Here is a 144,179-nt window from a genome sequence, read left to right as displayed (position 1 = left end):
ACCTTCTGGCTTCAATTTTCACATTTCTGTCTCTTTTTAGAGGTGATAATAAAACTAAAAATTTATGTTGGTTACTGTATGACTATAACGGTGCCAGCAGAACACAAATAAAACCATATGGATGAAAGAGACCTTGTCTTCCTACCCTGGCTTCTCTTTTTCATGAGGTGTTCAGGGACACACTTTGCGTTAACAAGAAAAGGTAGAGAAAGATTCAGTAGCAGGAAGGAACTACAGGTCAACTGATTCTTGTGATAGTTTGCTCTGCTCAGATGACTCACTGAAGCATATGTCTTATTTGTTTATTGACAAGATCTCAAAATAGAAGTACACACTCTGGAAGCTCAACTGAGCTGGCTACAAATCACAAAACTGCACAACAGCTCTTAATGAAAGACAAATTGTGCAGCTTAGCCTTTAAAAAACAGTCAAGGCTGTTTGTGCAGATGCCTTCAATCTTAATAGCTTACATACTGTGACCCATGCACACTCCCTACCAGTGCCTACAGAAAATAATAGACCATCTTTATTTTCTATGGAATGGAAGGATCCCACTATTATTATTTATTATTACAAACATTATGAGGCAATGATTTACTTCTGGGGCACTGAGAAATTGTATGTACATACACACAGACACATATGTGGTAGTTATAAAATACAGCAGGACAAATTCTGCTTTCAGTAATATTGTATCTATTTCATTGCATGATATAGAAGTGAACGTAGACCTTACTATATTAAGGTAGGAGGGGTTTATGTTGTCAAGTGCGCTAGAGGAATATTTTTCCAAAGAGCTGTCACTCTTACTTGGAAGTTACTAATAATTAAATGAGTACATTGCAGACTGCACTCAGTTCATCCTACTCGCAGGAGCCAACAATACAGTTCTGTATGTTCAAACTTTGTTGTGCAGTTGAGCACTGCAGGCTTGTACCATGGATTTGATCTTTTTCATCAAGAGATGTACTGAAACAGGAGGAGAAAAAAAAAATTATCTTAATTTTGTTGCTATGTTGCTCCCATTCCTCACCCATAGCACAGTGGTAAGAAGAGAAGCGAGTGGCCTGGCACCTTGTTTAGAACAGAACTCTTACCTCTTCCTTCATTCCATCCTTACTACAGCTTTTATAGTGGCATATTATTTTATTAGGTGAGTTAAAGTCAGTGTGCCACTTATCCTTTCATAAGAGAGATTAGTGACACATATTTGTAAAATGTCATGTGCCTCTAGGGGTATTATTTTAAAGTAAGTAGTGGATTTTGGTGTAACAAAATGCTTCAGCTTTGTGACAGTGTGCAAGCTGTCTGCCACACAAGAGTTGGAAGGATAACTGGGATTGGAAAATTAGGGTAATTTTGCTGCCAAACTCTAACAAATTGCTACTGAGCATCTACAAACTAGTTTTTTTCCAGCTTCACACTTGAATGCATTGGGACAAAAATTTTCTGTAGATAACAAAAAAAACCTTCCTTTGCAATTCCTCAGAAATTTCAAGTGCCCTTTCCAAGACAAGGTGATGTGAGGTTTTCTTGTCTGAATGTTTTTAAGAATTAGCCTTTGTCTCTGCAAACCCTGTTTTCGGAAATAGCATTACTATGCAGAATGTTCTAGAGGAAAGGCTGATACATATTATCTCATGTATCTCTTACATAAGGGTTTCCATATGATTTAACTCTTTTAATAACAGCTCTGAAACCAATATACAGTGTTCTATCAAGTTTTCACGAAGTTTTGTACATAACTGGTTGATGATCTGCGTGTAGAAGGCAGACCAGGTCACATGTCTGGAGCTTCCTTTTCCTTTGGGATTTTTTGTTTGTTTGTTTGGGGTTTTGTGTTTTGTTGTTGGTGTTTTGTTGTTGGTTGGTTTTTTGCTGTTTTTTTTTTTTTGCTTGTTCGTTGGTTGGTCGGTTTTTGTTTCAGTTTGTTGTTGTTGTTTGGTTTTGGTTTTTTTAACACACTTATCAGAAAAGTTTCTTTTTAATTGACAGCAACTCTATGTAAAAATGTATATGTCATCTGATTGCCAGATTAGTCCCCATGAATGGGGCTGCACTGTGTGCTAATTCCACTGTATCCTCCTGAGGGAGATACACTGAGCTTCTTGAGGCACAGGCACCACTTATGCTATCTCATGGTGAGAACCATATTCCTTTTCATTGCTGTCTTCTTATCTCCAGGATGGCAAGATTAGGCCAATACATAGTCTTCTGAACGGAGACTGATGCTTTCACAGCATTCTTAAGAATAATGCTTATTCTTTGTAGGCAGTGTCCCACAAATAATTGCACAGAGAAGTGCGTTAAGCCTGGTTTTCTTGTTCAGTGTAATGTCTGCTCTACAACTTTGTCTAAACTGCTCTCTTGATAGAAAACTTGGGGATATTTTAAGCCAAAAACTCATTCATTCTCCATTCTCCAAGAGGAATTGTACTGTTTCTAAACGAAATATGTCTGAATCACTTAATCTAGAGTAAAAGGCGTGTTGGTACAAATCCTGTTAGCTGAAGACTAACAACATCCTTGGTAATGTTGATGTGAATGCGTGAACGGAAAAGACAAAAAAATAATAAAGTACACTCAATATAGCCTTTTAGTCATAGAACCATAGAACTGTTGAATAGTTAGGGTTGGAAAGGTCTTTAAGATTATCTAGTTCCAACCCCCCTGCCATGAGCAGGAACACTTCACACTAGACCATATTGCCCAAGGCTCCATCGAACCTGGCCTTGTACTCTGCCACTTCTTTGGGCAACCTATTCCAGTGTTTCACCACTCTCACAGTAAAGAACTTCTTCCTTATATCTAACTTGAACTTCACCTGTTTCCATTTAAACTCATTGCCCCTTGTCCTATAACTACAGTCCTTGGTGAGGAGTCCCTCTCTGGTATCCTTGTAGGCCACCTTCAGATAATGGAAGGCTGCTATGAGGTCTTCATGCAGCTTCTTTAAGCTGAAGAGCCCCAGTTTTCTCAGCTTATCTTTGTATGGGAGGTGCTCCAGCTCCCTTACCATCTTTGTGGTCCTCCTCTGGACTTGATCTAACAATTCAATGTCCTTCTTATGTTGAGGACACCAGAACTGCACACAGTACTTCAAGTGGGATCCTGGATTTTGAATCCATCCTATTTGCACTTAGATTATATGATACATCTGAACTATCCTTATTGGTACTCTTTGAATGCCTGGACTCTATGTAATGTCATGTTTCAAGTTAGGTCTTATATCTCATTCCAATTGCATTTTTATTTAATATTTTTACAAAGTCTTTCCTTTTGTACCATTTAGTAATATGTCTGACTGGGGGGGAAGGGGTCAAAGAGGCTATTCTAAAGTAAAACTCGGTAGTATAATACAGTGCCCAACCTACAATTAACTTTTTCCATGTGGGTATTTAAAATGCGGGTTTTTTTTGAAAATTTGAACTTTTTATTTTCTATTAATATCATTTAAATAACTGAACTGTTTTAGAGGCTGTGGTATATATACACTTAAATGTCTGTCAGAAATGTCACTGTTTCAGTGAACAGTTAAGGAAGCCATTATCATATTAATTAAATCAAATGTAGATACCATTCCAAAGAAAGACTACACTCTTAAACTTAAGAACTTAAAATTCAGGATACATACAATAACTTATAGCTAACTATGTTACAAAAATAATGTAAATAGCTTAGGAGAAAATGTAATGAATCTGGGAAATCAGAACAGAGGTTAAACTTCAATGTAATCTCATTACACTAAAATATGAAAAAATACTGATTATCTCAGCCCTGTCAATGTTGCTATGCAGTGACACACATGCACTAAATATGATCATAGTGAAACCATTTATGGATTTTGTTCTTTTACAAGATTAAAAGAAAAAAAAAGGAAGACCTATTCTCTGCACTGCTCCCTCCCTGTCACCAAATAAAATGCTTTCAAAGTTTATACAGCTCTAGGCAAATTGAATGTATGTAGATTATAAGTGTTGCAGGGACCCACAGATGTTTTACAAATTGTAGCCTCAAATTGTGACCCAGTTTGCATGGCTATGCAGGATAGGAGGGAGAATAAAGGAATAAAACACTTCTTTATTACTAATACCCAGGGGAGCTGCAAGGGACGAATAAAAAGAATAACCACAATAGGGAATCGTGTACTGCATGACCTAGTTGCACCAGCATGTAAAAACTTAGGCACTGAAAGAAAAAAAACAGGAAACTCATTGTGTCTTTAATTCACAATTTGCCTCTCCGTTTACTTTAAGGCAATGCAAAAATATGCTTGGCTTTCTTCAGGGCTCAAGAGCAGTCAAAACCCCGCAGCAGTTATTTAAGTGAAAACTGTTAGATTTCTATGAGTAGTATCTGTATTTCTGTGAAAGACTCAGTTTGTACCACTGTGTTATCCTTCACAACTAAGTATGACTCTTTTAGAGGTGTCATGTCTTCAACAATTAAGCCCAGTATATAAACTTAATTCTTTTCCAAATAGTAGTCAGAAGACATTGGATCCATTTCCTGCCATGTCTTTCTCTTTTATTGCAAACAGTTCGAGTTTTGGCAGAGGCTTAGCTTTGCAGAGTAACGAATTACTCTCATCACACTGAAATGCAGCTACCTTGAGCTAAAAGGCAGACTTGTGAGCACAGTATATATCAGATTAGCTATAAAGCAAGATATAGAAGCAATTACAATTAAAAAAAAAACTTGCTGGTTGTTACTGGCTACATAAAGGAGGAATAGTATTCTCTGGATGTATAATATGACCCTTTTTTAAAGCAGAGCAGTTAGCTAAAGTTTGATACCTAAGAGTTGTAGTATATGCAGTCAAAACCAGTGATAAAGTGATCTAAAAAAAAAAAAAATCAGACCCAGATCATTTAGATGATGGTACTTAATCCTTAATCTTTTCCTTTTTCTCATGTCCATGTTTTCAGTGTTCTGACAATATTTTCCTTCTCTCAGAGAAGGGTAACGGCAGACTGTACCTATTGCACTCTTTTCTATATCACTTAATACGCACAGCTTTAAGCATGAAATACCCAATGAAAACTGTCTGTTACTACTATTCAAATTCTTAAGTGGTATTAAGAATATTTAACTTTTTGGGATGATTGTCTCCTGGTTTGTCAGGGAGCTTCCTGTATTTCAACTGTCTGGTTCCTCTAAGGAGCATAGTGGTCTCTTCTAAGTTTCTGGATGTTATTAGTGGTGAGACCCACTAATTTCCGATATATTTAACTCATTGTCTAACAATATACAGAATGTTTAAAAAGTTATCCTGAAATTAACTTCCCAAAAGACAAGTTCTTACTAATTTTACAACATACTCCCTCCACTGTATTAATTTGTTTCACATAATCATAAATGCTATCATGTCTTAGTACTAATGCTTTTCACTTGGACTCCCACTAACAACAGCTTTTAAATCTCCAATGGATTCGTTGGGATTTTACATGCTTCAGTGTTTGTGGAAACAGTACCCTACACTGTACCCCATCTGGTGTTCAAGCATTTCTCATATGATATTCTTGTATCATGATTATTGCAATGGTTCCTCCAGTCCTTTGAGACTCTTAAATGAACTGTAAATCATGCTGTAATAATAAATAATAATGTTGTGACTATCGCAAAGTCACAACATTCCTCAAGCAAAACTAAGTCAGTCAAAGCAGAAAATATCTGACCCACATCCAAACTTTAGCTGTGTTTCTGAATTTCTGGTTAGAAGACATAATATATTAATGCCCTGCAACATGCACTGTGCTCACTTTAAAATTTATATTAAGTAGATTGTTACATTATGGTAATGTACTAAATTACCTAAAGCAAAGTAATACAATGATTAACTGACCATAAACCAATGTTTATGGTCAGTTCATAAAGTATTACAAAGATTAACATTATGCATTTTCATAACAGAAGAAAATTGCAGGATGAAATATCTCTGGATTGACTTGATGCTATTAAGAATAAAAAAATAGTGGTATAATTCACAACAGTCTCAAGTTACAGCTTGCAAGTAAACTTTGTTTTAAATCATCTCTGAAAATGGCAGAGATATTCAGCGTTTTAAAAAATGCCCAAAGCTTTCCAAGCATAGAATAATGGTTTCCAGTATATGTTTTCTAATATATAATGTATTACCTTTTCTTTTTCCTCTTCATTATTCAGCATATCATGTCAGATTCTAACCTGGCATAGCTATTCTGATTTCAGAAGCATTTTACCACTTTATCCGAGACAAACTTGGATCTTTATCAGATTATAACATTTGGCCTAAAAATCTAGACATAAATAAAGTTCAAGGCATTACAAGTGAAATTCGTTTAATCATTCTGTTCACCTGATGTTCTAGGGTTTCATCTGGTCTCTGTGAGTTTAACCCTACACAAACAAGATTCTTAAGGGGACAGACACCAAAGGTGGGGCAAGTGAGGAAACACGGCATGGAGAATAAGGGATGGCACAGGGCAACAGGGAAAGCTCTTACACAACCTTTGAGGAAGCAGAACCATCTCAAATGCATGTATATTAATAAAGACTTCTCAGGGAGAAGTAATATCTGTATGTGGTCACAGATTTACAATATCATAAGAATTGCAGAGATGTGGGGAAACACCTTAAACAGCTGCAATAGCTTCATAGACTTTTTAAGAAAGGCAGGGAAGATAAGGAGGAGCAGGATATGGACAAGGCTGAGGAACTCAGTGCTTTCTTTGTCTTGGCCTTTGGTGACAAGGTCTGCTCTCAGACCACACAACTACATAGCTATAACAAAGCTATCAACATCTTCTTTTCTCAAGGGGAGTTAGTTACAGAAAATGCAGAGACAGATACTTTGCATGGGTGGACAGTGAAAAGAAAGAAGCTGCAGCCACAATCTGCAGGAAGAAAATTGCAGTCTGACTTAAGGAAAAACAAAAAGCCCAATAAGAACAATCAAGCCCTGGAACAGGTTGTCCAAGAACTGTGGGAAATTGTCCTTGGAGAGTTTTCAAACTTTGGTTGGACAAGTCCCTGGGTGACATGATCCAGTTTGAGATTAACCCTGATCCAAGCAGAAGGCTGGACCAGATGGCCTCCAAAAGCTCCCTATAACCTAAATTTTTATATGATCCTGTGATTCTCCTTCTGTGTTCCTTCAGCCTTAAAAAATAGAGTTGGCTAACACTGCATTAAGATTCCAATATTCTAAAGGCTAAAAGCAGAAATAATATTCATATTACTTCAATATAATAAACCTAAAAGTTTAGACAACTTTTCAAAACCCAGAAAATTAATGTTAAATTCTTCTCTCTTCCTCTTCATCTCTAACTTCAGTATGCTGAGATGTTCAAGTGAACTCATCTCACTTTTTCAGGCATTTTTCAGATAAGGTCCAGCAATATACCTCATTTTTAAATAAGAGCTAAGTACTACAGGATCAGGGACTTTCAGAAAAGAATCAGTTATCAAAAGACATGATAAATTTGCAAGAAGTAGTACATGAAATTTCTTATATATCTTATAGTTTTTATTTTCATTGTGTTTTTTTTTCTTTCTTGTAAAGGTTAGAGACTACCAAATTTTATAGTTTGTGTGATATTTCATTTTCATCATCATTATCTTTCCTGTTGTACTTTTTGGTTTTGACTGAACTTTGCAATACATATATTTGCAACTTATATAGAAGTTCTGCTTATTCGTTACTAGTAATGTTATACTCTTGTCCTGGGTTCAGGACTGCATACAAGTATGTATACACTTAGGTTACACTGATGGGTAAAGTTTGCAGTGCTAGAATTGAGCAGGAAGAACCAAAAGACCCTTTAAATACTGGAAAATTTCTTATTGACTGGAATATTGAGAGCGAGATGATGTTTTTATTTGCCCCATGTAAATTATAAATGTATCAACTGAGAGACATCCTGAAGCTGCTGTATTTATTACTGCAGCTGATTCCTAAACATCAAAATATTATACTATATTTATATGCACATTTGAAAATAGCATATGTGTTATTTATTCATTAGGGAATAACATATGAACAGCATCACCTGGTGACAACTGTAAAAAAAATAATAAAATCCAAACATGCAGCCTTCTCTTGTCAGATTAGTTTTGGCTAGCAGCATCTCTCTGTCTTTCCATTGGCGCTGACACTTGCAGGAAGGAATGGAAGATGTGTTTGGCCCCTGGGCCCTTTCAAATATTCTTACCCAAACTTCTCTGTACAGAAATAGATTGCCTAACAGACACTTGAAAATGCTTATTCATAAATGCAAGCAATAGCACTTTTCCAGCTCTTCTCAAGAGCTCTCTGCTTTCCAGAACATTCCCATCAAATACTCTACCTTGATCTAGTTAAAGATGTTTGTGCTCATTGCAGGGGGTTTAGACTAGATGGCCTTCAGAGGTCCCTTGTAACCCAAATTATTCTATGATTCTATCATCTAATGATAGTCACTGAAATACCTGTCAGGAATGTTAATAATGCCCTATATTGGCCCATTTCATGTTTCATATAGCACAATACTGGATGACTAAACAATAAAATAAATTTGTTCCTAAAAGGCTTAAGGCAAAAGCTGCACACAGTGCAAGCTCAAATACAGGACAGTAGTAAGTAAAGACCAGAATCCACAGGCAAGATGCCTGGTTTTAAGGTATGAGAACAATGAAACGGATGACAGACAGCTGGCGTTAACACAGCGGACATACTTTGGCATAAGCACCAAAAGTGGCAAGAACTGGAGTTACTGAAAATGGGGATTTAGAAACCGGTATCCCAGTCTAAAGTTGGCACAAAAGAAAATAAGATGGAATATTCTGTAGAAGTATCTGTCTGAGAGAGAGAATTAAAGGCATCCACCTGCAAATGCTTCTGTCCTGATACAATAAAGTAAGCCTTGTCATTGGTGAGTGCAGATCATAGAATCATAGAATCATAGAATAGTTAGGGTTGCAAAGGACCTTAAGATCATCTAGTTCCAACCACCCTGCCATGGGCAGGGACACCTCACACTAAACCATATCACCCAAGGCTTCGTCCAACCTGGTCTTGAACACTGCCAGGGATGGAGCATTCATAGCCTCCCTGGGCAACCCATTCCAGTGCCTCACCACCCTAACAGGGAAGAATTTCCTCCTTATATCCAATCTAAACTTCCCCTGTTTAAGTTTTAACCCATTACCCCTTGTCCTATCACTACAGTCCCTAATGAAGAGTCCCTCCCCAGCATCCCTATAGGCCCCCTTCAGATACTGGAAGGCTGCTATGAGGTCTCCACACAGCCTTCTCTTCTCCAGGCTCAACAGCCCCAACTTTCTCAGCCTCTCTTCACACAGGAGGTGCTCCAGTCCCCTGATCATCCTCGTGGCCCTCCTCTGGATTTGTTCCAACAGTTCCCTGTCCTTTTTATGTTGAGGACACCAGAACTGTACACAATACTCCAGGTGAGGTTTCACAAGAGCAGAGTAGAGGGGCAGGATCACCTCCTTTGACCTGCAGCCCAGGATACGGTTGGCTTTCTGGGCGGCAAGCACACACTGCCAGCCCATGTTCATTTTCTCCTCAACCAACACCCCCAAGTCTTTCTCCACAGGACTGCTCTGAATCTCTTCTCTGCCCAACCTGTAGCTGTGCCTGGAATTGCTCCGACCCAGGTGTAGGACCTTGCACTTGTCATGGTTAAACTTCATAAGGTTGGCATCAGCCCACCTCACAAGCATGTCAAGGTCCCTCTGGATGGCATTCCTTCCCTCCAGCGTACCAACTGAACCACACAGCTTGGTGTCATCAGCAAACTTGCTGAGGGCGCACTCAATCCCACTGTCCATGTCAGCGATGAAGATGTTGAACAAGACCAGTCCCAACACTGATCCCTGATGGACACCACTCGTTACTGGTCTCCAGCCACACATTGAGCCATTGACCACAACTCTTTGTGTACGGCCATCCAGCCAGTTCTTTATCCACCAAGTGGTCCATCCATCAAATTGATGTCGCTCCAATTTGGAGACAAGGATGTTGTGTGGGCCAGTGTCGAATGCTTTACACAAGTCCAGGTAGATGACATCAACAACTGTACCCCTGTCCATCAGTTCTGTAGCCCCATCATGAGCAAGTCTGGGGTGGAGCGGAGTTACTGGCTTTCAGATTAAAATTTATAAAGCCTTGTTGTTATTTTCCCATCAATTCAGACTACATTTCTTTGTTCTCATCTAAAAAAAATTTACATCACCTCTGACTGCCTCATCTACAGACATGAGTGGGTATCTGAAGGGTCGCACTCATCATATTTCATTTAAATCGAGTGGGACAGATTCCCACGTCACAAAAAATGTTAGGTACAAATATGTTACTGATACCACAGAAGCAAACCCAGGAATAGCAGAATTTTTAGACTACGGAAGTAATGCAAACTGAAATTATTCTAACAGTTGATGTGTATCTGAGGCCCTTGAGTACAGTGGAGTTACTATGAAGTTTTAAATTTCAGCCTCCTGGATATTTTATAAGAAGGCTAAAATCTTTCCCATACATTATCTAAAAGGACATATATAACCAGAAAGGGATCTTATTGCAAAAATAGATGTCACAAGTTTTTGAAGAGTATTGCCTGCTTAAATTGTTCTTTAAAATGAAGAAAATTGAACTAAGATTTTTACCAGAGTAAAAGAATGGTATTTGGTTTATGCATGTCCCACCTACAAAACATTTCAATGTGTTGCCTTTTGTTATGCTGCCATGAACATGGACTGGTGTTGCTTTCTGCAGGTCCCTAGTTTTAAAAGAAGTTAATCATTTATTAATTTAGAAAATAGCTTTGTGTAGTCACACCATGCACCATTAAGTATTGGGGAGCCTTATAAAGCTGAAAAAAATGTTCTAAGCTTTCTTTCTGTCTTAGACTCCAAAGGTGTCACGCCACTGGCTCTGAAAATTGTGTGGCAATATGCCAAATCATGTGTAGCCCCAACAAGACATTATTTTTAACTACTAAAAGTATATGCTTTGGTGACAGGTTTTCACTTCTGCAAGCACTGAAGCTGGTGTACGGCTGGCAAAAATATTGTGCTAACACTATTCCTTCCCTGTACAATCAAAGCAAAGGAGGAGTACCAACACAGAGGGGTAGCCATGACTCCTATTACTTTTCCTCATAGCTTCTCCTCTACACATATGAATCTCCTTGGTCACTTTGTTCTTGCTCTGCACTCAAAATCCTTCACTGCTGAACACTGTGGAGCTAGGTACTGTGTTTATCAAGGTCTGGCACTTTCTCGTGGTTGGCAGGGTGCTCTGGAATTCCATGATTTTCATAACTTTCTAACAAATATCCATGACTTGCAAGATTCTGGAGTCCTACGTGAGAGCCAGTGGATTTGGTGCATGGAGTAAGCCTAATTGCACAAAGTGGAACAAATGTAATTAAGAGCTGTAAAGTTGAGGTGGGCACTGTTTGGGAGGTTAACAGAGAGCAGGAGCTCAGCATGACAAAAGAGCCTACTAGCCCCAGCTGACTCAAGCTGAAGGGCTGCACATGATTGAACACAGTGGAACAAATTTCATTACAAGCCTCACGATCAACATTTTTAAAGGCTTAGTGAAAAGGATCAAGTTCACAAGGATAATTTGGCTACTACAAAAACACATCCATGACGTTTGACACTTCTTATGCCATCAGAATATTTGTCCTTTAAAGTTACTGCCCTGCTATGACATAATTGTCCAGGTTCACTCAAGTGTTTACTGCGTTTGACAAAGGAATCCAATTAGATTAACTAATGACTGACTATATCCTTCAACATTCAAAAACTGCTTTCTGGGGCCTACCAGAAATAATGGGGGGGGGGAGGGGGGGAAGGCGGGGGGGGGAAGGGAGGAAAGCCTTTATTTTGGATGTTCTGAAGGAATTAGTAATGGTTTTGGAAGGCAAGCCTGCAAGCAAACATTTCCCATGTTCGAGATTAAAAACGGGGGTCTAGTAGAAGGTGTTCCTGCCTGTGGCAGGGGGATTGGAATCATTCTATGATTCTATGATATATGTGTGTGCATGCATGTATACATGTCTATATGGATATATAAAAAATGGATGCTTCTTTGCTGATTATTTTCCTTTTCCATTGATTTCTATGAAGATATAAAAAAGTGAAGTTGAAATATTTTGATTGTTTCCAACCTTTCCTTTCCTCCTCTTAATAATTTTTTTTTCTTTTGCCATTTAAGTGCAACTATCCTGTGACTTTCCCTTTCAGAGACTGCCTAATCCAGAGCATACCCTGGTTTATGGAACATGAAGGTGTTCAGAACACCTTACCTTGCACATCTCAGTTGGTTTGGCACTACTGGCAGTGATTTAAAAAAAATCGTAATAGATAAAAGAGATGTAGGTAAAAAAAAACAAAACCCAAATAATTCTAGTTATGCAAGCTATTTCTTTTCCATTTAAAAGCTTTCCTCCAAACGTCGTTCTGAGGTAGGTGACATATAAAGCGCATTAGCTTGGTGGTATTAAAAAATGATAGGCAGGGAATATTTTCCCTGCCATAAACTTATAGTAAACAAAATGAGTATATTACTGTGAAATAATTTACCTAATCATTTCTCATATCACTTCAGTTTTCTTAAGTATGGTACTATGCTATTGTTTACTAAACTTTTCAGTAAAACAAAACATACTGCAATGTTTCATCTGTTGAAAAGCATTTTTGCAGAGATTTGGTGAAAATATTTTGAGCAGTTGCAAAGAGTGGGATTTTGAAGCTTACCTGTGTGAAACACGATACCAGTTCTGGGAGGCACAGAAATTTAATTACCCCATTTAACAGATGGAGAGCTGAAGTACCAACCTCAGGCTGGCAAGTGATTACTATTGTGACTAGCCATATTAAAATCAATGGCATTACTTGTGTATGAAACTGCTCACTGACCTGAATAAAAGATTCTACATTCTGACTCTGAGAGACAAAGCGGTTTGCCTAGGGTCTATAGTCTGGGACTCAGCAAACCACTTAAGCATGTCCTTAATTTGTAACACATGTTTAAGTGTTTTTCTGCAACAGAAATAAATACAGAAACACTGATAGAGTTTAAATCTAAGTCTCGCAAGTGCCAGGTCATTTCCTTAATCATAAGGCCACCTTAGATATATGTGATAAATGTTAACGGGAATTGAGTATGTCTTATGTCTGCACATTTGCTGAGTTTTGTTTTGTTTAATTTGGTTTCACAAAGCTAACTGCTAGGGGATGAATCCTAAATGCATCTCACTTTTTATAGAAGAGCATCATGGCTGAAGTATGAAAAGAGACACAAGATAGTTCACAGAATTCCCTAAAAATGAGAAAATGAAAAGGTTGCTTTTATCCCAGCAGCATAATTCATAACCAGACCTGAAATCTTTGTTAATACTATGCCATGGGTGGTTTCTACACATCTGGAGTTCAATCTGTTTCTTGTAGCTCCAGCAGTAATATTTGTCAGAATTGTTCTTCTATAGGCAAAACAGTCCTCGAGTACAGAAGATGCACTGTCTCAAGAAAAACAGTCAAGAACAGTTTCATAGGATATGTACAGCCTGTTTACTGTATGTGAACCAAGAATGGGATATCTCCTCTTCTACAAACACCTGGCTCCATGTTGATCAACCAACATTTTTGCTTATTATAGACCAATCTATAAGTATTGTCTAAAACCCACCTCTGAAATATGACTGGTACTGGATGAGGAGCTCAGGGAAAAGTATGCTGTACCAATGACAACACCTGAAGGATGAAGCACTGATGTCAACACTGAATCGCCACATCTGATAGTCAGCTTCCGTCTTAGGAAGTCTTAGGGATATAATACATGTTTGATCTAATAGCATTTTTAAATTTGTTTCATTATAATGCTGTGTTTTCCTCATCTTATGCTAAAAGAATTTAGGACTTATAAAGAAACATTTACTCATTATTCAAGGTGAACAGCGCTTTACTCAAGATACCTTGAACACAAAATACAGTAGATGTTGCTCCCAGGGAGTTGCTCACTGCTATTTGAAGGTGTATTGGACAAAAAATACAGACAAAAAAGCAGCTACTGGGGTATAAAAGTTATGTTGAAAGCCTCTGGATCTGGGAAAGTTAGTCCTTGCCAGAAAATCTGCTAACCTGTATAGGACAGAGTCCCTCCTGCTGAACTGAGGTGCCAGCAAAGCAACCCTTGGGGCCCTGGTAAAATTGCCACATGTCACATCGGAAAAAAAAAAAAACAACCATAAATCTGAGAAATACTATAATAGTAAAAAAAAAACCCACAAACAACTTCATCTACTTTATTCTCTAATTCATTGAGCTCCTTCTCATCACTTTTCACTCGTACCAGAAACAGCTGTAGAAAATATGGCTGGGACATTTGGGAGTTTTGGTAGTTAAGTAATCCCAGGAGCTGCACATGCATGTTTTGTATGCACCATAAACAAGAAGTGACTAACAAATGCTATTGCCACCACTTTGAATTCAAAGAACTGGAGTTGGAGTTTGCTGTGAGAGGAGAGGCATAAGGGAGAGAACTCATACTGGAGTTAGCTCAGCTGTACGTTGCCTTCTGCTAATATAAGTGTATAAGAATTTATCCTAATGACATAAAGAGTTTCTGACCAGGAACTGACCATCCAGGATTGTTCTGTGATTGGGGTTGTTTCAGAAAGTTACAATTCACTCACTGGACCACTGCTTATTGCTGCCTCCACTATGTCAGACATAGTCAGGAACCAGAGCCATGATACCTTATTTCTTAACAAAAGATGGGGATGGTTCCCACAGAACAGCGATATAGTTTGCTGTTATCCTGTCATTTTTATATTAGTCAAGTAAGAAGCTGCTTCAATAATGAGCTCCATCCATCTACCCCTTTTCAGTAGAATTTGTGAATGATTTCATCACTCAGTCTCATACTTCATATAAAACCTTCCTTATAGTTTAGTCTACTATGAACAACAAAATATTATAACACTTCTACAAAACCCAGCAATTCATGCCCAGAAAATGTTCTTTCATCCAGTCTTTGGAGACAGAACCACTTGGATACTGTATATGCCTTGTGTGCACTTCTCTCCCTAAATGCAGCAGCTGGAATGCAACCGTCTTTGTAGATGAAGTTGCTGTTTTAATTTTTTCACCCTGAAGGACAATATATAATGTAACTTTTCAAATTTCCTTAACTGTGGCACAGGCTGCTATAAGCTAAGCTGTCAGCTAAGAATAAAAGTAAAACAATGAAACTCTACACAGAAACATTTCAGCTAAATGCTGTCCTTGGTATTTTGTGGCAATGTTAAGCTTGGATGGGGCTACAGTAATTACATTTCTGTCCAACTGTTCTAACAGCACATTCACCAGGAAGATGTCCTTTTTTCCCCTGTTCTCAATCCCATGCCCCCAGGTAGCTAGAATGCTCGTGTACCTTAACTGAAAATGTAAAAGGATCAGAATTAATGGATTTAAGACAAGTGGTATGATGCTCAGAAAGAAAAGCTAAAGCTGAGTATATGGGATGGGAGAAGAATAATTCCAAACTACAGAATCAGAATAACTTCTAGAGACATTTTTACTTTGGTGACTTAACACAGGTAGCTGAAATGCTAGAAAACACGCTAGATATATTAGGCAAGACAAAGTCTTTTATACCCCAAACTTGAATATTGGTGCATGTGTTGAATTGATTTCTGAGCCTGTGGCGGAATGATGTACTAGTCACAGGCTTGGTTACACCACCTTTTAGTATTAAGTAGGTGACACCATCTCCTGTCAAGGTCTTATCTAATTACTGGAAATATGATACTAAGTATTACCAAATCAGAAACAGTCTTAATACATGAGATTAGAATATCATTTAATAACTACTGTGCTTGCTCTTTGGGTCAGTTGATTATACAGTAAGGAGCTTTATTTAGAAGCATATGGTGCTTAGGAAAATGAAGACCATGGTTTCCATTCAGCCTCCTGAAATCTAACCTACATACATATATATGTTTATCAGACAAATTTCATAGGCTCAAATCTGGCTGTCTTTATGCAAGTCTTCAAGGCAACAATAGTCCTCACATAGCTTGTGGAAGCAGAATTTCAACACTTCTATTTCTAACCCAGTTCTCAAAAACATAGCTAAATCTTAGGTTAACATCACTGTTTGTGTCTAGTAGGAAAATACAGAAATAAAGTTTGCTTCCCCATTTCTGTTTCTTCATTGATAAACTCAAAACTTGGAGAAGAGGAAGTTCCTCTTAAAACAAAAAAAAAGTTTTTACAGAAGACGTTCAGTATGGAGAAATTAGTTCTTATAATCAGAGGACTGATGTTTAGGCAATATAATATACTATTACCTCTTTAATGTTTATGTTAACAAAGCACGTGTATGTCTTAGCAAGTATAATTGCTTTTTCTTTGCAAAGCCATTGCACTTTGTCTTACATGGAAAGTAAAAAGGCAGTTATGCAGCTTATACTCATCCAGTATATAACATATTCAATGCAAGAGATTTATGCAGTGGACCTGTCTTTCTTATGGTGTAAATAACATTAACTTATTTTTCTTCATTCCTTTGCCTTTGTAAGTATTCATTTCCCTGATGGTTTGAGACATTTCTGTGCTGACAGGGAAGTTGACCTGTAAACTTCCATTAGTGATCAAAATGATACTGACATAAATTGAACATACCTTTAAAATATAAACAGGGGACGTATTCAATGCTAAAATGAATCTACAAACTTGCCACCACATACATAAAGCTTTTCCTAGGCTTCAGATATTTCAAATATAATGTTCAATGGTGATGTGCCTTGACTGAGATGCAGGGCACCATTCTAGCCCTTTTCAACCCAGTGTCAACCCGAACTGTATATACTCACCAACTTGCTATTGCAAGGCTATTTTTGGACTGTGTGGAGCTCCCAACTACTGTTCTTACTGTAGCAATCTGCTTTGAAGGGCTCAGACTCCCACATCCACTTGTCTGTGAGAATAGTCAGTGCTAGTCCTGCCAGTCCACAGTAAAGGAAAGGTGAGATAATTCTAGTTTAAAACTTTTCCAAATAATCTTATCCCCCTCAGGCCTAAAAGAAACACCTTGTTGAGCCCTTAGTGTTACAAAAGTTATCAGTCCAAAGACCTTTGCTTCCTCTGGGTTATGAGCCTTCACTGGAAGGGCTGAAGTTGCCACTCATGCCCAGTGAAGGGTACTCAGCTTTCTTTATTTACTTTAAGGTTAAAATTCAGCTACTGAATGTTCAGCTTCTTTTCTTGCTAAAAAGCAGAAGCTGTAATCATAAATAAGAGTACCTTAATCTATTAGTGGCCCTACTAACAGTTGCATAGAACACTTAATAATAAAATAATATTTCAAGCTATAAATACTAAATCAAGATGCAAATGGATTGTCTTGTACCTCAGTATAAATTGCAGATACAATACCACCTAAAATTCAAGCTGAGATTTAGGATGATTCCCAGATACTTAAATTCCAAGACATAATTTAATATGGGTTTAGCTAAAGTACTAAAGTTTAATTGCTCCTTACAAGAGCTCTTTCAACAGAAGACTTTATTATGCCTAAACCAGGCCAGAATGATATTAAAATCGTGCTGAAGAGCAGTATAAATTTGACCTGTCACTGGTGCAGTTCCATAAAGAATGGTACCATCTTCATGGAGAGCCATTTGTTTCTATTTTGTGTATTGAAAAAGTCTGCAAGGAAATAAGCTCTCAGAAAAAGCAGCCGATATACTGAAAGCCACTGAATTTGTTTAGTCAATGTAATCAGATAACATGAAACTCAGCAACCTTAAATACCTGTTAATACAGATAGACCCTTTTAGCAAAACTTTTAGTTATATTTTATAACATTTAGCTACATTTTGATATATTCAAGCTGGGGCAAGACAGTAATCACAGTCAACAAAAAGCAGGGTCTGGGGAAATCTCAGGAGGTCATGAAGCTCCCTTCACACCCCTGGAGAGGGAAGCATTTGTACCTTCATCATTCCCATATGGTGAGCACTAACCCACTATCACCACATCCCCAGGAAACCTGTATGGAGTTCCCTATCCTTACTGGACACTTAGAAAAATCTGTTTAAACTAAGTTTCTCATGTTGAAATTCAAACCTAACTCTTATCCTGTCCTCCCTAACGATAAATTATTTTCTTCCCTGAATTGATTTGAAAACTTTTGCCATGGTCCCCTTCTCCCCAGACTTTTCTAGAATGAAGAACTCCATTTCTTTCACTCTTTTGTTCCAAACTACTAACCAGATTGTCTGGACTCATTCAGAGTCCAAATATCTGAAACTGTACATGGGAAAGCTATACCTCTGTCAGTTCCAACCATGGTGGAAAGTCCATTTCACATATTTTGCATTTAAGGACAACTCACTATACAACCTAGTGTGTTATTTTCCTTTTTCAACAGAATGATGCTGTTGACTAATGCTGAGTTTATTGTTCCCAGATCTTTTTCTGCACTGCTACTGAACAAGTACCTCATCCTCTGCTTGCAGAGTTGATAAGTTTTGCCCAAGTGCAATAGCTTGCAGTTTCTTCTGATTAATTTCTTATGTTTTGCATTTTCATGTTTCTCCTCTGTTTGTCAATATCACCCTGTACTTCAATACATTTACTGCTACACACCATGGTATCACAGAATCACAGACTGGTTTGGGTTGGAAGGAACCTTTAAAGATCATCTAACTCCAATCTTCCACTAGGCCAGGTTGCTCCAAGCCCCGTCCAACCTGTCCTTCCACTTCCAGGGGTGGGGCAACCGCAGCTTCTCTGGGCAACCTGTTCCAAGTCTCACCACCCTCACAGTACAGAATTTCTTCCCAATACCTAATCTAAATCTACCCTCTTTCAGTTTAAAGCCATTAGCCCTTGTCCTATCACCACCTGCCCTTACAAAAAGTCCCCCTCCAGCTTTTTTGTAGGCTCCTTTAGGTACTGTAAGGGATATTTTCTAGTTTCAGCTTCTTTCCACCTAAACACTTTTATATGGTCCTTTATTTAAAGTACACTACATTAGATATCTGCCCTACATGTAATATTTCCTAGGACACAAGTATTGATTTTTCTTCTGGGTCAAATCTTGTAACTCTTTACAAGAAAAGGTCAAAAGTAAGCTCCGGTACTCCAGTACTTTACTCAGGCCATTAATGAAAATACTGAGCACAAACACATAACCAAGATAGACTTCTGATGAACCAATTCATTACATATCTTCACAACCTTTGACAACTACTGTCTTCATGTAGCTATCTCTCAGTCTTACAACTGTTCTAGTAATCAAATCAAGACTCTGATCTCTTGTCTAAATAATATCAAGACTGTCAAAATGCCCTACCAAATTTATCTACTGCTATTCTCTTTTTGTGTAACCTGTTACACAATAGAGAATTTAGGAATTAGAAAAAAAAAAATTTGAAGATCCTATGAAATATCACAAGTCAAATATTTACAGATCAGGAAGAGGCCTAAGGAGGTAGAGGTTTTCCCTAGCCCATGAGAGTAACTTTCACAGAATGACTGAACTCATTGTCTAAGGGAATACATGAGTGGAAGAAGCAGGAGATACCAGGTGTTAAGTCTTTTGTCTAATAAAATGATGCACGCAGCCATTTTGGGTTTTCTACGGCTAGAGGACCTTGCTTTTATAGAGGAGAACACAAATGGTTCATAAGAAATCTAATTTATTTAGGTGACAAACCATCTCCTGGGCCTGCTCCCCGCAGCATAGGCAATAAGGATCTTTAGGCCTTCTGCTCATAAAATGAGGACCTTTTTTCCACCATGATCCCCACTTTATCTTGTGAGTAACTGAGACAGATTATACAACCAGAGGGTATTTCATGTTTATATGTACAACCAGGTACATGCCTCCCAGAGGGTAGATGAAGGCATCCATCACTTGAGTAGACAGTGACTACAACAAACAATTTGCAATGACTTCTAGATAGAGACCATCTTTCATTCCCCTCCTCCAATGAAAAAGAGACTGTTTTCCTAGGTATGGAAGGCAATTAAGAAGACAGGATAAGAGAGGCCCTAAGAGAATCCACATGCCTCAGAAAGGGACAAAACTCAAGGACACTAACAAAATATCCTCAGGAAGCATCCCTTCAGAGAGTGGATAAGACCTGGGTTTTCTCCACTAGTTGAATAGCATTTTTCAGTGACTCATTCAGCTTTTCTTCTGCCTTGTATCATAATGAGCTTACAGCTTGAGAGAGAAGTTATTTTACAGACAAGAAGCTAGACTCAGTTATTTTCACCACTGGACTGGAGACAGAGTCATGCTTTTGAACTGGCTTCCAAATCCTAACCTAAACATCACAGTATTTCCCCAGACAACCAAAATCTATTAATAATATCAATTATCATGCTACTGTAGCTATTATCCACAATACTTATTTAGGACTGATGCCAACAGGAAATCATCCCATTACTAACCATTTGGAACCAACGTAAGAACCTGAAATCATCAACATCCATACACTTTGCAAAGGGCCCAAATGACACAAGTAATCAGTCCATAGTGGATCTCTTTCTCTGGATGAGTTTTGGGCTCCTAACAGAATAGGTCTACATGACACTTCCTAGGTGTGGTAAGTTTTTAAAAAGAACTGAATAGGAGATTTGGAAATTACTATTTAACACTGAGCTGTGCTACTACAGTATAAAATTAAAAAAAAAGTAGGATGGTCAATATCTACCAACATGAGAAGTTGCTTAATAACTTTCCAATTTATAATAGATATTATGAAAAGTATCAAATCAAATGGATATTATTCCCTAGACAGACTATCATTTAGAAAAATATTCTGCAGACAGACTGTGACTTTTGACCGGAATCCAGAAGCAAATCAGCAAGTCCATAAAGATGAGCCTGGACACACCCAGTCTGAAACCAAGATCAAAGACAGCACTGGAGAATTAGTTTCTTAATTAAGGCAGTTTAAGTAAAAATAATGAAGACAGAAGTCACATTTCTGTAAAAGCAACTTGGAAGAAGGGCTAGGCCTCTGCATTATAGTACTTCAGATGATAAAGGAAGACACTATTAGTTGTTTTCTTTGTTAAGTGTTTGAATTAAAACCTTGGTGCCACTTGTTTACTATTTGCTAGTAGCTTTGAGTGAGTAATTCTCTGTCTGTAATATCTTTGACTAAATTAGCCTCTTTTTCTTCTCATGGAATATCCAGCAGCAGATTATGATTTTCTCGTTTAAATGTACTCAACAAATATATCAGAATTCTTACCCTGTGAGCTGATTGCAAATATTTGAAATTCAAGTTGCATCACTTGTTTGGGATCAGTAAATCGGGTCACACTGTTTGCTCTCTCTTACTGATCAAGTGTGAGAAACACTACTTCTACGCACATAGTTGCGTGTTCCCCCTCAAAACCAATCTTTGTGTGAAACAGAATTTGCATTATAGCTTTTTATAGACCTTTCTGCTAAAAGTAAACCTCAAGTGATTGTTCTTTCACCAAGAAGTAAATAGGAATGGTTTCTATGTGACTATGGGCAAAGATAATTCATTTAAGAGCTTTAATGATTACTTGTGGACATTTTTTGTATTATTCAAGCCATGTATTCAAGCCATGCTTGTTTATAGACAAATTATGAATTAGATAAAAAATGCCTTCAAGCTACATAACATCCTTACAAAAGACAGAAAGGAGCAAAATAAGAAGAAGATAAAAAATAAAAATATCCAGTATTCAAAGAGGGAATGATGAATTGTGCATAAAATTTGGTAAAAGGAGAAGAACAGAAAAATTCAATCCCTCTATTGTGCACCATTTATCAAAAACTGCACTTTAATAAGCCAGGAATAAGATCCAATCTACAGGTTTTGTTTTCTTTCCACAGAGCAACAGGGTTCTGGTTAAGGGGGTTCCTTGTGGACCGTAATTGCTATGCTGTTTGCAAATGTTGATATAATTTGAAAGTGTAAAATTATTCTCACATGATGGCTCCATGGATTCAGCTAGTCTACTGTTGAACAGAGAACAAGCAAAAAAAAATAAAAGAATATCCCCAAAATGTGGTCATTTATTTTTACAGAGGTTTAATTATTTTAAACATAAGCATGTATTCTCTAAGTATTTTGATAGTTTGGAGAAACAAATAGATTTTCTGAGAGAACAATGAGGAGGAAAGGACTGATTATATACTGATAGTGAAGAGTATCATGGAAAAGCTCATAAATAAATAAAATCAACATGAACACACACAGGGTAGCTGTCCTAGTTTCCAGCTTCTTAGGTGTCTCTTCTCTACAGGCCATCTCTTCCTCTTTATCCCTCCTGACCTAGGTCAGCTCCTTTCCTTAACTTTAAATCAGCTGTTGCTTAGCCATCTGACAGAGCAGCCTAACCAAGACTGTTAGCACATGCTAACTCATGCCTTGGTGGCTTGCCCCATTTTTTGGGCTCCCTTCCACTCTTGCCCAGGTTGTACACTGTGTTTCCTTCAAAGCTCTGCTTACCCCTGAGAGGCTGTCACAAACACTCGTGTCCTCAGACCCAGAAGCATAGTCCTGCCCAAGCACCCGCAACTGCAGAGTCATTTGGTTCATCCATGAGTGTCTGTATAATGAGCATCCTTGCATCTCTCCCTTATAGCCACAGGAGCAGACAGCCACTCCAGTAATTGCGATAGGCACATAAAATCCATATAAGATACTTACTTTCCAAGATGACAGCCTTAAGGAACATTCAGTTTGCTCTGTCAAAATGCTGACTTGATGTCGTCTTCCAAGGTAAGGAAGTATGCACTAAGCATATGCATTTCAGTGTCTTTCACACTAAATTCCATGAGGCCAAAAACCCTAGAAAAGAATTATAGTTTTAAATTATTTTTAGGGACAAAATCTGCCCCATCATTTAGACAGCAGCAATCTCTGACTTGCTGATGCCATTCAGGCTCTGTGCAGCTCCAGCCACCACCTTGGCACAGACCATTGCATGACCTTTCTCTTTTAATATTTTTCTTTAAAACCTTGCTGCTTAGCTGTTGACATCTATTATATTTCAAACCCGTCCCATTCTGAATCCCAACTCCAGAAGCATCAACACAGATATTGAAAAAAAACCACCCATATTCAACACCAAAGCAATTACCTAAGTTTAAGTACTTAAATGAGTGCTTTACCAAACATAGGTTAATTTAAAAAAAAAACAAAAAACAAAAAACTATTTCTTTTTTTGGAAGTTATCTTAATAGCACAGCTTTGGGATTCGGTTGTTTTTTTTTTTAAGTGAAATCACAGGTTTCTCTCTGACTATAATATTAAAATAACTAAAAAAAGTAGCCGTGAAATGCAAATAAAAATGCAGAAAGTCACAATGGAAACGTTTTTTTTGCATACCAGCATCTCTGGCTTTCACATGTTTTTGCATAATGATAGGGCTAATATAACATAACAAATCCTAAACTGTTTTCACAAGGAGTGGAAAAAAGATGTGTAAAAGTATGCTCTGTCTTGCTTCCTTCTGTTCACAATGTATCTAAATACAACAAATGGTGTTCTTGCTCTTTCTGTCTGTTTCTCAATCTGTTTGGAAAGTAGCCATCATTCTGCAGCCAACCATAATATTTGACACTTCCTGACATCATGAAAGCCACCATCTGTCTATCCTTGAAGCCCTGTACTTTTTAAAGACTGCTTGGCCTGATCTTTAACGAAGCTTCACTGTGAATGCAGAGATCAGTTTAGACAGAAAACTGGGGAAGTCTGACAAATGGAATCTGTACAAAATCATGTTTTAGTTAGATTCAGGCACAAAACAAAAGCAAAGACTTTACAGACAGCAGAGAAAAAGTTCAGTTCACTTTCATTAAATCCAAGGTTCAAATTCATCATGGAAAGTTTGGAGGATAAAACTGAATTCAGAAAAAAAGATGAAACTCATATTCAGTGGAAGGCATTTTTCCTTCCTTCATCCAACTACTGTTTTGAAAGATAAATATAGACACACTTAAAGTGTTTGTAAGATGTATGAAGTCTAAAATATGCTATTCATTGGAAATTATAATGAGATTTCATATTTAGGGATTATAGCTATTTTCAAAAATCTAAAAAGTAGATTTGGCTCAATAAATAAATTTTCAAAACTCTTAAAGATTTAAAAGGTAGAAATCGTGGTCTAATTTGTAAATATATCCTACAGGGAAAGCATAAGCTGTTTTGTCCAAGACATATCTTAACAGGGAAATGTATTCCCTGTGATATTTTAAGTCATGCGTTGCTACCATGATTTTTGCACAAAGCAGTGACTCAAGCTGTAGCGGCTCTATTTAGTTCACTCAGAACAGATTTGGATGCAAACCTTTAGAAACTTGACTTGGAAAATCATAACCTTTGAACACCCCATGCTCCGTTTCCTTCATCTACAAATTAATTCAAGTGTCTCCTCATGGCTACAGAGGCAGAACACTCCTTGCAGCCTTGAAGTCTACCAGGCTACGGCTCCAACAGACACATAAATCAATTCACCAGTGAAAAGCCAGGACCCTCATCCCCTTTGGCTACCACTTCTCCTTTCCTCCTCCTCATTCAGCTTGCCCCCTTCACCAGGGTGCTGAGAATGGAGATGAAGCATTTCCTGTGCTTTTCTCGGTGCAGCACTGGTAAATGTGACTGGCCCTTCATCAGACAATTCAGGTCAGGAGAGAGCACTGTGCACAGGCTGTGCTGCAGGCTCTGCAGGGGCCAAGCCTCCTGTAACTCACAACCAACCTCACAGGGTCACAGTGAAGAAGCATTCAACAGGCCAGGAAGCTGCTGCTTGAGGTCTCAGAAAGAGTTTCTGGAAAAGAGCTGCATCTCACTTATCACCACTACTACCTCTCCAGAAGATCACTGCTAAGGATGCAATTAATGGGCATGAGGGCATGAAATGGAAATGCTATTCTTACTGATGGCAATAATAATTATTTTCACTTAAGTAATTATCCCAGAGGTAGACATAATAATCCATGAAGCAAAAATTGAAGTGTGGTGCTGCTTTTTGTGGTAAGAACAAATAAGGAGCTGCATGATGTGAGTACCTGTCCAAATCCCATCTTCAGTCCTACACTTCCTACTTTGTACACCTTCCCACCCCTACACCACAGTGCATTGAGGTTGCCTTCCTAGCCCCTGTCAACCTTATTCAGCCCATATTTCCTGTCCTTCTGTCATACCTTCCCAAGACACAGCTGCAGGATTCAGTCTGCAGGTGTATTGGTTTTGTGTGGCAAGGTGTCAACATAGCAGAGCAGGGAGCTGAGTCCAGCTTTCCCAAGTCCAATGCTAATTGCCCCATCACTTGTTCACGTTGAGTCTTCCTGTTCACTTCTTTATTGCTTTACCACTATCTCCAAATTTAATGGTTCAAAGAAATATCTTCATAACTTTTATAATCAGTTTTTTCCCATAGGCATTTTTATCTTCTCACAACTTCTTCTGCTATGTATTTTTTGGTTTATAAAAAATAGCAGCTTCTAAAAATAATGCCTGGTTTGCCGCACAAATATATGGCAATGGGAGTTATTTTGGTTGATCAGAAGACTTCACTAAAAGCAAAAGTGGAGTTGGTTTAGAGCACAATAGGCAGCAGAATAATCACTTGTTGCAAACGAAATATCATATGGCACATACGTACAACCACACATTGTGTAGCAGAGATTGCTTTAGATTATCCAGGACGACATTGATGTAACCATAGTACCATTACATTCGGTACCATGGAAATTGCCTCTCCCAGCCCAAAATGTCATTCAAGGAATTCCCCCAGGCATTCTTTACAAGTAAGCCTGGGGACAAGACCATATACACCAACTTCATCCAAATCCTGTACAGAGGGAAATTTCACCCTATGTGCTTAGAACAGACCAAAAGCACTATCTGTTTTTTTAACTTTCCCTGATGAAACATACTGTGTTGCTCAATAAATGAGATGCAACAGCATTTATGTATCACTGAAATACAAGAGAGAAAAGTAGCAGCCATTTGTACCGTCTCTTCACGGTAGAGAAAGGAGAGTGAAGAACAGCAATCTCCAGTTGACAATGCAAAACAATAACAAAACAGACTTTGTCGTTGACACCTCTTTCTCTCTTTGAGAATGTTACTGGATTCAAAATTAGAAGCACTAATCCAGGCCTCCGCTTTGAATACCCACCCCCCCTCCCCAATGACACTGAATTCAAAATGATCCATATCTTGTCTCATTACTGGGTAAGTGAGAAGGGCACCATCTACTGCAAATACCATTTCAAATATTTTCATGGTTCTAGACCATGCAAAGGACAAGACAAAAAGGGGAGGTCTGCAATCCAGCAAAGAGATGAAGAGCACCTAGAAGCAACAGAAGCAAATGTGACTATGTAAGAAAGCAAGTCATCCAACTACGTGACTAATCAACACCCACATCTTCTATACATCCTTCATTGCTATCACTCAGCAAAACAACATCTAACTGTTTCTAGGTTTTCACTTACAAACCAAAAGTGAGACGTGATTTTATGTAATACTTTCATTTACTATGGAATTAAGATTAAGCATTAAAATAAGCATTTAGATATAGGCATTATATGTTTTAGAACAGTGAGCTGCATGGAAAATGATGCACATTGTTTAAATAAATAATAAATTATTTGGAGCAGCTGTTCTGTTGCAAAGAGGGTTTTTTGGCTTTTTTAAAAATATTGATTACAATCACTTAGTTTGTTTTGTATGCCCAGAATGAGGACAGACCAATCAGTATCGATTGAAGACTATTTTGTGCAGAAAAACTATGACGGCTAACAAAGTTAACAATGGCTCTGAACATCTAGGTGAACTATAATATACATTTTGGTCATGTCTTTGACCACCAAGTTATTTAGATTTATTTTTCCATGTGCTCTTACAAAATAATTAACTAACTAACTCACTAAATAAATAATAAGAAACCCCAAGCAACCCTTGCTTCAGGTAAGGGTTGAAAGACTGACAGATTCAGCCTTTGAATATGGAGGCCATTGTCAGTCAGTAATAGGTACCATTACTTTTAAGGAATTTTGAAGAAAATTCAGAATATAGCTCTGCTGAAATCACTTTGCATGCCAGTAGTGATAACAAACCTTCATGTGTAAACACAAACATCCTCAGTCTACATCCAAATGCAGCACAGGACTTCTCTATTGGCATATTTTTTCAGATGACATGAACAATTATAGAGCTGGATTGGATGTAAAGTTAGGAGATTTGGTTTAAATCCTACAGCAGCCACCTATTTCTGCATGTCCATATGCTGAATGCTCAAAATCTCTGTGCTCTGCCTTCCATTCTCTCAGGTGGGGATGCTGATATTTCTTTTTCTCTCTTTGATTATCTTGTTTACTTAAAGCACAAAACCCTCATGACAAAGACTCCTTCTCTTGTATCAATTCAGTGCTTGCATCCTTGGTGGGATATATTGCACACAGTCTTAAATAATCATTTTTTAGTTCCTAACTTAGCACTGCATTTATCATAACAATCTAGCAAACCTTATCTACTTCTTGAGAAGATTAATTTAAAGGACTAAGAGACAGGTTAAAATGTCAGCACAGTGACATGGGTTGGTCCTTTTAGGTGTAAGTATATTGTCTTTAATGTCTGTCATTACATCTCTCATTAGGTGCTGAAAAGATCCATAATATGAAAAGATGTATCTGGCACCATCTTCATTTATACTTAAGGTTTTCAGCTCTAGAACCTTTTCCTGAATAAACTGTGAACCAAGCAAGGAGAAGAGTAAAGGAAGAAAGGAAGGAAGGAGGTCTTATTGAAAGTTAAATTACTTCATGCTAATGTCTGAGTTCCTTTTGGAGTTTGTCTAGTCAGAAACTATTGCTCTTCAATCCAGTCCTGCACTGTGGTTAGTGGATCAATTTCTACGCTTCTTTGTCCATTGTCTGTTTTCTTTCCTTTCTCTATGTAATTAAGCATCTGAAAGACTCTTTTATTAGCTTCACAGAGTGGACTTAAAAAATCATTGACCTGATCCACAAAACCAAAATTGTAAAGAAATGCAATGGATAACACAACAATCTTCACTTTGCCTGCACATTCAGTGAGATCTGGAGATGCTGCCAGCCTGGTGTTTCAAAGGATCAGGCCCAGGAAATGCTCAGTAGCTTCTATTTATGCAACAGAAGTTACAACCTGAGGTAGCTAATCTACCATATTCCCCATGGAGACATCCCAGCATCAGCTACGTTTGCTATCTCTATTCCTGTTTAAAGGTGTCAGCCTAAATTCAAGCAGCTGTCAGCTACCTAGTGGGCTTGGCTCTTTTCTAGTAGTTAATTGTGCAGACACCATTGATTGGAGATATATGCCACTTGAGCAGTCTCTGCTTTGCAGGAAAACAAAGAGGAAGAAAGAGAAGAAAATAAACCCATTCATTATATTTAAGCCAGACATAACAAATACAACCTCAAAGCTTTTTGTAAAATTAGCAGAGTGTACATGCTTAATGTGCAGATTATTTTCCATATCTTGATCGTGCTAGGGCCAAGAGAGGCAGCAGAAACAGAAATGAACTGTAAGCAGTTTCTTTTCAAACTTTTTTCTGATTCCATTTAGTTTATTTTATAAATAATGCTCTGCGGAGGCCAAAACCTTTCAGAGAAAATCAGATTCATGAAGTCTGATGCCCAGAAGGAAGCATTAGTCTGATCTCTGTAAATCACAAGCCATTACACTTCATCCAGTTAACCCTCTATTGAGCTTAATAATGGGTGTTAATGGCAACCATTCCATAAATACATTTAGTCATTTTCAAAATTGGAAAATTGGAAGTGTACAACATAATTAACAGAGAGTGAGAAGAAATATAAACTTGTTCCTGAAACTTTTCAAACAGAATTAAGTTCTCAGCAAGATATAAAAAATTATAAAATGTTTCCCTGCTGGTGCAGATGTGAGACATATTTTCCTTTTCTATGTTACCTGTGAAAAACTTCTATCTGGAGATAACAGACCCCGCATCCTCTTTGCTGAAGTTGTAACTGGCCATTTCTGCTTTTATGTTCTGGCACAGATTGGAGTGAAGACTAAATGCTAAGGCTTAAGGTACTGGAGTTTGAAGGATGTTTTTCTGCTAATGTGCTGGGCAAGCTTTTCAACATTGATTCTAAAACCCATATCACAGAAAAAAGCTTTTTTTTTTCCCTCTCTCTCTGCCTACTGTAAAATAAATATAAATATATATAATACAAATGAATAAATATGCCTACTGTAAAATAAATATTTGCAAACTAAATCCTAACTTAAAACAGCCTGAAAATTCACATTTCTCGCATTCATTGTGAAAAGTATTACATATATGCTTGACAAAAATCCGTTGCAAAATAGGTTCTAAAAGAAAGAGAAAACTACTACTGAGAAAGACCTGCCCTTCCTGGGATTTCAGAACTGACACACGTGAGTGATGCAAGAAGTGGATGCGGCAGCACACACCTGGGCCCTGAAAGACATGCTCCTGTGAAGCAGTGGACATCCCTCTGTGGGATTTCACTCTGCCCTCAGCAGTGACCGAGGAGTCAAACACACCTGACTCGCTTTGGGGACTTAAATCCAATAATATTGACCTGGATAAGGCAGTGATTTGGATGGTGACTTGAGGAACAGTGTTTCTGTTAAATAGATCAAACTCAGCAACAAGATTCATCTAACTCTATCTCCCTCACTTTTACCAATGCTAACTTTCCTACTTTTTCTTTTCCATGGTCCCTTAACGTGTTAGGCTGTGACACCTCCAGCAGAGTCTTAACCTGTGAGATTTCCCACTGCCATCACCCACGTATTTCACACAGAAGGGTGTTTATGATTCAACTTTATTGATATCTAGGTATCTAATATAAAAGCACCATATTTGCTTACTTGTAGAAAAATTCAGAAGAATTTCTGTGTGAAAAAATTCAGTAAACTGAAATTCCGTATCCATAAAAGTTGACTAAGCCAAAATAAAAAGGTGAAAGAATCTTAAATGATCTGAGAACCATATCCCTCCTCCACCCCAGCTCTTCTTTATTTCTTCTGAAGAGAAATATAGGCATTTGTTTTGACACACACAGAGTCCTTTCGCAAATCTGACTGATTGCATATTGAGCTTTGTGTGCAACCACTTTGATTTGAAAGAAACTGCGTTTTCCAAAATAAAGCAAGGACAGCTGAGAAGGGAGAGGCACAGCTGTATGAAGCTCCATGTCCTAGCAGTGGGTGAGATGGATCCTGCTCTCCAAATACTTGTTTCTTGACTTTTATGCCTTCAGCAGTTTCATAATTGTTTCTTTTTTAAAAGCAGGGACAACTTTGGGGGAGTTTCTACCTTACGTTGCTGACTCTGCCTAGCAGCATTTCTAAGAATTTATTTTTTTTCACCTGGAATTTTGTCTGTGAATCATTTCAGAGACTATATTTCTGCTATACTTGTTATAAGGCAGAATTAGCAAAATTTTGCCTGGCAAAAACAATGTTTGAACTAGATTATAGCATCAGAAAGGACACCCACAAAGTGTCACTTTTTGTATTCTCTAAACTCTCCTTTAAAATCTATAGGCAATTGGCACCTAGGCCTCTTGAGAACAGCATCCCACCTATGTGGTGGGCACAGTGCCACTCTAGCAGATGGGCATGAGTGTTGGCATGCTGACAATCAGTATGTGCATCATGTTTGAGTACAATAGGTCAGCTTCTCATCCAAGTATGTGGGAACAAGAGTGTCTGTGCTAAGCTTCTGTGCCAATGGCTAAAGGAATATACTATCATTAAGCTGACTGAAAAAGAAGAATTTTTTTTTTAAATTAAGCCATGTTTTCTCTAGCTCTCCGGGAACATCATTTCTTCTGTAGTGCTATGATTCCTTCATCACTGATAGAAGGTAGAATACATGTGTATGTGTATATATATATATATACACATATATACATACATATAGCCCAGCCAAAGAAACACTTTCTTTCAACATAGACGCATTTTTTTCCGCAAGTGGTATCCCTGCTGAATGGCTCATCTGGGTACAAAAGCCAGATCCGTAGAAGCCAGCATATAATTTCAGGTGAATAGATCCCTAACAGCACTACAGTATTTGGCATGAAATTTACAAGGGTGCCCTTGAAAGGGCTTTCCCATCCTGGAACCAATTGAACCTAATTTTAATTTAGCAACAAAAAAATGCACCTTGCTGACATAACAGAATGACTTTTTCAAGCTTTTTTCCAATCACATGTGAAAATTTACTGATAACATTAGGCACATTTTCTATGCTATCTTCTACTGAAATGGTCAAATGCTTCCCAGCTAGTATGGAGGCTCAAGGTGTTTTGACTGAATAGATTGTCACAACTTCTTTCAAGTATAAAATGTGACAGCAAATAAAATTGCCATTGTCAGTTAATGGCTTCTCTAGCAGAGGGCATATAGTAACAGCAAGCCAGCAGCATAGGGTTCTCTAGAGGGATAACAACCACTCAGACTTGTTAACATTCTTTGGCCTTCTGCATTTGAAACTGCATCACAAGGTGAATTATAATTCATCAAATTTCTTCCCTATGTCACCAAATATTCTGTTCGAGCTTTCAAAATGTCACTCCTCTTGGAAATGCAGAGTTTAACCCAAACTGAATAAGTACTTCTGCTGTCATCAATTTTTGAGTAGAGCTATTGAAGAGGGTTTTTTTTCAGGATGGTGGGCAAAACCACGTGCTTTTTTCTGAAATTTTTTTTCATGGCATGGTATTTTAACTGAACTTTATGACAGTCATGAAGAATAATTCTGAAACTTTTTCACCATTCTAGTTATTCTTGAGAAAATGAGACACTGACTATAGCAAGTAAGTGAGCAACTGATGTGGAAGAACCAGAGTCATATTTCAGGCTTTACCTCACTTGAAATTATTCAAATTATTAAAAATACTAATAATTGGCAGCAGCTGAAATCAGATAAATGTGGAGGAAGGACTCAAGTCTATGTCAAACATCTGAGTCACCAAAATCTGAGCTCTGTGAATACAGACCTGCTCCCTGGAGGCATCTCTGTTAATGACAATTATCAAAATACTTTATGTTGGGAAGAAGTATATTCTGGATTAAAGCAAATAATAATCAGGTCTCATAACAGCATGACAATTATGTTTTACATAGGTAAATCAGTTATCCTTCTATCATCTAAAGATTACTGAACTTTAATAGTATGATTTTGAAATCTACCTATGACAGTACACTAGATAACCTAAATTGTTTACATCTTAACTTCAGAAAATTATCTTACTTCTGAAGATCTCCCTAGCACCCTACCTAGTAGCCTAGACCTACAACACAATTATCACTAATAACTAAGTCAAGGAATGACTAGTCCTGCATGTCTGCTTAGGGCAATAGAAAACACTGTTCCTAAGTGGCCTCCCATATATCTCATAAAAAGAAAAGAAAGCATGAGATACTAGTTGCCATTAATCCCATAGAGTGCCTAGAATGCATACCAGTGGTCGGACAATTTCATTAATGAAAGCTGGAGAAGGATTCACACGGAAGAATAAGATGAAGTTTCTGAGTACATCGTGCCTGCATTTAAGGGCAGGGAAATAATTATATAAAGGAAGAAGCAGCAACTACATTTTGAAAAAAGTTTAACATTTCAATTGCTGTTTATAATGATATTACATATATAACATGTGCACATAATTTATAATGACATATGATATGGAATCATAGAATGGTGAGTTGAAAGGGACATTAAAGATCACCAGTTTCCAACACCCCTGCCATGGGCATGGACACCTTCCACTAGACCAGGTTGCTCAAAGCCCCTCCAAGCTGGCCTTAACTCTGCCAAGGACAGGGCAGCTATAGCTTCTTTGGGCAACCTGTTCTAGTGCTTCACTACCCTTACAATAAGGAACTTTTTCCTTATATCTAATCCAAATCTACCCTCTTTTATTTTAAATAATAATGTAATAATATAGTAATATAAGGATATACATATACTACCATATAATAATTATAATGTTAACCCACACTAAGTATTCTGTATCATAAGTTGTAAAACTAACAAATTTTTCATGATTCAAACCATATTATAAATTGAAAACATCACGTCTGAAACATCAAGTCCTTGCTGAGAAGCTGAAAAGAGAATGTCTTTTTGCACATTAATTATGCATTAGGCAGATTAGCAGAATGAAAATTTACAGGCTTTTACTGTATCATTTACTTAAGTCTTTGTATTTCAGACTTTACTTAAGTGTAGAGCTCCATCTGGCCCTTATAGTTTTAGTAGTGCTAACCATGCAATAGTTTTTTCTTCATTAAAAAAATAAAAGTAGAAGCAGAGTTAAGAGTACCCCTACATTGTAAGATATCAATGGTTTGTCCTTGGTCCTTAAAAAGTTGACTGAATCTTAGTCCATTTTTACATATTGCATACCTGTTAAATTTTTTACATCATCCAAATTGTTATTACAATGATATTTTTAAAAGTATGTACACTAGGTCGATACTAGTATTCTTTTTTTACTATCTTCCCACTGTTCTTGCAAATAATTGTTTTGTTACTTACAATAACAATTGAGCAAGAGATGGCTAGTCCTACCATGTCCACTTAGGACACTAAGAAACGTGTCTTTATGTATGTGATCTCCTATGTCTCAAGAAAGGGAAGGAGAGGAAGATAAATCCATATGGCTGGATCTTCCCCTTTACAAATTATGGCAGATGTTGAAAAAATGAGAAAAGCTCTGACAAACATTGCCTCCTAGTGCCCACAATAGGATGGTGGAGGAAAATTTCTTGCTAACGTGTAAGAAGACCTCTTGACTTTTTCTCATCTTCTGGGAAAAAAGGCAGGGAGGTAATTTGAGAGGTTTTGGATCACAGATGTCATCTCTGTTTGTCCCTCTGCCACTGTTATGCCTAAAATGTAAAAATATATTTGTAAACCACTTTGTAAACTGTTAGAAAGGCAGATCTTGCACTGAAGAGGACATAGTGCAATGGAACTGCTAATTTTACAGGACAACAACAGGGACCCTGGAGCTTCTGATTCAGGAAGAACCGTCCTCAAACATGACCATGACCGTGGTACACTACATAACCAGAGAGAAGAATGCGTCCTCTACAAGTTTTCTATTCATCATTCTATTTTTTCACTTTACAAAGAACCTCTGCATTGAGTAAGCTGGGCCTTTTTTAGCTGTTGTTGGTACCTAAAACAAAGATAAAAAAATAACACCATCTTTAAGCTGAGAGTGTAAAACTTGAAATTTTAGCAGCAATAGGTTTTCTTGATTTTCACAGAGAATACTGTTATTCTTACTTTATGTATTAGTCACAGTTATAGAATATCTTCTACATCTGCTTTGGAAACATGTAAATCATGTTCTTGTGTTAAGCAGCATACCTGTCAACTTCAGTTATGCTTAACTTTCATTGAGAATTATCTACCCTCCATCCTTTCCCAGAACTGGACACCTTTCCTGCTAAACAGTCGTCCCAAGTTTTGAAATAATAACAAAATAGTAGAAAGCATTAACAGAAAATATAATTGACTTCATTAGTTAATTATTAAGTTAATTAATAAATTGTTGCCAATGCCTAATTTCCTTTTTTTTTTCTCAGTGAAGTTGATATCATACAACCTTCAGTTAAGCACATGACACTGCCAATGTTTTTTGTCATACTAAGTTCTGTAGATGCTAAAATTAATTGCACCCCAGGGCTATCATGTTATGCATGAATAGGCACCCAAATGAACGACAACGAGAGAGAAAGATATTTAGATGTATTCCCAGTGACTGTTGCCTGTATCATGATAACTGCCACGATACTCAGGCTGATTCTAGCTGGGGTAGGTTTAATTCTCTAAATTACAGGATTTCTAATCAAGGATATCAAAGAGTCAACATTTTTTGTTTGTCAAGCTTTTCTTACATTTTTCTGCTTCTGAAGCTTGTTCTGTGGTAAAAAAGGTTTTCTTTCAAAGTATTTTTTGTAAGAGTAGCTACGCCGGCATCACAAAAGGTGATCTGAAACTTAAATCTTTCAATCAGAAATGATGCGACAAAAATAGTCATTCGTGATTCATCTTATCTGCTGTTCAAGATTGAGTTAGTTGTCTGTGGAGAATTCCATGATTAAGCACTTTCTGCTGCAAATATCAGACTGATATAGGGATACCTTTACATAGCTTAAAGGCAATCTGGCACAAACACCAGGTAAACTAGACAAGGTAAATTAGCCTAAGCCTATTAAAGGCTATACCATTTCCATCAGGAAGATGAAATATTATTCTAGGGCTTAGCTTTCTAGACCCCCAACTGAAATGAAAGGGCAGCCTCAGGTTTAACACCAAGTGATATTCAAGACCACAATAATAAATAAAACATAAGGATTTCACTGGTTAAGAAGATGCCCCTTCAGCCCAGGAGGGCAAGCGAGAGCACAGATGCAAATGCTAAGCTCCCTGAACCATTTCTGAAGACAGACAGGTGGTTTACAAGGCAGGGGCCTATGCTCCTGCAAGCACAGTAGGGAAGCATGATTTGGGTGCAAAGGTATGTCTCAAACTTTCTAAGCTTAATTTCAGAACCTTTCAAGATCAGAAGGCCAGGCCCTGCTGGGTTACAGCAGCCCTCAGAGCTGCCCTTCTGGTTAGTACAAAACTACTGAGATGTCTGTCCCATCTTACAGCACAGCACACCTTTTTCACAACAGTCCTGCCTGTGAGTCAACAAAATTTTGTTTCAATTCCCTTGGCAAAATTTAAGGGGTTCAATTGTGCATCTTTACTTCTAGCAGAAAGAATCCATGCAGAACAGAAGAGTCCAAAAGGTGCTGGGACACCTCAGCATCTGTACTGCCCTGCTGGGGGGGGCAGACAGCCCTTCAGTAGCTGCAGGGCTGGGCAAGAAGCTGGAGTCTGCAGGGCAGCATTGTTGCTCAGCACATTCTGATGGTGCCTATCTAAGCAGAAGACCAGGGTCCTGCTCTCACAGTCTGGTCTCATTAATCTGTTTGTTTGTTTGTTATTCACCCAGACCACTGAATGTAACAAAAGATAAACAGTCCAGTGAACACAAATCAAAACCCAGATCTACACTCACCGTGCTGGTGTGCTTAATCAATAAGTTAAAGATTTGCTGTCCCACTTATCTGTTTTCATTCTGGCCATCAGAGTTAGGCAGTGATGGAAAGCAGACTCTCTGATTCCCTCTTTTCAATTTAGACATCTACATTTTCTCAGACAAAGTGGCCTTGTCTGTACAAATGTCAGTAACTGTCCCCATTTCCAAATATGCCAATGAAGCAAACTAGCATCCCTGAAAATTCAGTCTGGCTGGTGGCGGCTACTAGGAGACCTGCCTGGATCCAGGTGCAAGCAAGAGCAATTCTAACTTGCAAGAGCAATTCTAACTTCCAAGAGCAAGACCATTTATATGGAAAGACTGAGGAATTGAAATCTCCTGGGATGATGTAGTTAGTGCTCCTACTTCTATAAAAGTATCATGGGATTTATTTGAGTGACCAAGTCTATTTTGTTTTATACGTATATATTTTATGCACGTAAAAAACTTTATACATATATACAAAAATACTCCTTCCCTAGTGCTTTCTCTGTATGAGCCAGTATGTTATTTATGCCTTCCTCATAAATACAGTAACTTTACAATAAAGACTGGAACACAAAGAAAGGAGGGCAGCAAACTGAACTATCTGCTGTATTACAAGCCTGATCTAGATCTCATACAATCAGTATGCACTGAAAAATAACTCCTCGGAAGTCCAGGAAGCCACACTGGCACAAAACTGGTGCAAGGCCTCTGTCTGGAGATTTGTTACACATGAAATTACAGTTTTGGTCCTCTGCCTGGTTTAAACAAGTATTAAGGAAAGGTCAGAAATTTATGAAGTCGGTGACTGCCACGTGAAGATTTCAGTTGTTAGCCTGACACTGTCTAATAATAAGGTTAAAAGTTGCTTTTATCCTAATGCCCTCTTCCTGAGCCCTTTGAAAAGTCATGTTTTATCAGATCCAAGATAATTAATAGATCAAAGTGAAGGTAGAGAACATGACCCAGGGCAAGAATCTGTTGCTACTATTCATGCTATTGCTAGCACCAGATACCTCTAACCCCTCAGCTGGAGTCCTGAGACTGAGTTAGATGACTAAGCTCTCAGAACCATTTAGGTGAAAAGTTAGGCACCTCCAAAAAATGCTCCCAGAAAAAATCATATAGTAAAACAAAGTTTCCTAAGGAGCTGGGAATCTCCTATGTCTAGCTAATAGGAAATGCCAGTCATGTCTGAAATCCCTTCTCTCCTCTAGAATTTCGATTCCCTTCCCAGGTCCAGACTGTGAGCAGACAGACACTCCCTTTCTACTTGGGAAACTTAGTCCCAAATCCTCTCTGGAGGGAAGCTTTAGCAATTGCTCTATGAGCATACCTCATTGTTTTATTTCAAAAATAAATCCAAAGGAGGAACCACATGTAATAGCTTAGTGTTTAGAGGCACTCCCCTAGGAGGGTGAAGGGGGACCATGTCCTCCTCAGCCTGAGGGGCCATCAAATTAGCAGCTCCAGGAGCTGCTTCCATCACCAAGCCCGAGGGGTGCCTGCTTCCTGCCACCTCCCTCGACGCTGTACACAGCTGAGCAGCATGTGGCTGAGGGCAAAGCAAACACAGCTTTTACAGCCTATGCTGAACAGCAGGGTGATTAATCTGAATGCAATTTGACCACACAGCTAAGTGGCGACTGGCCACAGTTTGTACTACTTTCTTTTTTTGATATCTTCAGAAGGAGAATTTATAATGCAACATCATAGTCTTACCTGTTACACTGCAGCAAGGATCCCTGTATATGTATTTCTTATAGCAACAGTCAAACCTGGTTCATCCAGTAGCATTCTGAAGGAAAATGTCAAAATATCAACATCTCCAAAATGGACGGCTAACAGCTGAACAGTAGCACCCAGATGCTGCTAATCGTTGTTACTTTGTCAGTACCATCTTCTTTCTAATATTGACCACTCTTTTTACATTTTGCTCAAATTATTTTTGTCCTTCAACCCTCTTAAATTTTTGGTACATTACCACCTGAAGTATTTCTCATACAATGCTGAAAGAGAGTGGAACAATAATGCACCACTCTATTGTAAAACAATTGGCAATTTTTTTCAGCAATAAACCAAATGAACCAAACTAGCTAGGAAAGCAAACCTCACTGGTTTGTGAATAACAGCATCTAGTGGTTGAAATTAAATTTATATTACTGCTTTTTTAAAAGCAAGGTAGCAATCTCTCAAGATTCCTCATGTAATTGTTTTTATTTATTTGTTGTATATCTGAGCACTCCAAAGACTGATCTAACTGCATTTCATCACATTCTCTATATTCATTCACTATGCATTATGTCACAAAGGTCAGAATAACTCTTTTTCCTATTCAAGAACAGTATATTCTAATATCAAATATCTGTTCAAAGAAAAAGCAGATAATTAGTGTATAGGATAAGCAGAAGATCTTATCTCCAGAGAATTCACTCCTCACAGATCTCTAATTAAACCACAAGAAATTGCATGATGTGCATATGCTGTTAAGCGTTAGCACAAGCAAACCTTGAAGAGGGCTGGTACAAAGTGATATAGGATATTTTATTTGCTTGTTTCTCAACACTTCATGCAGACAAGACCCCTACTTTCACTTCAGCTGCTAATCAGCTTCTCTGGTAACAGGGTGTTTTTTTTTGTTGGCATTACTAGTAATTATTTGCATTGACTTCATACTTAGGAGACCTGTTTACAAACCAAAGTGATGCTACTCCTGCAGGCTCTACTTCGGTGAGCTTATAATATAAAGACATGTCTATACTGTACATAAAACTACCTCTCATGACCAAACCATTCAATTTAGAATTATTTCAGGTATTTTCTCTCTATTCTGCAGCTAGCTTTGTAAACATTATGGAGACTTAGCTAAAATGTATGATAAGAGACAACAGATATATACAGACAGACAGGAGAACACAAGTTAAAAAGAGACAATATTGGTCACCAAGATTGATAGAGGTCAAAGCATCATAATTGTCAGCTGTTTGCTGTTGTATGGCCCAAAAGAAAAGTTTTTAAAGAAGGGGTGAAAAGAGGATGATAAAGTAAGTGTGTATGTAGTTACAGGGAGCTTTTCCAGAGCATGAAGAACAGAGGGAGAGAAAGCACAAAAGTGACTGAAGAAACAAGAAATGAATAGTGAAAACTTAGGTGTCAATAAGGAAAATATAGTGGAGACAGGCTCTGGAGAACCTTAAGGGTGAAAGCAAGCAGTGCAGACCTCCCACAACAAACATGGGAAAAGATGCAGAGAAAGGACAAATCTGATCCTTGAAAGGACTGAAGAAATGAGTTAAGAAAATGATCATAACAGCATTTTACATAAGACCAAACTGCACTGTCAAATTTGGACTAAGACATGCTGTCATTAAAGTCTTAGATGACTAGTGCTTAGTATGCAAGTGTAAGGAGTGGGTAGCAGACAGAGATATTACTTGCTGCTTGTCTAGGACAGCTCAGCTTTCCTATGGTATGCCATTATTTGTAGTTATTAAATATCCACAGGAGTTAGAATCACAGTGACTTTAATGTTACCTTAAGGCAGTGGCCAAAGCTACTTCTACAGACAGAAGAATGAGATTGGCAGCTCAAGGAGATAACTCACCTTCTCCTCTAAGAGAGCTGATGTGAATCTCTTCTCTACTAATAGACACAATCAAAATCTTTCTAAGCACGTTCTCAAATGACTGGGTTGAGTTACATTTTTTTTAATTCCTTTTTTTTTTTTTTGCACTGTCTCTGTTACATCCAGGCTTCCTGTCTCTTCCTGTTCTCTAAAGGTTATGAAGTTAATTTATCAAAGTGGTTTTAAACATGAAGTGGTAATGAATATTTACACATGCTATGTCTCTCTTTGATGAGATAAAATGTGAGGATTTATTAACAATTTTCCAATTAAAGATAGTCTGCAAAGAACAAAAAATACATCATTGGGCAGAGTTAAAATGTTAAAAGCTCATGAATTTAGGAAATACTGACCTGCAATAATACACTATTTCTGAAAAATCCAGCACTATTTTTTCAGATACTATGAAATTTTGATATGACTTGCCCTTACTGTGAATTTTGGTGGATTTGTATCCATGGTGCAAATTTCCTAGACACTTCTGGCTAACATCCATGGTGACCTGTGGATGGTTTTCCACACAAAAATGGACTTTCTTACTGATCTAGGAGGTATAGCATACAACAGGAAGACAAGTAGAAAAATGGTATCACTTTACCTGTGTTTGAGAGGAAGGGTGTTTCCTTTTGGTGGTGGTGGTCATGGTCATGTATAGAGATGACAAGAGCTAAATAAAGAGCTTAAATGCAAAACAGGTTGTTTAACTGGCCATATGAAATCTGGAAAATCATACTGTGAAGTCCTACATTATGTCTGTTTTCTATTGAACAAAATACTTATGTACACACAAATATATAGGACTCTTAGGTCATTTCACTTATAAGGAAACACAAGTGACGTCAGTATTCCTGAAAACCAGCAGGGAAGTTCAAAAAACCACTGCCAAGTTGAAGAGTTTGCCCAATCTTTTCTTTCCATTATTCCATGAATCCCAAATATGAAGGGTCTGTCATTTCCAGTTTACTATAGCATTCAGCTCAGCTGCTGGTAGGAACACGGTATCAGAGTTCTCATTCCTCTCTTTGAACTCCAAATTATGCTCATGTTCAAGGAATTTTTCAACTTATGCAATTACCAGATTTACCCAGATCTAAAGCATTTTTGTAACTTTTTAACAAGTGGTGAAAAAATAATTTTTCTTTGTCCTTTTACATATTCAACACTGTTACTACTAAGAGGGCTGCAAGTGCTAGTTTGCATTTCTGAGCCATTAAAATAAATCAGGCAAGTACAGTGAAAATCAGTTATTTGTCAAATGTCACCTACAAATACATGCAAGGGCCAAGAGGCATTTAAATATCTCACTTTTTTAAAAACACACTCTTTCTATTCAACTACAAAGAGCACTTAATACAATCAGACTAGGTTCAAGTAGCCTAGCTTTAAGCAAAAAATCATGTTACCTTGTATGGTAGCCTTCTTGCTGACGGGTAAGCTACCACCCACGTGTGAAGGCATAAGAATTAGACGTAGCAGAGAAGTTATTAGGCATTGCCAATGTATTACACAATGCTGCTCTAACTGAACTCCCAGTAAAGCAGTATTATACTTATTACACTTCAGTATCATATGCAAGACATGTTGTGGTTTCTCAAAAGATGATATGACATGTTTAAAAAAAGTCAAGATCAGCTGTCTTTCAAATGGAGCAAGAATTTTCTTCAGCAAAATGAACACCACCCAATTAGGATTTTTCTAATATCTACTGGGAGGGTTTCTTTCCTTCTTTTTTTTCACCTGCCTATTTTCAGCCAGGAAAGGTAAAATCTCAGTGTCAGCTCTGCACATACTGTCTGAAGCTGATGCAAATGAAACTAGTTATTAGCTTGGAATAAAGGAAATATATCTTGACAAATAATATTTTTTTGTCAATTGTGTATAGAATTTTTGACTGATACATATTCATAACTGGGCTTGAATGTAGATACACTTTCTCCTTCAGCACAGGTGGTAGAGCACAAAATTAGGTTATAATTTTTAAGTGGTAATTTATAGCAGATTGAACAATTGATGTGATTTTACCTTCCAAAATATGAGGGTTATCTCAGACACTTGATTTAATCTGGCCAAAAGAAGTAAGTAACATTCTTTCTGCTGTTCTTGGCAATGAGAAGCTATTTGTCACCCTATGTTTGTATTAATGTAGCAATAGTACATAGATTCTAGCATGAATTTCTACATTCAGAAATCTTATATTGAGCAAGACTGATTTTTGCTGTAGTTGGAACAAAAGAAAATATATGTTAAACAGTGATTCAGTATCATTCTGGTGTTTCAAACCAAAAACGTCCACTCTGGTGAAATCTCAGCTAGGGCTTAGAGTCTGGTATGTAGCAATAGAGATTGCTAACATTTTGTATCAGGCAACCCTCTGAAATCTGTTTCATGACAGCTTTTCAGCTGTGGGATAATTTCAGGTTACATCTGTCTGCAAGTTTCTACAGTATATTTAAGAGGCAGATGGGGAACATCTATTTCAATAGTATGTGGGCCTTAACATGTTTCACTGTCACTTTCTTTAATAAACTGCCTTTAATACACGAATACACTTACAAAATAATAAATGTAAACATTTAACATTATTAATTAATGCTAATTAATGAAGTCATAAACAGGTATAATAGTAAAATTTGATTAATTCAGAGCATAGCTACTGGGAAGTACTTTGTAGTTTTTCATAAATATTAAACAAATGAGAATCATAACACATTTTAGAAAAAAATAAAATTGGCAAGTAAATTCGAGAAGGGATTGCCTGCAACTTTACTCACTTCTGGCATTTTGGAAATTATCTCTATTAATTATGTCACAATCTCTCAGGTTCTCCATGGAGATCCTAGTTGGCAGCAGAAAGATAAATATGTACCAGATAATATTAGTCTAAATTAAAACCACTGTCATTGTAATTGAAGGGAATGTGAACATAGGCAAATTCAGCTCCCTGAAATTTAGAGCCATCACCTGTTCAAGTCCTGGGTCATCATTAATTTTAATTTAGGCTTGTATTGCAATAGATAATCGAATTTTTAGAAGCAGCAGAGAAAAAAAGATTATACGGTTAAAGTTTTAAATCCAAACAGATACATACATCAAGTCCAATATCAGACTACCCCAGCTCCCCCTCCCCACTCTGTCCACATTCTCCTTGAAGCATATACTCACTTTCTGCTGCCTCCAGTGCCAGTACCCTCAAACTGGCTGGACTTTGCACATAGTTCCTCCCCAGACACATCTGCATCCCAGTTCAGGCCAGTCCATTGCAAGTGCAGATATGACATGATCCCAGGAATTCCTGAAGAGTGACATCCCACAGCACTTGAAGGAACTGAAGGATAATCTCTTTTCCACCCTCAGGACTACTTTTTGCACTTCCAGGCTCCTTTTCAGCTTCACACACCTCTTCCACTCTCATTTAAAACGTTCAGTTAACCTTAAATTGATTGTGAGACTAGCTATTGGAAAACGTTAACCGCCCTAGTAAACATTATGTTTATCAGAAAATCCTTCTCATATCTAAGTGGATAGAAGTAGGATCAGCTCAAAACTTGGCCTCAACTGAACAGGATGAATACTGCTTAGTGAGCCTACATGCAGGGAAGTGTGAATGGAGTGGGGAGGGTGGGGTGTCCTGTTCTTCACCCACAACAAGGATACTTAGCCATCCTAAAGCTGTCGCGATATACAAAGGACAGGGATAAAGCTCCTTTCACCTTGATATAGCAGTATTTTGTCCCCAGTTCCTAGTTCTGTCACATGCTGTAGCTGTAGGAGAGCCAGATTAGACAGACATCCCTCATTTACTTTTCAGAGCAAAATAAATTCGCCAGGATGCAACTTGAAAAATTGCAGCTGGACTGCTCCTAATTCCTCCTTAAAAAGTAGCTCAATTTTACCTACATTGTGCTTGATATTCACAGACATTGCTACACAGGCTCGTGAAAAACATCGGACCTACTCTCCTACTAACAGCTTAATCTCTGTCTGCCTGCTTTTTTCTGGCATACATAACACCTGGGTGTTTACATTGGTTCAAAGAGGACTGACCCCAAGCAGCAACAGTGCAGTCAAATCCAATGAGTTCAGTGGAAATATTGCTGCTTAGGTCAGACTCTCTTACATTCAAATGAACAATTTGAATAAACTGATACAAGTTCCTGAAGGCTTCAAGGAGAAGCATGATAAGGAAGCACCTCTTACAACTCAATTATCAAAGGTTAAAAGCTTATGACATCTGACTGCAGGACTTCTAAGTCTCATTGATCTAGGACATACCTGCACATTAAGCAATGAGAAATCTTTTAATTGATCATTCCGATTAGACATGAAGCATAGGGCTGAGCCAGCTGGGCATTAAACTCTGCCCAGGCTGAAGTCATGTCTAATTTAACTGGTTTTTTCCTACTGTATTTTACATTCATATTCTAGGTTTATACCAATCTGCCAAAGTCTTAGCTCCTCTGCGCAGTGACAGCTAGAACTCAACATCAGCCATTCCAAATCCAGACAATGCAAAATCAATTTTGCTTCTAACATTTGCCAAGTCCAGAGACTTTGTTTGCGTCAGCTTTTTAAGTCATTTGACTTTTTTCCCTTTTGTCCTGTTTGCCACAGTGAGGGGCTCAGCATTTTTTTTAGGCAGGATTTCTTTTTCTTTGTTCTAGTACAATATCTTTGATGCAGACATCTTCGAATGTTTTACAACCATGTAGTTACCCTATTTTATGAGAAGGGGGGTTGTATGTTTGTCTATCCATATAGCTACATTTATATACATTATATATAATCCGTATAGCACATACATGTATATGTATATATGTAAAATAATACAAATATTAGTATACTCTTGTGTTACATGATTATACAACTCTATATGTGGCTGCCAGCTAGACATATGTAATCCTCCGAGGAAGTTATGAAGCATGATAAATTCATGGTTGTAAAATAAGTGAACATTTCTGAGTCAAAGATCCTGTATATGCAAAATCATCATCGTCATCCCTACTGATACCTGAATAAACTATTGCATTTAGTAACTTTCTCAAGATCATTCATCAAATCATGAGCGCAATTTGGAATAGGCAAACCTATCCATGAGATAGATAGATAAGTTTATTGTGAGAGTTGCATATTGAAAGACACAGGGCATTAGAGAGGGTACTGACATACCAGTATCAAACAAATCTCTTTCTTTCCCTGATTTCCTCATTTTTTGGCAGAAGCACTTTTTTTTGAACACTTATATTCTCCTTGTAATATAGTGCTTCTAAACAAGCACATTAGAAAGTTAAAGTGCAGGAAGATCAATGAAGCTTTTTAAATGGTTTCTAAAAATGTGATAAATCTTTCATCTAGTTTCTTCTACAATAAGCGCAATGTTTAGCAAAGTAGTTAAAGCAATTTTGGGCTCGTGTAAACCTGGCTTAAGCTGTTCTAGCATTAATATGGAAAGGAACATTGAAGAATTAGAAGCATATTTCTTAGCAACTTTGACTCTATGGCTGAATTATTCTCCACCAATAAGCATACTCTAAGGCACTCAAGGTGTTTCTTTTTTTTGTCTGATTAAACTGCAGCTAAGAAAGCATATAGTTAAAATAGCTGTAGCCTGTGATTTGTAATCAATGTTTAGTAAGAGAGCATAGAGATTTCTAATGGCAAGACAGGTACACATAATGCTTTCTTAACAGAATGTTAGTGCACATTGTAAAAAACTTACTCTCGTAGGTTGGTGGCTAGGGATCCACTGATCTTCTGCATTACCTGCACTTCACTATGTTCACACCAGAGTTTTGCAGCTGTTCCACCTATCTTTTGGTTAGTACATGAACAGATGTTATTAAATACAGTTAAACTAACACTACTTTGCAGTCTATGTCACATGGTCTCCACAACATCAAATTACCTAAGTAGCATGAATTGGTTAACATATTTTATGACTGAGCCACATTAATTAGTATTAAACATATTTTAATGAAATAAAAAATAAACCCCTCAACATGTTATATTTAATAGGTAACTGTTGGAAAACTAAAATAATTTTCTGTGCTTGAAAACAGAGTCATCTGCTTGTTTGTTACGGTGTGAATATGAATATTCTGATGAAACTGGTGTAGCTGTTGCTTGCTGTTGCTCTCTGTTACTCAGTGGTTTTGGAGCGTGGGAACAGATGGTGCACCACCTGACTCTGCACACTCTAATGTAAGATTCATTGTGCTTCACAGGAAATCAAAGATCAAGCAACATTGCAGAAGGTGAAGCAGCACCTCAGCAACCAGCAACACAGTATGATACAGTCAAGTGGCAGAGCGAGAAAGTATGGAGAGAGAAAGGGAGAGAGAGGTAATAGAAGCCAGAGAGACTTTGCTTGATTTCTGAGACTTATTTTGCTTTCTTCTTTCTCCTTTTCTTTTTCTTTTTTATATTTAAGCTCTCGTCCATTCACTATTCTTTGAGGAAAGGATTTGCTGGTCCCAAAGAAACTTTAATCCTTAGATTCTCAAAAGTTCAGACCTGCTAATCAAAATCTGAATGTTTAGAAGCAAGAGAGTTGATTTGCTTGTTTGCTTCAGTTTCACTGTAACAAATACTTGTTTGTAATATGAACAGCTTTACAAATATTTAAAATTTCATTCAAAAATTCAGACAGCTTTGTATCTGTAAAGAATTACAGTTACTGGTCACCTATTCCAATAAAAAATTGTCGGCCTCCCTGGAAAATGGAATGGTGGAAGTAGAGTTTAACTCCAGAATGTGTTATTTTGTCCAGTTACTAGTAGAACACAGGCACAGGATTTTAACTTGTTACCCCTTTAGTGGCCAAATGACCTGCCTCTCTCCACTGGCTAGCCACAAAAAGTATGTTCCCCACCTTTTTTTCCCTTTGCCCCCAATTTCTCTGCCTGGACAGCACACTTAGGCCTGGACCACTCCATTAGGGAAATCCAGAATTCACAGATGTATTGTTACATGCCAAAAGTCCAGAGCCCTTTCCCCTAGCCTAGGCTAAGAGAAACCAACAGGGGGAATTAAACCCTGAATTGAAGGACCTTTCTTCAAAATACTTGCTATCCCTAAATCTTTTGGATGAAAGCTGGGACACCCACTGATGGCAGGTGATACAATTTCAAGTGAAACCGTTCTCCTGACGCACCTTACGTACACATACTCAGGAACCAAAAATAACCACCTAGCCAGCTGGCATTTTCAGGTATCCAGTACAGAATCAGGCAGACCACAGAGCACCTTTCACATCACTCATAAGCAGCAGGTAACTATCTCAAAGAATCATCCCTTACTTTCTCATTACCCAAATGCAGGAATTTGCATAACTCTGTGTCTTTATAAATCCCACCCCCAACAGCATCCCCCAGCACCTTGGCCTAATCTAAATCTACATGAAGTCAATAGGAAAAATGCTTTATGCTCAATTTGAAGTTCACCATAACAGACCTTGCAATAAAATGCCCTAGGGCTGTCCGTTTGAAATGAGTAAACACTGCAGCATAACACATAGCTAAAGCCTGTACCATAGCGAAGAAAGTGAGGAAAGGCAGAGATCAGTTGAAAAGGACACCCAGCAAAGGGTACTCAGAAAAGGAAACATGCACTGAGTCCCTAGATATCTTTGTGTGCCCAGCCTGCATCTAGGTATCTAATGAACAATGAGTTAAAAGCAAGGTGGGATATAAATGCCTCTGAGGATCTGGCCAAGGAGACCAGCAGATCAACAAAATTATCAAAAGCATCAAGAAATACGAAAAGGGTTTTCTTATTACAGAACTGTGAGACTATAAAGATTAGACCAAGGCTTAAAACTACTTCAGCAGACTGGAGCAGCCATGACTCCACTGCCTCTTTGCTTATGCAAAGTCCCTTTTTTCTTTGTACCTGCCATGTAGAGTTTGGATTATATGGGTTGTGATGTTTGGTGGGGAGGGATTCCCAAGAATCACAAATCCCCACCCTACCCTCATTTCTCCACAAATGTCACGAGCAGCTAGTCCAACTTTCCATAGCCTATCTACCTTGTTAACTTTCCCCTTTGGCCCTTCTAGCAGCAGAGTCCTGAACCTTGCCAGGTCCCTGCTCCTCATGTTTGGACCAACTAAGGTAAATATTATTTTTTGCTAATTTTCTTTATTAATTTAATTAATTAATTTTGAAGGCTTAAGACATGTCTACCTAAGACCTATGGACGCCAGTATGAGGAAGTACACAGCTAAAGGAAAAAAAAGATCACCCCATGGAGAGGAAATGCTCAGTACATTGTAGCACCACATAAACAGAAATTACACTAACCTTCTTAGGGAAAGTTTAGCTTCATGGAAGACAAAGACCACAAACCAACACGTCATATGTTGCATTAGTGTTTCATCGTGCTACATGGAGAGGTGATGAGAGGACCAGGCCCTACACATACGCTTTCCAGTTGCATGCACCAGCTTTACTGCATACTCCTTTTTAACATTTCTATCAGCCCCGATATTTACACAAACGATGCATAAAGTGATGTTTTTCCTCCAGCTATAGCAATGCAGCACTTGTGCAGGATTGAACACAACTGATGTGCTGTCAGCTCCAGTTCACTGCAGATAGGTTAAAAATGGTTAAAATGGTATAGCTAGAGAGATTAGTGTAATTATTCTACCTTGTTTCCTTATATGAATAAGGTTCTACACCATCCCCTTAGGCAGGCACACAGTGAAAAACAGCTTGGATGATTAAGCCTCAGGATTTATAAAGTATCTGGTAATACAGGGGGATGCAAAGACAGTTATGCAATTGGTATGTTAATCATAATAAGAAGTTTCATTAGTTTCTTTGGTTCAGAATAGCCCATTTGCCCTAAAGAATAATTAATAGAGTTACACATTTTATTTTTGCTACCAGTTTTTGGAGGAAATCTTCACATACAAGGCACAGCTTAAAGGAAATGTTTATATGCAGATGGGTTATTGCTCTTTGACATACAGTTACTGTTTTCTTTGCTGCAAAGACAGCAGGCTTGATACCCTGCATGTAGAGTCAATTCTATATTACCAGTATACATTACCTTACTGTAAGCCTTTTTTTCTTTTTCTTTTTTTTTTGTCTTTTTACATCAGGCAATTATAGTGTAAGCTGATCAAGTAATCCTTCATAAATCATTGCTTCTGTAGAGCTCTATACTGAAAAGTGATGTGGTTGAAATAATGATGTTTCTCTAAAGAAATAACAGGTGGGAAAAGAATTTGGAATATATATGGCACAAGGGAAGAGATACATAAATTTCTTCTGATAAAATCCAAAACAGCTGAAACAGCAAATACAACAATCACTTCAATCTAATTCATTTTTATATTCTCACAATGTTTGCTCACTCACATTATCAACATAATTAGTTACTTCTGAAGTTACTGAAGTAACTTAGTTTGACTCTGCTAGATGAGCGCGACATGGAATGAGAAAAGATACTTTGATTTCATTTTGTCCATGATTTATGAAGAAAAATATTTAACCTCTTACAATAAAATCCTAAGGGTATTAACCAAAGAAAATAGTAAGTTTGGATAGGAAAGACTTCACTATCAATATGATTGCCATTGTTATTTATATTGTGCTCTACCTTACCCTGCAATTGCAATAGACTATTTTTAAAAATCAATAAAGACACTTGAATATTTGCCTTGTTTACATGCCAGAGGTTCTTTGTGAACCAAGGCAGGGATCAGCTTTTCATCAGCACATACCAAGGTGAGAATAATCTGTACTTTATCTTTTTCCATAGTATTTCAGTTCTCCCCATTCTGTCAAATGTATGGTACTGTTAAGTCATACTTAAAGACAACTTGCACAGTCCTCTCTCCCTCTCATCTCTGCCTTGACCACACAGTTTCACTACCTCCTTCTTACCTATGCTAGTGTTTCTGTATTCTGACAGTGAGCTAGTTGATGGAGCTGAGTCAACAGAAAAACACTTCCTCTTTGAAGGCTGAGGGAGAGACAGGCAGGCCTGTGGCCTTGGCTTGCTGTATACTGCTGTGGAACAACACTGGGATTGACGGGGTAAACACATGCTCACACCAAAGCTTTTCAGTGTACTTGTGAGTTCCAAGCGATTCATTGTACATGTTATTGCACAGTCTGCTGCTTCAGTAACCAACATAAAGGCAAATGGAATCAGCACTTGCAGAAACTTGAAAGTTAAATTTAAAATTGAGTCAAATATTTTCATTCCTGGGGATATTCAAAAGCTGTCTGGACATGGTCCTGGACAGCTGGCTCTAGGTGGTCCCACTTGAGCAGGGGGGTTGAGCCGAATAACCTCCAATGGTCCCTTCCAACCTCAGCCATTCCAGTTTTGTGAAAATTACACAGACTCTGATATTGGTCTGTTTTCCAAATGAGGTGCTCATAGCACCTTTATTCCAGCTACACACCTGAGTTCACGCCTATTGGGATGTCTTATGAATCAGTACATGCTGTAACTAGGCTCATTAAAAAACTAAGAATACCGTATCTTATAGATTGAGCCATGGGTCCTGAACCATCTTCACAGAAGCAACAGGATTTAGAAAGTTACTGTATAAGCCTAAACTGTTCATCACCAACCTCAGCTTTCAGGAGGAAATACATCAATTTTTTTTGCCTTTTACCAGGAATGTATTTATTACCAGTTAAGGCAATTTACACATATCAGCTTTGAAATGAATACAGAGAGGACTGGGCTTGCCAGGAAGAAGCTGGTCAATTGTCACAAGCAGGGCTATGTATTCAGTCTAGAGCAGTCCTTTCACATCACCTCCTTTCTTTGTACACATAGCAAAGCTGAAGCACAGGGATAAGAGATTCCACTATTTTAAAATCATAACTGTACACTGACAATAAGTAAAAAAAAAAAAAAAAGCAGTATAACTAAAGCAGTTCTTTCCTGCACAGGTATACAGTAAATATTTCCTCTAACCTTCATGCCAGAGAAATGACGTCCTTTGATTATGCAGTTCTTTCTTAAGAGGCCTCTTCATAAGGTGGAGCTATCAAAGTAAAGAAGAATTTATAATAAGAGAATTTCAGAAGTTTTAGAAAGGAAGAGTATCTGGTTCTCCTAATCTAAATATATGATGTCCTCTCTAGAACAGCATGGCTAAAGCCCAGTATAAAAATAAGTGGATAAAAAAAAGAATGGGCTTTCTGTATTTCCCAGAATCTTAAAAAATGGTTTTCCTTTGGAACAGCAATGTGAAAATTTATCTCTAAATGGAGAAAAAAAAGGCATTATTGAAGTCATGTGTATCTTTTTATGAAAAAAGTTGCTGGAAGATATCTTGATCAGCCACAACGTCTTCCTGCTGTGGCCACTATTACCTTTTTACTTCCAATAAAGTTAAAAATACTGGAAGCTCCTGAGTCTCCATTCTCTTCCCTATGAAGACTTCCACTTGGCTTCTTCCCTCCCACTATTTTATCTTCTCTGTCCCCTCAGCTGACAACTGGTAACTGCTTTTCTTCCACTTTCCCTGGCCTACCCACCTGTCCTGCATGACTTACACAGATTTCCTATCTTCTTTCATACACAACTCACCATCCACACCCTATTTGCCTTTCTCAGACAAATATTATCTTACTCCAAATATTTGTCTTTCACTCTATCAAGACCAAATAGCCTTTCTGTTATCCTGGACAAACCCAGACAACACCACACCACTACTCTCATTCACAGATTGAGCCCTGTAAGTCTCCATCCCTGCTTCATGTCACCATCCAGGTTAGCTCTGTAGTCCATACCAGACCTGCTCCTATCAGATTTTATCAGTTCCTTGTAGATATTGCTTCTTCCGTCTCAAAACACCAACTAAACGGAGTAGACACAGCTTCAGGGCTGATTTAACACCAATCCCCAAAAAGGTGCCTAGGTGCCACCTGGACATTATCAGTGAGCAGCAACCTTGACCTCCTTGGAGGCACTCCTGGTTATGATATCTTTGTGCTGGTCTTCGCATTAAAATGCCAAATGAGTGCAACCATTGTAGCAGATGGCTCAAATAGTCTTATTTGGCTCAGTAAGTCGATGGCTCAAATAGTCTTATTGCTTGAACCAGGACAGAGGAAGATGATGATTTCAGAAGACTGTTCTGTGCATTTTATTTATTTATCTAGTCATTCATTCACTTTGCAGACAGTGCTGCCTCTCTGCCACATTTTCCCTCCCAGGAAGAAATTATGGTAATTGAATACAAGGGCTGTCTGCCAGCAGCAAGCAAACCAATGTTTCAGCAGCCACTGGAATTTACCTAATGTAGCTACATATGAATGCATACAGATTGAGGACTCAAAAACAGAAGACAGTAAATGCAGAGGAGCTGCCAGTTTCTCTGACTCAAGATTTCTCAACTGACAGCTTGGAAACTCTGTCTTTGTGAAGGTGGGGAGAGTGAGGGGCTGAATGTTATCAAATGAGGTTTAATAGCAATCACAATACCAAAAAAGTAAAGAAATTAATACCCTCACCTCCTCGAGAAACAGGAACTTCTTCAGGATATATCCAGATGTTAGGTTATTGCTCCAGCTTCTTCTCTTTCTGGCATGTTAACAGCTTTTGCGACTTTCTATTATTCAAGAACAAAATTGTTCCACAAGGAACTTCTGCTTCATGAACTCTTAAGACGTGGCAGTACTATGAACTTGACCTGCGTTTAGATTTCACACAGTTTTTGAGGTATAGCGGATAGACGTTATAATACAGCCTTATAGGTCATGGCAACTTGTTGGTATTGTTGATATTATTTTATAAGTAATTTCTATACTGTTCTTGAAAGTTACAAACAGAAAATACTAACCAAGAAGACATTTTGCTGGAAGCAAAATCATTATTTAAGCCCTGATTTTTTTCTTGTTATGTTGTCACTCTGTTCTCAGGGCAGAGTGGTGACTTGCCAACTTTCCTTCTTGGAGAATAATGAAGTAAAGAGGCTGAAAGTCAGAAACAGAGCTCATGATGAGCTTGTCATTTGCGTTTAACAGCAGGGGCCCTGCACTTGGTAATAATTACTACTGCCTAATCCACTGCATGTTTTCTTAGTCAGTAGAGATTAGAGCAATGGTGCTTCAAAAATACAATTGGGAATAAAGCTAAAAAAGAACCATGAAAATTATGTGTAAGAGTGTATAATATACACATGTTAATGTTTCTTAGCTGAATGTTGTTGGCCTAGTAAAAATGCTGCTTGCTGCTATGCTGGAGTCCCACCTTTGGGAGTTAACTATAGTCTGTAACAACAAGCCATAGAGACTATCAGCTTTTGAGGCTTCTATAAATTTAGAAACTCATTGAGAACACTTGCCCACACAGGGGGAAGTTTTCTAAGTTACGTGCTTGGGATTAGGCTGCATGATTGCCAACAATGTTAATGGGAGTTATTCTTGCCTCTGAAAATATCAGCCTAACTCTGTAATAAAGTCATTTCCTCCACTATTGGTTTAAGAGCTTCATGCCAGATTTCTGACCTCAGTTACTTATTTGAAATCCAAGGTTGTTTTTTGGATTGAGTTTTAATGAATCAATGCCTGCAGGCAAGAGAAACAGAGACAACCAGTACATCTAGGATTAATATTGTCTGCTTCTAATACATTTTTGGTCCCACTATACTCCACAAATAAACCACCGGTAGGGGACATCACATGCATTATAAATATAAAGCCTGGGAAATAACTTCACAGACAAAAAAAGAAGTATCAGCTGAGGGAACTGCCAGATTAATGAATCGAATAGTTAATCAATCAAGGTTAGTTTCTGGCCCTTCTTCTTGGAGGGGCTTGCAGAGTTGTTTGGCACAACATACAAGGAAGAAGCTAAAATGACAAATGCCAATTTTCATTCCAGAATGTCCAGTATCTCGTGGGACATTGTGGCTTACCACTGCATTGCAGTGAACCAGACACTGGCCCACCACAGCAATCCAAATAGGCTGTGGGAGGTCGTTTTGCTGCTTTAGAAAATGTTTACTAAGATGCAATGGCTCTGACAGACTAGGAAGAAGAGGTTTGACAGCTAAGTAGTAATGGGGAGATGTTGTATAGACAATAGCCATATGTCAACATTTATCATGATTCCAAACTGGGGTGACAACCTGAGGCAGAACTACTCATTTTTTTGTGACATCTGTATTTTTCAAGAGAACTAACATGTTAACAGAAAATAATGTAACTGAATCTAGCTTAAATGCTGTAAGCGCTTTGGGTTTGCATAGTGCTGAGCATCTTGGCTTTGGTCAAGTGAAACACATAAGTATATTTAACTTTAAACACAAGAACAAGTATATTTCAAGTATACTGCACCTGCATAGTTCGCAGCTCACTGTGGTTTCTAGCTGACCCTTTCCCACTAGTGGAAACACACTCAATGGACGACCATACATCCTAGTCTTACGATGATTTACACCAAAGGAACTTACTGGAGTCATAAATGCTTTGTTATCACCAGTACATGAGAATTTCTTTACAAAGTAAACAACAGACCGCACCTGCATCCCATCCCATCATGTCATCAGAAGTCTGTTGACTAAGGTGAATACTTCGGAAGGAGTGCAGTTTGCACCTCAGAGAATGTTCACACCATAGCATAACACATCTACAACATGAAGAAATTTTAAAACTACCCTCAGCATGGCTTTGTGGCAAATTACACTAGCATAAGTGTCCTTTTGGTTAAGAACAACAGAGACTGTCTCTGCTGCAGTTTGGTGTATACTGATAAAGGTCACCCAGAAGGTGTTCTTGCAAAGGTCGGGAGGAAAAAAAAATAAAGAAAAAGAGGGGAACAGAGAGTCAAAAAACCAGACTGTTCTAATAATAATGCCACGAACACAGCTCCCAGGTAAGAGCAACACAGCTGTATAGCAGCGGAGGAGGCAGAGATGGGCTTTTAGGCAATGCAACAGATATACTGCAGCAGCTAGTTTCATTGCAGTGTTTATCACTATTTTTAAAGTGTTTCTTCACTTTCATTAATCTTTTGCAGCAGAGAAATATTAAAAAAAAATATTTTCCAAGCAAAGTGATTTTCAGTCTTTCAGTGTGTTCATGTGTGTCCTTTTCATCTCTCTTCTCAAACCTAGGAGAACAGATCAAGAAAAGCAGCGAGACTCAGACAAGGAGGCAGAGATGTGTACATCATAGAGAAGAAATGGTTAAGGGTGTTGTGTGGGTTATGGATGAAACAGGAGAGGTTGTTGTGGTGCTCACAGTCACCAAGAATGGTAAGAAGGCCCCATATTTATTATGCCGTTCAGCAAAATGTCAATTTGAGAAAATTAGAGAATTGGCAAGTATTAAAGTTAGTAGCAAGTTAGCAATACTAAATTTGTCTGCTGGGAAATTTGCCTTCTGTCAGTTTCTCAACTAAAAACTGTGAAAATGTAAGTTGACTAGATTGAGCAGAGAAGAACCAGCATTTCCAAAGGGGGATGTTGCCTTATATCTGCTGATGAAAGACTAGATCTTTGGTCTTCAGTCTTTTTACAGTATGTTATTTATGGTGTTCTCTCATGTCAGTCCTTTTATCTCATCAGGTTTCACATGAATTATTCACTGAAGCTCTGGCTATATGATTTGATTGCTCTTCTAGAATGTATGTTAAATTTAGTTATGCTGCACTTTTCTTAGTGAAGCCTTATTACTGAAACTCACAGTTTAGCGGGATACAATCCCCTCCTCCCACCTTCCAACTGTGGTTTTTGTTGAGGGCTGTTTGTTTTGTTTTGTTTTTTTTTTTTTAACAGAATGCCAACAGCACAGTGCTAGACAGATCCTCCATTTATACTTTGAGGCAGCATTTTCATCTAGGTTTTCACCTCTCAGAAAGGTCTTGAATGTCTTGAACTGTGTTCTATTCAAGTGTATTTCTTGTAGGATGCCAGCTGCTTTCCTGGCATTAGGCATGAACGTCACTGCTAAATTATGCTCTCTAACACTGTTGCTGACAAGTTGAATGTAACCTTTATAACCCTGACCCCCCCTCCCTGTCTGAATTGAAGGGCATGTTGTGGATTATTTCTGTTCTGGCCCATTCTTTCTCACTTTGGCTTGTATTGTGTTAGATAACTGAACTAATTTCTGTGACTCAAAAATGTCACATATTTGCATGTACGGGCTTGCTATCTTCCTCTCAGAAAACCATCATGAATAATGTTATATCACCAAGGATTTGAAATAAGGATGATTTTAAAATATCCTTCCTAACAGTGAAACAAGAGGGTTATTTGGAAGATATCTCTTCTATTGTCTGCCTGATGAAAATTTTATATTGGCATATAAAACTTATGTATCTCTTACTGCTAATGTTATCAGGACTGCAAGTCAAGGTCTGAAAAATCTGCCCTGTGAAATCAGAAAAGGCTTTCTGCATTACCACCTGCTGAAATAAGGGTAGTCAATAAATTGTCTTTGCATAGCTAGTGATTTAGTCAAGTGTCCTCACCTCTGAGATTAGCTGTGTTCTGCATACCCAAATCCTCTGTGCAGAGCTCCAAGCTTCCCTTTCTGACCTGAGTAGTGTGGAGACCATGACTTTTTACAGCAACCTCAGATGGAAGTGACATGGAAGAGTACAGACTATGATATAGAAAGGAACTGAATGATTCATATTAGTTGCATAAATACTTCAACATTTTGATGAAGCTTCCTTGCAAATGTTTAGACAGTCCACGGTTAGCATTCTGAAAAAACATGCAATGTTCATATCAGGAATGATGCCTGCAACTAACTTTCTTTTAAATGATTTTATACAACTTTCTTTTGTTTATAATTCCAGTTCAAAATCAAGAATATCTACATCCCCAAGCATCAATGCTCTTCAATATCTAATTTCACAGTTTTCTTAACACATATCTCATGTTATTTATTATAGTCAGTGTCATCCCAACACCTTTGTCTATTCTTGCTACATTTTAAATGGTTTAGCTGGCAAGCCATCAATCATAAATCATGAGACATATTTTAACTTCAACTAAGACCGGTTTAGAAAGAAAACAAGTCTTGTATGGCCTAATTGGGTACATTACTCACATTTATAAGTGATAAATGCCTGTTCTGGGAAAAAGAAAAAAAAAAAAAAACAAACCAAAAAACAAAAACCCTTTTTTTCAGACTTTTGGTATTTATCTATAAACAGAAACAAAATTTTCAGTTTCTTTATGGCCTGGAGCAACATAGTTACTGATAAATCCAGAACTTTTAGTGAGAGAAAGCCCCTTTCAACAAAGTTTCAGGGTTCAGAAATACATTCATTGCTTCACTAAACTCAAACATTTTTTTCCCCAGTTATATTTCTACCACTAGGTAAATGGAGGAATTATCTAATTTTAAGGACAAGTAAATTTCCACTTCTAGAGACATAAAGAATCCAGAATCAATGTTTTAATTTACTTATTGTAAAGCTATCATTACTACAGTCTGGTTCTTCCGTTCTTCTTTTCTAACTTCTGATTTTACACAAAAATAAGGATGTTTTTAAAATACTTACCCATATGTGAATTGATCATGTGTTTTTTCTTCCTGGTGTTAAAGAGTATTACAGCAATAACAAACTCACAGTAGAAAATTAAGAAAAACAGCATTCACTTTATAGTGCAACATAAGCAAGTATTTGGGAAAGATGGGAATTATTTCTATAACGCAATTTTAATTCAAAAGAAAATGGATAATTTTACTTATTCCATCAGGTCAATTGTACTAGACACATTAACCAGGTGATGCCCATGTCATTTTACAGGTAATTTATTGCAACTGCAACACTGACTCTGAGATGGTTCACAAAAATAATTTACCTTAAGTAAACACCATTTGCCTCTAATGATGGGGCAAAACAAACTTGCAGAGTATTTATGAACAGTAACATCTCTCTTTCAGTACACATTTGCAAACCGATCTCTTGTTTGCAGATGAATTAAGCATGGCTTGAAAAATCATTAAAGCCATCTGCTTTGATGGGAAAAAAAAACCTGCTGTGAACGTTTTATTGCACTGACAGAGGCTAGGGACCATTTTACAATATTTTTTAGCATCATTTACTCTAAATTTGACATCCTGTCTAAAAAATGAGCAATATTATCAGTTCTTCTTGTGCTTATTCAGAACTACATTTACAGAGAAAGTAGCTTTTACAGGTAACTCAAGGTATTTGTTTTGCTGGTCTCCAACAGATGGATGAGCCTGTTTTTCAACTATTAAAATCTGTAGTTACAACAAACTAAATGTTTATGGGTTCTATGGAAAACTTAATCTTCCTCTGAAATGATGAAACCTAATAAGCATAAAAATCTTGTCAGTGTTTTAGTTACAAATTAGTTCCCATGGTCTATCTAACTTCTTTTTTCCCCAAATCTTCTACAGTTATTCAAAGCGTAGCAAATGAGTAGGTTTATATTGCTGGGTTTTTTACTTTATAAATACATACTTCTGAAACAAAATCCATCTCATTTAGCTAGCAGCAACTTCTAAGAACTTTCAGAATCTCAATATTTCCCTTTTAAAATGCTACTTTGAGCTCCTATGATTTCGGCAGACTTTTTTCTCAAATAGCTTTCAACCGTATTTCACTGACTGGATTCTACTAGGACTGACTTACCTGAAAATCTATACATCATGCACAATTGCAGCATTCTTCCACCATTAACAGCACTGTCTTACTCTGTATTTAGCTTTTCTATAACTAAATTTACTGCATATATGGAAGTTAGTAAAATTTGCTGATGATAAAGCCAAAAGCCTCCTAATGTTAAATGAGTCATATTTTCCAATTTCACAAGGACAGTGATGGATGTACCACCTAGAAAATGTCACTTATTTCATCAGCATCCTAAATAGATACTATGGGTACATAGGACCAGAGCTAGAAACTGAGGAACAAGAACCAAGGAGCAGTTTGAGGTACTAGCTGCTGCTTAGAACCACAGAAAGTATTCATAGATGCTAATCATATGGCTTTTTGCTGAAACCACTGTACTCATTTGAGTCTTTGGCACATAACAGACTCTCCTGTCCCACAACCAATCTAGAAAAAAGAGGTTCTGAGTATTGCTTTCTGTGAATCCACTATAGTTGCAAGTTCTGTCAGAAGTACATAACCAACACAGCACAACACAGCAATGGGACCGATGGCTTTTGGTTTCTCATGGTGATAACTTCCTTGATACAGGCTAGAACCACATTTGATTTTCCAGATAATCATATCCTCCTGCAGTAGGTAAGTACGTCTGTGTACAAACTGCTGCAAGGCTAGATGGTTCTGAAAGAATTATTAATGAGTCCTTGGTCATGTATATCTGCCTCTTTTTAAATTATTTTCCATTCTCTTCTCTCTATTCTATCTTTTCTAGATTCTACTAAGCTCTATTACTTCTCCAAGAACCCTTATTCTTCCTATGGCTTTAGTCACAGAATGATACTTTCCTCTTTTTCTTTACTTCCCATCCACTCCACTTTCTTTTTCACTTTATTTCCTCCTTGATAATCTCTAGGGAAGTATACTACTACTTGCCAGTTCACTGCCTTTCCTTTCTGGTCATATACTTACATGTGTCCTATGGATGTCAACATCCACTATCCAAAAATTAGTTTTCAGCTAAATGAAAGTTACTGAGTTTTATTACTTCTTGGATGCTTAGGTGTTCTTCCCTCGACCCCCATTGGAGCCATATCTAGAAAACCTTAGTCTTTGTAGAATGCTGTATAATCAAGTGCTATGCTTAGTAATAATATTCTTCATTTGGGAATATCAAATCAATGCAGTTACTTGCATTTTGTAGACAGAGAACTTGAGCACAGAGAAATGAATACAATTCCAATTCCACTGTTTAGTATAAAAACATACTGCATCATCAATAGCATCACACAAACCAAGAAGTTAAACTGACAAGGAACACCAAGCATAAGATCTCATGATTCTGGGTTAAGAATTGAGCCCTTGGGCTCATTCATTTCTTCTTTTCTCATATGGTTGACCTGTAATTGTCATCACTCTACCTTTCTGTCAGAGAAATATATCTGCTGATACCCACGGAGACCTTTGCAAGGTCCTACGACTATGATCCAGCTGTATCTCTAATGGTGCAGAGGGACTAGAAAGACATCGTTAGGGATTTCCTTGATTCTGTACAAGATCACATGAAATGTTCGATGACTGCATAAGAAAAGATTTGACATCTATCTCAGACATGCAATAGTAGCTGTTAAATTCTATGAACTATCAATTAGCTATACAACCATGACAACTCTACCTAGCCCTCATTACCTATTCTGCATTAATTCTAAGAATAAAACTTCATATTTCTATGGGAATATTTTCTCCGTTGGTTTTAAACATTGGTTTTAAAAGCAGAGCTGGAAGTCAAATAGTGATATTTTTAAAACAGTGGAATGCATATTGTATGAAACTGTCACATAGCAGAGAGCTGGGTGAGATAAAGCATGTGCAGTGTTTTCCTGTCTCTAATTAATGATATTTATAAAGCTTCCGTGATCATGCTTCTGTACTTCTTGAGTGACAGAATTATGCAGTTGATCCCTGAAATCTTTATCTGGGTTTTAAGATCCACTATTTTAGTTAGATAAAATGCTATGGATCTGACTGCTTACATCCCAGAATGTCAGCATTGTTCTCACATTGCATCTTCCTTTTAAAAACTTCTTGGGTTATGTCATATACATATATATATATACACACACAAAACAACAACACAGGCTTTCAAAATTAACTGAAGCAATATGTTCTCCTTCCATTCCCAAAAAAAGCTGTTGAAGGATAGATGAAAACTGCACTATAATGGAATCCCTACCATCATCTTACATCAGAAATCAAGATTTACATGTTTGGAGGAGATAGTGGTTGTTCCTCACATACAAGATGCAAAATACTGAATATACAACCTATAGGATATAAATACTTTTGTATGTATATTAGCTAATCTTGTAATTTATTTTCATCTTCAAACAATTAGTTAATATATTGCTTTTTTATTCTGCTATCCTGCTGAATACTCTGTATTCAAGCTTACAGTCAGAGCCAACTTTTTCCAGCTGGTTAAGAGTTTAAGGAGCACTGCCAACACTTGCTGATTCACAAAGTCATGTTAGTCATTCTCTCTTTGTCTGTCTTCCACATTTTCTCTTCTCTTTTCTGTATTTTTCTGATCAGTATTATACAAAAGAAGCAGTCTTTGTTTGCATATTTGTTCTGGCGAAAAAAATAGTCTTGATGGCTTTGATAATGACCAGATTATGATCTGTCTTGAAATATTCCAATTTGTGTTTCATTAGAAATAAGACACTTTTTTTTTCTGTCTACCCTCTCGTCTTCAATGTTGCCTACAAACAAGCAACTTAATGCAGGTTTATTTGACTTACACTGAACAGAAGCCATCTTTATTTCTGAAGAACCATCCAACATTTTCCATCTTCTCATTTCTTTACTCATTACTTTTCCCAACACTAAAGCAATTGAGCTTTCCTTGTGTGAATATGCAGAGAAAGCAACAAATAATGTTACAAACTAGAAAAGTTAGAAGCTACAACCGTAGGTTCCACAGTAAAACTCAGTATTTGCAAAGTGCATTACATCACTGCTATTTTTAGTGCAGCAGCAGTTAAAAACGGATACCAGATCCCACTTCAAAAAATACTGCATGAATATACAGTAAAAGCTTTTACTTAAGAAATCTTATTAACTCAGATGAGCATACTATGGACGTCAGAAGAAGTAGTTCTATTATTTACCTCCATGTTGATTTGGGCTTAATCTGTAATTTACATTATAATGGCTGCAACTTACACATACAACACTCCAGAAGATTCAAAAAGCTTTTGTGAGCACTGCTAAGACAAAACAAAAAACAAAGCAGCAGAGAATATTTTTCCTGTCTGACTTTGGCCATGTGCATTGTCAATGATGCTTCTAAAAGCCAAATCGTAGGAAACAGGGTAGAAGAATAGATAGAAGAATTGCATTACCTGTTGGCTCAGTGGCAAAACCGGTTTCTGTTCCAGACTTATAATGAGATACATGGAGTAAGAAGGTGAGAATTACAACTACAGGAGGAATAGAAATAGGAGAGAATATGATTTCTGGACTGGCACATAGCTGGGGTACAGAGCTCAGCACTTCACGGCATGCACCATGAGTACATTCATGATTGAATGGTGGCACTTGCAGCAGTAGTTACTACTGATTCGGGGTGGGGGGGGGGCACCACAAACGCTCCACTTACTCTTTGGGGTGTCTGTGACAACCAGTACCTCAGTTCTGCTAAAGCAGATATTTCACTGCAGCCTGATGATAGGCCAGACATGGACTCATCTTATGGGAAAGCCCAACAGAACTAAACAGGAATTTTATGACACATGCTTTGAAAATTACTATAGTTATCCTATTATTGAAAACATTGGGGGTTTGAAATCTATAAATAATGTTTCTCATTCCATTACATTCAAACTTTTTTTTTATTACATTGAAGTTAATGGAAACCTAATGTCAATCCTGCTAAATTCTACAGGACTTTTCTGTATGGAGAACTACAGTTGTTATTGATAGTAGTACCCCTGATCTATGGTAAACTTTTAGGAACATTATAGTCATTTGACCATGCCTACATATATAAGGCATGAAAACTCTCATCAAAGCTTTTTCTGCCTAAATTTGAAAAAGTTAGCTAGCTAGTAATTTCTTCTCTGTAAATTTTTACCTCAGTAAATGATAGAGGCATGAAATTTCTCAGTAAAGAAACAAAAGAAAAAGCTCTAGGAATGATTTGCTATCCAATTACTCAAATGATTGCAATTAACAGCTTTCACATTTTCACGAGTTTAAGAAAGAATTTGACCTTCTTAACAAAGAATCAGAAACTGAGTACTCTTCCTCTTAATCTCTCTCTAAAACTGAGATGATTTAATTTCTGGATGGCACTGATTGCTTTGCTATTGCATGAGTGCAGAATTTGACCTTATAACTTATAAAAATTGGTTTTCAGTGTAACCGCATTGGAGATGTTTTTATACAGTATTAATTGATGCTTATTGAAGGCTGAAGGGCTGATCATTTAAAGCTGTGGTATCAGACATGTCTTGCTTGTGGGTCTTTGTGACATGACAGCAAGTACAAAGACTATTAAAATCTCTTTGTGAAAACACACAAAAATCAATCCTCTTCCACAAGGAGGTGCCCTCCAGCACAATCAATACAAACTGGTACAACAATATCTTATGAGGCTTGTCAGCGGCTTTAAACCTTTTTGCTCAGTAAAGCTCACAAAGTGCTGCTGCCTTTCATCTCTGCTGGATTCTGCCAAATGAAGATATATTTTTTAAATGTGTTCTTGGGGCAAATGTTGCCATCAGTTACCCCCCTGCAGATGGCTTTAAATTCAGCAGGGTTGTAGAGGACTGAATCCAACTTGGATTTCATCCAGTAGAGAGTTAAAGAAGATGAGTTTGTTTATTGCTTTGAGAATTTTCTTTCCTCTACTGTAGTTCTTGATGGAAACTTTTGTTCTACTTTTTGATCCTTGTATGCTAGAGAGCCCAGAACACCAAAGGAATCTGAGTAACTATAATAAAGAGGTTCTTTTACCTTTTTTTCTGTCATTAATCAATGTTATTATCTATAATTACAAACCAACCATTAGGAACTAACTTCTTCAAGAGCTGTATGCTTTGATCAAGTGCGTATCTATCAACTACTTTTTGTTTTGTTTTGTTGCGGTTGTTTTGCTCCTGTCACCACACTTTTAACATATGACTGTGGAAATCTTCTGCAGTGACTCTCTAGCAATGATATTTTCCCAGAAAACTATGACCCCCTGATACATGGAACTATTTTGTTCCTACTGCCAGTTAAACTAATCCAGTTCAACCAATTTTATCTCCTGCTATGTATTCTTTGAAAATAAGCACCACGAAGACCAGAATGATAAAGAACTTTAGGTTAACATAATGTTGCTCAGAGTTAAACAGGAGGGATACTCCACTAGATCAGGTCAATATACCTACACACACGTTTAATACAAAAAGACCCTTTGAAGGCTCGTTTAGTGAAAAATTAAATAGTATTCTCTGTCCTTGTGCTGTATTTCTTTATGCAATGAGACATCAATCACCATGACTGAAACCAAATCCCATCAAATCTTGTCCAAACAAGCCCAGTCAAATCAAAATCCCTTTTATGGAAATCAAACTTCTGTGAGAAGAAAACTCAACCAAATAGGCAGCTGCGCAACGCTGTGAATTAATACATTAGCCTTTCAGCCTTAGGAGAACAGAGTCTAAGTTCTGTCGTTAGGTGCAAAAGCAAAACAAATTTGGAGGTCTCATGTGAGCCATGCTCATGGTTCTGATAGCTCATGATCAAAGAAAGGTCATTGTGATTTGGATGCACTACACAAGAGATCTTTAGCTCCTGTTTTTTATTAACTACTAAATTAATTTATTAAGAGTGAAAACCAAATTTTTTTACGAATATCCTTTACAAATAAAATCAATGCAAATGTGACAGATCCTGGTTTGCAAGGCAGGGAATGGTAGTAAAAATGTTACTTATTCAGTATTGCTCCATCATTCCTTTCACTCTACAAGATACCTTAGAGATAAGTGGAATCATATGAGGACAGAACAATTTCCTAGCAAACACAGAGTATGTCTGATTCACAAGCATTCTGCTTGATCTTTTCTCTCAGCGATTACACATCCTTCAAAATCATTGATTGATTCTATCCTTTTCAGTTGAGTGGAACTGCCAGTTTAGGTCCTGTTTTGCATGAGATGCCCCTCCTGACAGCACTCCTGCGGAAATCAGGGATCGGCCCATATGTCCAATGCCACGACATTTTGCAGGAATTTCAAATAGGAGTAGAACCAAAACATAAGAGCCGAGTACTTGGCACCCAAAACTCCTTGCATCACAGAGTGGCATAAAACTGCTGCTCAGCCAAAACACAGCACTGAGCTTTCCACAGGACCCATATTTCTCCCATCCCACCAACTCCTGCCAGCTATCTTGACCTCCAGTCTAGGAAAAAAACTGCAGTCTGGAAATCCACTTCTGCAGGGCTGCTATATTCCCCAGCAGACAACCAAGGTGGGGCTGGTATTCAGTGCAGGAGCTTTGCCTGAATACACTGCTCCTTATGAGGGTCACATAGTCCCCATCAGAAGAATTCCTTAGAGACTGTGAAGAAGTAGGAAAATGCATCCAGTGCACAGCCTCTGGATAAACTATATGCAGCTGGATCAGCTTCAGATCAAATGAATCCTTGTTTGACCGTTCCTCACCCATGTCTCAGTAGGTACCTACAAAGCAGGAAATACACTTTCTTATAATATTGTGAGGGGGAAAATGGTACGCTGTGGAGTTAGGAAACTCATAACTGCTTAGGAATATGGAGCCCTCAGGTTATTAATTGCTTACTTTTTCATGAGGCTGTATCTCCAAAGTGCACAAGTGATCTTGGCTCAACTGAGGTTGGGTGACTTTTAGTGAGGTAATGTCTTCTAAAATAACTTTGCACATGGCTGAAGGCTAATCATGAGCTGAAAAACATGGTAGGAAAAGAATCGTTTTTCCCACCATCTCTGACACAAACATATTTTTATACTAAAGTCCTGCAATCTTTATAATACGCTAGTCACAAAATAGGAACTTTTATTTCCTTAGGGAGCTGCTCCTGGTCATATTTTAGGGGTAAGCAGGACATGTTTCAATTACATGCTTCAATGAAGAAGCACGGTTATGACTTTAGAAATAGGTTTCAAAAGAAGTGAGTTTTGTGAGGTTTAATAAAACTATTTACATATATGAACTATACACTTCAATTTCTCTCAAACGGAATTGCAGGGGGCCTGATATCCCCAAAATTCTGAGGCCTCAAATACAGTGTTAGTTTTAGAGCTTTTAGGGGGTTTTTGTTTTAAGAGAAACCTATGATCCAAAGGCATTAGGCGGTACCAAAAATTTGACAGATGAACATCATAGGCTGATATAACCAGCCAATGGCATTAATTCTTAGCTACCATAGAATATTTCCATCTGTAGATGTCAAAGCATTTTAAAAAAGGAGGTGAATCCTGCCTGCTTGCCACAAGAAGTAACAGAAGAATAAGGAGCTTTGTAAAAGAGCACCAGCAGTGCTGCAAACACAACCCAGGCTGCCCGAGCCACAAGCTGATGATGAACAACCTTCCTTGTATATACCAATACTGGTCTTTATGCTCAAATATTTTATACACTAAGACTAAATAGTACTCTATCGGATATATTAACTTATCTGAGTAAATTGGTATGTCTGTCTTAGTTTCCTGAAAATGGGATTTTCACAATGAAAGAGTGTAAAATAGAAGAACCCAAGACAAGTGAAGTACATGGGATAAAAAGAAAGCATGATTTTTCTCATCTAAAGAGAAGAAACAGCAGATTACAGTGTTCTGGTGGCGACAGAGATAAAGAATAAAAATAAGTAACAGCCTATTACAGGCCAAAAAAAACACCAGAGAGGAAAAATCCTCTTGAATTTGCATGGAGAAGACAGCAAACAACTGTATGCGATAGCCCAGTTCTTTACTTTTTGTCTTCATTTGCGCTTGTGCTGATTGGTTTGACCTTACTTGATTCACACCCTTTATACAAGAATAAATGTATAAAGAAGGGGCAGAGGCAGAATGAATCAGTGTCCTCATAGCAAGTAAACATAAAAAAAACCAATAAGGCCTACAAGATTAGCTTCATCCAAATGATAATGAGGTACAGTAGGGGCCAGTCCTGGGCCCAGTCTTGTTGAATTAAACAGACTTCAGGGTTCTTGTTTTATCAAAATTATACAGAAAAATTCATAGTACCACTGTGAAACGCTGAAGACCTTACCAAGCCATTAAGCAGAGTTCTGCTGCCAGCAAATGTTGACAAAACCTGATTCTTCTGACTGTGTTTGGCCCTTGATCTCTATCCCTCCATAGCTCAGGCTTCCACCTGTGCAGAGAATGTTCACGCATTCAGAAAAGCATAGGTCACTTACCGGTATAAAAAAGGCAGAGAGACATCAAGTTCATAGACCTTAAGGTGGACTCAGACAGCATTTGAACTGTGTACATTTAAACACTACTACTAAATATTATTTTTTCTAACTTCTTCTGAGAGAGACGATTATATTTGCAATCCGAATGTCTCTACCACCTGTTGTAATTATTATACTTAACCTTAAAATCACTAATTATCATTCTTTTTCTTGAAGTCTTGTGAAGACATTCTGGTTTACAGTTTTCTAGGGAAGATGAAAATTTTTCTATTGTTAGGCAGAAACTGGTAGCAAATTAATGGGTTGTCTTATGGCAGCTGTCTTATGACAGTTATGGCTGTTGTCTTATGACAGTTAAATGTTTTTCCTCTCAAAACTGATTCTTAGCCCTGTTCTAATTTCCACATCTGTTTTGAAACTGGATAAAACAGAAATTGAAAATTTTCTATTTTTTTCTTTGAATATTTTATATGTCGGTACAGTTCTTCCTCTAGTCTGTTCCTAGAGATCTGACTGTTGTCAGTATATTTTAAGTTTTCATTGATCCACTTCTGTATCTTTTCTTCCTGTCTCACCAAAAACTGGCCTCTGTGTCCCCTTTCCAGGACTATGAGACTGGTTGCTTTCATACAGTTTTATTAGTAGATTTAATGCACTGGGAAGAATTTACTCCAGCTTGTCTAGTTCTGACAGACCGGAACAAATGTCTTATGGAGATCACACTGAGTTGCATCTTACAGCTTCAGGATGGCAGGATCATTAATGACATTTCTTAATAGAAGCACTTGTATATTAATAATGTATACATTAATTACATGGCTATTATATAAAGTGCCTATAGAGTCTATGTACATGAATAGTATCCATGTAGTAAATCAGAAATCTATATGTCAACTGTAATTATCCACGCATTTTTAACTTTCTTTTTCCTGCTCCATATGGCAACCTCACATTCCAGCACCCTGGAAAACTTAATCCTTTCCCTTTCCTTTTGTTTCCTTTCCCTTTGTTTTCTTTCCTGATAAAGTTTCTCTCCTTTTCCCACAAAATCTGAAGTCTCTTTCCAAAATCACAACAGACAGAAGATCAAAATAGAACAATTTGGTTAAAGCCCATCCTTATAGACAGATTTTCTACATCTAGAAAACCATTCAGAATGTGGCAACTAACATCTTAGTAAGCTTTTACACCTTGAGATTTTCAGATAGGGAGGGACAGTACAATCCTAAGTGCTCAAAGCCTATATTCTTAAGGCATTTTCAGAGCCTCCTGTAGCCTTAGCATGATAAATTTATAACATCAGGCGCTTATTTCTCAGCCTTTCCAAAGAACATAGATGAGGACAGTACAACATAAAAAAATCTCAGAAGCCCCACTTTTTGCAGGTGGAAGGTTTCTTTCTTCCTGTTGCCTTTATTTCCATTTCTACAGCCACATCAAAACAGCAAAAGGTTTGGACAGATCCACTGCCAATGAACCCTACACTTCCTTGGACAACTTGGGCCCAAAGGAACCCATTACAGGATGGATCCAAGATAGTTTTTCTCATTTCAGCAAAATACAGCAAGAAAACAGCTTAGGACAGATTCCACCACTTTAACTCAGCTTCTAGTAGAAGCTTAGACAAGACAAGAAGCATCATCTTCTCTCTTATAAATGTCCCAAATTTTTGATAAGTTTTCTTGCAAGAAACACTTTTAATATTAGAGTATGAGTATATAAACATTAGCAAACACATCTACGTTACTTCTCTAAGACACTTTACCTTGATCTCATTGTCAAATCCTTCATCAGGACTTGAGACTTTCCACCACAGTCATTAAATTCATAATTTCATTGGCATACAAATGATGAAACCACTATTAAAAAATTCCTAAACATTCAAAGAACAGGTTTCTTTTTTCTCTTTTCTTTTTCTTTTTCCTTTTTTCTTTTTCTTTTTCCTCAGCATAAGAGGCTCAGAAAAAATAAAAGGTTCTTGGGAATGCTGCTATAAAAGACTTTTCTATTTTTGGGGGAGGAGCTGTAAAATTTACTTCTGCCTTCACAAATAAACAGCACAGAAATAACAAGCTGCTTGGGCATGGTAATACATCTCTTTCACATCCATGTCAATAAAAACGTGCTTCAAGATGTATTCTGTAATTATGGCATAGCAACAACTACATTCAGTAGAGTGGGTTACAGGTTCAGCTTTAAATCTATATTTCATCTTTCAAGAAAGACACTAAAGAAAAATATTAGAAAGCTTGATAGGTATTGAATTTTTAAGGGGAACCTTTGCTTTTCTTTATGCAAAAAAGGAAGCTACCCATTACCGAAAAAACATCAAACACCTGAGACATTAGACTGGCTTGCTTTTCTTGGTGTCCTTTTCGCTAGGTATCTAAGCCCGTCTGGATTTGGAGGGGGTTTATCAATAATGTTGCTGTCTATGTACGAATCCTAATAGTTCTGTCTTATCAGTATAGAGAAGTGCTTATTAATGTGATGACATTTTCTTTAACACATCTCATTGAACATTCGAGATAGATCTTAGCAAATTTGAAACCACTCCATGTAGCACAAAAATTCCTCAGCTTGAGTTATGTCTCCAGATAGAAAGGACATCCTGGGTGCACAGTCCAACAGATACTGAACTCATCTGATGCCCCAGAATTAATTATGTCTAAGCAAGCTATCCCAAGCTAATTTTTACTTCTCATGAGTTACAATTTACAGCTTGCAGTTGCCAATTTGCAGAAAGACTGAGAGCTACAATCTTCTTATGCTTAATGGTCTCAGGATTCTTTCTCTGTTCTTCCCAATTGGATACAGCCACACGTGACACACTGTCCTCCTAATGCATGGAACTGCTGTCTGTCCCATTTAGGACTTGCATGAGAATTCAGCTCACACTTACAATGATATTTTAGACTGATACCATTTTAAGACAATGAGTCAGCAGGTCATGCTTCTCTGGCTAGATCCTCTTCTAGAAATTTTCAAAAATACTGACTTCCCATTGCACGTTATGCACAGGGTCGTCCCCAAACACAAATCAGCCAAATAAACTTGCTTTTTGTCTTCCAAAAATATTACTAAATGAAGACACCACATACACATGATTTCCGGAGCTTTTTTCTATTATTTCGCATGATTTGGGTCTCTTGCTGTCTGTGTGTGTCATAACCATGCCATCAAAACCCAAAGCATCTTGCCATGAGAAATCTCTGTGTGCACCTGCTTTCAGAAAGTCAGATGCACTGGTCTGTTGATACAACTGATATAAATGCATGAAGTCACCTAAGGTTTTAAGCAAGAGCCCAAGTCTGATGAAATTAGGATATGTACTGCCTAATGTTATCTGTTGAGGATGGAACTTAGAGCATTATTGAATACATTATTGATAGAGTTAGAGGCAATATGAGAAGGGAAAGACATTCATTAGAGTGGGGTTTTTTTCTCTCTCCTTATTTTGAGGGAGCAGGACTCTCCTGAGTCCTGCTTCAACCCTATGTGTAACTAAACAGCTTAGCTTATATGCAAAAAATGCCACACAGAAAACGTGATGAGATGTTAGGCATTAAGTGGCAGGGGTATAAAATGAGTATTACTAACTGGTCAAATTTTGCTCTTGGTGGGATTTTTTTTTCTTCTTTTCTGACAGAATGCAGTCCCGAGCTAAACACAAATGCAGCAATGTTTCTCTTCTCCCTTTAAAAATAACTCCGACCCCAATGTCAGCAGCTTAACAATCATGCGCAAGTTGACAATAGCTCTTTCTAAAGGGTATTTTTGTTACCAAGGAAAACAAATTGTACAGGCAAAGGATTCCAGGTTCAAATGTACAGATTTAGTGTAAAAACTCACAAACTTCTTAAGCCAGTTGTGTTATATTCTTTTTAGTTCAATCACAGGAACCAAACAAAACGCAGGATACAGAACTTTACACTGTGCCACCAGAACTTTGTGCCTTCATTTCAAATCATACTGACTTCCAGGAGATACCCAAATCACCTGTAGCCAAAGGTCTGTCCATCCATCCCAGGATGGGCCAGCATCAGTGCTTAGAGCATATGGGAAGAGGGTGACTCTGACATGTTTTCTGAAGGTCTGACATTCTCTGCATTAGGGACTTCCTGATTTGGAGAGTTCAGCTTCACCGTCCTAGTCAAGAATGATTGTTGGCCATTTATTCCATGGATTTCTCTAAGCAATTTTTCTTAATTTGTTGAAGACTTACGCCACCCAAAATAGCTTACATCAGTAAGCTATTTCACAAATGAATCATTATGCTACGTGATGAACTACTTCCTTAAGGTTCTCTAAATGCCTCAACTGCTTTTTTTTTTTCCTATTGCCCTCCAATAAATTCCTCTTATGAGACTCAATGGATTTTTATTCCTTATTTTTCTTCTTCAAACAATTCATGATATTATAGACCTTGATTTTATTCCTTCTCCACTATCTGTCCCAAGCTGAATCCTTTCAAGTTTCTGCTAATACTGCCATTTGTAAGCCTTGTTTATTCTTATGACATCTCTCATTATCTTTCTAGGTCTCACATAACTTTAGATTTGGGGATCAAGTGGTCAAAGGGGCAAGAGAAGGTTACATGGCATGAAGAGCTGCTCTCCTGGCATTTAGCTGGCATAAAGTATTAACAAGTTAAACTGAGGTTCAAAGACTGGTTTTGCCACAGCCAAGCTACACCAGTTACACAAGGCTAGATTATGGTCACAGAAACTATTCAATTTAATAGATTGCAAAGTTTCAGGAACTGACCTTTTCTTATGTGGCATTGCTTCTTCAGCCATTAAGGCTAGAATCACAAAGAAACTTTCTGTACAATGAAGTGGAGCATTAGAATGTTGTTACTGGGCAGAATATTCCCCTAAGTATTAGGGGGAATTAAACATGCAAAAAAAAAAAAAAAAAATCATGACAGCTTGAATGCTGAGTAGGCACATGCATGCACAGCATAAAGCTATTGGTCCTTTTTCGGGTGTAGGCATCTATTCTGGGCTCCAAGGAAACACTTGACTGCCTCAACTCTTATGAACTCCATCCTGCAGTGTCACACTGAAACTCTAAAACGGTAATACAGAGATGTTCTTCATTTTATTTCTCTGTAGATGCAGATCCAGGTTTTCACCGATTTTGTTTCTCCCACAGTACATTCCCACAGGAAGCACAGAAGCCCTGGTTCAGCAGACCAAAGCTTTTGAAAGATTCTGTGGAGGCCCTTAGATATCATAAATTCTTGCAGCTGGGCTCACAGAGCCTTGTAGTATGGAGCAGAGCAGTGGCTGAAATTACTTTGCAAGACTAGCCTTTGTGGCTAAATCAGCAATGTAGCTGAAATTCGCTAGTCCCTAGGATGTCTTGAAGCTTAGTGCACTGCTTAAGACTTGGAAATGTCCACAAGATCTTATGAACAGCTGGGAAGGCAGCCTGACCCCACAAATCCCAGCCACCTTTGCACAGACCAGGGCTGAATCACTTGCTGCAGGGACTCCAGTCTGTAGCAGGGCTACAGTCTACCAGCGTTGGTCACAAAAGATCAGTGTGAGGATTAGAGGGGTGTATAGAGCTTCAGCAGAGAGCTTTATACAAAAAATGAATGAGTTGTCTACATCAGTAGAATTCAGAAGACATATTTTTGTTTAATTTCATCTTTTATTATTAGTCTCACACTATGGCCCGGGTCTTGATCACTTGTATAGCTTTCTAAATAATGGAACAAGTAAAAAAAGTGTCCTGTGCATATACCACACTAGACAGGCATACACATTACTAAATACAGGCCACAGACTCTATTAGCATAAAGCTACTTAGCTGACTTCAAGGAAACAAAGCTGATTTACACCAACTCACAAGCTGACCCATTATCCTGTAAGGTATTTTCTTTTTTGTTTATATGCATGTGTTTTGTTGTTTGGGTTTCTTTTTTTAATATAGTGGGACAATAAAGTCACTGCATTTATAGCCCAGAACACTCTCTGCATATTCCACTATCTTATTTGCTCTGTTAACAGTCACCAAACACTGTGCAGATGGTTTTACTAAATTATCAAAATCACTCCAAAGTCAGTTCTGATATCCCTGTCCTTCGGGATATACTACCAGGGCCAAACATAGCCCTTGCGTGGCTCTGTTAGCCTAACACATTTGGCCCACTGACCACAAAGAGCACTGCCTCCAATTACCTCCTCTCTCCTGTTCTTATCTCCGTTTACTGACTCTGTGCTTATCTTTGTCCCTTCCTTATCTAAAACACTGCAATCTTCCAAGTCCCCTAATGCAGTTCATGCTACGACTCCTGTTGCCATCTAATATTATTGTCTCTTTCTGCATTTTACTTTTTCTCTTCCTTTTCCTGGAGCACACCCAGAAGCACTGGGATCTTGCAAAAATTACTGCTGTTTACAGAGTTTATTACTTTCCATCATTTCTTATGATTCTCCTGCAGCATGTCTTTCAAACAATTATCTGATTTACCATATCTGTCATATAACCTCCTCCTTCCTGTACTAATCAGTTCTGGATTAGCTATTTGGTAGGGCCAGATTGCCCCAACAGACTTTTTCCCATCTCTGTGCCTCTCCTGGGCATGCTGGGATCACGCTCTCTCTGGCTTTCTATGTGCACACAGAGCTCCTCACCAGGTCTTCCAGGGCAGGTTCATCCCAGCCGGCCAGGCAGCAGCCTTAACTGCGTACTTCAGCAAACGTCTCAAGATCTGCAGAGCTGGCACCTCTGCAAAAACACCTCCTTCCCCCTCTATTTAGGTCGTGTAGCCATATGCCACTCCCCATGCAAAGCTTTTACTGAAAGCCACCGTAGAGAGCCCTTTGCAGTACATCTATAACACTCAGCTCTCTATACCTAAGCTTCTATAAAGTGCCACTGTACTAACAAGAACACTGCTCACTAAAATATTGTGGGTGAGTGAAGAACTGGTTTAAACTGTGAAGAACTGGTTTAAACTATCTCCAGATAGATCAGCTGGGTCCTATTACAGAGGGGAGCAGGAAAGAAAACAGTGAAATCTCTTCTACTCTTTTTAGGGTAACATCAAGGAATTGGCATAGCCTGCACTGTGGATTATGCAGCAAAAATGCTACTTTGAAGCTCCAGTATCTACTCTGTTACCTGGAGGACATAGAGGTACTTCTTTTAAATCAAAACAAGTAACTATTACTCAGAAACTAACAAAGATCAAAACAAAACCAAAAATTACAAAGCTGTAATTACCTCTCTACCACGCAACTAAAAAGCATGGACATGGGTAGAAGAGCTTTTTGCAAGAGCAAAGACACAGACCTATGGCTTCCCAGACCCAAATGTTTGACTGTGACCCTGCCTCAGGGGTACCTTCATGTAGCCTCTATTGTCAGCAGGAAGCTCATTTAAAAAACAAAGAAAGAACTTAAGGGCATGCTGTGTATATTTGAGGTCAGACCAATGAAAGTATGTATTAAGGAGAATCTTGTGGCAGTATTAAAGACCAGATTCATTTCCAGGGTAAATAACACTACAGTTTTGGAGAACATGATGTATGGATACCTTCTAGGAGTTTATTTATCCCTTCTTTTGGTGACGTTTGCTTTGTCATTTTCACTCAAAAATAGTTCTTTGGGAAAATGTCAGTGAGACTCTACACTCTTTCACATCATTACATAAGAAGATGGCACAGATATTTCCTTCCCACAGAAATTATATTGGTATTTCAAGGGGGAAACCAATATTTCAACCTCCTGAAGTAAAAGATAACTTCACCTGCCCACGCAGTTATGAAAGCTGGGCAGCAAGGTACAGCACTTTGCTGATGCATTTATGATTCTCAGAGATATGACAGGCATCCTTTGAGAAATCTTGTAGTTCTAAAATCATAGAATGACAAAATGTTTTGGGTTGAAGAGACCTTAAAGCTCAACTAATTCCAACCCCCTGCCATGTGCATGGACACCTTCCACTAGACCAGGTTGCTCAAAGCCCTGTCCAACCTGGCCTTGAACACTGACAGGGATGAGGCAGCCAAAACCTCTCTGGGCAACCCGTGCCAATCTTCTCGTAGTGAAGATTTTTTTTTTTAATGTCTAAACTAAATCTACCCTCTTTCAGCGTAAAGCCATTCCCTCTTGTCCTATCACATACCCTTGTAAAAAGTCCCTCTCCAGCCTTCTTGTAGGCCATCTTTAGTCATGGAAAAGCTGCTCTAGGGTTTCCTGGAGCCTTCTCTTCTCCAGACTGAACAGCCCCAATTCTCTCAGCCTGTCTTCATAGGAGAGGTGCTCCAGCCCTTTGATCATCTTCATGGCCCTCCTCTGGGAATCCTGCTGCTCTACCAGAGATTACCACTCCTGCAGTGGAAGCAACAGAAGACTGTAGTTCCCTCTTCTCTAAGAGAACAAGGAGGGCAGGGCTCAGTAACTTATTGCAGATGCTCCATTTCTCAGCCTGGAATCTTTGCAAAACAGGGGACTTTAAAGTGGAGTTTCTGAGGCACAGGCACCTGCTACCTCCTTTCCAAGCAGAGTAGCCTCTGATTAAAAAAATACAAAAAAACCACACACAACCAAAAAAAACCAAACCCCAAACAGCCAGTAAGAGAACTGAAGAATTAATCTCCTAGGCTCTTAAAACTAGATCCAAGTGGGGTACTTCAGAGTGATTCTTAGAATGTAAGATATCATATTAATTTAGACTCCCAAAACATCTTTGACAGAGATTATTTGTAGAAATCCTCAGTGCTATTAATGTCAACACTGAGTATGGCAGCTCATGGGTGTTGTTACCTGTATTACATGAACTCAACACCCTTCAGAGGGAAAGTACAGCCATTAACAATTCAAAGATTTCCTCACCTTTTGCACACATTGGTCTCTTTACTGCTATTAAAAACATCCCCCCCCCCCCCGAAAAAACAACAAACCAAACCACAAACAAAAAAAAAAATCCAAAACAAACAAAACCCAACAAAATCCAACCCAATAAAAAAAGAAATGCAAACAAGGCAGAAATATATACTAGATGATGTTGTCTCTGTGAAAATGGATTTAGAGCCCAAACCAGGGAGGGCAATAAAATGCTAAGCGCTAATCCCTGGGGAATAGTCCCAGGTATCAGAGAATCCCAAAGACAAAAAGATTCTGAGCAAAGGACTCTCTGCAGGGAATTACTGAAGAAAACAATCTTTAATGTTGCATCACCCCAGTTTTCCCTAGTTACCACAGCAGGCAGATTTGGTCTGACAAGCATATGAAATTCACACTTTCAGAGAATACAATGCTAAGGTGTAGTTGGCATGTGGGAAGGTTAGACTGGTGTGACCTTTGAGAGAAAAGGCTTATGGCTCTCTTATCACGAAAGTCATATCCCTAAAGCAAAATTTGTGCATTGCCAAAACCCTGTACTCTTAACTCTCCCAAATGGATTCTGAGGGGATCTGCCAAGTCCTTATCTAATTTCACTTCCATTCAGCTACTGGTGCAACTGGACTGTCATAGCAGAGGGAACATGAGCACCTATAGCAGTACCACAGTGCGTAAGTCTTGTATGATGCCTCCTGGATTTGCTTCACAGTGGTAGTAACCTGGGTTACTCGCTGCTCTGACCAGCAGAAAGACACATATGCAAACACACACAAGCCAACTCCATTACAGCTCCTCCTAAAAACAGAAGTGAAGGCTGCATCTTCCCTTCACTTGTAGCACAGCTTGAAAACAAACCAAAAAAAAAAAAATCCAACCAACCAAAAGAAAACCCACCATCCACACCCCAGCCCCAAACACCCCACATTCAAATTCAGTAGGATATTAAAATGCCCTGTGAAAACGTGTAAGTGGTCTTAGTCCAAATCAATCTTTCTTTACATCCTCCTCCCTTTTGTCAGTCAAATACAAACCTTTGGCAATCTAATTCCTGGCTATAATTCATATATATACATGCACATGATTGTACATACTCTCACTTATTTTTGGAGTGGTTACATTTTGCAGGAAGCCATTCTAGACACTGGGAACAAACCATCATCTCTTCTTGCACAAGCAAAACCTTACTGCAGGGGCCTCTCCAGTCCAAATGGTCAGGAATCCAATACACAACAATCTTGCAGAAATCAGCTGCCAGATTTATTATTCTACCTGAAAACCCCAAACAAATAAAACAAAAAAACCCAAACAAACAAAAAAGTGGAATAAAAACAGACTTTAAATAAACCTCTTAGGTACATTTTAAAAAGGGTTAATCAGTTCATTGAAAGACTTTTGTATCTTCTGCTGAGATCATGTAATGTTGGTCTGATTGCTTGCTTTGTTCAGTGAGTCACTACCATATACAGATATATATATATTTCTTCTTAAATATTACACATTTGATGCATTTTTTTCCTCTTTTTTTTCTTTTTTTTCCCTTTTTTTTTTTTTCCTTTTTTATCCAACCCCTGTCCCAAATACCCACATCCTGCCACAGGCAAGAGGCGCTCCATGCTGACATTAAAGAACCAAAACCAATCCAAGGACTTTTCATCAAAGCATGTTTCATTTGAACCTTATTTCAATGGAAACCACATCGTTTTAAACAATCTTACTCAACCTCTTCCCTTTCCTTTTTTGCTAATTTTGCAATTTCAGACTTCTGATTCTGGGTTAATCACTGAAAATTTAAGTGCCACTGAGACTTACGGATGACATATTAAGGCATATATACGCTCAAATAAAATATGTTGTCTTATGGATCTGAGTAAATTAAATACCTGCCCAAATGTTTTTTACGCACCTGTGGTTTCTAGTGACCATTTTTAATTAACTGCATATTAAAATATTCATAGCTTAACTGGTGTCTTAACTGACAGAGGATGGAAAATTAACCCACCACCTAAGACTGTCTTTGAAATCTATCCATTATGATGTAAATTATTCTTGTTGTTTTATGGCTATGCATTCATTTTCCTCCAGCTTCTTGGGAATATCGGAAAATGAATTACTCCATGTAACACCTATTTAAATTTCACAAAGAAAAAAAGAAATCAAGAACTTACCCCTTTCCCTCCCTTCAAACTAGGAAATATCATATTTCAGAAAAGGTGCTCATAAATAGTTAAAACTTTCAGGTGTTTGTCAGGGCTTTTTTTTTTTTTTTCTTTTCATTCTACATATATAAGAGTATGTGTGGCTTGTGAACAAGACTACCCCCTCAAAAAAACAATTTAAAAAAAAAACAAGAAAAAAAAAAACCTCAAAATTTAAATTGTCTTCTGAGCATATCTGATCACATTTACGTTTAGTGTCCAAAACAAGTTGATTGGTAACATCAGTGCCAGCACTACAACGTCATACAGCGACTTCATGGTATTGTTTGACAGTTCGTCTAAGCCTCCGTTCCACCGAAAATTACAAAAGGTTCTGCAGAGCTTTCCTTAGCAAGCTGAAGCTTACTAGTCATTTGTGGATGCGCATAAAAGCTGCTTATAGCACAGCTATGGCGTAAGCTATTTTCTAAGCAATAAATGGTTCAAGTCATCTATTTTGTCCTGAAATGCTACCTGTAGTTACAGCATTGCTTATAAATGGTCATAGTAAATTCAGCATCAAAGAGAATATTACAGAAAAAGACAGCAGCAGAAGCATTAGCATTATCTAGTATTTATATATGTTATCAACATAACACAGCAGTAAAAGGTTTAAATGCATATTAATGGGTACCATGTCTAAAAATTACTAAAGTACCTATTTAGTGTATTGGATATTTTTCTCAAGGAGTGCTTGCTGTGTCTAAACAGCATAATTAGATATGTGACTTAGTACAGTTAATTCCTATTGATTAAATAACTTATTTATGTACCAAAGGAAATGGAAGGATAGAAAATGTTTTCTCCCTCCCAATCATGATCCTGTATTTAATGCTGACATGATCATCAGAAAGCCTACCACATGTAATTATTACCCTCAAATGGATCTTGAAAGGTCTAAGCCATAGCATAGTCCATATGTATAGCAACATGGCACCAGATACAGCATGCGGCTTCAAGTCTGAAGTCAGAGACTTTGCTGCTTGGTCACTGTACTTACGGCCACTTGGTCATTAAATAAAGAGTTGTTTGGGGTCATACAACTTTTCCAGGAGTCCATTAAAAAAAAAAAAAAAGGGGGAAAAAGAAAAAAGGAAAAAATAACAAGAAGAAAGTGGGAAAAAAAAAAAACAAACTCTTGAGATATATGTTGTTTTCAGAGGCAAGGTGCAAGGTCTGCCACTGCAAGCTTCTAAATTAAATGCTGTGGTATATGCTTTGCTTCTCTTTTAGAAGTGCAGAAAGACAATTAAGAATGGCAAGAAACAAATGCCCTAGGCATGCTGTGCTGATATCATCAAGTGGTTATTTTGCACAATGAGAATTAACTGTACTACGGATACCCAGAGAGAAAATGTACAATATCTTATGCTGATATGAAACAAAACAGACATGATATAGCTTTTTGTACTTAAAATTTGTATGTTCCCTTCCCAAACTTAAGTAAAAAGCAAACCCACCCTTTTCCTCCTGTTACATAGCATAACATTTAGGTTCCAACCCTCCCCTTTCAAATAAAGTGCGCTGTCCATGGCAGACCATAGGAGTAATGCAACAGGAAAAGCCCCTTTTAGTGTACTATTTAAAAAACAAACTGAAGTCGATTTAGCTTTCCTCTGGGTCTTGTGAAAGAGGAGAAGCCTAAAGGAGGGGGGAAACATCCCCTTCACTGTCACTGTTGTTAATAGACATAGCCTTCGTTATAGGGGTGGGTGTTGCAGCAGCCACCGTCCTGCATGTAGACCATGCTCTCATCAAAGTGGGAGAGAGGCACAGTGTCCTCCTCATTGATGTGGCGCTCCATGTCAGTCTTCAGTAAGGGGCGCTGGTTGTCTGGAAAAGCCATGGAGAAAAGCGCTTCAGGGTCGCAAACAAACTTGTAGACGTATCTTTCTCCAGCCACCTGAGGACAAAAGAAGAGAGAAAAGGTTCAGCGTAAGCCATTGTGGTTTTACAGCTCCAAGTTCAACAGTATTGTGAAGAACCCACCTTCATTATGCAATTAATAAGGCAACAGCAGAACTGGTAAGGCAATGACCTAGTAAGACAACAGGGATCTGCAGAAGCAGACTGTGCAGAGTGCTCTTGATTTTGCCATATGTGATATCCTGTTGGAAGATGGACTAGGTATTCTACTTCTAAACACTTGTTTGCAATCATTTCCTATACTTAACCACAAATGGAACTGTTCTTACTGGAAAATGTAAACAAATTGTCACTATAGTGGCAAAATAAAATGACTAAGTCCAACACGCTGTGTGCAAGTGGAAAAAAGAATCACATTGCATGATAGAGATCTGAATTTCACTTTACATAGATTGATTCATACTTACGTATAAAAGCACTTAAGTTATAGTGCATGCTGATTGTACAGGGACAGTGTAAGCAAATACGTAGGCTAATATGTACTTAGCAATCGCTCATGCAAAGCTGGGACATTTGGATTTGCTTACAGAGGCACAATTTGCCCAAGGATCCTATAGTTTCCCCTTATTCAGAAACAGCACCAAATGTCTGTGCTGCATCTTCCTCAAAGCTAAACCATGATAAAAACAATACAGGTCTTATCAAAAAACCAAACCAAACCAAACCAAAAAATCCAAACAAAAACTAAACCTGCATGCCCATGGTTTATCAAGATTATTTTAAAATAAAGGTTATATTGTCTGCTTCTTGCAATTCTAGCTAGCACAGCATTGGAAGTGAGTGAATGAAGGTGGCAGAAGTGCTGCAAACTTAAATCTAGTCTTATTGGTGGAAAACAGTCTGAATCACCTCCTCAAATTTTCAGCTAATTTAGTCTACAAATAATTTAAAGTTTTAGTAGAGGCTTTATCTGCAGTAGAATTTTTTTTAACAAAGGCATGTCAGCAAGCTTGACAAACTGATGGCTGCATCAGAAACTGGGCATTTGCATTACCTGTTGTCACTTCTAAACTTAAAAGAGGAAATATGCGCATATAAACCTTGCAGTAAAGAAACCCACTGTGAATCTACAACCATCATTACTTTCTAACATATACTAATTGGCCAGATAGGGTGACCCCATGGCAAACCTCAAGCATTGCTATGTTAGAAAAATAAGCATCCAAAATGCCTTTTAAAATGTGTGGTTAATATATTCATGTAGATAGTAAAGTAGTTTAAGAAGTAGTAAGCTAGGTGTCAGAAGAATTTGTAAACTTTCCATATGGAATGAATGCGTGGGTTGGGAAGCATTGTCAGCCTTATGGTATTCCCATCCACACATTTTTCAACCTGTTTCACTCTGCTACTTATTCTTGCCTCTATGCTACCTTTGAACTGTGCCCACGCAACTGTCTACGCAGCTGAGCTGTAACGTGCTACGAGGAACCCCTCTGCCTGAACACTGCCCAGCAAAATCAAGCATTTCTGCTTCTCCTGACCAGACCCAGTCTCCAGTCAACTTTACAGAGACTCAATGCAGTTATGTGACGCGTAAAAATGGATCGGCGCTGTGCAACTGAAGTACCATAAATCAATACCAGGCCAGACTGTTCAAGTTGACTCCTGGATAGTGAAAAAGGAGAGCACTACAACGACTCCATAATCAAAGCAAAAAAAAAATTGTAATAGGCAATTCTAAATGAAGACTTCACAAAACCTACAGGAAAAGTTACCCAGTAACTTGAGCAGAGACCACTGTTTCCATTCAGGGAAATGGCAAGTTCAAACATGTTACTCATCACAGGTCACAAAACTAATATGAAAAGATATGCATCAAGCACAAGGTGTTCATTATGATCTTTGATCACACCTGCCAGTTTTGCAGATGCATCAGAGAGTTCTCCCCTATTGATTTCTCAATCTACATAGTACTACACAGCAAATTTAAAAACATACATGTAAATCAGAAAACCACAGCAGAAGGACGAGTTGAATACTGTCAGCAAGACCAGGCTGTTATATATAAATTATTGTTAACTATTTCTCATAGTTCAGCCTATTATAAAATATTAAATTCCACTTAAAAATGGTATTATTACAACAAAATTGGTAAAATATTAAAGTATTTGGTATGTTAATAGGTATCATTTTTCTCCCCTATCTTGCACTTACCAAAGTACCCAAGTGCTGGGCAGCTGACTGAGATCTGCAAAAGGTTATTCATACCACACTCACTGTTTCCCTTTCCCAGGTGTCAGGAAGCTCTTTTGGATATTTCTGAATATCACCTCTTTCCCTATAATCATTTTGTGCATTGTGTGAACTAAAACCACAGACATTTTTTATATAGAAAAAAAAAAATCTTGATGCATATCCTGGACCTGGTAAGTAAAAAAACTCAGTGTTTGCCTAAATAGATGGAAAACCTGCATAAGCAATGTGGTTACAAGTACTCCTAATAAGCTGAGATGTGGATTAACATGCAACATTGGTGAAATTTAATACAAATTAGCTACTCACCTTTTGCATGATTCCCTTTTCATAATAATAGCGAAGTGATCGGCTAAGTTTATCATAGTTCATAGCTGGCCTATTTTTCTGAATCCCCCAGCGACGTGCAACCTGCCACAAAAATGGATTAGCATTGATTCATTAAATGCATTTAACAATCAGATCTTATAATCAGATACTTTATTTAGGTATGGAAGAAGGGGAACCTTGCAGGTGCAAGGAATAAACACAAGAGAAAAGCTTGCCACGAACTGAATTTCCCACATACTAATATGCTTTTTAATTGGACCCAGAGTCATCCATTAAACTTGAAGGAGACTTACTTATTTGCAAATATGATAGAGGATTTGGGTGGGGGGGTGGATGTTGGCCTTGTGTTTTAATAGAGAAAAACAATGAGAAAATAAAGCCATACAAAGAGATTATAGACAAAAAATATTTACCAAATTCCACCAGAAAACTTTCATAAAAGATGCAATCTGTTCTTTAGGTTGATAATGTGGGCAGTTTTACTATTCCTGTGATTACCTTGCTGTCAGAAGACCAAGTTACACGAAACACACATGCATACACACTTAGTTCATGAACTAATACAGACTGTACTTGGAATGACAGCAATAGTGAGACTAATAGGAGATGCAAGTCTAACACCAACTGCCAGTTTTAAATATTACTTTGGCAAAGAAAGTGATTTACCACAGGAGATGGGTAATCACTCGGAAGAACTATATGGTAGTATGAAAACTGGGACAGAAACTTCATAGTTGCATCTGTATAATTTCCCTTAAAAAATAAGAATAAAAGGGGAGCTGCAAGCAACTCCTGAAGCCACTCCATAGAGAACAATGTAACTTATGATTTCTACTTGCCTTTACACTTCCTGATTTCTCACCAAAGGTAGTTTTGGACAAAGAGACCTTTGGTTTAAAGAGCTTAACTGCTTATTCTCCACCTGAAACTAGAATCGGCTGTTGGTGACATTTCAGTTATTGGCGGTACAAATTACTATCACGTCACCAGAAGGAAAAAAAAGTCAGAACTGATGAACTGTTTTTTATAAACATTTTATAAACATGTTTGATGTGCATATGCATACAGCTCTGGAAAAAGGAGAGAACAGCCAAGCAGCTTCTCTGTAGAGTGCTCTACAAAACCTTCCCACAGGTGTTTGGAGCCTTTTGATGCAAACCACAGACAACATGCAGAACTGAGAATTGAAGGGGACTAAATAACAACAGCAAAATCCATGACTTTGATCTCCGCCTGGACAATAATTTTTAAAATTTCTTTTGAAAGCATTATTTCCTTTCAATGGTGCAGCTTTTCAGGCTTATGTACATTGTCAAGGCCCTGCTAACTCCAGCTATGCTATAGCTGTATTGAAACATACCTCAAATCCTGTCAATTTATTCCAGCTGTAGATTTGGCCTAGATGCATAACCTTGATTTGCCTACTCATCTTTATAACATATGCCTACATCATTCTTTGTTTATCCTACCAAGGTTTTTTTTCTATATTAATCAGAGTCCTAAAAGTCCACAACATGGAAGGCTTGCATGCTAAATCAATACACAGCGAAGACAGCCAACAACAAATTAATGGTTTAGAATATGCGATATTGTGTGGTATTTTGACATCCTTAAATAAGCAAGCAGGTCCAGAAACAGTCTTGGTAAGCAAGTCTTCCTATCCCTGAATGGTACGGAGTAAGACTTCATAAATGCTGTGGAAGGCCTTCAGCTTTCTAGCCTTCCATCCCACCTTCCTGCTGAAGGTTGCTGTCCCTGTGACAAAGCAGCATAAATGGACCTACATCTAATTTTGAGCTCCACAGTCTGCAGTTACCTACTTTCTGAATGAACTATGGTGCTCAAGGAGATGATACATATTCATTTTTGTTGTCACCCATTCTACAAGGGCATAAACCCCCAGAAAGGGATGGGATGGAAAGGTCATGTCATTAACATCATAACCTGCCACAGCTGAACCAACAAGCTCTTTGACTTCCCTTCAATTTACACCTGGCAACCAACAGAAGTGAGCAACTTCCTGCTGGCTATTCTTATTTTAATTGACAGTTGCAGTCAGATCCATGACATTCATATGAAAACAACTTAGGTCCCTTTGTACTCTCTAAGAACATACCAAAGTGAGGCAAGTTTCAAGCAGCCTGCCTCCTCCAGATCTTGGATGCAGTGCTGCTCAGAAACACAAAGCAACTGCTACAGTCAAACAAGCAGATGATCTGGTTAACTTAAATCAGAATATCCAGCTCTTCAGGGAATTACACAATAAGGAAACCTTAGGGGTTTGTTTTGGTACTTTCCATTCCTGAGCTAATAAAATCTATAAAGTTTTTGCACCATCTGCTGGAAACCATTTTTCAATGAAATTCTTCAGTCTTGAAAAACTTTGAACATATGTTACAGACAAAACAAAAATGGGAAAAAATACTGAGAAGGGGGTAAAATTAGATACCTCATTCACTGAGCTCACCTAAAAGCCTTTCCAAAGATTTCACTCTGTTCTGGCCCTGGTCACATGACTAAGAAGACCATGGAGGATGCTAAGGCTGCAGTCTTGCCAGCAAAGTTTTGGTAGGAAATCAACTAAGACTGTTCTGTGGTTAAATCCTCAGATGCACAATGCCAGGATCTGCCACAGTGACTATCACTAGCAGGGGGGATGCACAGACAAATGAAAGCCAGCACACAGGTGCTTCCAGCAACCTCCCCTCTGCTAGACCATGTCAGGAAGGAAATGGCCATCAGCGCTGTTGCTATTCCCAACTTAGGGCTGTTGGCATATGATGTAACTTAAATGCAAGAAAGCTTTCAGACTGCTTATGCCAGCAAATGGATGGCAAACAGCAGAAATAGCTGGTGGAACACACAAGTAGCCTTACACCCCCTAACATTCCTACTCAGCTCTAGCTCAGAGGGGATCATGAAAGACAATTTGCTGCAGTCTCCTCTATTGCTCAAACCTGTCCAAGGTGCCAAAAACTAAACCAGAATGATACTACTTTTTGACAACCCTAATCAAATTAGCCAAATCAGTATTACAATGAAATTCACACACACATGCTTTTCCAACAGTTTCCATGGCTGTTTAGATCACAGGATAGATAATGTAATGTTACCTAGACCAAAAAAGCTTATGTAATAAAATGTGCAATTTATTCCTGTTCATCACACAAGTGAAGTAACTCATGCTTCAGCAAGTGTACATGAATACAAGTAATTTTAGCAAGTCCTTCATGGTTCAGGAGAGCTGTGCATGCACATGGCTGTTTGCAAGCCTAGGATCTAAGCATGCACTAAACAACCTAAGGATACAGATAAGTAGAAAGACTGAAGAAGACTCTAAAAAGAGGAGAGTTTATATAATTTTGATGGGATTTTACTGCCTGACAATCTTAATCTCCTAAAAGTTCTACGTTCCCACAATTTCACATTGAAAAATATTTGGTATTGAAAGACTATTCAGGGACAAGTTGTCAAAGGATTTTGGAACACAGCTATTCATGATGTGGTTCTGATAAATCCAGGCCCCACAATTTATGCCGAGTATTTTGTAACTCCAGCACTTACAGTATTTTTATTATTTTGTGGGACCAGGAATCAAGTTTATGCTTAACCACGACTCTGTCCTAACTGAAATACTTCCCTTGTCGTCCTTTCCCTCATCACCCTTCCAGAGTGCTATGAAGTAAAATATTCAAGAAAAACAAGGCCTAAGTCTGAAGGGGCACTACTACATTTGCAGGATCGGGCAGTGGATGTCAGGGCATGCTGCCTAGCTAACCTACCTCCTCCGGCTCAATCAGCTTGAATTCCATGCCTCGGCCAGTCCATGCTATGAAGTGAGAGTTTGACGGGTCATCAAGAAGAGCTACCAAGAACTGCCACAGCTGAAGCGAGCCTCGCCGTTGATACGTAGGTCCCTCACGGTACATGCCTGGCTCCTGTTTGACATCACCTACACAGAATAGCAACAATGTTCCATGAGCAATGTGCAAAATGCATCAGCACTCTGCTCATCAGATAAACCAGCAAAGCAATCACTGGGGTTAATAAAACGGAGGGAAAGGATTCTTATTACCCAGACACCCACAAATGCAACATTCCCCTACCTGCTGTTAAACACTCTTAAAATAACATATTAAAACACCAAAAAGTACCTAAATTCAGTCATGATTTATGGAAGTCTCCCTAAGCCTATCCCTATTTATTTCAGATACATGCAAGTCTTGCCTGCAAACCATTTTGCAACATCCCCTATCTGCAACTATTTTTGTAAGCAACTCTGATGTCTTAAGAACTGCATTTGTGTACTACACTTTGCACAAGCCCCAGTTTTGGAAATGCAATGTATGCCTCATAAAGCTGCAAAACCCTATTGAGAGAAACTTCTTTTGCATGCAAACGCTTCAAAGGAAAATTTGACGAAGTATTTGACTTGGACTTAAACAGCATGTGCTTTATGTATAGGTATGCAAATCCTGCAGATATGCGAGTTCCTCTGTGGCATACTGGACTTGCATATAAGCACACATTGCTTTTACTCATATCTACATACTAGATTACCATTCATCTTGAAAAGCAGTAAGTTAATTTTTCTAAAATTTCAAGTTCAGAGGAAGCTTTTAAAAAACAATCATATTCTGCTAGCTGTTCCACAAACTGCCAATGAAAAACCATCCTTCTACATCCATACTATGTCTCTGCTGTTTTTCAATCATATTCATACTAAACAACTCATACAAACAAAAACCATCTGAAAAGTCTGATGCTGAAGCAGAGAGTACTTTTTTTTCTACACACTTTGACAGGAATTCATGATATGCTGGAAAAAACCCTCATTTCAACTATTAGAACAGCAACACACACCCCCCCACCACTCCCCCCAATAAGCAGTGTGACCTGTTTAATACGGAATACCACAACTTCACATTTGACCACGACATTAGAATGCTCTGATGGCCATTAAGGAACAGCTTCGTGTGGTGAAAGAAGGAATAATAATATTAAAAATGGAGCACTTCCTTTTGTAATCAGGAAAGAAAATTGAGTCAATAGCTGTGGAAAACTAATAAATCAACACTAAGCTTTGTGGTTTATGTGAGGCTCAAGTTCCAGTCCTGAAAGGCCTTCAATGACAGAATTTTTTTAATGATAGCTGAGCAATGCACAAATAGCAGGTGCTGTATTTCAGAGGATCAGATTCTTTGCCTGCGCTGATCTTCGATTTCAAATGAAGCAGCTGAGAATCTGCTTCTGAAACATCAAGACTACTCAAGAACTTATTCCACTTTTGCTTTACTGGCCAAAACATGATGATACATCTGCTATTTTTTCGTCAAAAGTCTTCTTGCTACTAGTATAAACACAACTATTTGTAACACAACATCTGTCTTCTAGAGTACAAGGTGTTCTCTCAATGGATGGTCATAGAAGCTAGCAGCAGACTACTTACTTTGCAAGCACTCAGATATTTCCAAACATTCATTTCTTTATTTTACTTTATTTTTATTGCTTTTCCATTTTCATTACCTTCCCTATACAAAACCCAAACAAACAAAAAGGATTTTCAAGACAGACATAGACAAAATGCTACTCCTGGAGAGTTTTAACTTCTTGCAGTACAAAATCTGATCCCATTCCCATAAATGTTAATTATGAATTTTCCACCGGTACTGAAAAAAGATCGGGTCCACAGTCATTTCTGGGGGAGGAAAAAAGCTGACATGATGCGCTTTAAAAAGGAAAACTAAAACCTAAAACAAAACCAACATACATCCCAAAGCCAGAGTATAAAGTAGACATTCAATAAAACACCCTTTCAGTGAATGTGTCAATCCAGTGACAACGCAATACCGGATTGAGCAATCTTCAATTAGGTATAGCGGTATTTAAAATCCTTTATTTATTTCTTTCTATTCCTTTGCTATTCTTGTAACCCTGACATGCACATCATATCTCCATTTGAGGAATGTGTAATTCTTCAGCTTACTTTCATTCTGGAGTCTCCCATTCTTCAGCAAACACAACAAATGCTGCTAGTCACACAGCAGTTTTTTAATCCATATAAGTGTTTCTCAGGGAAAAACAAACAAAATAAAGCAGGACAAAAACCCCAAGAGTTTTCCAGCTCTACTTTTAGCTATGGTCAGAGAGCTGTTCACAAGTTTATCAGCAAGTATCTAATCTTTCCTGCTAAAATAAATAAAGCTGGACAGATATATACTAACAAAAAGAAGTCGATCTATCAAATTGAAGTAATTGGTCTCCAAATTACTTCCCAAAGTTGCAGACTAACAGAGTCACTGGCAAGAAATACCGAGTTCATCTCCTTTGTCTATAATGAAATATTTCTGAAATCTACTGAGTTACACCAGGAAACTGATTTTACATCAGAGTAATTGAGGATAATTTGGGCCATTTATTTTAATTGACCTCAGAATCCCTCTTGAAAAAAAAAAAAATCTGTTGTAATGGATAGTATTGTGAAAAGATCATTGATTTGTTATCAATCCCACTGAAAAATAAAACACTAGTAAAATGTTTAACCTAGTGCAAATACATTGACACAAACACAAAAATGCCCTATACACTCACTATTCATCACTTCACAGACAGTGAGACAAGAAGCTTAATTCTCAGTAAAACCAAAGCTGCTTCTTTCTGTGATGTTTTGTTAATTGTAAGAACGGCTTTCATTAAATCTCAAACAACAAGTGGTATGTGATCATCAGTGCAATGGAAATCCTGCTATTACTTCACAACAGTGCAGGAACTGAGCTCCTCTGCCACAATCTGGATATAGCACCTTTTGCTGGCAAAAGTCGAACAACATCCTATTGAAGAGAAGACTTTGGTTTCCAGAGACAAAGGTCAGCTTTGGTTGGGCGCACTGCAAATAGTGTGTTAAGGAATCCTAAACTGGAATGTTACCAAGGTTTTTTGATCAGCAACAGAGAAAAGTCCCTCATCTCTTCCTTTTTCATCTCCCCACACAAGAAAAAGAGAGAGAGGTGTGTCATACATACCATCAAACTTCTCTGGAACAACGCAAGTGTCATCATAAAACTGCCTAGGTCCTTTTTCATACATACAGCCTGTAAGTTAAAGAAAGAGAGGTGTTTATATAAAAGATGCATGGAGAAAGAAATCACAGGCTTAATGCCAGAGGGAACACTAAGTCACAGAGGAATCAGATTAATATCCCACATCCTTTACACACCGCCCAATCGCAACATTTTGGCCACAGTACAGGGGTGTTTAATTAATGTGCACATTCCCAAAAGACTGTTAATCTCCACCTGCAAAAATGAAAAAGCACCCATTTTTCTCTATGATTTATTCCAAAATGTTTGTTTTGTTTCCTGTTTGAACTAGCATGGCTTTGACTTTTAACCACTAGTTCCTGCGGGTCTTCTCCCTGCAAGACTAAGAAAGTCCTATTTGGTATTTCCTCCTCACACTCACAGAAGTCACACCCTGTCTCGATGTTTATTCCAATTAAGATTACTCTGTAAAATTTAATTTGTTGTTAAAAGACACTCTCTGCAACCCTGCATTCTTTCTAGCACTCTCTTCAGTACATGCTCTCACTTTTCAGTATTATTTTAATGCTTTGGTTAACCAGAACTGTACTGCATGCGAGTTTTCAGCCTTATCAGTGCTACTTAGCAAGACAAAACATCTCCTCCTCTCCTGCCACCCTATGACCCTCCTTTTGGCTGTGCAAATATTACAGAAGGCTTTTCTGCCATATGGTTGCAATGTTTGGTTGGGCTGGTTTCCCACTGTGAAGCCGAGGAGGAGGCCCATCTCAAAATCATTTTTTCCAGTATACTGTTTCCTGGTTCCATAGGCCTGGTCTACATTCAAGCATATTAAAAAAACATCTTGTTTAATGTGCCCAGATTACCAAACAATTCAAACTGCTTTGTGTGACTGCCCTGTCCTGCCCGTTATTTACCACTCTGCCTATCTCTGTGCCATAAAGTTATCTATTAACTTTGTTCCCTATCTTTACTGAAAATGTTGAATAGCAACACTCCTGATATCAATTCCTACAGAACTATAATAGAAACAATCCATTCAGAGATGATTGCCCAGTGACAGCCACTTTTAGATCTGTCAGTTGGCCAGGTCTTAATGTATTTAATGTGTACTTTATTGATACCGTTTTGTGCTAACTTCTTAATCAGAATGTAATGCAGTGGCAAACTGAATGCCATAAAAAGTCTAAGTATACGATACAAGTATACCAATCAAATGTTTAATCTCAGCAAAGAGTAGAATCGGATCTGACATGACCTTTATTCCATAAAATCATGCTGACTGATCTCCAAATACAAAACCCAAATATTTATCAAACATCACTGCTTTTTCTATGTCATTCATAACATTTTTACCACCACCCAGGAGTGCATAACATGGCTAAGACAGGGGAAAAACAATCCATGCTGTGATTGAAACTCAAACCTGTTGACCTTAGACCTGCAGTTTGTGGATCTTTCCCTGATGTCTTTCACCTCCCTTATCAAACTTCTATACTTCATGTAATTTCATACACCAAGACTCTTAGAAACTTCCATCCCCTGTTTCACCCTCCTTGTTAAACACTACTTTGTATTTTTACTTCTGCCTTTATTCCACTCCAGAAGCAGCTGGGCTTTTAGCCAGATTTGTTATCTTTCCAGTTGTGAATGAAGTCTTAGTAGAGAACCCTGATTCATACATCTGTCTGAATTCTCATCAATCTGAAAACCAATTCCCCTCATGTTTGTGAAATTTGCCCCATGGAAGAAAAACAAACAAACCTTAAACAAGCAAACAAAAAATCCTATATTGGCAAGGAAGACACACCAAAGCAGGGGAGTGGAGGGTACCACTTCTCTTTCAGTAGTTATTTTTAATTAGTTCTGTTGGCCTTTTGATTTTTAATACATATAAAGCGCTTTTAACTCAGAATTATTAATTTTGACAGTGATATCAGCTCTGCCCTACTGAAGTCACTGACAATTTTGATATGTATCACATGGCTGCACAATATGGGCCTAAGCAGCACCAAAACACTGCAAAAATCGTAACAGAAGGAAAAGCCAAAAACTGTCACTGAATTTGAAGTATAAAATGGATTACTTAACGTTAACTGAGCCTGTCACACCACTAGCCTGGAAAATATCACTTGACCAGAATGGGTGAAATGGACAAATTTTTAAGTGCCTGTTCCTTTCAACTGCTAGAAGCCTTGAAAAGCAGAATAAGTAAATTGAGTATGAGTAAATATGAGTAAATTTATAAAAAAAGTGCTTCTACCCTGATCAACCTGTGGCACTAGAAGAAGCATCAAAAAAATAACAGTTCACCAGAAACTCAAAACTGGGAAGGGAAGAAAGATGATGCGAGTCTTCCCAGCAGCAGAATTAAACCAATGAACCCCAAATCCCTCCAGGCTTTTTAATTTTTTACATTTCTCTCATACAAAAGCAATACATAATAGAAAACTTAACTTCTGTTCTGTTTGGGTGAGCCAGGAAGCCTTCTTGCCTCATGTAAATGGAATGGCAGCTAGGCACTTCTGAAAGAAGACGAGAATACTAATCAAAAGACTGTCTGTAATTAAAAGTGTGCAGGTTATCAATGAGACAGGCTGCAGGCAGAAGAGCAACAGAAAGGATGCAAGTTACAGCACAGGGAAACCTGTCAACACACAGTCAGCATTTCAGAGCAGCATGCACAAGGCATGGCAGAGGAGGAAATCATAATGGGAGGATCACAGATCCCATCTAATTTTGGCACTTGAACTCGAACCTTTACTGTAATCAACATTGATAAAAGCTGACTCCCATGACAATTACATTTTAGACCATTCACAGACCAAAAAACCCATAGAAGACTACTATTTTAAACCCTATACTTGTGTTTCTATGTAACTAATGTGACTTAACATTTTTAATCAATTACACAGAAAAGGCTGCCTGTCACTGGAGACTTACAAACTCTACATTAATGTAAGGAACGTCAGAGGGACTTTTGCGTAGGATATTGATTTTTAGAATCTGTTTAAGAATTTAAAGGGTTAATGAAATTTTCTGCTGTTTCTAAGTATTTAATCTAGGAATTCAGATGCATCTGTTTTACCCTCCACTCGTACACCCTTAAACAAAAAAAAGGCACACACCCCCAAAAAAATTACTGTGCACATTCTGAGTAACACAGATATTTGCCATTCCCCACCTTTACTAAAATCTGCAAGAATAATTAGAAAAAACAAACAGAACTAATGAAAATTGTGTACTTTAAATGTCCTTCCATTTTTAACCCATGTCTTGCACTGTATCCAAGTAGCCACATCCTGTGCACTGGGACTTGCAAACAGAAATATGCCATAAATGTTTGCTCTTCTAGACTGCATTTAAAACACTTCTTGGATATCAGGAGTCCTGCTTAACAAAGTCTATTTGATCTTGTGATAAACTCCTACCCTAGGCTATGCAATCTGTTACCAGTAACTTGTAACTCTTAAAGAGATGCAAACAGAGGTCGAAAGAGCAGATGCTATTTTTCCAACACTGCCTACAGACTCTTTCAGACTGTGATTCCAAATTTCACTGTTCACTGACTGGTGATGAGTATCAAAGATCTGGCAGGATAAGTAAATGAGGTTTTACACTGACTTCACAAAACAAGTGAAACACGGGGCAGTAATAATAAGTTTCCTCTAACAGTCCATGGTCTCTCTTCCACATCTGTGCTAAACTCTTCATTACCTCCTCTCTCGATGAAACGCCCAGTGCCTGCCTCCTCAGGCCCCGAGAATCTCTAACGTCTCAGGCAGCTATTCTAAGCAACCACAGGAATAAGTGATTCAGTGATCATGCGAGTCAAGTATAGCTCTGTAGACTAGAAGTCAAGGCTATTAAGTAGTGGTTCACCTGCAAGGAATCACTCATGTTAACAAGTAGATTGAATGTTAAGGAGAATGGAAAAATCTACGTAAAAAAAGAGGAAGTCGTAGAACTGAAACAGATGCTACTTTCTATTTTAGGTAAAAAAATCACTAGTATTGGCAGCAAAACCCTTTTTGACTCATGAACTCCACTCTTGCAAAGTGATACAGCAGAGTACCCAGAATAAAGAATTAGGCACACATCCACGAAGTTATGCTCTTAGCCAATTTGGGGTTTCATCTCCCATGCTTCTAAGTCAATTATAATTAACATCTGGAGTCTTTTTAAGGCAAGCATTGTTTGTACCAACATTACTTAATCTTCTGGTTAGCTTGTGCTTAAACAGCCCACAGAGGACTGAAAAATACAGCAAGGAAGAGTTTATTTCTAGTAAAGTAACTACAGCCTTGTTATCCTAAAGTGCTATCAGTTAATTTATGACTATCAGAGTGGGTCAGACTCTAATCAAATTGTAGAAACATTTCCAAAGTGATTATTCAATCAAATGACTAACATGGTTAATTAGGAGCCATAAACATTGCTCTGAAGTTCATCAAAGTAATGACTTGACCAGAAAAATTACTGCTAATTAAATTGCCTGCTGCTTTCATTTCTACCTTATCTAATAAAAAGTCCAACCAATGAAATTTAGCATTGCAGTTTTAAATTGTACTAAATGCTTGACTAAGACCCAGAAGTATTTTTACAAGCTAAGCGGAGCTACTTCAAAAGAAAACATTTTAGTGCAGAAATTACAGAGCAATTAGATGTTTTCTTCTCCTTAAAGCATTGTTTTAAGACAGCAAATGAGATAGAAGTAGGCATAAAATACATCCAGGGCAGCATTCGAGTGTTTGAGGTGAGTGATTCTATCACCTTTTAGTAAATTTTAGTCTTTGAAAAAACATGTGCCTGGATTAAGGACACAAAAGAAGCTTACTTCAGGCTTTTAATGAAGTAATTCACATTTTAAGGTTACATTATCTCAAGAACAGCAGAGTCTCTTTAAGAAAAGAAAAAACCCAACTCTAACTAAAAACATGGACACATAAAAAAATTATTTATCTTTCTTTATTAATTTGAAATACTAAGGGGTCATTCTTCATTGCTTCTCTTGTTAACAGCAACACAGCAGTCATCTTAAAACAATTAATATGTACTTATATCATGTTGATTTGAAAATATCTTTCCCCAGTAGGCGTTGTTTTAAAATTATGTGTAATCTAGACATTGCAGAAATGTCTTCTCATCTGGGACTGTCACAGAGACAAATACTGGAGGTAAGCTCTCCTGTGCCTTAATGAAAATACATCCAAGCAGAAAAAGCCCAAACAGACTTCCTCAGGACAAGAAAAATCAGCTACTGAATTTAGCAGGCACAGGTTCTAGGTTTCATTATTGAGTAAGACCGTTGAGGGGTCCCTTGGTAAGGAAGTATTTCATATTATCGTATCAGAATTTAAAGGGTTAGGTTGTCTTAGCCCTGTAAAACTCAAAGTGGGTAATGAATCTTTAAATCCTCTTTTCCGCTTGTGTTTCAGAAATAAGGACCAAGTTTCAGACCCACAATCACACCCTGCAGAGAGACAAGCAGAATTTCAGTTCACATCCCTAGACAGGCAAGACACAGGGAAGACGAAGCTTCTGCAGGCAGAGGGATGAAGTGACTGTCTTCTGAATGAAGCAAAGTAAAGCAGGAACTGGTAACCTGAACCAGTTTCTGACCTTACATAGCATTCCTAACTGAAGGACATGTTGTTACGTTACACTCTACCTCTGAATTACTTTTTAGTTCACTTTATCAACATCATCTGAAGATTTGGAGGCCCAAGGTATTGCATTACATATGTGCACGTGCAGAGAGAGGGACTGGGAGATCGAGGCTTAGAAGGTGTGCACAATGTGAAACAGGGTGGGTGAAGAAATCACTGCCTAGCCTCGCTATCTACGTGGCAGCTCAGGTGAATGCAACAGTGCACTGGTGAGTGACTGCCTTATGCAGTGAGCCTGCTAACAAGTCGCCCAAATTCACCAAACACCTCATGTGAAAATTTGCCTACTTCCCTACAGGTATAAAAACAAAGTGATGAGTTTTTCCATTTATATAAACAGGCTTAAACATGTTGTGCCACTTGTCTTCCTACAAGCAAGAAACACAGAATATAATACATGCAGATTCTTTCCTTTTGTGCTACAAGGCACAGAAGGGCATGCCCAAACCCCTCAGATAGCTTGGACCCACCTAGCTCCCACTGAAGTTACAGGGGTGAAAATTGTCACTATCATCTCTAAAAATCAATCTAAAAAATAAGTATTATTTTCCCAATTCATTATGCCATTTAAAACATTCAGAATGGAAGGTTTTGTTCATCATTTTGTCTGTCACCAGTCTTCATACCAGCAATTAGGGGAAAAGAAAAATAATCTATGAGAATGTGCACTCATAGATATACACAAAAAAAAGCCCTAGATAAGTAAGATTTGTTTAGTTTAATTTCCTACATCTCACTTGACAAAAACCTACCGGAGAACTACATTTGGCCCCACCACCTCGCGTCCAAGTGGAATTATTACACACATACAGAAAAAAAAAAAAAAAAAAAAAAGCCAAAACCTTAAGCAAACAGCTTCCTTTCCACAACTTTGGTTTTTAGATCTATGACAACATCTAATGCATTTTCTGAGACCAGATGTCAACAGCCTGTCTAGGCGATGTGTAACTTTCTATGTAGCAGAACAGGAAAACAAAGGCTCATACATTCAGCTCCGAATTGAAATTCCACATGGAAGTGATCTTTTGAGCATACTTTAAAATCATGCATTTGCTTTTATTAACCTCAGTAACTGTAAAATGTATTTTAAACATCGCTTCCCTTTGAATTCAACAAAAGACAGCAGTATTTTCTCTCTTCCTTGCTCCTTTTGTTGGTAATCCTACTGCAAAAATGTCTGTGTTGCTTTTTCTCCCCCGTCCCATCCCCTGCCTGTAAAATCGAAGTTGGACAAACACTGCACGGCTGAAGTGACATATTTGAATGGAATTCAGACCAACCAGTTCCTGTTTATGTTTCTGATTTGAGAATGTAGCCTTCTCATTCACTATACATTAGAAACACACTAAGGCCATAAATGGTGTCGGGTTTCAGGCAGGCAGGGCCAAGGAGCATTAATCATTACTTTAAGGCAACTGGCAACAGCAGCAGCTGAGGGAACACTACACCCTTTAGCTCCGCATAAATGGACATTCCAGGGTTTGGTGTGTGTGTGTTGGTTGTGTTTCCTTTTTTTTTTCCCTTCAGCATCCATTTTATGAATGAAACTTCAGGCTGCACAGAGTCCATTCATATAAAAGCTAGGCTCACAGGGCTCAGTCTCCTGGGATCAATCGGTCTTGGGTAAGGCTGATCTGACTGGTTTAAGGCAGGCTTCAGCCTTCCATTACTGATTTAAAATGCAGCCTGTGTCCATTTGACCTGCGTTAATGCACAAAGAGTAAATCCAGACTGTGCTCTCAATCCTCAAATCAAATCATTAGCCAGTGCCACTTACTGTAACTGTAGATTTAGAGGATATTTATCCATTTCTTTGAAAAACAGGGACTGCAGAACAATTTTTCAGATTGTATTGTCTGCTTTGAAAGGCAACATAGATGCATGGTCTCCTGCCTGTATGTTCACATTAATTTGGTATTCATGTTTTCCTTTGTTTGTTAAGACAGTATTACAAAATTAACTCTATTGTAATGACAGATTTCTTTCAGACAGAATTAGCAGATACAGGAAACCAGCTAATGGAAGCAAGTGAAAAGTTAAAATTCTGTGTTTCACATCAATTTTCTGAAGCCCAGGTTTCCCAAGTTTCCCCCTCAGACGCACTGATTTTCCACTGTCATATCATCAACAGCAGATTTGTGTTTTAAGGGCAAGTACAAAGTACAGTGCAGCTCAACTCCTGAACAGAATTCATGCTCATTCACTGAAGCAACACAGCAAAGGCAAGTTCTTGAAACATGAGGGTGAAGTATTTTAAACCACAGAAGTGAGACTTGGGAAAACTGCAAAACCAAAAACAAGGAGGGACTTCTTAAACCTACTCAACTCCAGAGCAAACCTCTACTCCTTCTCCCCTTCTGCCTTTATGCAGCCGGATTTTAATTGAGAACAATTGTACCACTTTGTAATTACTTCTTGTAAAAGAATTTCTTTAGGGCCATAAGGAGATGCAGTTTCGAAATGTGCATACTGAAGCACCGTATCCAGTAACAGGATAGTCGGCTCTGTTTCACAGAGTGTTTTATAAAACTATGCTCAAAAATAATGCAAATATCTGCAGACTGACAACAAAACCAAACCAAAACAAAAAAAAAGGAAAACCTAGAGAGAATTTGAGTATAAGATTAAACAGCTGGAGGATTTAGGAAGCAAGATCTCAACGAGTCACACAGACAGACGAAGAGTATACATGCAAATTGTCTACAGAGATTTAGAGGTGGTATGTTAATACCAAGGAATTGTTTACGATGAGCCAAAGAAGTGTAGCTATGAGCAAGGGAATGGAACTGATCAAAGGGAAAATTTAGGCTTACGATCAAGAAATATTTCTTAACTGTGAAGTCTATTAGTCTGTGAAATAATCTTCCAGGGGAATAACTGTAGTAATAATACTTAGCATATTTTCAAAGCACTGTAAAAATTAGCTAATATAATTAAAGATAGCAGTAGAAGCACCATGAGTTGTGCCTTTAAATACTGCACTGGTCAATGCACTAGAGAATATCCTGGAAAAAGCAATCCTGCACTGATGATGACAGATAAGATTTCCTTTTTTTCCCTTCATATTACCACCTTCAAATGTGTAAACCTTGCTTCCAAGAAGTATAATGGAATATCAAATTGTTGTTTAAAAAAAGGAAAGAAAAAAAAACAAGGCAATCTGCAAATAAATGTACTCCCAAGAATTTTTTTTTCCCTTGAAATCTTAATTTAAACATTCTCTCACACTGTTCTGAAACTTCATAAATTTAAGGACATGTGAGCCAATTTCTAGGGAAGAAGGTACTACTATGGATCGTTTTCCACATTAACTCTCAGTGATTTTCTTTTCAAAAACCACATTAGGAATTTGAAAGCAGTCTTGCTTTTTATTCTGTTCCCAGTCATTTGGTAAATAAACATTTATAACATGGATGGCAGAATGCCAACAACATCCTACACCTGTAAAAGCAAACTCAGGAAGGGTTAAGAAGTGTCATTATTACAACTTCCTGTGCAACTTTGATACAACCCCTTTGTTGCAAATGAATTATGATACAGCCTTTTGCTTTGGCACTCTTGTCTCTTGAGCGCACAGGTCAGAACTGTCTGGGGAAGAGAGCACCATGCTGTAAACAGCTTTGCAGGTGGAGCACCTGCTTCATTTGTTACAGAGGCTGGAAGTTGTGTACCTAATGAGGCAGAACACTTGAAGAAAGGAAAAGATGACCTGAAGATTAATACAGCTGAATGGTCAATTTTAGGCCCCAACAAAGCCCATTCCGTCTCCAACAAAGTTTTCCAAAGCAGTCACGATGCTTCTGCCAATTTTTCCTATTATGTATTTCTTATTTTTGCAGTGCTTACACAGGGACCCTAATCTTCAAATAAAGTCCTTAGGAGCTGAGCTTTGAACATATGTAATACATAATGTTCTTCAGAAATTATCCAGTCCTAACTGGGTACCCAAAATAAACAGGTATATATATCTCTGATGTATCTCTCTGCCTCCGCTCATCTCTTTTAACAGAGGGGCAGTTCCCCATCCATTCTCACATGCCAACGCAAGGTATTTATTGCTTGTGAAGCCTCAGGAATTTAAGGGATGAACAACTCAGAAAGCAAGACACTAATAATCCTGTTTGGATAATTAATTCTTTAAGTGATGCAACTAGTATTTTGGAAGTTAACTAACTTTGGAAGTGATACAGACAGAATTCAAATTTTCTAAGGTCCATTCAAGCATATTAACCGTGAGGCTACCCTGAAATACAACTGTGAGAAAAACCCTGCTAATGCCTCTATCCTGCTCATGAATGACTGAGCAGGTTAGAGGCATTATCTGTTGTGATCTGGATTTCAACAGACAGATTTCTGGCAACCAGTAATAAGTATATGCAAGCAACAATTCCTCCTCTACTTACCTCTAACACCACTGTGTGACAAATTTTGAAGTACCCAAAGACATGCTCACTAAAGAACTTTCCAACCAAAATAACTATTTCAACTGGTCAAATTAAAATATGATATAAACTCAATAATTTAAGATGTCATTTTAAAACTAGATCTTTAATATTAATTGATACGTGCATAGCTAGAGTCCTACCTTAGTCTATCTCAAATGCACTACATTAAGAAGGGAAGATCAAGCCTGAAAAGAACCTGCATAAAAATAAAGCCCAGAATAGATGGGGTATCTCAAGTTTGGCCTTTTTGTTTAAGTACCTGATTACATGAATTGAATTCTAGAAGTGCTAACTGTACAAAAATGCCCACTATTAGCCCTTCTAAACAAAGATCTTGGGAAGCCTCATTAATGATGCAAAATCTTAAAGCACTCCATGTCTCTGGCTACATCTTTGTGCTCAAAGTTGCCAGATATAGCATCAAGTACTAAATACATCCAACTGGCAGCCTTGGGGGAAAAAAAAAAAAAAAGAGTACATGGCAGAAAACAAAGTCTGATTGAACATGTATGATGCCCTGTGACTTCTAGAAGTGTGGATGTATAAGGAGGAGCTTCTACTCTGTTGACATTTTTCTTTTTCCATTATCTCAAACATTCTGCAATAGAAATTGCATACCTGCAATTACAATTACAACTAATTGATCTGCCATTTCCCATGTCATAATTAATGTCATGTTTTAATAGAGTTATAATCATCCCATAATAATGTTTTTCATTCACCAGCTTCCCACAAAGTATAAAAGTATAGTGCACAAAAGCAATGAACTTTTATGAGGCTCTTCCAGAAACATCCCAAAAGGAACATCTTGGTGTACTGCAATGAACTTTTTAAATATGTTTCTATATTCTTAGTTGAGCTGCAATAAAATACCATGCAAAAAAAGACTTTTAACTCTGGCATTCCTCCTTCCCTGAACATCCACAGGTGAAAAACGAAATCAATGATTCAGTGACAAATACATTATGTTTCCTAAGGGGTTATTTAACATACTCTTAGCAAAGATGGAAAATGATGGTTTCTAGAGAACAGATGGTAACAAAACAAAATATCAACAGACCACAGTTGTTGACTGCAATTTATGGAGTGTACAGATGTGTCAACTTAAATGCAGATATTCTGAGGCCAATAAAAGTACTTCCTGATACCAACAGATTAATTTTTCATGACCACTGGTTACACAGCTATTACATTTTTAAAAACTAATTATTCATCTACAAAAGAAACAACCATTTTACTTGAACATCATTACTATAAAGTGGAATGCTGATCTTGCTGGCACATAAAAAAAAAGGGAAAAAGAAAGATATGACAGGATTGGATGCAAGTTTGCACATCTTCCTTTGGGAATAAAATTTCCTATTTTTACATAAAAAATATCCCAAAGAAAGATGAACCAGGCAACCCAGACTTAAAGAAATAGTATGCAAGAAGAAGATCCCACTTCCTAGCCGAATGTGAAGCAGGCTTACAAAAGGGCCTTTTTTCACCCTTTAATTTAGCAGGATAAGTAACAGTGCTAGTGAAGGTTGCAAGGAACTGGCAGTGCCTGAAGCTGCAGTCCCCTATTTATTATCTATTGCCACATTAACTAGGCAGACAGTTTCTCCCATGCTGTTCTGTAAGATTAAAGACAACACAACTGCCAAAGACATGTATTTCAGAACCTTCATCAATAAATGGGTGGAGGTCTAGATCTGATCCTTGTAATCTGAACTCATTTTCATATTGTCTTATATTTCAGCTTGGAAAAATATCTCACCCAAGCCCCTCCGTGTATTGGCCTAACTCAAATTGCCTAAAGATTGGTTCTTTGCTTATCAAGAATAAGACAGGAGAAAGCAGCTCTACTTTCCGAATTCCCCTGTCCTAACATAGAAATCAGCTCTAAAACCAGAACTTTATATTAACGATACCACAAAACAGCCCACCACATAGAAAATGCTAGGTTAGCTACAGAAAATACAACAAAAGCCAGTCCTAGCTTTATCAAATTGCAAGATAGTCTATCACCGGCTAAACTTTCAACGGAGACCTCAACTCAGCTACCATTTGCCTTTGGCAAATTAATGGCAAAAACATCTAGGCAGAGACTGAACCAGCAGGAAAGCACTGCAGGTACTGCAAACCCAGAGGAAGAGTCAGACTGAAGTGAAACAGTACCACCCCTTCTCCCTACCCAACTCAGCATACAAGTGCACAAAAGTAAGGTACCCTCCTCCAGAAGCACAGTAAGGACTCACAGCGATCCCTCCCTTTCAACTGTACAACTTACACAGAGCAGGAAAGAGGTAAAGACTGAACAGATGCTGCAGAAATCACTTACACCAAAACTGAAAAACATGTTTTGACTGCATTTTCTTTGCTCCATACTGATCGACGGTTTACCCCACCTAGCCCACTCCATGCTGTTATAATCTCAGCTTCTCTCCATGCCACCATTCCAGCTTTCTTTTCCTTGTTACTTGGTACTCGTTCCCTAATTCTCTTTCTCTTTTCCCAAGTATAATATCAACATTATGTTTAAATTGTGGCAAACATTTACAATGTTATTCCCTTGATTTATGCTTTTATCCTTTCTATCACTTATCTTTTCTATTTTGACCAGAAGCTATTAAGAGCAGGCTCTGCCACTGCCTCCTCTGCTTTATACTGTCCATAGAGCAATAAGGCTCGATTCCAGTTGCCACAATCATAATAAACATTATTAACAGCAACAGCGTATTCTCTACATCAGCAACCTGGCATCACAGATTATGTACCTCCACAAAACACAGCAGTATGCACAAACTGAGAAGCTGACACCAATTTGGCTGATTCTTCTCCCTCATTGGTTTTATAGCTGTATAAACCCCACTTCAGCGGAGTTACTCCTGATTTAAAGTAGTGCAAGCAAGAAGAGAAAGAGTCCTCTATTTCTGGCAGACAAATGAAAGAGCTTGTAAAAATGGAGCACACAAATTCAGAGGTCACAGACGAGAGAGTACAGAACAAGCCCCCACTTAAGCAAAGCTCAGTTTTGTACTCATGATTTTTTCTTCTCTGGTTTTCTTAACCTGCGCGCTTTTTGGACAGAGAGTTCTGGAAAATGAAATCCTCTGCAGAGCAAGCAATGGCGGCACAAGTCACACTGTACCATGTAGCAATCTTACTATTGTGTAAACTCAGACTTAATTTACTCTGAAGACTTAGAAGCCAAAAAAGCAAGTTTCAATTTGTACAATCAAAATACCAATAGCACTGGCTTAGATTCATATACTATTTTACTACGCAGAACTAAAGGAGAGTCTCACCTACCTGAATCATATGCAAAATCTCTAGGTTCCTGTTTAATCATCAGAGGAGGGGGAAAATTTTGACTGGCTGCACTGCCAACCATAGCGTTGTGTTCATAAACTGGATCATGGTACTCCTGCTTAAAACCTTGGGGTGGGAAGGGGATGTTTGGCTCAGACATCTGGCGCTGATATATTGGACGTCCTTCCCTTGGCATTGCAGGCAAAGGTGGGAAAGAATTGCAAGGCTCAGAGAGCTGGCGGCGAAATCTAGGACAGAAGTTAGAGGAGAGGTCATGTAAAGGGCTTGAGCGACATTCCATTTCCCAAAGATCATCACAGGTCATGGTTAGTACTTGTATCACTTTTTCAGTAGCAAACATTCTGCTTATGACATTCCAACTGCTCCCATCAGGATCATTTAGCAACAAGCAAACAAACAAAAAAGCCCACCGATTAACACCAGCTCCAAGACCTGTCCCCACCACCATCTGTTTGGCTTTCAGTATCTTCTCTCAACAGAAGAGGCAAACAGGTAATGCATCAGATTCAAATCAACAGAAAGACTGACATCGGACCATAGTAAGACAAAGGAGGCTTGGGCAGAGTTTTTGCTCTCTCACAAGCATTAGCAACATATTGCTTCTGCTCTAACTTACTATTACCATTCTTACTGTTACACAAAAACCATTCTGACCACAACAAACATTCTGAATAAAGAGCACTGTCTGCCATAACACCTGGAATCATTCCAGGGTGAAAGTCCACAGTTCTGTCCTCTCAGGGATAGTGCTGTGGGAGATCTACCTGCAAGGCTGGCACTGCATTCCAGCTCTAATGGGAAAGGAATGTAAGCACCCAACATAAAGGAGAGGCTGCAAACTTTTGCAAAGAGAAACAATGACTAATAATTCCCCTCCTGCCTTAATTTGTTCCCTTGGTCATTTCTAAATGAAAGAAGTCATTCATACAAGCCATGCTGCCACTCACTACTCCCAAATGCTCTTCAGTAGACATAAAATGTGATAATTCACTTTTAAATTAACTTCATTTACATGCAACACTACTCAAGAAATTATGCTTGTTTTTTCTTCCACAAGACATACCTACCTGAACTAAAAGGCCTGAATGTAATTACTTGGATAGCTGCAGGTTCAGAAGCATAAAGAATGCAAGGATGCTACTTTTCCACCATGCCCTTATCAACAGCACAAAGACCTCCTGTCATCTCCTGCAGATTACCACAGTAATGGTAACCCCCACTGCAGTAATACTTTGTCTGCACTAGATCACAGCAGATGCAAGTTTCTTTCAGCAAATTGCCTACTAGTCCTGCTATTACTCATCATGGACAAGACACACTTTAAAACAAACAAACAAAAAAAAAAAAAAAAAAACAACAAACCAACAAACAAACACACACTTCAACCCTGTGCCTTTCTCTGCAAGTGAACTGATCATTCTTCAGCTCCCTGTACTCTGGATCTGAAAAAAAGTTTGGTTCACACAAGCAAAAGCAGATATTCCCTTGGAGAAAACTGGGTGAGTGAAGAAGAATGCAGAGGTTTGACTGCACAGGCAATACAACCCTTGACTACCAACTCATACTACATATGTACTATGTGTTTCTGAAACAATTTAAACTCTACTAACTCTAGTATCTGTCATAATACTGCTCTGAACTTTGTCTGACAAATAATTACTATCATTGCTTAATTATAAATACTGTGGGAGCTACAGAAACTATTACAATGTAGTAGTGGAGACAATGGATGTTTTTTTTTTTAATGCTGCTGTAATGTAATATTTTGCAGTAGAAAGAGTACTGCGCTGTAGCATTGGGTTTTGCAATTCCACCTACACCTGCAGAAAATAAACTCAGAAACTCAAATGTATTATGAAACAGTTAAGCTGACTGGCACTGCATTCATTTCCCTTTTTTCCTTTTTTCATTAGCCAAAAAAAGAAGCAGAAATTATCATTAAGAACTGTCAAGGAGTGAATCAGAAAATTGCAACTTGAAGTTAAAATAAGAAACAGGCTCACTCACAAAGCCTCAAAGGAAGTTAATAATACTTGTTGTACTGGAAGCTTTGTATGGAATCAAGCCATTTGTTTATACAAGTGGATTTGATTCCTGTTGGTACTTGTTAGGACCACTTATCGTTCATATATTCATGCCCTGTATGAAGACGTATGGGCTGTATGTTCTAGATACTAATGCTATCTTGTGCCACCAATGCATGTTCTGAAGAAATATGCCCTGAGTTACAGATTTATATATGAACTCACATAGGTAGGTCCCTTGTTTCAGTGACATTTTCTAAATATACTCATTGTAGTAGCATATCACCTTAAAAATCATGAAGATTTGAATTTCACAAAAAATATGAAGTATACATTTGCTTCAAGCTGGGAGTGAGAAGATTTGAAATAAATAAGAAAAAGAGGAAAAAATGTCTTATAATTGTACCTTTCATTAAAAAAAGGAGAAAAATTTTTTTTTTTTTTTTTTGGCTTGAGTCACCTATTTTGACTTGAACACATCATGTTCTTTTACAGAGGGGAAACATTACTGCAAAATGCCCTAAGGAACATGAACACCAAACATGGAGGTGAGAGGGATCATGTAAAGAGCTTACAAAGCTTGTGCAGAGCAAGTCTTATGTGTACAGAAAAGTATACTAAGATGCATGCAAATCTCTATAAATACTCACATTAAGGCTGACATGTACCTTCAGTACTCTCTTGACAAATTGCTCCAAAACAGAAGACTTTTTCATCTGATAAATCTTACCACTACTCTCTGCACAGAAGCCATTTAGCTTCTGGAGATTTTAGTCTGCTGATAACTTGACTTTGGTGTACATACAGATACAAGTTTATCCACTATCCTGTAATCAAAACTGCTGCCTCACTCCAACTGGGGGGCTGCGTGCTTAGACCACAGTCCACAGCAGGGAGGGAGAGGAGGGAAAGATGGTGACTACTGCAGCTGAAGGGGACAATCTGGTGTTTCTTCACTGCCGAAACGGCTTATAGAAAACCTTGGGTGGTATTTAAAGCTATTTCAGCAGAGCATAAAACGGCAACATAAACCTCAGCAACCCCCTTCAGAAGTGATCTGCACAAATCCCTGGAAATAACGGCCCTTTCTAAAGCAGAAGCTTGCAAATCACGCTGCCAACAACTGTGGTTATCTTTCCAGGTGCTTCTTAATTTGCTGATGTTCAAAAGCTAAGCCAAGATTCTGAACATATGTATCTCTTTATATACAGCTAAAATTTTACATGCTCAGAGCAACCACACAACAGAGCACACATAAACAGGCTCATGTGATAAAGGTGAGGATAAACAGAATTCCACAAGCAAGTGCTTGATCTCAAAAATCAGGGAAATCCACTGAGTGTATCTGTTGCACAACTGAGCTAAGGCAGTCAGTCAGTAGTCTGGGGATTTCTAACATATCAAAACAAAACAGGGTGACTTAAGGACAGTTTAAACTTTAATTCTAGTCTCTAGCTCTTGTGGTTTTTACTCTGACTAATGTTATGTAAGCACAGTTTATGTTGGCATCTCAGTTTGTCTGAAATACTACATTTCAAATGGGGTTGGAAAAATGATCCACCCTTCCAGAGAATATTCTGAAGCAGTAACGTTAACATGGACACTTATCCCTTTCTTAGATAGGTGAATTGCTTAGCAAGAGGACAGATATTTCTATCCAGGATCATGCCTGCTTGTGACTTCATTACCTCGTAGGGCTTAGTAGCATCAAGTGAATCACAGAATCATAGAACAGCCCAAGTTGGAAGGGACCTAGAAAGACCATCCAGCCTAATCTTTGGGAATCATGGAAAACCATAAACATGAGAAAGGGAACCTAGATGAGATTATCTAGCGCCCTGTAACCACCCTCACCAGACAGAAGCAGGAGGTCATTAAAACTGCCACTGCCAATATGAACTCCTATTGAAATGCACTAAAGCGGGTGCCAGTCTTTCATAAAACACACATATTTCTGACAACCTGAAACTTGCTGGTTTTCACTTTGGTCCCCCAAACCAAAAGGGAATAGTTGTGGGCAGGAAGACAGTGCTACCCTATATAAAAGACTTGCACCCACAACTGAAACATTTTCTGTACAGATCCCTCAAGTGTTTTGTGTTTTACCTGTGGTCCATAGGGAAGCTGTTATCTTGAATGGACTGGGATGGAGGGAGATGGGTAGGGAAAACCCGGTCAGGTTTAGGAGTCTGAGCTGAGTTTGGGGAGGCATGGTGCAGTGGTGACACAGGAGTGCTGGATGGCGTCGGTGGGTTGGAGGGCCTCATTCCCACTTGTGGCTTCTGATCATAGGCACTATCAGTAAGGCAAAGGGGAAAAAGGTCAGGTTATTTTCTCTGAAGGAAAAAAAAAAGTAGCATCTACAGTGAGAAAAAACAAACAAAAGTCACATAAGCTTTTCATTTATCAGACTGGGGCAGAGGAATTCTCTATTTTACGTTAAGAAGAGCACAGAAAAAAACATGTTAGAGGCAAGTGGTTCAACGCAGCATTTTCTTCTCTGGGGCACAGATATGTATTTTTAAACTATTCAACTATTCAGTCTTACAGTGACATTCTAACAGGAGGTATACAAAATACATAAAAGTAGAAGCACCTGGACTAGAGCACGAACAGCCAGCAGTGCCTGTCAAGACTCTTTTTCAGAGCTTGCACAAACCACAAAGTGAGACAGTAAAACAATACAGCTAGAGGGAAGGAATAACAATGGTATGTTGGCTTAGCTAACCACACTAGGATGACAGCAGCCTCTTCTGACAGGATCCCTCTCCCCCTCGCTCCCCCCCCCAAAATAAAGTGCTGGTACCACAAATATATAGATGCTATTTTCAAAGGTGTCCTGAATCAGGAAAAATCTTGAGCACACTTTGATCATCCCTCCTTCTAAACAGGAAAAATGCAGATCTTAGGCAGACACCATGCATGAACTTGCATACTTGCTTATATCACATACCCTAGCACCCATCAAATCTATCAATATATGCATTTTAATTTTTGAAATCAAAATTACTCCTCTGTGACCAGCCTTTTTTTTTCTTTTTTTCTCCTTTTATAGCCAAAAAGTTAAATGTAAATGTTTTAAGTGCTAACAGCTTCGGTAGCACATTAATGAGACTAAGAACTCACAAGCTAGATAAAAGATCCTAAAGTAGACTGAAATGCCAATAAGAAATCCTTCACTGCTGACACTAAAGGAAGGAGTGACACGTAAGTGCAAACCAAAAGAAAGTCAATAAAGAATCCAGTGATATCAAGCCCCTCCACTACCCACAAATAAATAAAGCTTTTATTATCTATCCCTATAAAAGAAGATAACTTGCTTTTGAATAGGTAACAAAGATGCAAAGCCTAATGAAATAGTATTTTAAATTGTAATCACCCACAAACACACACAGATAACATCTGCAAAACTTGTCGAATACCTAATGCATTGCTCAGACCTGTCAATCTCCTGCCTGTGACACAGATCTCTCTCTTTCCCAATGTGTGCAATGCATTTTGAAAGTACTTTCAACCCAACTCGCAGAAAACAAGACAGTCCTTCCTTCTACTTCAAGCTTGCACCCTGTGTTTTTAAACTCTCACCATCTCCCATGGAGAAGGAATGGAGAATATGCATTTTAATGAAAAATGCTGCTTTAAAATGGTTATGTGTTTGATACAATTGTAAACAACTCCATCAGTGTTCATCAGCTAAATGCATTATCTCATCAGTCTGTTATCTGCTGAAGAGGTAACTTTTGTAAGATCACTACTATGGTTTTATTACTCTTTAGTCAGTCCTTATTTAACTCAGCAGCTCTCACTGCAAACATGCTCCTGATTGCTTTACCTGACATTGTACAGGCACTTTTCCCCATAACTGAACTTGAATGGTTGCTCTTGACTGCAAGTGGAGCCAAGTTCCGAACATGGGCTATGGGGTTCCTTCTTGATTTTCACAGGGAGACCATGAAAAGCCACTGTAAAGTGAAAGAAAATGTAATTAAAACCCAAGTACAATATTAACAATGAGCTTTCTCAAGTAAGCTAGGCACTTCTAATTAAACACATGATTAATTAAACCACTGTAATACTAAAAACAATAAAGGAAATAAACATTTCAAGTATTTCTTCGGGTGTCAACTGAAAAATAGACACCAGAGATCCTTTGCATTGGCTATTAACACTTTTATTGTTTAATAGAATGATGGCCAGGATCCCATCTCATTAGCAGGAAAATAACAGCCCACTTATATTTGGCTTAACTACTGTAAATGTTGTCAGAAGCAAAATACTTCCCAAGCACCAAATGTTTCTAAGTAATATTAGTGAGGTAGCTTTTAGCTATAAATGCAATAGTAGTTCACTTCAAAGAGTGCCACAAAAATTGCTTCAATTTTATCACTAATTTTTGACGCTATCACCACGACACCATAGTTTGAACATCACACTCCAGCCCGGCACGGACACTTGTACGTCCATGGAAATCCACATACATGCAAGCAGTCCCTGTATAGGGAACCTCAGCACAAAAGCAGGACATTATTATACACCATTAAGTAGTATCATGCCCCTTCCCTTGCATCTGAACTTAGGGAAGACAGTTTGTTACACACTATTTTCTGATACTACATATGCATATGTTTAATGGGGAGGGGGAGGTAAATGAAATGCTGTCTAAGAAGCCAGCATCAGAACTAACAAACTCTGATTTGTAAGAATCTGTGAGTAAGATCTAGATTCCAGATTCTCACCATGGGTTTTCCCACGGTTGGGCAACATTCAGAAAACATTTTCACAAATGGGTCCTCTCATATCCTATTACATGCCAGCTTTTACTATTGCCTTTCAGCTGAAACATCCACAAGATAGCACAATGTTATTTAGCCACATATTTTCACAAAACTCACAAGAATTGTCTCTACAGCTGCTACCGAGCTACTATATTTGATGACTAATAGTCAATTACCTGGAAAGACTACAAAGGAAAATAGGTACATAAATACAGGAGGCACAGCACAGTAACTTAAGAGACAGAGATGAAAAGCAGTGAACAAGGAAAGAACTTTTTTCTGAGCAAAACGGTCTGAATTTGCACTAAAATAAAAGACCATACAGACTTCTTGGATAAAGATTCTCACATTTTAACAATGCGACCCAGTCAGCTTTCCACCATAACTGCAAAGCAGGCTGACATCCTGTTGTTCATTTCATGTTTGCTAGTGAATTTTTGCTGCTGACTCTCCTTGCATGTCTTGGTCAGATAACACATGCCACACATTTAATGCACGTGATGGGCCCCACAACTCCAGGACAGTGGCTCAGATGGAAAAGCAGGCAACCTCTTTGACTTTAATCACAGAATTAAAACACAAGACTTTTTTAAAGCCAGTATCACGTATTTGCACAAAGGCCACATGCTGCTCTATCTTTTAATTTATTTTTTTTCATTTTAACTTTGCTACTTCCTCAGAGTTAATCTGTTATGAAAAATTACTTCCCTTATTTATTTTTAAATAACGGGAGTACAGAGACTCCCACACCACAGCCCTGTGTGGAGAACTGGCTGGGTATTTCATCACAGCGCTGAGAGCCTGAACGTCTGCTAACAGGCAGTTTTCCAGCTCACTGGCACAGGCACAAGTGAAAGCAGCACATTCATTTTGTGCAATTTGCTTTACCTTCCCACATGGAGTTGGTGCATGTAAAAGGCTGTTAAGTACTAAATTATTCCTTATCAAATCACCATCATCTGGAGTCATGATCAACACTAATTAAATTACTTTCAGTGAACACGGCTCCAGCCTGCTGCCTCGGCTGTGAGGTACATTTTATTTTGCTTACTGTACAGTCCTAGCAAGGTACAGGGCACAGTGCTAGAAGGCATCTGTGCTGTAGTTTTAATTAAAGTTTACCTCACCTTCCTCTCAGCTTTATAAGCTAGGGTAAAGTGTATCAAATCAAGTAGGTTAACACCTTCATTTCATTTAGGGGAAGCATTACAGTCCAAAGTGATTTTATATTAGATCTTTATCTTAACTAGGGCCAGAAAGATAATGTAGCTGTAAAATTTAAAGCCTTCCTCGGGCAGTCCCCTGACACAGTCACCACGCTAAGCTTTATCTGTAACTCCTTAAGTGTCCACTTTTAGAGGTAGAAAGGAAAAAAGCCTGAGAAAAATACTTCCTGCATTTTTGGGGGGCTTTCTCGAAGGCTACTTGACCTTTCAAACCACATCTTAAGTGTGGCTGAAGATGACAGACTTATTCCAACACCAAAATTTCAAACATTCAAAACAGTTCTCGTATCATCAATGAAACCCTCCACCTGTCACTCTTCATAGGTGCACTCATACTGCACCTATTAAACCAGATTTTAAACATACACCATTTTGCTAAGCTCAATTTTATATTTTCAATCCATTTTATTTTGAGGAGAGCAAGGTTGCTTATTTATACAATCTAATTTTAGTGCAGCATACCAAGCTACCAACACATCCAAATTAACAAAATGACATTTCAAACAACCAGCTCCCCACCGCTTTTTTCTTCCTGATGGCAAATTCACTTTACTTAACCCCAGAACAGCGTCTCAACCCTATTAAAGTAACAGGCACTCTGCCTTAATAACGATCTTATTAAGAAGTGACCAAGGGCCAAGATTTCATCCCGAGTGATTACTTACAGGTAACTACTTCCAAACTTGAAAGACAAACAATCTTACAATGTGTATTCAGATGGATGTCTTCAACACCTCATCTCAGCTACTGGGGAAAGTCAGGCATATCAGTATCAGAACGGACTCAATCCACAGACCCTGTCTGGAGCCTCTGTGAAGCCAACATGCAAATATGAGACAAGCAGAAGGACTGCTGCCATCTGTAGCAAATTGATTGAGGTATAATACTTTCCTGTATGCATATTCTCTGTGCATAAATATATCTGTATCGGCAGAGTAAGATGGCTCATGTGTTACACATAAAGTGCTATTGTACAGGCCTAGATTTTATACAAAACCATAATAATGTCCCCACAAAGTAAACTCACACAGAACACGCAAAAATACAGGGTGAAATCTGCTACCCCTCATTCTGAAGTGCTGTTCTCCTTTGCTGTCAACAGCCTAATCCTAAACATTTTGCTCATGACACCCAGTTTAAATACAAAGAACAATTTTATTAAGAACTCTTAATTCAAAGGAAGAAACATTTTGTTCCAGAAGGGAGTGTTTTGTATATTTTCCAGCCCGAGAAACGGATAGAACTGAATCATTTCTTTTGAGAAAGCTCCAGAAATGCACTGCATCAAATATAAAAGCAATAGTTTAAAATATTTTTCAATTCAAGAAATGACTGTCCAAGGCAAAGAAGAAACAAGGAATGTTTCACATGAAATTTCAAATCATTTCTGCTTTGAGCAAAAGTCATAATTTTCAAATTTCATTTTCCTGCCTCCAAGACAAAATAAAATCTATTTTCTGAAGAAAATTAATTTAAGCATATTTTTAAAAGGTATGAAATATTACTGGTAATTCAGTGATACTGGTTAAGGGCAGGCAATTTTGACTCCACTGACCAAAGAGACAAAGATGTGTTACGATCAACACTTTTAAGGCCAGAGCATTTATTATGTGGTATAAAATCAACTGACAGCAGCAACCTTACTTGTGCTAGTGAACTCTGATGTCTCATAAGTGATACTACATTTACATGTACTAAGTTCAAGGACTTTATGTATCTGCAGAGAAAAGAAAGTAACCAGAAAGTCACAGTAAGTCACACCCAAAACATTTCTGCTGCATGCTTCTGAACTGCTTTTTCTGAGCATATAAATGCTCTCAAATCACCCTCTAAACCTGATATAGTAAATAAAGTAACTCATTTTTATGATATACTGAGGCAAAACTGTTAATATGCGATGTTAGCTTAGACAGATTTCTTGAATACATTTAAACAGAGGGGATTTGATTTTCTTAATAGCAAGATGAAAAGGCAGAAGATGTAAAAACATTTAAATTAATACCACTACAACTCCAGATGCTAGCCTGACTGGGGTGACCCAAGTAGCACTTGGTAAAATTTCAAAATCAAGAAAAGGCCCCTCTACTGATAAAGCCAACACTGACACACTTTTAAATCTATCTCCCAATACACACAGAAATGCAGCAGGCACTTCAGATACATCAGTCTCTCCAAGATTCTTTACCAGTACATTTACCTCTGCCAAGCCCTCCCCATCCCCCAGCACACAAAAATCCATTACTAAAGGGTCTAATCTCAGCTATCAGCACAGAGTGCCTTTTATGGAGCCATTAAACCATTTCTCTTGTTTACAGTGCCTGAAGAAAGATGTGAATTATGTCTGTGACAAAACAGGCGATAACATTTCTAAACTGCTATCAAAATGCAAACTGAAATACACTTAAGGACAGGGATCCTAATTTGTGTTTTTGCAATTTTCCTCGCTCACTATAACTTAACAGCACTCACCTGATGATTCAAACAAATTATTTATGCTGCAAGTACAACAGGTAGGCATTTTAATAAAAAAAAAATCCACTTTCAATAAACAAACAGTTTATTACAGGGTTCATCAAGGAGGGTAAAGCGCTGGTTACTTCTCAGGTGACAGGAATGACCTAGGTGCTCTTATCAGTAGGCATTTAAAAAAAAATCCAAATACAGTATTGTGGGTTCATACAAGGCCTGAAATGCTCAATTTCTGAAATACCATTTGAACCATACGTTCAGTATAGGTATTTGCATATCTGATGATCTAAGCTACAAAACTAAATACTTTCTAATGACCTTCTAGGTAATTAGAATGTATTTAGGTGGGAATGCCAGGCTTTACACATATTTTCTGAAGAGATTTCAAAAGCATGTATTTAACTTACGGAACAATAGCTTGCTTCATTCTGGAGGCTATTTATTTATTTCAAGATCATTATGATTTGACCTACAGACTTTTGTAGATAGCTACTCTGAATTTCAACCACCATTTAACAGGCATTTGATTAAAGACAAGGGGATGCAAAAGCAAGGTGGTCTTTCCATTTCGTTCCACTATACATTAAGATGAGAAATTCTGCAGCTAACCTTTGGGATGCATAGGAGGTACTAGCTGAAGCAGGTGTCAGACCTGCTGACCACTCCTTCCTACTCTAGAGGTTGCTGCTGCTGCAGCTGAATGTCGCATGCAGCCTCATGTATGAACAAAAACTGAAATAAAAACATCATGGTGGAGAGGTGACAGATGAAGGACAGACAGTAGGAGGACAGACAGTAAAGGCTGGCAACTGAGTCTTTTCAACTAAACTGTTCTCAGATTTTGAATTAAAGCCTATGCACACAGACCACTGCAACAGCTGTCAGAACTGACTGCAAGCATGGATGACTGAGGCAAGATCTGCAACTGCTTTCACCCCAGGCAATCTCTTGCCTAGGCAATGGCAAAAAAACCCTTTTTGTTCCTGACCACTGCAACAGCTGCAAAGATGAGCAAGACTTGAAGACTGTGGAATGATTTAGAAGTGGCTGAACAGATTACATCTACACTGGCTCCACCAAATTCTTCAACCATTTGATCTATCAAAGTCAGTTCTATCAGATTTTAGCTGTGCTCCAGTCAACTGGATTTCATTTAGGTCCCGCTCTCTGCCAGATACTGTAAGAAGCTGGTGACAAATTGGATATATGACACACAGCGATGTATCATCACTGTGGTTTCAGAGACTATCCTGGCAGTTTATATAAAAACTCAACATATGAACATAGACAAGAGACCCCAGCTTTCACTACCTCACAAACAAAAGCTGCTAGAAAAGGGGGAATGGGAAGGGGGGAGGAAAATCTAAGCAATCCTGTCAAGTAGTTTCTTGGAGTGTATGTATGATCTCCATCCTATGGGTGCATCCAGAAAACTAGAACTTGCCTGAGAGGCAGAATTAGGCCTTACAGACAACCGGCCTCCATGCAGTCCCACTGCATGGTGACCACTCACCTGAAACAGTCTGCATTTCTGCTTGAGTGCTTGTGTGTGTGCAGACGGAGTCAAATGGAAGCAAGCATACCAGATATGCAAGCATGCCTCTGTGATGATACATTACGTACGGTTAAAACATGTGTAATACCTTTAAGGGCAGTAAGCATTTTCTTCTTCCAATGCATATATGCAACCAGGAAGAAAATGAAGAAACAGCATGCAGAAGGGATAAGATATAAATGTGTGAAAATGCACTGTATAAAAAACTAGCTCTTTCCTATGTGGCAGCCTCGCTTTAAGTCCAGGTAAGGAAAACGAAGGATAGCTGGTATCACAGCAAATGCTCTGTCACCCCTCATCTCAGTGCTCTTTCCCTGAAAGTGGAACTTCATGACTGGGCAGTACTTGGCAAACCCATTAGATATGATTCCATCAATTCAGTCTTTGCCTTGGCTTCAGATCAGATCCTTCCAGCCCCTACTAGCTCAATAGATAGAAACAGCATGGGACCTCATTTTTTGGAAGCTAGTTCTGAATGATGAGCCCAAGCACCAGCTTTCAAAGCCAACTGGCAAGAACAGAATACGTGGGCAAGATGGATCTATTTGAGAACCTTGTTTAACAAAAAGAAAATACCAGCTTTGAAGTAATCTGTCACCTTTACTGGAAAATATGCAACTACAAATGCACTTTAATAACAGTTAGAACTCACTCTGTGAAATGAAGCAAATTGCTTATTTTCTCTTACAGCCTAAAGCATACAATACCTTGCATATCAATTAATGGTCTACTTGAATACTGCATTGCACAAATGCTTTAAAATCAGTCTTTAAAATCCTCAGGGGGTGGGGAGAGATAGGGTGTAAAGAATAAAAGACAGCCCCAAACTGTGGGATTTTATCCTCAAAGTCTACATGGACTGTTCTGAGGTGACATGGTATGAAAAGAAAAAAACACTGATTCTGAATTTGAATTAGGAAGAAGTAGCAAGCAGGTGAGAATGAACTGCACTGAAAGCTGGAATTTATTCCTCCTTACTATGACAGAGTTTCAAGGTGGAAAATAAGACCACATTTTCCCACAGCTGATATTGGGAAGTTCTGGACCTTAAAATCTCCAGTAGTGCATCCGCATCAACAAGCATTGTTTGTTAAAATAACTTTCTTTTGCTTTGGAGTAAGAAAGGTTGGTGTTTTTTAATTTTTTTATTTTTAAAGCAAAAATCATCACAGATTACAGACTAAAAGACAAAACCCAAATATTGATGAAAATAGATTTTAAATTAACTGAATCACCTGTTCACATCTAGACTATATTACTTCTACATAACCACCATAATTCTTCCCTGTCTTTACTATGATCTGGCATTAACACAAAGCCTCTGAGGTTGAACTAGAGAACAGGGCAATTTCACTGTACCTACAGCACATCAAAGTTGCATCACTCCCCACAGAACAGGTTTATGTGAGGGCATTTGTACACAGGGAAAAGTGAGAAACAAAATCATCATTACTATGTAGACCTATACCACTTCCCTACAGCAGAGCTTATCTGACTCCTAAACAAGACACCGCTGCTCCTGTTCTTCTAGATTCTTCCTCATAATGGAAATAAATATCATACTTTAACTGAAATGCGTTTTTCTAACACTTGTGTGCTAAGACACTAAAAATTTTTGCCAAGTTAGCTGTTTCTGGGCAGCTAACCCAAACCCCCCCTGCCACGACAGATGCAGCCTTCCTGAGAGGTGGAGGAGTTCCCAGTGTGGAACAGAGGGGCACAACATTAGAGGTTGCACCCATACAGCTTAATAAATGGTTCAGTACTATAAATCCCCATTTTTAGTGCAAGATACCCCTCATTTGCTTGTCTGTGCAGTTGCAATTTCTGAAATATTTATCAGAGTTACTGAGGGTACACCTGCAGCTTTCTGATGCTGGAAGTGCTGGAGGCACCACAGAGATAATTCAGATATTTGTAGCCACTTGGCTTCTTATTTAAAAGGACCATGCTGGTTGAAAACTTAAGTCTGCAAGTATGTTCAGTACAGCAAAAATTAAAAGGGTAAACCACCTGGCTAGAGAAGGAAGGGGAAGAAAAGAAGCTTTCAGTAAATACCAACAAAAGTTAACCTACACCCTAAACACCATGAAGGAGCAATTCCAAGAGGCTGCTCTGGTAAACACGTTGTTAAGACACTATAGGTCCTTTGGCCTAATTTAAGACTAAATTTGGGCAGCTGCTAACCAGCTGAACTGCCACACAGTGTTAGAAGACACTATCCTTTTTACCTCCAAGGAAAGGAACAATTTGGTACAATTTTGGTTAGCTGACCCCTCTTCTTCTCCACCCCCAAAAGATTTCAGCTTCTAGTTAAGAATTGTCTGGAAGGTATTTTCATACAGCAGGAGCTGCAGTTACTGACACCGTTTCTCAGCCTCTGAAAGCAGCAATCTCACAGAAATGATGTCACAGGCACTGTTTTATTCTGATTTATGTCCCCTTCATTCAGCGCTTTCTTTTCTTGCCAGACAGCTACCTGTCCAGCTGTACGAGACTTGCAGTAGCAGGCACCAGAGGGGAAAGTGCTGCTGGAGGGGCTCTGACTCCCAGCAAGTACCTCCAGGGCAAAAGTTAACCTGCTGACAAATACCATGGACACTGGATAACTCTGAGAAGAATACAAGGAAATTTGCAGAACATTGGTGGGAGGGAGAAAGGGAGGATTAAGCTAGGAGGAGTAAACTGGCTTGCTTTGATGTCTGAGGAAAACAGGTGAGGCAGGAGGGAGAGCTCTCCCTGTCCCCCTGCCCCCAGAATAAACAGAAGCTTAGGGCTCTCTGGAGGAGGAAGCAGTAACATAGTAAAAACTAAACCACCTGGGTTCTGCAGCAGTTGATCTAAAACCCATGGACAGCACAAGATGATTGGGGATGGGGGGGAAGTCTGAAGTATACTGGATCTGCAACCTCCAGGACCTCACAGAGAAACAGGGCTGCTCCTCATCTGCATTAGCTTTCAGAGTTAAAACTCTGGAGAGATCAGGGGCATTTATTCCTACAGTTCCTTATAATGTACATGGCTCCAAAGGCTCACAGGCAGGATGCAAGGAGGGGCGATCCACCTTTAGAACTCCTGCTAAAGAGGAAGACCTTAATGAAAAACCAACCCTGGGAGAAAACTTAAATTGTATTCCTACCTGGGAATTATCAATAAAGTTAAATGCAAAGAGAAGAGCTGGCCACTAAATCGGGGTCTGTGTGCTTTTCTGAGGACAGGAGTTCCATTTGCAGCAATTTCCAAAATTTAATTTAAATTATAAGACATAATGGCTAAGCGCTACATAACTTCCATTACCAAAATATCCAAGTGAGATAATATCCCAGCATTTTATATAAACACACACTTTCCACTTCAGGTAAATCTGCAGTTTGAGGGTTTCAGGTCTGTATTTTAATGGGGTTTGTAAAAACAGAATTATGAAGAAAACTTTGGAAATTATAACAAGTATTTTTGCCAAAAGCAACAGTAAGCTTTAAAATAACCCATTTCATATTTTATGCATTTATAGTTTTAAAGGTATCATCAACTTGATACTTAAGAAAGCATGCCCACAGCAGAAAACAAAAGAGGAACCGATTCTGCCTCATTTCCCATCTTACGGAAAAGTTTCATCAGTGTAGTTATTATTTTGTTGTTGTTCTTTTCTGATGTATTCATGCAAGAATTAATAAGCAGCTGTTGATGAGAAGGCTGATCTTGTACTTGCAGCTGGACAAAATGTGACAGAAACTGGATTTAACCTCTGATTCTGCCTTTTGCTGTTCACAGCCTAAACAACCTGTTTCAGAAGGCTGATTTTAGTTTAGTCGCTCTGTCTTCAGCCTAGCTTCAGAACCAGTGTCAGTTTGCTTTCCTATAAAATAGGAGTATCCTCATAGTAAAAAAGCATCATAATAAAAGATTATCCTTAAGGATAATCATGCCTATCTGTCAGTTAGCTACTCAAAAAAACACAAAAGCAAGAGAAGCCAATAAATAATGAAAAGGACTACACACTGAGTGCTCTTTCGCATGAATAAAACAACTAATTTAAAAGATTATTTACAATTTGTTTTTATATTGGCAACTCTCAATGACAGGCACTAAAAGGAACAAAACTGCATTTTGAGAAGATAATTTTAAATTTGATTTTGCCTTTAACAATAAAAATATGTATATATTCATAAAACAAGTATACACAAACTCAGTGTAGCTAATGGGATTTTTTTTCTTTTTACTTCATTGGAAGATTGAGACTGTCACCATTCTAAATACATGTGGTCTTCATGTTTCAATGTTAAATTTTCACAAATGCTTGCTAGTAAGGCAACTGTAACAGATCATTAGGTCATTAAAATCGGAAATCTACATCTTTAGTTCACTACCAAAAACCACTGCAAAAACTGTGATCTCGATTGGAAAAGGTGCAGGCTATTGAAAAAAGTCAACAATAAAATTCAGCCCACAAGTTGTATCACTGATTCAACAGGGAAACAAAGAAGCCATTGTCAGAAGTAGTTACGTCTGGGAACATAAAGTCAGGACTTAAATAAGTAGCCCAATATTCAAAGAGCTTTAGCAAAGTGCTTTCTGAAGCCAGTGGAATTTTGATGACCAGCAACCAGGCTCCAATTCTCGGCACAGATCTTTAAAGCTTCTGCCACTACCTAAAGCGTTATTACTGCAATTGAACATACACTACCAATACATGCCCTGCACATTTCTTCTGAAGTCAATTGGTCCTGAAGGTATATGATTATTTTACACGTGTCTGCAATCAGCAAGACTAACAATTATATTTCTTATATGCATGCATATATACATACATACATGAATATACAGAATATGTATATACACAAGTTGAGTATACACTACAGTATATACACACATGCTTGCACTAATCCAGCTCCCAGATTCTAATCCCAAATGCTTGAAATTTTGGTCTTTATTGAATACTGACACTTCTCAAAGTCTCTTTTTGTCTCAATTTCTGTTAGTGCTCTGGTCATGTGAAATTTTATTTACGGATGGGTAAATAAGGAAAAATCACACTCTGTTTCAGCATGAAGACTGAGTATTAAAAAAAACCCTGAACTTTTTATCTTTTTTAAGTATACTTTAGAAGCAGAAAGGAAACAACATTTTAGCGAAGAGGATCAAATTAGCAGTACTAGGAACTGGTTTTGCACACGTAATTTTTCAAATGTCCTTGGTGACAATTCATAATATATAAATTTAAGACAAAAACCTGGCCAGTCAGTAACCTTCCTATTCAGTGACTTCAGGACTCAGCAGTAAATGTCACTGCTAAAAAATATTTCACTACATTAACTTCCTGGCAACCACATTTGCTGAATAAATTCATAAACTGCCATAGGAAAAAAAGACAACCAGAAATGAAGCTGCTAATGATTCACTCTTTTCTAACATGTATAATCCTGAGTTTACAGAACAAATAGATACATAAGAATAAAGACAGCCTTTACCAAAACGGTCCACTTCTCTGTTCACCTCATCAAGGTCAAACTATAATCCAGGAACGGGTAAGAGTAATGCACTGAATATGAGGACAACATCAAGAATAAGTGGAAGGAAAAGAATCCTCCTCAGGGAAAGGACTGGAGCACATGCCTTGAAAAAGTAACCAGTTTTCCACTTAGTAGTTTGGACTAGGTTTAGATCATTCCTAGAAAAAAATGACAATTTCTAAAAGTCAAAAAAATTAATAATTATCATCATCTATGCAGATTTATCAGCTTATAAATGGCTTCACCATAATTACTTCCCAGTACCGAAATGCACAGGACCAAAACAAAAGGACACAGAATCTGAAACAAGGGCTGTTTTTCCTGTACGCTTAAAGAGGGCTAGCGATATCAGTCCTACATAACATGAATGTGTCACAGACTTTCCAATGTTTAACTGATGTTTTGAGGACTGTTGCTCTCTCCTCCCTTTTTTTCCTGCTATACTCTTTGAAAACTTCACAGCAGTCTGTAGGAGAGCCTGACTTGTCTTCAGTTGCTGAGGCAGCAAACAGAAGAAAAAAAGACAAAAAAATGATACAGACTGTAAATACATTTTACTGAAAGAAACATATGAAATAAATAGAAATGGATGGACTCAGCTTGCAGCCTGCCTCTGTATTTTACACCATCCCAGAGTTTATGGATTTTCAAATCATTACTTGAGCTGCTCTTGGAATACAAAACACATTTTGCAAGAACACTGCATGGAAAGCAGTTTAAGTAGAATACCAGTATTGTATCAAAATAGAACATGAAGACCCTTCAGTCTGCCTTGTTTGGTTTTTGTGTGAAAATACAGTTGGAACAAGTTGAAACAAATTTCTGCATACTTTGATTAATACAACTGGAACTGAACAGATGCTCTAATACACATATACTCCTGATGAAATTAACCTAACAACTATCTGTTTTAAACCAGAAATAGCTGTAGTGCTCAGAAAATGCTGCCGTGACTACAAATTACAATGTGAGGATTGCCTGTATTCCTTGTGGGGAAGGGAGGAGGGGAGGCTTCCTCAGAGGAAATAGGGGAAAAAAAAAAAAATATTTTTTTGAAAAAGTGAAAATTCAACATTTTGAATAAAATATGTTTAATGTTTTGGAGTTTATGTAAACAGACTTTAGGAAGCAATCTGACAGCCTTAAGAAATTACCATTTGAAAGAAGAAAGGTCTACATGTTTCATCTTTGATCTGTGAGACAGATTTATCACAGGACAGGACGACTGAAGTTTATTCATTAGCTGATAACCTCCACATGCAACCCAAGCCTTTAATCTGCAATAAAACAGCAAACGAGGATGAAGCTCTGAGGAAAGGAAACTAAGTCAGTTCAGCTGAGCAGGGCCATGCCAGTGGAAGGCCAGGGGGGAGAGGGAGGGACAAAACCTGGGAAGAGCAGCCCTATCCAGCTGCTTCGGCTCATCCATGCCCCAGAGAGCTGAAGATCAGCAGGTTCACTGTGGCTGGCACAGCTAAGCCCCATTCTGCATAAGGCGGCTGCTGTCTCTGCTGGGATGCCCAGAGGTACATTTGCATTAGCAATAAAATTCACATGCCAGCGTGCAGGGCACTCTGAAAGGAATACCTTCCACTTTAAAAGTTTTACAAATCAAAAGCTGTGTACTTGATATGGTATTGTCATTTGTTTTACAGTACTATAGCCACCATCAACATTTGCAAGATGTGTGAGCTGCTACTACTACCACAGTCCAGGAGAACCTAAAGTCCTTGCACCTTCAAAGCCAGTTGTTTAGTATAAAAACACAAGCAGAAAAGCAAATAAACAGAAACAGCTTATTAAAATCAAAGCAAACCTGCAAATTCTCTACTATTAAGTTTGTAAGTTAAAGGCATTATGGTTGACAGTCTGCCTCTTGGTAAAACTTCTTCAAGAACTAAACCTTGCAATAATGCAAAAGGTCACAACTATGGCAGATTTAAGTGTTTCCCAAAATCCTCTAGAGGAAGAAGGGGGAAGAAAAAAAATCCGTAGTAGCACAGTTTAATGCCCAGCAATGAACCACAAAATGAGCCCACAAAGTTCTATGAAAGACACCAGTTCCTAATTTCTTCTGAATGAGAATTAAAAAAAAAAAAAAAAAAAAAGTTAACAGCTGGTAACAGTTTCAGTCCCGCTTTAAACAAAGAAAACAAGTGCTTAGGGACAGAATGAAAGAAGTGAGGCTATAGCAACTACGGAGGGAGGGAGATAAGGTGGTCAGCATCGACTACTCAGTCTGACCTCTCCAGCTCTTACAACCACAATTGCATTGGACTGTCTTTGTAAAATGCTTTTGAGATGTCTAGGTAAGTGATCATTAAGAAAGCTGTGTATCTCACAGCAGAGTGATACATGCATTTCTGTACCTACTTCAAACCGAGAAACAAAGATGTTAAGCAACATGCCCAAGGTCATGCAAAGCTAAGGCCAAGAACAAACCACAGAGCCACGACTCCCACAGCCCTTTAGAAAGAATCTGTCACAGCTGGGCATGCACTAAAATAAGTAAATAAATGTCTCTGTATTTGACAACGTCTCACCTATGAAAGGAAGTAGTTTCAAGACAAGTGGCAAGAAACAAAACACAGCTGCATCAGAAAGTCCTACCAAGGAATAGCGAAGCACCAAGAATAAATATCACCACCTTGTAGGATATTTGCCGGACTGCTTGTAGCACTGCCATGCTTGCAGAGCTACACTTAAAGAAAAGGTGATTCCAGCCACACAGACAATTAAAAAAAAAAAAAAAAAGTAAAAAAACCCAAACCCGAAAACATGCTGGTGTGTGCAACTTGCCACACACAGAAAACCAAAACACTACCAACTGTGATTTCTAGGACATTGTGCACTACAAAGACTACCAGCTGCCTATATAGTGAATCATCACGTTAAAAACGTTGTCATGTTTTTCAGTCCACTAAAATTTTTTCTAGAAGCTGCAAAATTAAGCTTTTCTGCATCATCAATAAAAACAAACCCAATAACCAGATCTACTTTTGACTTCAGTAGGCCTATCAGAACCTAACATTATTCTGGTGTTTTGTACTTTGTTTTAGCTGTGTGGGGTTTTTCCACCAAAATATGTCAATATTTTCCAAAAAGGAAATTAAAAAAACAAAGCCTTTCTCACCTAATAGTGCAATAAAATTAAAAAAAAAAAAATATTTGTATGCTGCAAACATGTAAATAAATACTAAAGCTTCTCCTCATTAAATTGCATTTGGAATATCCTAAGCCATTACTTAAAATGACAGAAGAATACAGCTACCTGAAGCCTATGTAAAGAAACTCTCTTTAGCAGGCTTTTAAAGATTGCAAGCCAGAGCATTTAAAAAGCACATTCCTGAATAATTTAAGGCTCCTGGCATCTACATTGAAACAGCTCCTTTTCTAGACCTAGAGGGAAAAAAACAGAGGTAAGAGAAAGAATAAAGGTTGTGAGAGATCAGTGACAATTCACTACTAAAAAAGTATTTTTCCTATCTTGAAGTTTAATCAGACTTGGAGAAGCATGGATTTTACAGCCAGTCCTTCCCACTTACTGTCAACAGCTATGGTCTAACATTAACATTTACCCCATGGCAGTGTTAAGTTAAGGCTACGGTCAGGGAAACAATACAGGAACAAAATGAAAGATAAAGAAGGTAACCGATCAAGAAAGTGAAGCACAGCACAAATCCTCATTAGCAGAAATTCAATAAGAAATAAAAAGCAAAAGTTAAAAGCTAGAGTTTATAAAGAATTTTAAATGGGTAACCTGCATTTTAGGACAAAAGAAGAAAGAGTGGGAAAAAGAAACCCACCAAACTGGAAGAACAGACCAACGTAAATATGTATTATTAAACCAAAATAAAACATGATCATGCTATTAAGACACCAGGCAATCTGGTTTGGTGCAGGGTAATCCCCATTTTTAACCAACTGTACCAAGGTCGAATTACAAATCAGTGTATTGTTGACAGTACCAGGTTTTCTCTGCCAACTACATCCTTTAAACATCCGCAAATCCTACCTACTTCCTCTTGCGTCTGTCATAGAAACCATCCAAACAATAGGAGCAAGCAATCTTCATCTCAACAGCTATTGACTTCAAGCAAACTGAACACTTGATTCATCTTTACTCCTAGATTGGAAAGTCCTTGCTGTTCTACAGTACCTGAAAGCTTCACCTCTGATTGCAACCAGTTCAGGATCTGGCTCCTCCTCAGTATATGCAAACGGACTTGAAACAATAGGAAAACTTATCTGAGGAAGTTAACACAGTTCACCCTTCTCCACATGTGAATACTGACTTTATAAAGACAGAAAAACTAAGTCTTCTGAATTAGATAAGAATTTGGAAGAAGTGTCACATACAGAACGCTGATTTAAAAAAAAAAAAAAAACAAAAAACAACAAAAAAGCATTCACCTTTTTGGAAAAACAGATTTTGCATTTTTGCTTTACACAGCTTTTAACATAATTGCTAAAAGAAGAGTCATTAGGAAAGTTCAGTTGCAGAAAGCAGAAAGTTATGAGAAACTAAACTGTGATTTGTTTTTCAAATTTCACCAGAACAGGCCAGCTGTTATCTGCTCTTCATTCTGCTTACTCTGAGCTAAACTACCAAAAGGTTCTTTGTGACAGGTATTAAAAATCAAAAAGATATTTAAAAAAAGGTAATACAAGACGGACAAGATGGGGCTTTGGATGCTGTGACAAGAAAGAAAGGTTCAGAAGTGCAGACATTTGTAACGTTACAGCAGGAAGGGCTTCTTTCCAGAAGACATAGCAGAGTCGCAAAAGAAAAAAAATTTAAAAAAAATTTAACTTTAAACAGGTAAACTGAAGTTAGAAGCATTAAGGGGAAGCTTGACGTGCTGGATTCTTTGCTAGCAGAAATATGCGTAATTCCAGTAATGTCAATAATACCACATGAAGTTATGCTAGCTCTTGATCTCACCCATAATTTCTAAAGCCCACACCTAACTATAAATATATAGATTGGATTTGCTTTTTGAAAACTGATTGAAGATTAATAGCAACTCATAATTGAAATATTCATGGTCTCAACCTAGCTTTGAAGTTACCCTAAGTGGATAAAATGGATTGTATATCTAATCTAAACTAAATGTTTCCCTTAGTTACCAATACCAGTGCAGTTTCACTAGTTAAAATCATTACTACAGAAAAGAAATGCAAAACCCATGGTACTTTAAGGGGCATTTAATGCTGCTAGCGCTAGGACATAGCGTATGATCTTGGCAGTATCAGTTCCCCTACTACTTTCCACACCTTTGCTTCAGGAGCTGACTAACTTGGTGATTTCAAGGCAAGGAAGTTTTAACAGCAGCATTCTGTTACCAATGTTTCACTTTAAGACCACAAATCTACCTCAGGTTTAAAGCCCATTTCTGAAGCAATGAAGCTAGAAATAAAACTGCACTTAATTTTTGTACCTTTACTGCAGACTATGACTGTTTCAGTGGAGCACTTCAGTGTTCTTTACATGCTCTGCACATCACACCCACACTCACCACACACCTGTATACAGCTTCATAAACGAAATTTGTGCCACGAATCACAGTTCAGTTGTCTGAACTGTGACCAGCTGAACAGCTGTGACCCCTTTCATTGGTTTACACTTCTGTGCTTCACCATTTTTGGCTCAAGAATGTATTAAACAATGAATCTCTAAAAGCTTGCCCATCCTCTCCCATGTTTAAAAAAATAATAATAACAATTTAAAAAAACAAAAGCCAAGTGCTCCTGCCAGTAACAGGGTGAGCACTGTACAGACTCATAGATTATATATAGTAAGTCATTATAATAGAGTTTGAAGGCAAGTTTGGAACCTAGAGAAAACAGTCACAATTGAGCTTCTTTTGCAGCAATAATTTCCCCATGGCTTTGGTTCTGTTGATCTCCGTTCCTGTTTTGCAGAGCCCACAGCTACATACATTATACCCAAGTATATGTCTGAAACTCCATAACCTTTGCCAGAGTAACTCTCCAGGAAGCTATCCTGACCTTTACTTAAGATAAAGAAACCAACTGAAATGAAGAAATAAATGTGCCTTTGATAATACTGTGTAAGCTAAGAAACTCCGAAATACAATGGCATTTATAAAATAGCCATATTAGGAGAATTTCTTTGTCACCAAAAGCAGTGACCAGCTTCAACAGGGCTTTTCATTCACAGTTCACAAATTATTTTCCAAGAAACATTGACTTGTTGTGTAACAATAATTGTGGGTTAATAGAAGCCCTAGCTGAACTTTGTACTCTTACACAAAGGATGTATGCACACATGACTATATTTGGACACAGCTCCATATGCAGTATAACGTATCTGATTTCCAACTTATAGATTCTTTGCCTTTCATACTGTAATATAATAAAAAATACAAAGTCTTTGAAGCCAGAGGTGGGGAAAACAACTGTTATAAAGGGCAAATTTAAAAGTTTGAAAGTGACCACAATTCTTGGTTAGTATATGTACATGAATTTCTAGAGAAGAAAAGCAAAACTAAATTCTTTCTGTGCAGGTACACTAACAGAGTCCACGAAGAAAAAAATCAAACAAACAAACTTTATTTTCTTTTTCTCCCTATAAAATGTTGATATAAATACTCTCAACAAATTCTTCTTAAAACAGTTTCTAAGTAACTGGGAAAAAAACCCTCCTCTAAAAGATTTATAAGAAAACTCAAAAAATCTGAATTTGATTTTGGGGTTAAGGGCTATTTTAATGCAATTATTTCTGATCTCTCTAATTTGAATCCTAAAAATTCCAGTACATGAGCGCTGTATTTAACAGCTGTCTGGTTTAGTGAACTGCAGTAATTCACTCTGATAGGATAAATTATTTAAGTTATTTAGCAAAACGGAAAAGCTACCACCCGCTCTGCTGCAATCAGCAGACGTTGTTCAGGAGTGACCTCTGATGATGGAGAAAAGCCTTGCCATGAGGAAGAAAGACGCGTGAAGAACTTGAAGAAGCCTCTGACTTTGTCAGATAATGTTTCTCTTGCCACTTCCTTACTACGCCCTTGCAACCAGCCAAAACCAGACAGCAGGTACAGCGAAAGAGAGCCAGCATTTAACACAATAGTAGCAGGTAAAAGCAAGGTTTGAGGGGTACAGGCTAAGAAAAAGAAGAAAAGTTTGGGAACATGTTAAGTAAAGTAGCAAAGCATCCAGCTTAAAATAAATCTTGCTTCCTCCCATATAATTTGAAGGGTAATTTTGTTTGAGTAACAAAATGCCACATGCTAAGACAACTTAAAAATGCTTCAGCAGTGGCTGCTGATTGATTACGTGGAGAATGATATTTATGTATTTATACACAAAACACACTGAGCAGCCTGATTTCTGCTCAACAGAGCTGCCTCCTGTGTCCCACGGTATCTCATCTGTACAGGCTCAAAATGCTCCTCTCCTCACCCTATGGACAGATTAACTCCCTCCTCCTCCACAATGTTTTCCCTTGCTTCCCTGGAGCTGCAGGGGGGGAATTACAGGAGAGGACACCCTGCTAAATGTTATACCTTCAGCCCAAACAACTTCTCTCCGCTACATATCAAACTACCACCTGCTTTATCTATTCATCCTGCTGATGCCACTCACCAGCGAAAGGACCTATCACATGAATGTGATGACACAATAAATAACAAATACAAAGACCCATATATAAATATACAAATACAGATTTTTAAGTAAGTGATGATTCATACTATACTTACAACTTTCAGCCTGATAGTCTGGCACAAACTGCTCGTCATTGTCAGGTACCTGAGCTGAAGAAAGGAAAACAAAAACAAAACAAAAAACAAACAAAAAACAAACAAAAAAAAAAACAAGGACAGAATTAAAAGAAGCCATTAAAGCATAAATAAAGACTCTGTTGCTTCATTTGAAGCACAGCCAAGATTAAAACTAGGATTTTTATTTTTTTTCTCATTGTTGCATATGAAAATCAGGCAAGCGCATCACTTTAATATCAGATAAACCCTGGAGTGAAGCTGTGTGGTGCAGTGTGAGTCCAGAGCAGCCTTGGCACAGAGCAGTGGGGATGGGAGGACGTGAAGGCTGACACTGGCACTAACCCTGCCTCACTCCCTGCACACGGGTCTGCACCTACCATGCCATTAGTAAAACCCATTCGTGCTCATTTTCAAAATACCTGCACGGAAGGTCTGCATAAAACCAAATCGTAATGTTTTAACACTTGGGCATCTTTAACCCCAAAATGCCACACCCTTGGCTTACTTAAAAAGCAATTCCAATTTTTCATGGCGGTCAGCCAACACAGTAGAGGTATTTTTATTATTCTCTTAAATACTCAAAAAGAACTATTTTACCAGACCACAGAACTCCTGGTTGAATGACATCTTTCCAGATTAAAAAAAAAATAAATAAAATAAATTTACTTGAAGAGTCATTATTAACATCCATTCACCTCGAATAAGATCATCTTCACTTTTAGGAAACTTTCATCACAAACCTGAGCTATAAAATACAATTGTTTCACGGTCTGCCGATACATAATTTTGCATCTGTGGTACCACAGTTCACTTTCATTCTGTATCTACATCAGCCATCTCTCATGCTGTGTTGCAAACTCATTTAAACCATTTAAGTTTAAATACCACTGAACAGGTATGTATTACAGGTAACATTCAGATAACTGCAGAACATTACAATGAGAAGTCGCATCTTCAGAGCATGACTGGTTCTGGGTACATCCTGAGGAGAGATCCAGTTTATAGTCTCTGAGCTTTGTCATCTTTTTCTCAACATACGCTAACTGGAGACACCGCAGCAAAGGTGCATAAAATTAACTGTTTAAAGATATTTTCATTTACGCAGATCTTGTCTAAAGACAAAGGCAAATAATTCATATGATCTTAATTAAAAGTTAACATCTGCGATGATCTGGTTACCCAACAAGATCTGAGAGGTAAATACCGGTTATACAATCATTTATCAGAACTGTTACTATCAAACCATTAAATTAATAAATTGATAAAATAAAACTTCATTGCCTTTCAGAACACTTTTAAGAAGCATATATTCCCCTTTCGACATGTACAATTGCTGCTAGTTTTAACAGAATTTGTTTGAATTAAAAATACACATTTAATTATAATTACAATAATTTTTAACATGCACTATGGTACTCTTCATGGACCAAATCTCCACTCCTTACTCAAGATATATTTCTAAGAACATATCTGGGAGGTTTTTTCCTGGATAAAGAGTTCAGAATCAGGCTCATTAGATCAAAAAATTATCTGCTTTTGGTTTTAAAATAAATGTTTAAAGCCCGACTGTCTTAATTGCAACAAATTCCCCTTAAGAACAAATGACCTTGGGAAATCTGCAAACAGAGATTTGCAAAGTGTGAGTAAGATAAATAAATGAAGTGCAATTAGCATTATTCTGTAAAAAAAAAAAAAGCATAGCTACTGTTGCTTTCTTGTTTTCTTTAAATTAAAAAAAAAGAAACAAAATACAGTAACCTATCCTTTAGAAGAAACCAGTACCTCTAAGGACATGTCAGCTCCTCAAAGTTTGAGCCTGTATAAAACATGTATTTTACCAACTCAAATATCCCAGTATTTTTGCATTTAATTTCTCTTTTCTCGAGAGAAACCACAGGACTTGCACCAATAATCAACTCGGGAACAATATGAGCCCAAACACTAACACTCTGCAATTTTTGACATTTCATTCAATTCACTGCATTTTCCTTACAAAAATGCCAAATATTTGACTGTCACTGAAGAATCAGATTATGAAATCAAGATAACCCACTCAAAAATCAGTTCCTAAGGATTTCTTGCATTTCCAAATGTTTTTGAAGGGTCTGTGAGTACATTGAGTTAAAGTAATTCTCTTAACTGTATTAAGTAACTTCTCTTTCACAGAAGACCTCCCACAAATTTTTCTTAAACTAGGTACTATTTTTAAATGGAGCAAGGAGCCCGGTATGACTGCATTTTTTTTATGCACACACATGCATTTTTATTTATATGTATATAAATATACATTTAAAAAAATTGTGAATCTGGGATATCTGAAAAAGACTAAAAGAAAACCAAAACTCTCCTCTTGAAATCAGAAGGCTACATTTAGTGACTGCAGATCTGGGGCAGCAATCTTATATAACTTTCTAGAGTGTACACTGTGCACCAAGCTGTTTTATCGGTGCTTTATTCAGGTTTTATCAGTTTAACTTGACTTACTCCAGAACAAATCTCACACGAAGTTTTATGTCTATATCAGTAAATAAGGTTCTTTCTTTTCCCAGCTAGAGAGTAAGAAAAAATAAAATACATCTGGTTAAACTGTCACAGGAAAACAGTATATTAGAGATACTGTCATTACTCCTGATTTGGTCTGGAGTAAATAAGAAAAATATATTTCATTCATGGATCCCCAAAACTTATGAAGACATACTTAATAGAGATCAATGCCCATCATTTTATAAGTACTCTAGAAATAGGTGTGGACTGCACTGTCCAAATGTATTTTGAATACAGTATTAACATAGCCTTAAAAGCCTCTGTAGGAAAAGGAATACAGCAAGTTAAGAAGTGTTTAACACTCTGCCAAATATAAACAAAACAGATAATATCCAAAATGTTCAACCCAGAAACATGCATTTCCTACTGGAATCCAATTATAGTACCATCAGTACCTTAGAAACAAGCCCACAATCCTATATGAAGAAATTACAAGGACCTGCTAACTGCTGGAAAGGAGAACTTAAATTATTCCTTTGTTTAATCTGATTTTATTTTTAAACTAGCAGAACTGAAGCTTGCACATGATCATATAGCAGAAATGCAAGCAGCCATCATCAGCCCAATACACAGACTTCTTCCACCATCATCTTGCTGTGAGAGGGCAAATCGTTGGGATACATCATCCCATTACTGAAAGGGGAGAGGGCTTTTGTACCTTGACTTTGGATAATTACAGAAAGACTTTGCATCAAATTAAACAGACAGGTAAAGACACTTCAACCTGAATGCCCAAAAGGAAAATGTAACTTGCAGTGTTGCAACTGTCTGCACATTTATGTACGTATGCCATTCATTTCCTCTATTTCTTCTACTCACAAATTCTGCAATTCAGCAAGGCTGCCATAAAATCTTCATTGGTCTTCTGTTAACATATTCAATGCAGGACACAAAGCATAAATCACCAAAACTTTTTTTTTAACTTTGCCATTCAGAGGAAAATTCAAAAAGATATCTGAAATGATCATCTAACTGAATATTTCCCTGAGCTACTTAATTATGGGGGTTTGAGAAGGCATGTATATTCCAAAAGACTAATAAAAGGTTTTGAAGGATATTAAGCACGTGGCTTTTACTGCTAATAGCAGAAGCAGCTACATTAGTTCATTCCTCATTCAGAGCCATCAAGTCTCAGACTCCTGAAGCAGACAACATCTGCAGCATAAACTATCCAGCTCAGCCTAGATTATTACCAAAAGTTTTCTTTTTCTTCTGATTATAGCTATACTGTCTCAAGAGGATTTGGGAAGTGTACAGAAATGTTAATGAAGATCTTGAGGATGTTATCAGTTTAGATTTTATAGTTTCACTACCTACTGAGTTAAAAAACAGTTTGCCAAAAGCAAACACTCGCAGCACAAAAAAATACTTCATACTTGTTTGTAGTTTTTAGAGCTTTAAAAAGCCTTTGAAAAGCTGACAGCTCATTTTGCAAAAAGAAAGCAATTGGGGGTGGGGGGTAGTTTAGAACTAAGGCCTGTCAGCTTGCTTTCATTGCAAGTAAACAAAAATAAGTAGTCCCCATTAACAAGCATCCAGGACAAAAGGAGTTAATATTTAATTAAAACCAGCTCTATCCACTGTAACAATGACCTGGAGCCAAACAAGGCAGAAGATGTATGAGTCATTCTTTCTGCCAGTGAATGAGACAGCTGATCTCCGAAGCAATTCCTCAAGACAAGCAGTCAGAACTGGAGTTCTGCCTCCATTCACAAAAACACAGTCCAGCATGAACCATGTGGCCCCAACCACAAGCTTTTCATGTCACACCCTTCCAGAAAGCTACAGCAAAGTAAACTTGAACTTTAGGCATAAACACACTGATTTCACTGCTTTGTCTCAAGATGCAGCACAGACCTGCTGAGGAGCCTTATTTAATAAATGAAAAGTTAAGCAAACTATAAAGGGCTTAATTTTAACTCTTCCTTCTCCGAGTCACAAACTGCCTCCAAACGCTCAGCTGTACTCCAGGGAAAGGTGTTCCTGTTAAAAAACGGAAACTTTCCAGAAAAACAAGAAGCTGCAAACCTCCTCGCTTCGCTTAAAACCCTATTTTGGGTAGCAGAACACTTCCTGCGGTACTGTGTTCTCTGACCTCATGCTTCACTTTTAGAGCTAAGAACAATTCGTTTTAAAATATCCATCATTTATTCAAAGTGGCAAAAGGAACTGAAATTGACAGGAAATTATGTACAAACGGTAGTATTTTGGCTCCAGCTAAAATAAGACTTCAGGCCTCCACAGTAATGAGTCTATTGAGTCTTCTTTGATTCACTGTCACTTCTTAGTATCTGAAAGATTGTATAAAGTGTAAGTATTTCTGAAAGACCTGGGGGGGGGGGGCGGGTTGCGGGTGGTGGTGGTTGGTTGTTTTGTTTTTTTTTCCCCAGGAACAACTGTTTCTAACAGAGAAGCATTCAGAAGGCAAAACAGTGACAAATTTCAATACAGTAAAAAATACTGTTTCCCATAAGCACTGGATTTGCTGTCAAAACAATCCCAAACTCCTTTTACATAATGTGAGATGCTCTGACTAATGAACTTAAACGCAGTTCAAAACTGGCTCCAGATCTCAAAATTCTTCCTTATGTGAATAGTCTCAAGGAATATGAAGATGGGTTTGCAGAATCTGCTCTTCATTTGCTGCTATACTACAAATGAGAAAAAAGTAAACTTAAAAGGGACACTCGCATTTAACATTTCACTACATGCCTCATGGTATGCAAACCCCACTACACCTTTGAAAATGATTGTTTTGAGTAAAAGGCATTTACTTTTCCAGCAAACAAAAATGTTAAAAAGTTTATTACTACACAGACTTCCAGACTTGCACATTTCTGGTGGGTTTCTTTCTTTTGGATTTCTTTTAAAGAACATCCTGCTCTCTCCCCATTTTGCCTTATCTACTTTTCCTCCTTTTTTTGTGCACAGATACTTAAGATCAAGAATTATAAGTACCTGAAAGACAAATCTGTTAGATCACTAGACTCTACTAAAAAAAAAAATAAAAGCTATTTTTTGTATTACAGATTCCAAATGAAAACCTTTTCACTGCTTTTTAGAATGTGTGTCACCATAGGACAGATCTCAACTATAGGGGTATTAAATTATCAGGTTTTTACTATTTTTGCTCCTATAAAAATGCGAACAGCTCTTGAATATGGCTACACAGCATTTGCCTTACACTGGGTAAATTTTACAACTTTTTGGCAGTTAACGCTAGTTTGACAGAGTAAGCTGCAACACATCTTCACTGAATTAAATGAAGCCACTCTACATTAATATTGAAAGTTCTAGTACTTTCTTTTATTAAAAATAATATTTTGAGACAAGAAACTACTTATTTTCTTACTCTCTCATTTAAGAAATAAACTAGAAGTCAACACTGGCTTAGACATCACTGCAATGCTCGTGCATCCTTCACAGTCAGAAACAGAGGGCAGAAACCTGTTTCCTAAAGTTCATTCTACATTTGGGCATTAACTACTTGAGGGAAATAGCTTGCTTTCAGGCATCAAGAACAAGCATTTAAATACAAGTTACTTCTTGTACCTATCCACTCAATTTAGCTAAGTTGCAGCAGAGGCGTGAACCCTGTAGCTATTATTTCAAACCATTCACTGTTCACTAAATGTTTTTGTATTTTTTCAAAGAACAACATTTTATTTTCATTTTTCAATTATTTTACTTTATTTTTCAACTCATTACCACCTGAGAAGGGTATTATCTATTGCTGTAAGAAGCAGACCTAGTGCATAAATTCATCATTTTTCTTTGCTTGGGATGCCTTTTACATATCTTTAAAAAGCTGCAGGAGAAACTAGTGTCTGAAAGAGCCATTTTAAATAAAGATCTGGTTTTTTTCTTAATTATTCCCCCAACATCAAATGCTTTCAACATAGGAGACACTCACTAAGACTTTGTTCTCTCTTTTCATTTTATTCCAGAATAAGAAGGAATAGCTACCATGATAACATTAGATTAGTATTTGAATCATTTTTTTCAAGTCACTGAACAACTATCTGCCAAAACCAATCTGATTCCAAAAATATATGTAATCCATAAAGTTATTTTATAATATTAGAATGACAAAATACTGCCATCAAATTATTTAAATATAAGATAATATCTGCATAGTATTTGCCTTGGTTAGCAGTAGGCGATTTTAACTATTTCCTTTCAAGTTTGATGGTTGAAACAATTATTAAAGGTTTCCCACTTTCAATTTCTGGCATCAGGAAATAGTTACACTCTACATTCTGTCCTCGCATAACAACTGACATGATGAAACCTTATTCAGAGATAGCTTTAAATCAAAATAATTTAGATTTTTTCCTACACATTTAATACTATACAGAGTAAGAAGCAAACCTCATTTCCATAAAAATCTGGTATTCAGCTAGTAGAATACATTTGTAAGTTTTCTGTAAGTGGTATTCAGCTTGCTAATTATGGAGTAATAAAATATTAAAGAGGGTACTGAATTAAACTGTTTACATTTTGGATTAATTCTTTAATACATGTGAACCTCCCACCATTTTCAATAGGAAAAGAATACATTTCTTTTCTGTTTATGTGTTTACCATCAACTTGTCACAGGTGACACTAACTGTAAAAATCTCCAGGCTAAAACATGTGAGGTAGCTAAGGACAGCTTTAGCAAAAGCAAACCAACCAAAAAAAAAAGGACAAAAACCCCCAAAAGCTAGCATTTTTTGTGTGCCATAAAATGCAACTCACTTTCTTCTCCTAACTAGTAAGTAGGTTTTTTTGACCTGGTTACTCCCCAGTGGGGATCTGAACTCATGGGAGAAACCTGGTCAGCTGCCACTGCTTTTCTTAAAAAGGGTCAAGATGTTTTAAAATTTCATGGTCATTTCCCTGGCTCCAGAGCATTATGAAAAGAAATATGTAAACATTACTAATGCTGCCAAACTGGCAGACTTCTAGCCTATGAAGGTCCAGAAGAACATAAATGGACACATCTAGCAATGGGTAAACAAGTTTGATTTCAGAATCTGTTTCCTGGCTAAGCTCACCCATGTAGACTTTTGAGCACAGCTACGACACCCTCAAACACTAGTATATTATAAAGACTACCAAAAGTTTTTTGGGGTGGGGGTTTTTTATAAAAATTTAAGACCAAGTTAATAGCTCAGTATTTGATTTTCTCATCGTGACTTTTTAGTGCTGGTTTAGCCTTTAGAAAAAGGCTATGCAAAGTTTGTGTTTTATGGAACAGCTAAACCATGGCATGGCCCGAAATACACAGGTTTCTTAAAGTATTTCTAGAACACTGAAAAAAATCTGTAATATTTGGTTGCAATATGCTGTGGAAAATATAACATTATTAGTGTTATTATTCTCTGCTAGATGAAAAGGCAACTTTTTTTTTTTTAAATACTTACCAGATGATGCTATCTGCTTTTACAAAGGTTCCTCAACATAGCTGACACAGGATCAGACACCTTTCTCTCTCAAAACCTATCTAAATGTATTCAGTGACATAGACACAGCTAAAGAGGAAAAAAGGCTCTCAAAACAATTCCTTCTAGTCTAAAACAAGCAGTGCCTCCAGAATTAAAATTGCCGTTACAGTAACTTATGCACCTATAGAAATTATTAAATCAATTTTAAATTCCCTATTATTTTTCAAACTCACATTAATATCTGCACATGCATTATGAATCTGCCTGTATTTTTCTGATCTACGATCAAAGAAATTTAATCATTTTCAGAAACAAAAACATCCATGCCAGAGAACAGTCAGATTAAAAGTTCTCCTCTCCATCAAAAAAACAGTATCTTTTGAGTAGCATTCTAACACACTTCTGGCTTGCTAGAATGAATGAGATGATACAAAATAAAGATATCCTTAGGAAAACTACCACAGGGAGACAGAGTTACAGTTGTATCTGATCATTATGCTACAAAAATGATCTTAGTACAGGACATCCTGTTTTCAGTGATTAGGAAAGAATCATATTAATTCGTGAAAACTATATCCTCTGTTTCACAATTTAAAAAGGATTTTTATACTAGATACAGAATAACCACATGCTAAAAATAATGCTAGGAGAATAAAAATGTCAGCAAAATAAACAATACTCCACAACTTACTTATAGGTTGAGAACTTGACTAACTACATATAAAGCTGAATTAAAACAGAATCTAGTAAGCCAGTAGTCATCAGCAGTATTTCCCTCTTTCTATGAAAATCAACAGCAAGCATTCCACCCTCCTCTCCAGAAAAACAGAAGATCTATTCTACAAACAGCTGTGCATAGTCCAGTATAAGATAAAAATCAAACATATGTGAATACTCACATTCATTTACATCAGGATAAATTTGGAGAGATTATGTTAACTTGCATCAAAATCATGTTTATTTCAGATGCAGTTTACATAAAAATTTCAACCAGAAATATTATGAGACAATGCACAAAAATCTTTGTTCCAAATAAACAGTACTGTAAACATTGAAGTAAAAAGAATCAGAAAATATTGCTGAAGAGAACAAATACACTTCAATAAGCAGAAAGCTATCTTGCATTTTGTTAAAGTTCTCTTAACGCAGCAGCTCATTTTTTTCTTACTGTTAAATGAATCTCTCAACAGCTACTCTAAATTCAGATTTCACATTATTGTTCTTAAACCTTCTCTCTTCAATAGAATGTGCTCTGCAAGATTACTTGAAATACTTAAAAGCACAAGCAGGTGTAAAACAGACCGATGACAGTTTTCTAATCACCCAGTACACAATCTCACAACTACAGATACAAAGACAAAAATAACATGCAAAATACTTAAAAGGTTTCTGGAAAAAAAAATATATATATATAAGAAATAGTACTTTTAAAGTATTTCATACACACCTAATGTTCTGTGTTGTGAACAAGGTGGAAAGAAGACACTTGCACTTAAATCTTGAAGCATCCCGTCCTGATGAACCCAGAGAAACTAATTTCTGCCATCAGAAAAGTACTCCACCAGAACACCAAATAATTATATGTGCTGCTCTAAAGGAAACAGCAAGCCCAGTTCTGGCTGTATGTAGTCTCTCGAGGTACAATAATATAAACCTGATCAATTGCAATTAAAATCTGAACAGAGGCTTAGAACTTGAAGTCTTGGTGCATTAGTTCTTGCCAAAAGCAGATGTGATTGTGAGCTGGAAGCAATTTCTCCTGGTAATTTGTGATGACACTGGGTAGAGCAGCCCCAGAGTCCCCAAAGACAAACTCATCAGAGGCTCTAATGTATGCATGACACATGAGGTGGCTCTTTTAGAGCTCAATTAATTGGGCTGAACATTAAGACAGCAAGTTCAGGACTAGGTTTTTTTTTTTTTTTTCCCCTCCAGAGTTGTTTTTCCCATTTTTGCAAGCAGTTTTTTCCCTTACCTTCTGCAAGCCATGTCTCCTGTAACTGGCTCAGATCTTGAAAGAGTTCTGTAAAAAAATGAGGACATGGATAAAAGACTTACACCTTTAATCTCTTTGTAAGATTAAAATATGTTTGAAAATATATTTTTCCTGAAGAGCAATGTACACGAATTCTATCTGGCAGTCAAACAAACAGACAAGGTAGATATTTTGGGGTTGCAGTTAGTGATTTTTTTCTGCACCTATTAATAAAAAAGAAGTACTTACTGTATTATTTTATAGGCTCTTGAAATAACAACCAGAATCTTAACCAAGCTCTGTAGTATAAAAGGCTCACTCAGCAATACATAGAAAAGTTAAAAATCATAATCTTTCTTACAGGTGAACTATTTCTCCCTCCACAATTCTGGCCTCCTCCTGTAACATCTGCCCCAGATAAAGCTCTCTTGCACTTCAACCGGGAGTTCTGCCTGAGCAATGACTGAGTATTTCTGTTAGCATGGTCGTAACTACCGCATAAAAATTTTGAAGCAAAGACCTAAGATGCTGCAATAGTAGGCAGAAATGGGAAATCTTCTGTAATTCCCATTATGTTTTACTTTGTATGACAAGAGAATCCCCACTATTTTCTCTATGCTACACTAACTGTACTTCTTTAAAGTGAAAACACTTTCTCCATGGGCTGAGTTTTGCAGCAGGTTATCTTTTTCTGTATTTCACTGAAATCAACTGCTTATAATGGGTGTAAACCAGAGCTGCATTCTACTTACTTGCGAAGCTCAGAAAGTCAGTTGCAAAATTTCTGTTTACTAAGTAGGCCATTTGAACTGACAAATGGGTTAAAGTTAATGTATTTTGAGAGACTTCCTCTTTTATGAATGCTGACAGACAACTATTTACATACACTTGAATGACAGAGGCTATTCATTTATCCTGTGGACTGATACCTCACATTCATGTTGGCAAATCATTTACCTGAAAATCAGAAAGTTGTTTTCTTTTCAATCTACCCTACAATAAACTTTTCCAAACAAGTAAGTAGTGATTTGGAAAGTTAATCAATGTGCCCTCACCCTGATAAGATTTATACTGGGCTAAGCTGTAAATACAGCTTTACCTTCCCATATGCATTAATACTTACAGGGGTGTGGACATAGCATCTATACTGTAACCTAAAGAAGCGTTAACAGCTATTGCTAGACTACAGTTCTCAAGCTACAATCATGTGAGCGGCTACTAACGGGACTAAGTTACAAATCTCTGCCCCCCAAAAAACTTCATCAACTCTAGACCTCCTTAATTGAATTTCCCAGGATTTTTAACCCTACCAGTGTTATACTGCAATAGAAACAGACTACCAGACGCAAGGAGCCTGACTACTAGCTCTACAGTAAAGCCAGAGTGAAAACCAAGTCTCCACACCAGCATTCGTACTCCTGCTATCACCAGTAAACACATACTAGTGAAAAGGATGTTAAAAGATAGGAGGAATGAGGAAAGCCCTGAATCTCAAGAGGCCTGAAGGTGAAAAAGCCAGGTGCAGTAACTTGTGTCAGATGCTGCAAAGGCTTGGCCTCAGTGCATGACATCCGGGTGCCACATGTATGCCACATGACATATGTGTACCTAAAATGCAACATGGTAAGTCCAGGCAGGAGTATCAACTTCATCAGTTTATTGCCTTTGTGAGTTTGTTTTGCAGTAGTAAACACAATTTTCTTCTCTTGTTTATTCAGAGGGATCTCTATATATTTACCTCCAAAATAAATGAAAAAAATGTTCTCAAAAAACTTCTCTGCACTAGGAAGGGGAGAAAGGGGGGGGGGTGTGAACATGACAAACCCTCACCTTCTGAATCATGAGCCAGGTCTCTGTTAATGAATTTTCTTTTCCTGACATTTGTCGGTCTCTCATTACAGTTTCTCCCACGCGGATTCTATAAACAGGAAAGATCAGTTACTTTAGAAATCTGAGGGTTTCTTGGTCTTTTTTTTTTTCCTCATTTAATCAAGAATACTCAAAGCCAGCATGAATTCTTTACATTTTCGAATAGGGAAATGATCATCTTGCAGCCTTCAGTTTTCAGCAAAAGACATTGCTGAGCACCTACCATCCTCCAAAAGATTCCTGGGTCCTAATGCAACACATTTCTATCTATGTAGACATCTATTTGTACATACACATACATAATGTTTTCAAGTAGCAACACAATACCAACCATGTATTTTTAGCATCTAAAGTACACAAACCTACACAATAGCATATAAATCCCCCCGGCATAAGCTACACAGGAGAACCCATATAGGAGATTATAATAGACTGCTTTGTTCCCCTGTGTTACTTATAACACTGTTTGCAAGGTCCTGAAAGAAAAAAAAAGAAGGGGGGGGGGGGGGAGGAAACGTTAACGTTTGCCTCAACTTTATTCTTCTGAGCGTTGCAGGCAACCACAGCCAGAAACTTTGAATGCAGCTGCTGCTGCTCTTGCCTCTCTCATCCGCTAATCATGTGCATGATTTTTTAATCATCCCACAACTGCCTTTAAAAGAACATGATGCTTTACTGAAATAACTAAGAAGATAGGCTCATCTCGCAAGCAAAGCTCCCAAACGAAGAGTCGCCCCTACAGCTGTAACAAAGCAGATACTCTGCCTGCAAAACTCCCCCACAGAAAGAAGTCGGAGTCAAGTTTATAAACACCAACTTTGAACTGATCACTCACATTGGTGACCATGTAAGGCACTTGCTGGTCATAAAATCCATCCATTCTGCAGCTCTTCCTCAAGTCTTAGCTCAGTGTTTTATTTACTGGGCATTTGATCTGGAGATTTCCTCGGGATCTGGACTCCGATCAGCCTAGAGGGGAATACAAGATGGCTTTTAGATTTAAGGAAAAAAAAAAAATTCATGAATGAACTGCTTGAATTTGCATAGCTAATTAACCTCAAAGAGTCCCATTCATAAAAACAACCCTCCCTTCTCTGCCTTCACCTGGGTTACACTCTTCTGCCAGGAAAACACGGCGCAAAACCACTTCGGGGCAGCGGCAGAGAGCCCGGAGAGGGAGAAGCAGGGTTTTATTTACACTCCCCGCCGTACCCCGCGGGCGATCCGCTCCAGCGGCAGCCCCGACTCTCGCAAACGTGTGCTCAACTCGTAATGGCGAACGGCGGGGCTCGCCGCGCACCTCACGGCCGCCGCGGAGGCGACGGCGGCAGCGCCCGCCAGCCGCAGCCACGCACACATACACCCCGCGCCCCCCCCTCCCCCCACCACACGCACCGAGCCACCTTCCCCCTCCACCCCCCCATGGCTTCCGCAGCCCACCTCCACGCCAATCCTTGCGGGGCGGCGGACAAAGTTGCGGGGAAGACCCACCTGAAGGCCACGCGCGGCGATCGGCTGCAAAAAATTCCCTCCAAATTTAATAAAAACATTAATTATCCCCCGGCACTTCCCCCCTTGGAAGCGGCGAGCGCCACTGACAGAGCTCAATCCCGTGGTTTTTCCTCTTCTCCTCCTCCAGGGGCCCCCGAGCCGCGCCGGCGGATCCCCGCCGCCCATTGGCTCCCCGCGCCCCCCGCCGGATCGCCGCGCCGCCCGCCCGCCCCGGACCGGACCCGGCCTCGCTGTCCCCCGCCACGGCCCCGACGACGGCATGGGGGTCGGATCGCCGCTCTCCCGCGGGCACCTCTGCCGGGGGTGGTGGGGGTCGGAAATGCCAACGCCGGGATCCTGCTGCGGGCACACCGTGTCCCCTACACCCCCTGGGGCGGCCAGGCAGCCCCTTCCCCTCACATGATTTATTTTTAAAGATAATTTGAAAGTTTATCCTCCCTGACTCCGAGAAGCAAAAAACCAAACCCAAACCCAAACCAAACCGCCACAGACGCGCCTTTTCGGATGGCAGAGCAGTCCCGCCACAAGCCGCGGGCACCCCGAGGTGAGGTGAGGGGCTCCCCCCTCAACGGCGGGGACTTCGCCCCGCTCCGTCAGGATCCGGTGGCATCCCAGGGTGGATGGTGGTTGGTTTTGATTTTCCTTTTTTTTCTTTTTTTTTTCCCCCTAAGCTGAATCATAGAAAGCAATTGTTATTTCTACTAGCATGACATAATTTCTAGGTTTTGTGGACAGAATTTGGCAGCATCCAGGCACCGGATCTAGGTTTTTTTTGGTGCAGCAGTGCCAGGACCCATCAAGCTCAGAATTTCTGAGGACTTCTCAAAGAAAGTGAGCTTTCTTTTCTCTGTGTAGAGTGGCTGTTGGAGGGCTGTGTCCAAAAGCTCTTCCCTCTCTGAACTGCCAAAAAGCACCAAAGCAGATTGTGTGGTTTCGTAACAGCTATATTTGTCCTCTCTTTGAGCACATAATTCCAGGTAGCACAGGAATCAGGTGTTAAATTTAGGTATTCATGACGCTGTCTTGCTGTGAGATATGAAGTCTCAGGTTTTTATCATCTGATGTAGTTCAGCAATTAACAGGCAGAGCCCCAAGCTAGCAAGTCCAACTCTGCCCTCACCCTTTCAGAAGGCTTGCTTTATATCTGATGGTGTAAAGGCAACTAAAGAAACCTGCTTTTGTATAAATTGCTCACAGTGGTATTGACAAGATCCAGGTTACTTTTTCTGTACCATGTTTTGAAAATTGAAGTTGTTTCATGGCACTGTATCCTGGAGCATATTACTTTTGGCCACAACCCTTCTTTTGTTTTTCCTTTCTCATCCTGTCTCATCTCACTATTCAATACTCACTTGCCACTTGTCCTGTCCAGCCAAGGAAGAGGAAAGCACCCCCGTTCCCACCACTTCTGTCCTTCCCATACTGCCTTGCCAGGGAAAACATCCACTACCAGCGTCTTCTTTTCTGTTTTCTTTCTGCTTCTGTTTCCACACACACGCCCCAGTGCACCTGGAATTACAAGAAAGTAATGGTATTCTAAATGCTATATAAACCTATAATCATTTAATTGTGTTCTTAGCCAAGTCTCTGAGTTGCTGCTCCTGTAAGCCACTTTTGTGATATAATAGGGAAATAAAACTCTACCAAATGCTCCAGGTATAAACGAAATTCCCTGGATAATGAGGGCATCGTTTTCTTATTTATACTCAGACAAGAGCAGCTACTGAGCTTGTGGGAAGGCTGTGGCTGCAGATCTGCCCCTGGAGAGAACATGGCCGCTTTAACTCCTGGACCAGAAGAGCTGATGAACCTGTTGTCTCCAGTTGTCCACCCCACCCTGCTGAATGGATGTGTGGGCCACCCATCAGCCAGCTCCCAAAGCACTGGACTTGGCTTTACCACATACTCTTCTAAACCAAAGTCAGTGACGGATTGTGCTACCTTTAAACAGTGCACTAAGAATTGTTGGTGTGTCAGTCAGATGACCTGATTAAACCAGCCTCAACTGAAGTTTCTGAGGGACCTCAGACCTATCAAGTATTTGCACTGCTGGACCCCATCTTGCCCTTCCCCCCACCATAGCCTGCACCTCACAGGTTGCTGGCACAGCACCATGGTCAGCTTCCAGCACACACACACCCAGGTCTGGCACCCTGGTTTACAAGGGACATTGGTATTGTCCTTTGGCAGTACCAGCCAAGCTCTCCATGCTCCAAGCTGGGCTGTAACTCCAAGAGCAGCCATGCATTAAAGGTGTCGTGATAGGAGACATGTATTGCTTGCTGTCACTCCTCCCATTGCAAACCTCTTCCTTCCCACCTCCCCCCAGCTGGCCCTTTCACACATGCTGAGGAGAAAATAAGAGTAAAGCTATTTTGAAGCCCTCTTTATCCTCATCTCTATTCATCCACTGTGCTGAGTGGTACTCAGGGAAACTTCATTAACTATTAAGAGGTAGATGCTTACAAGAAAAAACAAAACAAAACAAAACAAAAAACCCTAAACCCACCTACACATCTACTGGCAACTCACTCCAAGGATTGTGTGCTGCAGTCTTGTACCATCACCTGTCATACCTGTCTCAAATGTAAACTGGTGTGGCCACAGTAAGTAGTTTTTAATTTTGTATTTTTTTTCCAAATTCTTACAACCTTGATCTGGTTTTAATAAAGTTTTTATGTTTTAACTACTGTTTTCAGAAATCAGTACTCTTAATTTTTTCCTTTTAGAAAACCAAAACTTGTCCCCAAAATCACTTTATTTTTAGTTGAAA

The 144,179-nt window shown here is 38.2% G+C and overlaps 1 protein-coding gene across 6 annotated transcripts; it reads right to left on the bottom strand.

The window, feature by feature from the left end:
* Window positions 1-78,978: 78,978 nt before the first annotated feature.
* Window positions 78,979-142,035, bottom strand: ETV1 (ETS variant transcription factor 1). Of its 6 annotated transcripts, none has more exons than XM_057424588.1 (13): window positions 141,903-142,035; window positions 140,730-140,863; window positions 139,856-139,943; window positions 138,026-138,073; window positions 128,057-128,110; window positions 108,627-108,756; window positions 106,901-107,089; window positions 102,750-102,997; window positions 91,797-91,863; window positions 89,321-89,391; window positions 86,081-86,250; window positions 82,278-82,379; window positions 78,979-79,752 (listed from the first exon to the last, which is right to left on the bottom strand). In XM_057424588.1, exons 2-13 carry the CDS (start codon window positions 140,772-140,774, stop codon window positions 79,531-79,533), a joined length of 1,434 nt encoding a protein of 477 aa, XP_057280571.1. In that variant the 5' UTR covers window positions 140,775-140,863; window positions 141,903-142,035; the 3' UTR covers window positions 78,979-79,530. The 6 variants fall into 6 exon arrangements, with proteins under 6 accessions (XP_057280571.1, XP_057280570.1, XP_057280573.1 ...); XM_057424587.1 differs by lacking the exon at window positions 141,903-142,035 and adding an exon at window positions 141,386-141,562; XM_057424590.1 differs by lacking the exon at window positions 141,903-142,035 and adding an exon at window positions 140,951-141,210.
* Window positions 142,036-144,179: the final 2,144 nt, after the last annotated feature.

Source organism: Pezoporus wallicus, unplaced genomic scaffold, assembly GCF_028554395.1.
Source record: "Pezoporus wallicus isolate ANWC-B61680 ecotype Strahan unplaced genomic scaffold, APGP_CSIRO_Pwel_v1 contig_5007, whole genome shotgun sequence".
NCBI lineage: Eukaryota > Metazoa > Chordata > Aves > Psittaciformes > Psittacidae > Pezoporus > Pezoporus wallicus.
The sequence above is the reverse complement of the archived record's forward strand: the minus strand, read 5'-3'. Positions and strand labels throughout refer to the sequence as shown.

Coding starts and splice junctions, on each gene's coding strand:
- ETV1 (XM_057424588.1), bottom strand. CDS start 140,774: ATGGATGGATTTTATGACCAGCAAGTGCCTTACATGGTCACCAAT. Junction 108,757..128,056: donor AGACTATCAGGCTGAAAGTT/GTAAGTATAGTA, acceptor TTCACTTTACAG/TGGCTTTTCATGGTCTCCCT. Junction 102,998..106,900: donor AGCTTCCCTATGGACCACAG/GTAAAACACAAA, acceptor CTTCTGTCCTAG/ATTTCGCCGCCAGCTCTCTG.